Source organism: Paramisgurnus dabryanus, chromosome 8 (assembly GCF_030506205.2).
Source record: "Paramisgurnus dabryanus chromosome 8, PD_genome_1.1, whole genome shotgun sequence".
NCBI lineage: Eukaryota > Metazoa > Chordata > Actinopteri > Cypriniformes > Cobitidae > Paramisgurnus > Paramisgurnus dabryanus.
The window spans coordinates 5,581,110-5,717,624 of record NC_133344.1 but is presented as its reverse complement, the minus strand read 5'-3'; the positions used below and the strand labels follow the sequence as shown (position 1 = coordinate 5,717,624).

The following is a 136,515-nucleotide window of genomic DNA, read 5'->3' as shown; positions in this document are numbered from 1 at the left end:
GCCGAGGAGGTCCCAAAATGCCCCAATGACCAAACAGACAAGACACAGAATAAAATATAACAATCTTTATTAAATATTAAAAAGGGAAAGGGGATTCTTAAAAGGTACGTTCTGGGGGCTTTGGATAGCTCTGAGTCACTTCTGACTTGCACGGGAAACACAGGTAAGTCTTCTTGGCCTGTCCTTGTTTTCTTCGTCCACACGTGAATTGGGTTGAATGTCCTTAACTTCGTCTACCTCTTCGTGGCTCTTCACAGCCTCTCTGTCGGGACTTAGAGGGACAGAACACAGGTAACTGGGTCGGGTAGGTGCCTTAATGTTTCAAGCTGCCGGCGCCCAGATGATCCACAGGCAGGTACACTAGCCTCCTGGCTCGAGGCGTACAGGTGGGTATACAGGTAGGTACACTGGGCTTTGGGCGTACAGGTGAGTATACAGGGAGGTACACTAGTCTCTGGGCTTTGGGCGTACAGGTGAGTATACAGGTAGGTACACTGGGCTCTGGGCTTTGGGCGTGCAGGTGAGTATACAGATCGATACACTGGGCTCTGGGCTTTGGGCGTACAAGTGAGTATACAGGAAGGTACACTGGGCTCTGGGCGTACAGGTGAGTATACAGGTAGGTACACTGGGCTCTGGGATTTGGCCGCACAGTGAGTGTACAGGAAGGTACACTTGGCTCTGGGCTTTGGGCGTACAGGGGAGTATACAGGTAGGTACCCTGGGCTCTGGGCCTTGGGTGTACAGGTGAGTATACAGATAGGTACACTGGGCTCTGGGATTTGGGCGTACAGGCGAGTATACAGATAGATACACTGGGCTCTGAACTTTGGGCATACAAGTGAGTATACAGGTAGGTACACTGGGCTCTGGGCGTACAAGTGAGTATACAGAAAGGTACACTGGGCTTTGGGCGTACAGGAGAGTATACAGGTAGGTACCCTGGGCTCTGGGCTTTGCACGCACAAGTGAGTATACAGGTAGGTACACTGGGCTCTGGGATTTGGGCGTACAGGCGAGTATACAGATAGATACACTGGGCTCTGGACTTTGGGCATACAAGTGAGTATACAGGTAGGTAGACTGGGCTCTGGGCGTACAAGTGAGTATACAGAAAGGTACACTGGGCTCTGGGCATACAGGAGAGTATACAGGTAGGTACCCTGGGCTCTGGGCTTTGCACGCACAAGTGAGTATACAGGTGGGTACACTGGGCTCTGGGATTTGGGCGTACAGGCGAGTATACAGGTAGGTACACTGGGCTCTGGGCGTACAAGTGAGTATACAGGTAGGTACACTGGGCTCTGGGCATACAAGTGAGTATATAGAAAGGTACACTGGGCTCTGGGCGTACAGGCGAGTATACAGATAGATACACTGGGCTCTGGACTTTGGGCGTACAAGTGAGTAAACAGGTAGGTACACTGAGCTCTGGGATTTGGGCGTACAGATGAGTATACAAGGAGGTACACTAGGCTCTGGGCTTTGGGCGTATTCGACTTACAGCAAGTAGACTGGCATGGGTGCAAGGCTTTAGCCCTTCTAGGCACAGATGGTTGGAGACGATGCGTGGAGATACAGCACTTCTAGTCTTCATCACTAGGACAGACGTCTGGTACACACTTGAACCGTTGACTTTCCAGCGGATGAAGGAACAGTCCCACGGCGACACAAAGCCCTTGGCTTGATCTGCTGGCTAACAGCAAAGAACATACAGATTTTCCTTTAACAATGATAGCACTCTTGTGAACATGCAAGGGGGCATACAACACCTCTGTTGCTTCAGCCAAAAGAAGGCGCAGGCCACTACTGCTGCAATACTTGGACTAACACGTCCGCTGTTGGTAACTCACAGGTAGATAGACCGCAGTGCGGAGTCGTGTCATACACCGGGCTGTCGGAATGAAACCGGCTCCTTCCAGCCTCCTTTCCTTCAGATCACAGGGTAGAAGTTCGGACGTGAGCTCACGTCTTCAAACACTAAGAAGTGCAACGTTATACACACAGACAGTAGGTATACTTTTCCCATGCAGCAACCAATCATAGGTCTTCCTCCTTCAATGTTTGCCTCAATGTTTACATCAATTCTTTAATTGTGATGATCGAAGAGCACAACCACCAGGCGAGGAGGGAGGCCGACAGATCTCCGTATAAGTATAACAAGCAGCCGCTTGGCATCCCCACTTCACTCCTCTACTACAGGGCTCCTTCGTCAGCCTAAGAGGCGACCACTGACAACACAGATAACAGCACAGCACTACAACTTGCCCAAGTGTGCACACTTCAGAAGGACTCACGCACAGCACTACACACACTCCAAGTGAAAATGGTCAGCGTCACGACGGTTTGGCCAAACCTGCAGTTCCTGCAATAGACGGGTGACTGGGACAGGGGACAGCTTGAAGGTAATGTTGATGTCATGACCCTTAGCTCCTCCATCCTCTTCCCACTGGATTCCAATGCTTGAAATGGCAGAGATGAACTGAGTGACATTTTTAACACATGAGCAATGTAACAGGGTAACAGCAGAATGAATTCCAAACACAACACACTGTTCCTTTAAACGCTGATTACTTCCCTTGCTCTGGAAGATGTCTCTTGCATTTAAGATCGTGTATACACCAAATGCTTCGGTAGTTGGTTCGCCCCATCACTCCGTTCCCCGTGTTCTTATAACACACAGCTACAATGGTAACATTCACCTCAGAGATACACAAATAATTTCACTTATCTTGGTGGTACTTGTAATCCACTTTTCTCTGTGTTGCTTTACATGCCCAGCCTGCTTATCCACATCAATGCGTCTCTCCGAACAATCCGACTACATCCATCTCGCCCACAATGCTTTCCGGAAATCAACCACTCCCTTCGATCTTCTTGGCGCCCTATTTACTGTATGTGCCCCTGCTCTTCCGCAATGCCCAATCACCGATCGCCATGCTTATTAAGCACACCTGCAGCCAGTATCACTTGATTTTGGTTGCCCGGAGTTACCGGAACTGGCCGGGTGTTGCAGTGAAAATGGTCCGGGCGGAACCATTTCCGCCATTTTGGTTCCATCTGTTTGAAGTCACTCTGTGACAGAAAGATTATACTGGCTTGACATGAACACTATATCACACCTAAAAATGTGTGGAAAACATTAGGCACACCACATTGTTGATATACGGTCGGGCTCACAACCACCTGAGCAGGTGGAGCGGACTGCTGCAGACAGATCTGTGTGATTGCCTCAGTCTGCTTTCTGATGTATCGTGGAACAGGCCGGCCTGGGACACCGGAGCTTCTAGGAGTTGTATCTTGTCCTGTTCCCGCGTGTCAGCCAGGCAAAGCCAGAGATGGTATTCCTGGACCACCAGGGTGGACATCCGTGTCCAACGGCATGTGCAGTGATCTTTGGCCTAGTGAACTTGTAGCAACACCATTGCGTGCACGGCAGAGGCAACCTCCCCACAAGCACGGTAGCTACACTCCGTCAGACTGGAGGAAAACCGACATGCTCATGAGTGAAGGGTCGGCCGGTCCTTCCAGGTGGAAGGCACCATGTGTGTAAACTTTAGAGAGAGTCGTGCTAATGTGTCTCATACTGTAATCCATTAACATACATTTGGCGAATAAAGCAATGAAACACAACGTTACGTTATGTGAAGCTCACGCTATTTAATGTGCAGTTCTGGTTTACGATTCTTCCGAGTTGTCAAAGACGTGACTCGATGCTGCGTGGCGCTGAGTTGCGCGTCCAGTGTGCAACCCCATTAAAACATTGGCCTGGCTATGTGCCCAAGGTTCCCACCACTCCCTTCAAGGGTCAGCTGGTGAACCTGCAAGCTCTGCCCTTGGAGGAACAAGACCCAGCCTTAGCTTTGTTGGGTCTCGTACGTGCTTTGCAACTGTATGTGGACCAAATGCAAAGCTTCAGGACCTCAGACCAACTCTTCATCTGTTATGGAGGACGGCAGAAGGGAAAAGCTGTCCCCAAGCAGAGGATGTCACACTGGATAGTGGACTATTGCTTAGGACAGAAGCAGAGCATGTCGTGTCTACTCAAGCTAAGGGCGCACTCTACTTGCAATATAACATTCTTTTGGGCATTGGCTTGTGGTGCCTCACTGACAGACATTTGTAGAGCTGTATACTGGGAGGCACCTAACACGTTTGCTAGGTTCTATTGTTCCTGTCAAGCCAGTTTCCTCATGTGTTGTTACCTCAAACGGGTACAAGCACTGAGAGCCCCGGCTTTTGTGTAGGCTTGCAGCACCATTATGGCGCTACATTACTGCCTTTAATGTAAGAATTTTGTACTTTCTCTAACTCCTTAGGCAGTCAGACTTGGCGGAGGGTCTGCCGCCAGCCTTTCATCAGCTGAATTTTGTCTGGCATTCACATGAGCGACCCCTTGGGATTCCCATATGTATAATGTCCGTGGAGTAAATATAATGTATAATGCAGCAGAGTTGCCTCAGCAGAGTTGCCTTTGCAGTCTCTGTATCGATGTGGCCACCCCGGAGACCTCAATATATAGTAAAATATGTAGATTACCACCTAAGAAACTTCTAAGGGATGCAGTTTCGTAGCATTCCCAGCTTCAACAGGGATGGGTATGCTTCCCAGTGTCATCTAAGGTTACTCTAGTGCAGGATTCCCCAAATCTTTCCCTGGATGGCTGGAGCACTGCAGAGTTTAGCTCCAACCCTAATCAAACACACCTGAGCAAGCTAATCAAGGTCTTCATGATCACTAGAAAATCACAGGTGGGTAAGTTTGATCAGGGTTGGACCTAAACTCTGTAGTGCTCCGGCCCTCCAGGGTGAGATTTGGGGAACCCTGCTCTACTGGGTTGTAGGAACAAGTAGTGACCAGCCTCAACACCCTGTTCAGCCTACTCTAAAAACAAGTGGCAGAAGGTTTATTCAGGGCACTGGAAGGGACAGCATCCATGGCACTTTGTAAGGATTCCCAATACGTCCGTCATCAACATTATGTCGACGTGACCGATTGAAAGGGAACATCTTGGTACTGTAAGTAACCCGTGTTCCCTGAAAGAAGCAAATGGAGATGTTATGTCCCGTCACCATTATTTGCTGTACCACTGGCAAGTCGGCCAGGCACTATATGCTCAGTTTTCTCAGTGAAAATAGTTGATTATGCAGTGCACCTGCTGCTCATTTTATACTTGCGCGGCGGGGTGAGGCCAGCAGATGCAAATACTGCATGCAAACATTCATTGGCTCTTTGATGTTTTTGAAGCAGATACAGAGTTCCCAATACTTTTTACGTCATCGACGTGGCGTCTCCCTTCCCTTGCTTCAGGGAACGAGGGTTACATACATAACCAAGACGTTCTGCTCCTGCCTCTTAAGAGTGTGACTGGAAGAGTCCTTATGTGTTGGCCAACTGTGCCAGCAGATTGTTCTGGCCCTACTCAGCTTCAATTTTCCTGTGAGTAGCGATATGATGAAAGCTGTCTTGTATCGATCTGTTGGAAAACTAGAATTGACAAGACCGAACAGAGTGTGTGTGCCTTTGAGAGTCTTTTATAGTAAGTGGTGATGTTGTGCGCCAGGTGATGATGATCAGGATGCAGGTGATTGTGAAGGGGTGAAGTGAGTGAGGCTGTGGCTGTAATGTGGCTGTCACTCCAAAACTTTGCTGTGTGAACACAGCCCAAAAGAAGATTATAAGTACATTTTTTTCAGAGCTTTAATTTAGAAACCAAACTGAGAAAGCAAGGGAAGATCACTGAAGGTTAAAGTGTTTGAATTAAACACCTGCAGACTCATATTTTAATAACATTACATCTTTGAATCAATATGATGTGTCATTGTTTCATTGACTGGTAGATTTCTACATATCCAAGGTTAAACATACGCTGTTTTAATTTTTTTGCAAATAGCTACATGTAATTTATGACTACTATCTGTTTCTGTATAACTCAGTGAAAGATCACTGCGTAGCAACGCAAAAGTCATGAGTTCAAATACACAAAAAAATGAGGGAATACACAAAAATGTGTCTACATTGTTATGCGCTGTAAGTCTTTTTGAAAATGGTTCTAAATGGATTTTGTTAATGTAATTATTTTATTAAACATTATAAACTTGCCTTATTCTGTCCTGGGTCGTTTTTTAAGTCTGGTCAGTGTAAAAGAATGGCTAATCTGTAAAATCAAATCCACATACAGTAGAACATTTAACAAAAGCTAAATCTTTTGCAATCATTTTATGGTATTATTAAATTTTTGGTGAACATATATGAAGTATCATCAATAAATGGAAACACCATTATTTAGAAGGACAGGGGTAAGTATACATTTGAAATAGAAAAAATATAGCATATTAAGAGGCAAATTTTAGCTAGTTTGAGATTTGTCAGAAGTGCACTTCGTTTATTATATTGACAACCCCTAAAAGTAGAAATAATTGCCTGTGATGAATACATCTCTACATGTAGATGTGCTGATCAATTTTACCAGAAACGACTGAGCCATATTAAATAAAATACTAAAGTTGTGTTGGTTAGTCTATTATCCGCTTCGTCCCAGATGTTTCACTGGTAGTTGCTTAGAAATAAATATAAAAACAAATGAGACAATTTTTACAATGATTTAAGAGTATGGAGCTGTACAATGAATGTAGATTGTATATGCAATTAAAATGGGTAAATTTGATGAGAAGTTTTTAAGTTCATGTTGAAATAATCAATAATATAGTCTTCTGAATCTCTAAAGTAGACATTGTAAAGATGTATGGGCCTTTATCTTTATCTTATCTTAGATTCAGGTTTATTATTATTTTTTTTTAATATGCCATATAGCATTTTACACTGCAAGACAGTGCTGCCCTGGCTAAAATATCATGTCAATTTCCCATATTCTGAATTATAAATATATATTAATATCTTCTTCAGATTTTTGTCCTCTTTGTGCTACCACGATTGGCCTGTGTGCCATTAAATATAAACTTTTAATCGTTCACTCTTTTTAAATATGCTGAAGTGTGTTTATATATATATATATATATATGTATATTTGTTGGATATTCACACATTTCAGACTTTAGATGAAACCATATGTGTGATTTCATAAACTACAAGCAATTTAATAAAAACACCCGATTTAACAACTGTAATCAATTGCATCATGTGTTTATTCTTTGCTTTTGTTTTTCACCCCTTTACATGTTTATAGCACTAATACCAAATTGTTCAGCTGTGCTAATTAAAAGATGATTTGTGTTGTTCATGTTTGTAGAGACACCTGTGAAATTTGCCTGAGGGCAGATACAAGCCACTAGAGCCTTTGCATCAGCCTGTTTTTCAGATGACAACAATGTTGTTTGTGTTGCTTTGTGTTTTTGCTTTTTCACCTCTGCTCACAAAGCATTCTCAAGAAACAAGAAAAAAGCGGACAAATTTAAACCAGGAAAGTCTGCTCTTTGTTACTGGCCATAAGAAGAGCCACAATGTGATGAAAAAGTGCAACTGCAGTTGAGTATACAATAAAACATATTCCAATGATTTCCTCAAATCTTGCAGTCATACTTTAGTCTTAATTTCATGTAATTGTCTATTTTGCTGAATCAGTTCCTAACCATTCATCATACCTATGTGATTCTAGTGTTTGAACAGTTACCAATTACATAAAATTGTAAACTCAAATGTTCTGCATTATTTCCCTAAATTAAAAGTTCATGATCTTAGTAAAGTTTTTTCAAGATAATTGCATTTAAAAAGATTACAGTGGCTGAAAGAATATTAACTAAAAAGTAAATAGTGCTCCCTGCAAATTATAGTCTTATTGTTGTACAAATCAAGACTAATAACATTAGACTTTTAGAAATACATAAAGAAAATCTTATATTTACATCTCTCCCACAAGTGTGGCATCATGCATCAATACAATTTTGCTTTATTATTTTGTACTGTGACAGAAAATGTAAATGTTTTGAGCAAGCATTATTGCTGCTATACATGTATGACTTAAACTCTTACTAATGATTGAACTTTAAAGGCTATTTGCATGAAAGGGCCTTTGTTTGAAACTACGGGCAGCATTCAACTGGAGCATCTACAAAAGTCTAATAATAATAACATTTTATTTGATAATTTTTCTTTTTGAATTAACAATATAAACAACTACAAAGTAACAAGAGCCATGTCAAATTTATTGTGTTTTCCTCATCATATGTTGTTTTGTATTGTGTTCAGGCTTAAACAGAATGATGTAACATTTAGGTGTAAATATACAAAATGCTAATCCAAAACTTGATGCTAAAATAGCAAATATCTCCACAGTAAATTTCATATTTAACAGTAAATCCCATAAGCTGGGATAAATGTGATCCATACAGCACAGAATATGAGCATTACTGAATGTGATGAATTTAACTTCACTGAAGTTATTAGGCAGCGTCCTAACCAAAAAAGCCAAAATAAAGCACAAGAGAAACAGAAGACAATATATACAGTATATATATATATATATATATATATATATATATATATATATATATATATATATATATATATATATATAGCAGCAACACAATGTTCTGTAAGTTTGTGTGATTACTTTGTTTTATAGACGTCTGTAACAGACCTGAATCATCTCTGCTGCATAGTTGCATTTTTTCTAGTTACCGAATCTGTTATTGTTTTGTAGTGATTACTTTTATTTCTGGTGCTATATTATATAATTATTTCTCTTATAAGATCGGTCACAAACATGATACCTGCACGAACTAATGTGTTGCATGTTAACTTACTGTCATTCATTGTGTGCAACATGTTTTGTCTCCCTTTTCGTGTTTGGTCCACTTTCCCGGTTGCTAAAAAACTCTTAAGCCTCTTAAAAGTCCTTGTCCGTGCTCCTAACAATTTTGACCTTAAGACCTCTTTTAAGGGTTAAGATGCTTTCTGAATTACTTTTTTCTTTACTAGGATTTTATCTTTAATTTTAAGAATAACGCCCACATTTCTAAGAATTTTCTTAGAATTGCGTCACTAGGAGCTACTTTTTGCATCAAGAGTCTAGGGATACGGGCCCTTGGGCCTCATTTATAAAATGCTGCGTAAAAACCATCCTACATTTGATCTTACAATAATTTAACAAAAACGCGTACGTCTGATTCATAAACCGAACGTACGCGCAGACAGTGCTGGGCAGTAGCTTCACTACAAGTAGCGAAGCTAGTAGTTTAACTACATTTATCAGTAGCTTGGCGGTAGCTTAGCTGCTTTCTAAATCAAATAGCTTTTCAGTAGCTAAGCTCTTTTTTGACCAAGTAGTGAGGTAGCTTGCACACAAACTACAATTTTCCAAACTTTTCTGAAGTCCTCCTGAATTTGAGAATAAGCGCGTCATTTGAATCGACACAGGACGTCGTTTGTTCCGTATTTTTGAGTTGAGCAGCCTTCATTCATACAAAACATTACCACTCGCATTCTGTGAAGACTCGTGCTCTACCTCGGACTGGGTTATGTCACCAAGCCAAGCCAATATAAAAACATCTAATAAATATTACAATTAAAACTATTAATAGAATGTGCTTTGGCGGGCACCTCACAGACTCTGTGCAGGCTACCTGCTGCCTGCGGGCCCACGTTGGAGACCCTTGTGTTATGTCAGGGCCAGGTGTTTTTGAATAAAGGCAGCTCAAACATGCATTTTATTCTGGGAGTAGGATAAGTCCAGCAAACAGCCCCAAAATGTGAAGTACCTAGGCCTACATTATGCTTGTATTGCCTATAATTACCAAAATGATAAATTGAAACTGAATAAATAATTACATAATAAAACTGGTTAAAAATAAAAAAAGTAGCTTGGATGTAGCAAGCTACTATTGATGTAGCTTAGCTTGCTACATTTCCCAGGGGGGTAGCTTCAGTGTAGTGAAGCTTCATTTAATGTGAAGTAACTGGTAGCTTAGCTTACTACATTTTCCAAGTAGCTTGCCCAGCACTGCGCGCAGAAAACGCGCGTACCCCTTTCAAATCTATAAATCGCAACTGAACTGGAACTTGTGCACGCAGCCGAGCAGTTTTCAGATCTCTGCTTTTAAACAATGCGTAATTAATCTCAGACATATAAAAGCACGCTTATCAATGTTTAAACCCAATTTCAAACAGCAAGAATGGCTTATATTTCCAAAAACCAGCAATCAGACAAACAAAAGTGCATACGTCTGCTCAGACCCTGACGTGGCCCTAAGCACTTTTCCACGTCAAAGACAGTTTTTATAAATATGGACTTTGCCATGGATTTTTGCCTACGCACACTTTACGATCAAATCTGTGCATACGCATGCTTTATAGATGAGGCCCCTGGTCTCTCAGTCTAGTTCTGTAGACTACATAATCATGGGGAAGACTGCTGACTTGAAAGTTGTCCATTTGCACCTTGCACAAGGAGGGCACACAAAAGATCATTGCAAAAGAGACTGGCTGTTCACAGAGCTCTGTGTCCAAGCACATTATTAGAGAGGCGAAGGGAAGGAAAAGATGTGGTAAAAAAGTGTACAAGCAATAGGGATAATGGCACACTGGAGATGATTGTGAAACAAAACCCATTCAAAAATGTGGGAGAGATTTACAAAGAGTGGACTGCAGCTGGAGTCAATGCTTCAAGAACCACTACGCACAGACATATGCAAGACCTGGGTTTCAGCCGTCGCATTCCTTGTGTCAAGCCACTCTTAAACAACAGACGGCGTCAGAAGCGTCTCGCCTGGGCTAAAGACAAAAAGGACTGGACTGCTGCTGAGTGGTCCAAAGTTATGTTTTCTGACGAAAGTACATTTTGCATTGTCTTAGGAAATCAGTGTCCCAGAGTCTGGAGAAAGAGAGGAGAGGCACACAAACCACCTTGCTTGAGGTCCAGTGTAAAGTTTCCACAGTCAGTGATGGTTTGGGGCCATGTCATCTGCAGATTTAATTTTTCAACAGGACTTGGCACCCGCACATAGTGCCAAAGCTACCAGTACCTGGTTAAGGACCATGGTATCCCTGTTCTTAATTGGCCAGCAAACTCGCCTGACCTTAACCCCATAGAAAATCTATGGGGTATTGTGAAGAGGAAGATGCAATATGCCAGACCCAACAATGCAAAAGAGCTGAAGGTAACTTTCAGAGCAACCTGGGATATCACCTGAGCAGTGCCACAGACTGATCGACTCCATGCCACACCGCATTGCTGCAGTAATTCAGGCAAAAGAAGCCCCAACTTGAGTGATGTACATGCTCATACTTTTCATGTTCATACTTTTAAGTTGGCCAAGATTTCTATAAATCCTTTCTTTGTATTGGTCATAAGTAATATTCTAATTTTCTGAGATACTGAATTTGGTATTTTCCTTAGTTGTCAGTTATAATCATCAAAATGAAAAGAGATAAACATTTGAAATATATCAGTCTGTGTGTAACGAATGAATATAATATACAAATTTCACCTTTTGAATGGAATTGGTGAAATAAACTTTTTATGATATTCTAATTATATGACCAGCACCTCCATGTGTCTGTGCAGTGAGAATATGACACGTTTGTCAAGTATGCATCGTATATCTAATATATAGTGGTGTTCCTCTCAGCAGTCTTTACTCCTCTCTACAAGCTCTTGCAGTTTCATTTTTATGATGCTACCACATCACACTGTGCATCTGGTCAAGATGCTCTCAATATAATAATAGGTCCTTTAGCTTTCCTAGAAAGAATAAAAAGTAGGGGGGTAACGATTCATCGTGCAAATGCGCGTTTTCTCAATGAATGAATTTGAATGAATTACGGTGAAATCTCGGCACACCCGAACGCCAGGGGGCGCTCCCATGCAGAAACTCCCTTTGTGCCACACAAGAAGTAGCATTACAAACGCTATTCCAGGAAATGTCTACACATGAATATTTATACGCTGTTCTTCAAATTGTTTCAGGTATTTTCATGATAATAAATAATATTTTGAATGATTTTGAGTGTTGCTTTTTTAAATGCACGTTATAAACGACTCCGACTCGTGATTTTTGATAAGGACTTCCTACTGACCAAATGCCGTAATACAGGCACAAGCTGTGCATAAAACAAAGAATCGTAGCCTTGCGATTCAGAATCGATTTCAGACAGGCATTTTTAATGAGGACCGCGATTGAATCGTGATTGAATCGTTACATCCCTAATAAAAAGACTGACAAAATACTAAATTATTATGTAAACTTTCCTTTACCAGCCCAGAGAATAGGTCTATAGCAGAAGTCAGGAGACGCAATCATTGTAAAAATGAACAAAGCATTTATTATCTGAACAGTTCCTTTCTCAGTGTGTTCCTATAACAAGCAAAGTTAATGAACAATTCATGACATTGTGGTCCCAAGACATTAAGACTTTAAAACCAATTTGTAACATCACATAGCACACAATATAAAATAAGCAAGTTTGACACATAACAAAATAGTTTATAAAAGTGACTATACAAAAATGATAAATGTGTAAGAACATTATTTCAAATGTGTATTTCACTTATAAAACAACACTTTCATAGTAAGAAAAAATAATACTATGGAAGCGAATGGGGCTCACAAATGTATTGATTTCAAACTTCCCTCAAAATATCTTCCCTCATCAGAACAAAGAAATTTATACAGGTTTGAAACAACATGAAAGTGAGTAAAAAATAAACAGAAATTTAATTTTTGTGTGAACTATCCCTTTAGGACATTATAACCTAAAATCATACTCTAGAAAGCTTTCAAATATGGGACATTTAAGTCATTTTTTGTCCTCCATAATACAGTATTGTTAGATTAATCTAAAAACACAAGCAGCAATTTTATTTCATTTGTATGTTTATTCTGTTCTACTTATCTGCGATATTGCTCATAATTTGACTATTTTACTATTAACTTGTTTTTTAACAATATTTAAAACTTTATACAAGTTTTTGGTGTCATAACCTTATTTAGGTGCACACAGGTGTAGCAGCACAGGCCCTGTTTACACGTACATGGTTATTTTTAAAAACTGAGAGATTTACCTTCGTTTGTGCCCCTCGTTTACACGCAAACGGCGACCTCGCCTCTGAAACCGATTGTTTTTAAAAACTCCGACCAGAGAGGAGATCTTGAAAATCTTCGGTTGCACTGTTGCATGTAAACTGAGACAAACGGATGTTTAAGCAGGCAACGTCACAGAGTATGCACCAGAGCTCGCACCTAGGTCAAAAGTGCGACCTATGTTTACATGTGACTGTTACCCTGAACCCTTCCAAGATCACATTTATGTTTGTGCAAACTCGTTTCGTGTGTTTGTATTTGCAAATACAGCTGCTCCATTATGTCGAGGAGCAGAGACGAGTGCTCGGAGGTCAGCAATTTTACGCGTGTTTGACTTCATGCGGCGCTGCAAGAACCGACAGACAGATGATGTCAAAGTACCGCAACAGCAATTCGAAATTAGACCTCTACGTGTGATTCCTCAACTCGCTCTTGCGGTACTTTGACGTCATCGATCACCTACTGCAACAACTCCTCCCTCCAACATGAAGAACCAGTTCGCGTCACTACCAGCGCTGCCAGTGATTGGCTTACGTGGGCTTGAGCTTCTCTTGACGGCATATATGCACGGGTACGTGTAAATAAACACTTTTCTGAAAACTGACATGTGTGCACGATATTATTTTTGAAACCGGAAAGGTTGAAATGTCTGTTTATGAAAATAGCTGCCCACGTGTAAACATAGCCACAGATAGCCTTCTTCAGGGTATACTGATCAAACAAACAATCTTCACTTAAAAGGTTAGCTAATCACAAACACCTGAATGACATCACAAAGGTAATGAATTCCCATATGTAAACAATACAAGAAAAGACCACTAGATGGCAATTTCAGTAGAGTTAGGACACCAATAAATAGAACTCTATTATTATTAAAAAACAACAAACAACAAAAGAACAATTACAAAAAGGGACTAAAGTCAATTTCATCTTTTAGTCCTCGGTATGTCATAGCCTGCAAATTCTATATATATGAAAATAATATTTTTCTGATTTCATGATTAGTGTTAAAGTTTCTCTCTAGTATGAACTCTCTGATGGGCTTTCAAATGACCTGACTGAGCAAACATCTTGTCACACTGAGAGCATTTGTAAGGTTTTTCACCTGTATGAACTCTATTGTGCTTTAGTAAGGTAGACTTTGCACTAAAACTCTTCCCACAGACACTACAGTGATAAGGTTTTTCTCCAGTATGAACTCTCTGATGAACTCTTAAATAAGAAGAATAAGAGAAGCTTTTTCCACAATGAGAGCAGACGTAAGGTTTCTCTCCAGTATGAACTCTCTGATGGGATTTTAAGGAAGCTGACTGAGCAAAGGTCTTGTCACACTGAGAGCATTTGAAAGGTTTTTCACCTGTATGAAGCCTTGTGTGATTTACTAATGAAGTGTGATGACTAAAACTCTTCCCACATGCACCACAGTGATGAGGTTTCTCTCCAGTATGAACTCTCTTGTGATCAAGAAAGCTATTCCAGTAACTAAAACTCTTCCCACAGACACTACAATGATAAGGTTTCTCTCCAGTGTGAACTCTCTGATGGTCTTTTAAGTTACTTGAACAAGTAAACGTCTTGACACACTGAGAGCATTTGAAAGGTTTTTCACCTGTATGAATTCTGTTGTGAATAAGAAAGTTTGACTGTTGACTAAAACTCTTCCCACAGACACTACAATGATAAGGTTTTTCTCCTGTATGAAGTCTCTGATGAACTTTAAGACTATCTTTGGTTCTGAAGTATTTTCCACATTCAGTGCAGTAGAAAGGCTTTTCATCACTGTGTATCCTCATGTGAACATTTAGATCAGAAGAAGAGACACAAATCGTCCCACACTGCTCACAGTGAAACTGCTTCTTCTTCTTCTTCTTCTTCTTCTTCTTCTCCTCTTTGTGGTCTTCTGAATGAAGTTTCTTCTCTTGTAAGGTAGTAAAGCTGATCTCAGATCTGGTGAAGAGTTTCTGTTCTGTGTGTTTTGTCTCATGTCTCTCTAAAAGTCTCTGTGAGCTGAATGTCTTTCCACAGGTGATGCAGGAAAGAGTTTGTGCTGTCAGTCGCTCTTTTGATGTTGAGGACGTTATTTCTATATCCAAACATGAATCACTCTTCACATCTGAAAGAAACACGAAACAATTAAATTGTCTTTTCACTCTTATTTACACAAAGAAGGATGAAAAAATAAAAGAGTGGTCTGTTACACTGTGCCAAACGTCGCTGGCTTATCATGGGAGCACAACAACAATGCACGAGCATCTGAAATGAAAACACTCGGGAGTTATTGACGATGCACCCATAGAGAAGAATAGAACAACGTAAGTAACTGTTATATGATTATTAATGAAATGGCTAGCTAGTCTGTACTGTTTATTAACTCTTTTGAGAAGTACAATGACTCTGTCTTTGAATTAGGGCCGTGTATCGCCAACAATTTCACGATACGATACGTATCCCGATACAAGGGGCCCGATATGATGTGCATCACGATACAAGACTATTTTGAATTACATTTTTGTTCAGAATTTAGTAACAGTAACATTATTAGTATTATTATTATCTGTTTATTGTACATTGAATAAGCAGTGTTGTAACAGTTGGGGTTTTGCCATTAATTTATTAGCTTTTGGGGTAACTCACTGAAATACTTAAAATCCCAGAGTTAGTACTTAACTTATGTTTTTTAAAAGCAGATGTTCAAAGATAGTGCCTTACTCAACGGATTATATTTGTGTCTCTCATTTAATTATTCTATATCTATTAGGGATGCACCGAATCCAGTATTCGGATTCGGACGAATACTGGGCTTTTTGACGGGGTTCGGGTTCGGCCGAATCCTAGATTTTTTTTTCACCGAACCGAACCCTAGGCTTGCGCTACGCTGGTCGACGTCACGCGGCCGTGTATTACACACATCGGGTGCTGACGTGGAGATGAGCTTTTTCTTTTGGTGAGCCTTAGGGGCTGGACACACCAAAACGTTTAAACACGGCTGAAAACGCCTTGAGGATGCCAACCGTTTTTCAGCCGAGCGCTTGGTAGCTGTGATGCTTCAGCTGTGAGCTGGTTGGTTGCTGTGGTAATGTCCCGCCCCTCCTCAACTGTAATTGGACGGCCGTGTGAAAACTGACATTGACGAGCGGAGCTTCTCACTCAAAGTTACATTTGAGCCGTTTCTCAATATGAGTTCTTGTCTGTACTTGTGTTCTTGTGGACTTGTGAAACGTCATCAGTCGCTGCCCAAGTACTGTTCCAATTCAAAGTTCGCATCAAGCCCAAGTTCACATAAAATCCCCGGATGTGTTCTGGATCCGCCCATTTTATCGAGGATGCATCAGAGGAGACTTGTGTGGACTTATGACAGCGAGGTTTCCCAGAATGCATGTCGCGTCAGGAGTTCGTTCTTCCGAGTCTGAACTTGCAAGTTCGAACTACGAAGGACACAAGTCCGAGTTTGGCGTACTTGGTATTGAGAAACAGCTATAGTTTTCAGCACCGAGCTGCTTGCTTAATGGAAAAATGAGCGTGTCGCTAGGGATGGGCGATATGGCCTAAAAAAATTATCACGGAAATTTCATCTGTTTGTTGCGGTGACGATAAATATGACGATAAATTATTCTCTTCTGTAAAATATCAGATTAGGTTATGTTTAAGTTGTGTTCCACTGTGACTGTGGTGAAAAACATCACACAACAACAATTACACAATAATAATTCAAATCAATTACAAGTTTAAAATGTAAACACAGATTCTGTATTTATTTATACTCTCATGGTGCAAAAATAGTGCAAACAGGAAAAGAAAAAATGTCTTTAGATGTGTTTTTCAACATTACAACAGAGTACAACTGCAAAAAAAACCTGATAAAGTAACAAACATGTTAAAGTAACCTGATAAAGCAAATTAGTTAAGTGTGGAACCGTCAATAGTCCCTACAATCAAGCACACCTGAAGTCAACAGCCACATATCTTCAGCAAAGTGGTTTTAAACAGCTTGCCATATTGCCGACGTCCTTAGCACACCCTCTGTGATTTGCAGACGGCCCCTAAAGCAGCCTAGGCGGATATGCAGCGAATATCAAACCTAAAACCAACTTTATCTCGCTCCTCTGTAATGCTTAATGTGCAAACGCAGGTTCCATTTGACGCCGCCTAACGCAATGTTGTTTGGTCACGAGCAACTTCGCGACCGTCACCGTTTGCCACAGATGTGTAAACAACAAAATACGGACCGTGGATATTAAGTCATAACCCGCCGTTGTTTACAAATATGACACTGAGCTCAACTTCCGCTTTTTCTCCGAGTTTACTGGTATTTTGATATGTGTGAATGATGTCTTACTGGTAAAAAGACGGAACGTCACTGCATGTGTGAACAGCACGTTTTTGTATTAACTGGTAAATGCATTCTGGTAAATTCATGGTAATAACAACAAGCATCTCCTCAGCCTCACGTCTGCCTTCCGCAATGTTTGTTTTCACTCCGCACGTAAACAGTGAATTGGGCGCGCACAAACTACCTCATCAACTAGATTTATCGTTGTTATCGTGAGGCTACAGATTTTCATAGCGAGGAAAAATTTTGACGGTATATCGCAAACGATAAGTTATCGCCCATCCCTACGTGTCGCAACGCATCGCTTTCATTATGCATAGGCTTATGGTAATTGTCAAAATAGTTTTTCCCATCCTGGCATAATGTACATTTAAAATTAAATAAAATTAAAAATACACTGCTGTGGACGTTGTTTGCTTCATTAATGTGTTTTACTGTGTTAATGTAATAAGGATGCGAGTAGGATTCGGTATTCGGTTTCGGCCGAATCTTAAACGGTGGATTCGGCCGAAACCTAAAAAATCTGGATTCGGTGCATCCCTAATATCTATGAATATATCTATAAATGGTAAATGGACTGCATTTATATAGCGCTTTTAACAGACCTATGGCCATCCAAAGCGCTTTACAAGTTTGCCTCACATTCACCCATTCACACACACATTCATTCACCAACGGCAGTGTCAGCCATGCAAGGCGCCATCCAGCTTGTCGGGAGCAGCTGGGGTTAGGTGTCTTGCTCAAGGACACCTCGACACTTGGTCCGGTGGAGCCGGGGATTGAACCACCAACCTTCCGGTTTGTAGACAACCTACATGAACCACTGAGCCACTGCCGCTTTCAAAAGTTCATCCAATTCGATATGGAATGTGCTGTATCGATGCACGCATCGTCAGGCGTCCATGACGATGTATCGTCGTATCGATATTTTGAACACAGCACTACTTTGCATGTCAAAGACCATCAGTGTTTGCTCGTTTGCTATTATTATTTACATTGTTTACATTGTAACACTGGCTGCAACAAATAGATTTTTCATGATTCCCATTTAAATTTTTATTTCACCATTTTAAACGTCTCAATTCATTGTTGCGAGTGCTCAGTGTGTCTATCTCACTCACTCATGTTGCCTTGACAGCGCGCGCCTCTCCCTTATGTGACAGTGAAAAGGTGGCGGTGTTTTTAACGTAAGTTCATCCGTATACTTTCGTTTTTGAGTAAACGTCAACATTCACGGATGTTACCGACAAAGACGACTGATGGAGTTAACATGACTTGATTGAAATGCGATCCAGTGATGTGCAAAGTGCGGAACTTTTCTTTTTTAGAGGCTCACCAATTCAATCTCCCCATGTAGATTTAATAAGCCACTGATTAAATCTACAGCTTTTTAAATTACAACTTTATTTTTTGCGGACAACACTTTTCGGGAATGAACGGAGGGTTTCCAATGTTACTGTTGGTAATACACTAAGACGTTATGGTTTGAAATCATGCATGGCACTAGGGATGGGCACCAAACTCGGTACTTTTATAGGCACCGACCGAATTGCGTCGGTACTACCCAGTATCGATTCACATAAAATTAATCGGTGCTCAATTTCGGTACCTGAGAGAACATGTCAGCGCGCTGCGTGAGTGAGTCTGGTACGTAGCGAAAGCGCGCGTGCGACAGAGAGAGAGAGATTGTGTGGGAACTTGGTGACACCCCTTTGTAACTAACAGAAAGCGATCTAACGTGTGGTTAAATTTTACAAAGGATGATGCAGACAATGCTACCTGCAATATTTGTAACAGTAAGTCTAAGGCAGGCAATGGTACATCCAACCTGAGGAAGCACTTACACAATGTGTATTTAAAAGCACAAGAGGGCTTATTAAGATGCGTTTTCGTCGATCGGATCACAAGTGGACGAGAGAGACAAATTCTGTTTACACCTGGTATTTATCAACACCAGTCCGTCTCTTTTGTCCACTTTCTGCCCTGATTACTTTGAGTGGTGGTCCGTGGAGACTGCGGGGAAGCCCTCTGCTTTCGTTTTAACGCGAGCTGGAGTAATGACTGTTTAAATGGACGCGAACTAATATGGCGCTGCTTGTGTTTTAAGTAAACATGCTGCACAGTGTTTTGTACATTAATATGTTGGAGCTTTCTCAGATTTTTCAGCGCAATTAATGAAATAAGATCGCGCAACTTTCATGCGCTCGCAAAATTAAACTGCGGAGATCAGCCGCTTTTAGTTTTATCAATGAAAGCCTAAAGACTGTGTGTTCACACTAAATGGCAGAAATGACGTAAAACTTTGTGCTCAGTACCTCAGATTAGATAAATGGACGGAGAGAAGGCGGTCCGTGTGGCTGTTCCAACACATTCAACCACTATAGTGGTTTTTGATGGGTATATTACGGATCATATACTATATTAATATTATATTAGGCTTAAGGCCTGTTGTTTCTACACTATGCCATGAGAAAAGGTCAACATAACCAATAAACAAGAGGACGTCATTCTAGATTAGTTAACTTTCGTTTTCTCAGTTTCCTAATTAAAACACTATACCCCGATTGTTCTCGCCACGATTATTATGAGAAAAGGTCAACATAATCGATAAACAAGATGACGTCATTCTAGATTAGTTACTTTCATTTTCTCAGTTTCCTAATTAAAAGAGACCAGGTGCAATCCTGCGACTATACCCCGATTATTCTCGCCACAATTATTTTGAGAAACAAGGTCGAAACAACCGACAAACAGAGTACGTCATTTTAAGATTTGAGAAGTCCAGCTATATAGGCTATGTCATTTTAGATATGAAGAAGGATGCAGCTGCTCATCAAACAAATAAATTAATTATGGCAAGCCAAGACCAATTAGAAGAGTATACGTCATCTCAGATAAGAAGTGTTTGATCTTACTGTATAAAAAATGGAGTCAGATGTTGGGAGGGCAGATGATCTTTGAGCACCTCTTTGAGGGGTATTGATTGTCTCACTTTGTTGGCTCAAGCGAATAAAGTAATTTTTGTTTGGCACCTGGAACCTTTGTCTCCTGAGTATTTTTTCTTATGAAGATTCAAGCTAAGACTTTTTGCCACAACACCACATGCGAACCAAATGCCAATGCTGGCCAGCTTGGCAAAAAAGTATCTGTATCCAGTCCTCTTCTACATCCTCACTGTGTCCCTTGCTGTAGAAAACACTCGCGCTGACATGGCTTTTACCTGAGAAAGTTGACATGCTGATTTTTCTAAAAAACACAACTGCTCGTTTATTTTCTAGATAAAAGTTTAATTATGTTGCTTTAATGACGTTTATGTCCATTGATCATTTGTCATACATATAAATAAATAAATAAAATATATAAGTAAGACATATGCCCTGGATGTTATAGGGATTTTTTTTAGTAAAGATTGTGTGTATTATTAAACATTTTGAAATAAATAACAAAATGTTGAAAATGAGAGGTTTGGGCTTATTATGTCCATCGAAAGTAAACCGATCTCATAAACCGATCTTTCTGTTTACTTTTGTCATCAAAAGGATCCTGAATGCGGCTGCAATTAAAGACATTTTTTACGTAGCGTGAGCATTTTTACAACCCGTTGCTCATGTGCGGCGTGCAGATTTGTATATCTCTCTTTGCCTTTACAGAGATATGCGTATTTTCTATGAGGACGCGCTCCGGTAAACAGCGCGAGGCGTCTTCACATCCCCATCAAACAGCGTATACAACACATATCTATCACGGACAATTGCATCCTCATGCCAAAAGTTTCTTATTTGCATGCGTTTTAAAGTTTTGAGCGTTTAAACTTTTATTTTCCTCACAGCTGCTTGTCTGCGTTCAGCCGCCGCACACACACACACAGCAGCCTGTCATCAGTGCACGTGAACAGAGTGATCTCGCTCTCTCACGTCTTAAAGCTGCAGTAACCTAATTCATCTCTCAATAAAATCACTCTCTGCTCTTGACTAAAGAATTTTTATACTTCATATGAATGCGTGTATATTTAATTAATACAGTAAAGTCTGTGAAGTGTTTTATTTTCAGTACTTTTAGGAGACGTAAGCCTTTTTAAAGCCATATTAAATTTCTCTTTGCAGAATAAATATTCGTTGTGCTTATTTATTTGAGTCTCTATTAAAACAATAATATACCTAATTACTGCAAGTAATATAACAAAGGCAACATCCGTGGTATTATTTTATTTAGAAAGATTGTAACAGTTACAGTCATCAAAGAGCTTGCATATCAGCTTTAAAAAAAAAAAAAAATCGGTATCGGAATCGGTATCGGGCGAACACGAAAATTACAAATCGGTAATCGGTATCGGCTGCAAAAATCCTGATTGGAGCATCCCTAATCGAAAGTCACTTAAGTCAGAGTAAAGTACCGAAAAAGGTACCGCTGGGTACCGGTATCGAATTCCAGGTACCGGTAAAAATGTGAACGGTACACAACCCTACATGGCACGGAAGGTTCCCCTGCTTAAACCAGCACATGTCCAGGCCCATCTTAAGTTTGACCATTTGGATGATCCAGAGGAGTCATGGGAGAAAGTCATGTGGTCAGATGAGAACAAAATATAACTTTTTGGTCATAATTCCACTAAATGTGTTAGAAGAATGATGAGTACCATCCCAAGGAACACCATCCCTATTGTGAAGCATGGGGGTGGTAGCATCATGCTTTGGGGGTGTTTCTCTACACATTTGACAGGACGACTGCACTGTATTAGGGAGAGGATTACCGGGCCCATGTATTGCAAGATTTTGGAGAAAAACCTCCTTCCCTCAGTTAGAGCATTGAAGATGGGTTGAGGCTGGGTCTTCCAACATGACAATGACCTGAAGCACACAGCCAGGATAACCAGGGAGTGGCTCTGTAAGAAGCATATCAAGCATGGCCTAGCCAGTCTCCAGACCTAAACTAGGTTTGTCGCGATAGTCTGTGAAACAGTGATTACCGGTGCTTCAGCCTCTCACCGGTTAGATCCATTCAGGGAACACTGAATGTCAACAATAATTTTAATCAAAAGATCTTTATTTATATATACAACAACTGATGTCCGTCCATTTCTTGTGTTGTTTACTTATTACTTATTTAACATTAATTTATTCAAGAATCACTAAATGAGATTAAAACTCTTTTCATATCACGTTCTGTAAAAACAGCGCTGTTTGTGGTACACAAACGGTTAACAGATCTTGTTCTCTGCAATGAGTCCGGCGTCTGTAACTCACATCGCTAATAGGATTGGCTTTCCTTTTCTGAGTCCCCCCAACCTACGTCGCTTTATGATTGGTTTGTCTTTACTCGCTAAACGTGACGTAAGCTCCATTCGTTTGAAACAAAGCGCCAGTCTGATGCGATGTGAATGATTATGCAGGCAGGCTAAAGGTAAGTGAGTGAGGAAGAAAGCATTCTTATATTAACAGTTTTATGCACAAAATAAGTGACACATAATGATTCAGGGACAGTGTCTTTCATGGCAATCCCATATTAACCTGAGGAGTTGCAAACCAAGTTGTAACACACTATAGTGCACACTGAGCTGTCTGCACGTAGCTTAACTAAAGAAAACACAAACAATAAAAGAAAGCAATAAAAAGAAAGCACCAACAATAAAATAATTGCTAATACAGTAGTTAGTAATTATTGTTTTTGGTTTGTGATTTTTTTTGTGATGGCTGTTGAATAAGTATAATGTGTTATATTTTTTCTGCTGGAGCAGATTGGGAGGAAATCTGATGGTGCAGTATTGTATTTGCACAGTCAGAATCTTCACTGGCATCACAAAAAAGTACAAAATAAAATACAAATAAAATGCCTATTTTATATTTGTTGTTTTTGATGTAACATTAATAAATGAGACACCTAAGATTAAGATAACATTATTTACATCCCCACAAATGTCAAAATAAAAATGTTGCCCTTGTTTTGGCTAAATGACTGTACTCATTAGTGTTCAAAATGTATATTTGCAAAGAAAAGTTAATGGTTTTATTTATTACTGTTCATGTTCATTTCAAGAGGACTTATTCAATTATGTAGCTGACACAGAAAAGGTGTATTTCTCACTGAATATTTTTGTTACCCTTTTTAAAAGTATTTGTTTGTTTGTTACAAATGTTGTTTAATAATTGAATGTTTATTTGAGTATTGTATATGTTTAACAATTGTCAATAGTGACACCTACTGGTGAAAATATGTAGCATCGTATGTAGGTCACGTGTTTTTGATAACCTGCATTGAACATTGGGAAAGCACGAGGTGATTACACGAACGGAGAAGTGTAAGATCGAAAGAAGTGTAAGATTAATAAGATTGTTTGTTAAGAAAATCTCTAATGTCTCCTGAATCCTGATTGGAAAGCACACAGTATGTTTGTTTGTGTTTTGGTTATGTTTGTGTATAATTTAAGGTATTTTGTGCATTTAGTATGTTTAACAAGACATGATTAATCTACAATGTAATGTAAAATGACTTCATCACAAATGTAATTGCAATTTTATTTTATTCTTTAGTTTTTCACGGTGCTCAGATGTTTGTGATGACAAGGGGACAGACATTAAAACTGAAAATCTGAATCTGAAGGCATCAGTTGAAGCGTGCTTATTTTCTAATCACGGAGAAAAACTTCAGGAGCTGTTATAAATTAAGTAAAATCAATTCTTTACTTATGAGCAGTTTGTGGCCTAGTTGCATTTTAGTTTGTATGGGTTATGTCAGCATGATAAAGTTTGGCGCTCATAAGGGGACTTTTTTTTTTATCCGGCCCTGAGCTTAAACGAATATGACACCCCTGCCTTACATAGATTTTCAATGGAGGGTCAGAATGCTCTCAGACTAAAATGCTCTCAGAGCAAGGGAGGTCTTGCGAGTTTGGAACGACATGAGGGTGAGTCATTTATTACATTATTTTCTTACAGGTTTGGAACGACATGAGGGTAAGTCATTAATGACATTATTTTTATTTCTGAGTGAACTATCCCTTTAATAAAGGCCACCCATTAGGCTATAAAAGTTTATTCGTTATAGCTTAAAAAACCTACAGGGTACGTTCTTTCTAGGTTATAAAATATAACTAAAAATAACCTACATGGAACGTTCTGGGAACGTTAAAGTTTTTGTGTCCCGAGAACGTTAGGGGAACGTTCTGTTTTTGCTGGGCTCCCGGTTTTTATATATAAAAAAAATGTTCTTAAGACAATCTGAGCACTTTGGGTTTTAGAACGACACAGAGGTAAGTGATTTTAGGGGGGGGAACTAACCCTTTAAGCCTACGTGCCTGGTAAGTTTAAAAGATATCCTAAACTAAAACGTCCTTACATTTTAGTACTTAAATATTTTGGACTTTTGCTTAGTGAGTTTGTGACAAAACAGGTGCTCACATGACAGTTAAAAATGTTAAAAACACAACAAAAATTAAGGAGACATACCTGATGGAATAAAATCATCATCTTCATCAGTGCGATCTTCCTCTTCTGTGGGTTCAGTTTTGATTTCTGTGGGTTCAGTTTTGAATTCTGTGGGTTCAGTTTTGAATTCTGTGGGTTCAGTTTTGATTACTGTGGGTTCAGTTTTAATCTTCATCATGAGGTTCGTGCAGTCGATGAGTTTAACTGAACACATCTTCAGTTTGGTCTGCAGGATCTGCTGCTGTTCTCCAGCGTTACAGACAGAATCCAGAGACTCTGTGGAGGTTTGATCCTCCTGTAAGCTCTGTTTACTGTCACACACTGTAGTGTCCTGCATCGTCTCAACACTTAAATACACAGAGCGACAAGACTCTGTTTACACTCAATGAAATGTACAAGAGAGAAAAACACTGAGGATACACAAACACATCTCACGCGCGCTCTTTCGTTCTTCCTTTCTTTAGTGAGTTTATCTGCGGATTAAAGAGCTGCAGCGCCTCCTGCTGTACTGGAGAGAAAAGACGCTTCTTTTTCTTCATCTTCGGTAGTTTTAGTGGCAGTTTGCAAACAGTGTGCATTACCGCCATCTTCTGGGCTGAGGTGTGAACTCACCTTTAGCGAAAGCCAGTGGCAAAGCGCTGCAGAATTTGAAAACAGTGTGAAATCAGCGAAAACGCGTCTAAATGGGAAAAAGCTGTTGTGCAATGGACTGTACTAACACATTTAACAAGAATTCTGATCTGTCGTTTTACAGACTGCCAAAAACACCGAAAGGAGAAGTAAATAGATCGTTTATGCCAACGTCCACAGACCACAGGTGGGTTAATAAGTTGCTAGGGTCACTATCAAGCAGAGGTTTTACTTTCTACTTAAAAGTTTTTTTTCAAGTATTTGTATTTTATCCGTGTTTTTCTTTGAAAACAAACATTCCAAAGCATATTATCATATTTTTTATTCTATTACTTTTCATAAATACAAGTTTTTGTTTTACATTTAATTTTAAGTACCTTAACATACTTTTACTTGGGTAAAAGTAGGCTACACAATTTAAATGTAATTAGGTATTAAATAAATTTTAATAAAGAATACATAGATTATATGCTTTAGAACAGTGTTTCTCAAACTTTTTCACCCTAAGGACCACTTTATCTTCCAATTTTTTTTCTGAGGACCACCTAACAGAATCCACTCTTAACACACACCCAACAAACAACAAAACAGGAAGGATAAGCTAAATTTAAGTTTAATATGCAACTGTTTCAAGTCAAAAACTAATTTGTAAAACACAAAGGCAATGCTATGTTCAGAAATTATTATATGAATTTTATTTCATTTGAACAAGTAAATGTGAAATAAGTTAAAGCTTAATATGAACAACAAACTGCACATTTGAAAAAAAAATCTGCAATTAAACATACTATAACAGCCTAGGTCCCACTTAATGTCATTCCAAAGAGCCATTAGTTTAAAACTGAGGTGGTGGATATATGAAGTCTGTTGTAACAATAAAATGCTGAAAAAAAATTCCCCTTAATGTCCAAAATCACTGAAATTACAGGAATTTTACACATGAAACAAAAACTAGTACATTACAAAACTAATAGATATGTGGACTTCAGCTGCTTTCAGTTGACGCTTGATCCTTCTTTTGACTCCTCTTTGGTTTAGCCACCGATCCATTTTTACATTATTAAAACAGAAAGGCAAGAACTGATATCACAGTTTTGCAAGTGCATTAAAAATCTACTTAAATGAGTGACGATTGTATAAACACTTGCCTAGTTTAGGCCATCTTTTGGCAGACCACTAGTGCTTTAGAATGTAGTGAAGTAATGTTTTTCCCAATACAAACATCCTAATAAAGAACAGATGCTTGGAAAATGTAACTAATGTAACTAAGTATGGTTCACCTCTGCTATCAAGTCCAACTAAATTAAATTTAAAGTCGCCATGAAACGGAAGTATCAATTGCCTAATTTTCCCTGTGGTGACGTGTATCCGAGTAAAACCGGCCTCTGAAATGAAATAAGGCAGGGCTGGATTTAAATTTGTCCATCGAGATCTGATTGGATCATTTGAAGTTGGGTCGTGTTGCTAATTGCTGATTGCAGCGATACTCTCCCGGACCCCGCCCACCGGCCATACATTATGACCGGAAGTGAAGAGAGATCGTTTTTAGGAGGGGAGGAGATTTGCATTTTTGATTAAAGATTATGAGGGTACATGAATTTAAAAAAATGAATGAAGCTCACAGATAAATCATTTGTAAAAAAAATACCACAATATTACAAAACAAATTACAGTTTTTTATTTTAATTTTCATTGCGACTTTAAAGCAACACAATGTAGTTTCCATGTAAAAATGACTTACAGCTCCCCCATGTGGTTGAAAAGCGCAACAGTGTCTGGTATCAGACACTCTTCTGCAGGCATAGGGAGGGGAGGGGCGGGGCTGTGTGCTCTACCCTCCACCGCCACTTTCAGAGTGTGCTTGTAGCAGCTAGGAGGCTGCTCAGGTTGCAGCAACAATACAATTTGTCCAGTTAAAAGATGTTCTATCACTGAAATAATTTTAGAGACATTATTTAAAGTAGGGATGTCAATAGATTAAAAAAATTAATCTAGATTAATCGCATGATTTCATGAGTTAACTGCGATTAATCGCAAATTAAACGCACATTTTTATCCATTCTAAATTTACCCTAATTTAACACTTTTCAGGTTTTTAATATTCTAATCATATATACATATATATATATATATATATATATATATATATATATATATATATATATATATATATATATAGATGCTTTATGCAAATGTATGTTAACAATAGCCTGTTTACATTTTTAACAGGATCATCAGCCATTGTTTTGTATACAAATTTTCCTTTAAGAAGATTTTTCTTTCTCCATTTGTGTTTGCTGCTGTATCATTTGTGACCTGTGCTGGCAAGTTGAGTCAGAATTAGCCAATTAAAAAAAATAGTTGTTCATATTTTGACATTCTCTATTAAAACATAGAACAATGCATGATTTGTTGAAATATAACAAAATATGACAGAACTACACGTATTTGAAGATGAAAGAGTCAAATTACCACAAAAATTACCACATCCATACATTATATTACCACATCAATACTTTAAAATCACTGGTAAAACTAATAGATTTAGCACACACAAAGCAAAAACATCATCAATGTATGTTCAACTTTTTTCCTTTTGTTTGATTGACATTGAGACAGACTGCTTAAAATCTAAGTGATCTAATATAATGTTACACATCAGTTATTTTTATCCAACAGTTAACCAAACATTTACTTAAGACATAACAGATTATAGATCCTACCTGCGTGAATTCTTATAAAAACAGATATTTGTAAAACTGTAATTTTGTGTAGATGTCTCCAGGTCGCGTGCACGCGCTTCAGATGTCAGTCAGTCAGCGTGAGGGGATCGCTTTTGAGTCTTGTCGCTCTTAATAACTCTTTAACATTAATCAGGTACCGAACTTTATCTCTCTTAATGACTATTTTAACATCAAGCAAGTCCTGCAGTCTATTTTTTAAGTCATGCATAAAAGCGAAACCAAAATGAATTGAGACGCATTTTTGTATTAGATTAAGCATTAGGAGGACGGTAACGTAACACCTCTCAGACGTATAAATAAAGATAATTTCAGATGTCCAACGAGCATTTAAAGCATTGGATTTGGTAGACGATTTGCTTAATGTTCTTATTTCTATGAAAACCTTTTACTCATTTAGAGAGAGTCACATTTGTCTGCGTCTCTGTTCATTCAACTATGGGCTGGACCAAGGGTCAAACAGAAATTGCGCGTTGCGTTAATCTCCGTTAATAAAATTAGTGGCGTTAAAATGAATTTGCGTTAACGCGTTATTAACGCGTTAATTTTGACAGCCCTAATTTAAAGGTAAAAAATACATAGTGTTGCTTTAAGCTGATAATAGTCAGTGCACGCTTTTGCAATCTGTAGGCTACTCACAGTTTTGCAAACTTGATTTGTAGCCCCTCCCTCATTTTTGAAACCGCTTTGTTGCTTTTATTCATGCTTGCCAAGCTTCCTATTAATGTTGGATATTTTCAGAAATTAATAACGTTTTAACTGTGTTAAGCTTTTTTATATGTTCCTAACTGGAAACGTGCTTTACGTTGTACGTAATATTTACGAAATATTTTAATCGGATGCTACAGTCCTTCCTGCATGGAATTTAAAGTTATGCAATTGTATTTAATTATTTAAATACTTATTTGGTTAATATGTTATTATTATCAAATAACATTGAAAAATTGTAGTTAGCCAAAGACAAAATCAAAGAATCTGTGCATTCTCCTCTTGAAAAGGTGACACAGTAACGTCATTTAACACAGAAGGTTGAGTTCATGGTATGAGCTCACTAGTGTACCGTGATTTCAGGGCAATAATACATATGTATCCTTTACATGTTTCTCATCTTCTATCCAGTTTTCCTGGCATCTGATGTCTAAGACCTTTCTAATCTGTATTTCTGTAATCTGTATTTTTTTACGACTATACACTTTTTATGACCTTTCTAAGGCCATCTTTTTTGGCATTCCTATTCTGATACTCATTTTGATACACAACAAGACATTTTTCTATAGTGAGTTATCTTGCTCGTTTCACTTTAATTCATTTCCACTATTTTTCTGCCACCACACTGTGTGCAGCTTGCAGTGACATAACTGTGAAGTATACTCGGAAAAGGTCTATAAGCCGTCTATTACAGTTCACTTCTATGTGCTACCATATCACACTGCATCTGGTCAAGATGCTCTCAATGCAATAACAGGTCCTTTAGCTTTCCTAGAAAGAATAAAAAGATTGACAAAATACTGAACAATTATGTAAACTTTAATTTACCAGCCCAGAGAATAGGCCCATAGAAGAAGTCAGGGGACGTAATCATTGTAAAAATGAACAAAGCATTTACTGAACAATCTGAACCATAGACTGTAAAAAAAGATGGACGAACGCCCGTTCGCTCTCTTCCACTAGTGAAAGTGAAGCCGCCCACTGAACACTTGAATTTACATCAGCGTGATAAAAACTACAGTAAATGACAGAAACTAGCTTCGGAAAAAAGATAATTGAAGTGTTATTAAATTGTTTAGTTGGTCTCAAGTTCCACTGAATAACATGGGGGAGGCGGGGTTTATGACCTAAACTAAGTTAATTTACAATTAATGACATTGTGGTCCCAAGACATTAAGAGTTTAAAACCAATTTGTAACATCACATAGCACACAATATAAAATAAACAAGTTTAATACATAACCAAAGAGTTTATATAAAATGGTAAATGTGTTATAAAAATGATACATTTGTAAAAAAATATGAAAAATAACACAAATTAATACTATTGTATATAGTTCTGAACAGTTTGTGTGCTCCCGGACACACACTCTTTACCAGCTTGGCACACCAAATAAAAAAAATGGAACTTTTAAGGCATTGACATCATGTCAGGCAGTCACGTGGGTCGCACATGCTGCTAGGCGCTTAAAGTTCAAGACGTTCGATTAGCCGTTCTTCGATCTGACATTTCTTTGCAAATTTTATCCACCATATGGATAACCTGCCATAGATTAATAGTAAAGCGCCATCACCTGCTGCTTTACTGACGAGATGCGCGAAACAATCGCATGCAATTTATCATGCAGCCCTCTTTTTTATGTTACATCATGAAGCCAGAGAAAAACAAAAAGATATATTGTAAATGATTATGTGATAGTAATGTGTTGTTTTGTAATGCTAAAGTCTTTGGTAGCCACAAGCATGGGCGTCGGAACCATTATACGTGGGTGGGACAGGACCCACCCACTTTTTAAGACCAATGATAATGGACCCACCCACTTTTTCTCTAATTTAGCGCATTTGTCTGTTCACTTATCAAAGCGCTGTTAGTCTAAATCCATTCCATTGGAGCAGGGATCCCTAACCTTTGCTTTTTTTACACCGCGGACCCGTTTCAGCTTTTAAACATAATTTGCGGGGGTGAGTGGACGCTGAGTTGCTGTTCGAACATAGTGCTGAAAAACCTCATTTGCCAAATGTAAAATGTTTTAAACAGAAGTAAATGTCAAACAACCATGCATTAGGGAAATTAATAACTGCTTTATTTATAGTATATTTTCTATAGACGTGTAAAACCATATTATAGCGGATTATTTTACTTTCATTGTTTCACGAGTTTGCCTGCATTTAGTCTTAATAATTAACGGTAAACGAACTTAGCTTGGTGTTCTTAAAGGCAGCTCGAACCTTAGGTCGGACTCGAGCCCCAAGTTCAAGACACAGAAGAAAAAAAGAGGAGATGATGAGGAGAGATGCCAGAAGAATTGCGTCTGTCGCGGAGGCACAGAGACTCTCGTTTTGCTTTTAATGATAATTAACACAGCACTAAATGTGGTTCCTTTCAAACGTTAAAGTATAGGCTACTCGTTAAAATATTATTACTGCTGTAAAATAGTTTATTTTGATTATGGCACGATCGCTGGATAATTTTCAAGTTTGTTTTACAGAAGCCAATTACTTTTCTTTGCGATATGAACGTCTTCACGTATTGTTATTATTTGCGAGGTACATTTGCAGATAATTCATACCTCTGTTTAATCGATTGTGTTTTAGAAGTACACATGCTCAAACTCTTATGACAGCATTGTTTCCCGACGGATACCATAAAATAAAGTGATCTCATTTCCAGAATCTCACATTTATATTTCTCTAAGAGAGAGAAAGAGAGATTGGGTATAACAAATAAAAAAGGTATACAAAAGTTGTATCAGTTTGCCTTCATTCGTTTTTCTTACATTTTATTTCCTCAAAATAAAAAATAAACATTGTAGCCTACTGTCAGCAGAGTAGAGAAAAAAATGACACAGAGAAAGATAAATGAAACATGACATCTGTTATTATTTGCAAAATATTTAAAGGGCTGTTACCAGAATTTCGACCGTAATAGGCTACTGACTTTAATTTAATAAATGCAAATGTTCAGGCTAATTAAAAGGAAACATGAAAATGTCATCTATTGCAGTAAATGTATTTTCCGGGGGGGGGGGGGGGGGGGGGTTGGGGTTATATGGGGACCCACCCACTTTTCATTTGCTTCCGACGCCCATGGCCACAAGTTTTGATAAAATATCTGTTGGACATCAAACGTTTTTTTTCTTAAGTTACAGACACCGTCCCATTTAGTGCACAGAAACTAACATTTAGTTTACCTCCATGAGTAACGTTATTTCAAATGTGTATTTCACTCATAAAACAACCGTCAAAGAACAACACTTTCATAGTAAGAAAAAATTATACTACGGAAGTGAATGGGGATCACAAATAGCTTGATTTCAAACTTTCCTCAAAATATCTTCCCTCGTGTTCATCAGAACACAGAAATTTATACAGGTTTGTAACAACATGAAAGTGAGTAAAAAATAACAGAAATTTAATTTTTGTGTGAACTATTCCTTCAGGACATCATAACACCTAAAATAAAACTAGAAAGCTTTCAAATATGGGACCTTTAAGTCATTTTTCGTCCTCCATAATACAGTACTGTTAATCTAAAAACATGAGCAGCACAGTTTTATTTCATTTGTATGTTTGTTCTGTTCTAGTTATCTGCGATATTGCTCATAATTTGATTATATGGGGTCTTTGCCCATTCAGTGCTGTTTTGGGCAGACCTTTTAGCTTTAGTCTGATATACCCTTATGTTGAGTTTGTGTTATGCTGAGACCTTGTTTATAAAGTTGAGAAACACGTGCCTTGCCTTGTTATTTAAATACACCACAAAAAGTATTGGAAATGGGTGTACGTTTGACAAGTAGATACAAGTAAAACCTTAAGCTTACCATGAAATGTGTCGTCAGACTTATAATCATTTTCGTTCCGTCTCGTCATGTTTTCGTCACCTTAAAGCCATTTTTAGCTAGTCATCATCGCGTTATCGTCATAAAAAAGGTGGGTCAATGAAATAATTTTGTTATCGTCATCGTTGACGAAAACAACACTGACCCCTATTGTATCCGTTAGTTTTCTTATTACTCTTCCGATGATTCTTCTTCTTCCGCCATTGCGGTCTATGGCAGCCCATAGCAGGGTACATAGGAAAGTAATAAAATTTGGCACGCTTATAAAGGACTGTCCAAAAAGTCTCCACAGCAAATTTGGAGTCTCTCTCTCTAACCCGCTAGCGCCACCAACAGTTTTGCTTTTAACTTCTGACCTGTAAGTCCTAAACACAAAATTCTTGTCTGATTTTCCTCTGAATCCTTGGCTCAAGACGATTCGATTGGACCCTATGACGTCATTTTCCATTATGAAAATTTTTCCACCATTTTGAATTATTCATAAAAGCTACTTTTGCAAACTTGTCCTAGAGCTTTTGCCCAATTGCAAAGAAAAACGTTATGTAGCATCTACAGGCACTCAAGGCAAAAAGTTATGGAATTCATGTCGATTCGCCAATCCGTTTCCGTAAACCGCGTCAGGATCTGAGAGGGCATGCCCAGTTTCATCGCAGCGCCACCTAGTGGTAAGACAAATGTTTTACATGCCTATAACTTTGGCTGCAATTGACATATTCTCAAGGGACTTCTTTTCCTGGAGTCCTGAATAGTCGCGGAGTCTAACGATACCAAACATGCCAGATTTCGCCTCACGGTTAGCCCTGCGCAGCAAAACAGCACTTAAAAAACATGCACCAATATCCCCGCGAGCGTAATTCCGATCGACTCGAAAACACAAAAGGAAGAACAATGCATTACCTTCTGAACAGAAACCTCTATTGCCGCAACATGTAAATTTTCATCAGAAATGGCAGAAAATTGCGAAATTATCTCCAAATTTTTTATTTTTTACACTTAAATCAGGGATGGGCAACTGGCGGGCCAAGGGCCGCACACGGCCTGGGGTAAATTTTAATATGGCCCGCTGGACCACATTATACTTAATCAAATACTTTTAAAATAGTGATTTTTTTTGTATTAGGATGTAAATACTTCCAACCAGGAGGGGGCACTAGGTCCCACGGATTTATTACCTGAGGTTGCATGCAACTTTTTTTCATTGCTGTTGATGAACTCTTCCCACAAACATTACAGTCTTAAGATTTGTCTCCAGTGTGAACTCTCTGATGGTATTTTAAGGAAGATAAAGCAGTAAACGTCTTGTCACACTGGGAGCATTTGAAAGGTTTTTCACCTGTATGAACTCTCTCGTGATTAAGTAAGGCAGCCTTTGCACTATAACTCTTCCCACAGATACTACAGTGATGAGGTTTCTCTCCAGTATGAACTCTTTGATGAACTCTTAAATAGGATGAATTAGTGAAGCTCTTTCCACAGTGAAAGCAGACGTAAGGTTTCTCTCCAGTATGAACTCTCTGATGAGATTTTAAGGAAGTTGAGTGAGCAAACGTCTTGTCACACTGAGAGCATTTGAAAGGTTTTTCACCTGTATGAATTCTCTTGTGCTTTAGTAATGAAGACCCTTGACTAAAACTCTTCCCACAGAGACTACAGTGATAAGGTTTCTCTCCAGTGTGAACTCTCTGATGGGTTTTTAAGTTACTTGAATAAGTAAACGTCTTGTCACACTGAGAGCATTTGAAAGGTTTTTCACCTGTATGAACTCTTTTGTGATAAAAAAAGTTTCCCTGTTGTCCAAAACTCTTTCCACAGACACTACAGTGATAAGGTTTCTCTCCAGTATGAACTCTCTGATGGTTTTTTAAGTAAGCTGAACAAGTAAACGTCATGTCACACTGAGAGCATTTGAAAGATTTTGTGTGTTTTCTCTCATGTATCTCTAAATGTCTCTGTGAGCTGAATGTCTTTCCACAGGTGATGCAGGAAAGAGTTTGTGCTGTCAGTCGCTCTTTTGATGTTGAGGACGTTATTTCTATATCCAAACATGAATCACTCTTCACATCTGAAAGAAACAAGAAACAATTAAATTGTCTTTTCTCTCTTATTAACACAAAGAAGGATGAAAAATTTAGATTCTGTATAGTGATGGGAAATCTGACTCTTTTTTGCAAATCAGTACTTTCGGTAGAGCACACAGCCCTGCCCCTCCCCTGCCTGCAGAAGAGTGTCTGATACCGGGCACTGTTGCACTTTTCAACCACATGGGGGAGCTATAAGTCATTTTTACATGGAAACTTCATAGTTCTGCTTTAAGAAATTATGTCATTCACATCCAGAATGGTAAAATACATAAAAAAATGTTCAAGTAAAGTTGTGCATGGTTGATTTATTATTATTATTTTGTTGTCCAACTAAAGCACATTCAAAAACATTTAACAGAAATCATGATCAAACTCTTAACAACTTAAAATATAATCTTCACATACACACGCACCTAACAAACACATTTTAGTCAAAACGCTGTTTAATATAATTAGCTGTACCATGCATATTTCCCGTACGTTTTATGGTAATATTAAATAAACTTACTTTATGTCTGTCAATCATCTTATCAGTTTATAGATATAGGCTATATATTAGCACAGCAACCCACTGATGTCCAACATGTGTACTGTTTGGCTCACGCATGTGTACTGTTTGGCTCACGCATGCTCAGTATCCACAGTTCTTTGATTCTTAGTTCTTCGGACGCGTCTGATAGAAACCTCTCTCGAATCAGTGTACTGATGCCTCAATAAATGTAGCAACAAGTTCCTGACTCGAGAATTACTGTATTGTGCTGTTTAGTAAACGCATGCGCAGTATTAACGGCTCATCAAGTCGGACGCGTCCGATAGAAACCATTCTTGATTCGTGTATTCAGTGTATCGGTGACTCTGGAATACCAGTATGTTTGCTGCGCATGCTCAGTATCAGTGACGTGTTTACCCACCACGCAAACCACGCAATTGCTTGGGGCCCCACGGGCTTGGGGGGCCCCCTACTGTCCACAAGCGGTTAACTTATTTAATGATTTTTTATTTAATGATTGCAGAGTTATAAAAAGTCTGCGTGGTAAGCATTCCGCTTTTTTCTTATTTTTTTTTAAGATCACACACTGAAGTTGCAGTACTGTATTAATTACATCATTTTAAATACATCCTATAAGGAATTTGCCAGCAAATGATATATCTGAGATAGGCTTAAAAATATTTTTCTGTACAAAAGGGAGGCCTTTTGGAATAAGTTTGGAAACCACTGCGGTAAAACCAAGACCTTTATGTTTTTGACAGATTCTTTATTCTTTTGAATAAGACAATGGGCACTATTTGTATTTTTAAACCAAGAATTTTTTCTTAAGGTTGGGGCATGGGGGGCCCCAGGTCCTTGGACTTTGCTTAGGGCCCCCAAAATGGTAAACACGCCACTGCTCAGTATCAACAAAGTTCACCAGGTCTCGGTTCAGTCAGTGATGCTGTTGTAGAGAGCTCCTATGAAGAGTTTAGATACAAATTACTTGCTCTTATTTAGAAGCGGAATGACTGTCGAACACATCTGAAAGTGAGTAACTTGCGGATTATTACTGTCTCGAGACACAAACTTTTTAAACGATTCAGTCAGATTAGGTGTACTGATTCAACTCGTTCACTGAAAAGAACCTGTTCAAAAGAATGATTTGTTCACGAACCGGACATCACTAATTCTGTATCTTTTTCCATATTCATAAACAGAGGACAGGTGTTAGTTAGTCCTGTTATTATTAGGGTTGGGTATTGTTAGGAATTTTCTGGTTACGGTTTCATATAATTAAAAAAATGCACAATACGTATTATACACAATTCAATTCAGTTCAATAACTTTCAAAATATTTTAAATGTAAAGTGAATTAATATTTTCAGTCACCATATCATTTATTCCTGATGAAGTAGTCTTCGTAAGATCCTACCTGGTGAAGTGGACATGATAGGAACAGTAGTTCTCAAACATATGATTTGAGATTCATTTATGCTGGAGCAAGTGTTTTGTCATATATCCTGCAAAGGCTGCTGTACAAGTAATAATTTTTGTATGTCCATGTGTGCATTGATGCATATAAGCTTATATATAATGCATACATATATTTTGAAATATAATAATGTAAACGAGGATCAGATATAAGTTTCATAACAAACATGCATGTTCATATGTGCCGATTTCTTTCCGCTGGAGACTGCTTGTCACAACGTCAAGCAATGCTTAGGTTACTTAGCAATGACAGATGCTTTGTAGCTTCCACGCGCTTTATAGAGGAAAGCGGCACAATCACGTTTTCCGCATTGTTTAAATGTGAAGCAATTGAGCATAATGTGCATTTCAGTGGGTGCTCGAGCCCCAGAGCAACCACGGGATCTGCGCTAATATGCGTGTATATGCGAGGTGAAGCAGTTATCAACAGGAGTCCACAGAAACGTGTAAGTGTATTTGATTTTAGACTTCTGAAGTTTTAGAGCAGTGTCGTTGCTAAGAAACGCTCTCTTGTTTACCTTTGTCTCACGTGCTGTAATCCGCGTTTGTTCTCGCGTGTCCTCGCGTGCGTTAGTGTATTACAGTAAATACAGTAGTAGTTTCGGCCATTAACTTGTTGTTGATTGTTTTCGGGCGTGGCCTGCTGAGTTTCAGCCCACATTTGAAGCACTTATAAAAGCAGTCAGTCCACCGCGGCAGCGGTCGCGTGCAGCCCTCGTCGTGTGAAGACCGAAGAGTGTAAAGACCATCGACTCTATCTGCGCGACTCCACCGAGCAGGGACACCGACAGGGCACTTGAGTATTGCACTTTTTGTACTAACTTTTTCTATTTATCTATATAGCACTCTTTTTCCTCTCTTGTACATTTCCTATTCTTATAATTTTACTATGTGCTTTCAAATCTCTACTGTCATTACAACTCGTAAATCTGTTGTATCACGTCGCCGTGGGAGAAATATTAATAACCTCCGCACTCTCCCTCCTTCCACTATTGCCTCACTCTCTCTTCCCATTGGCTTATGGAACTGCCAATCTGCTGTCAACAAAGCAGATTTCATAACTGCCATTGCCTCACATTCTGGCCTTTCTGTTTTAGCACTTACTGAGACATGGATTAAACCAGAGGACACTGCCACTCCGGCTGCCCTCTCCAACAACTACACTTTCTCACACAGTCCTCGCACAAGGGCGGCAGTGGTTGAGTGGTTCATGTAGGTTGTCTACAAATCGGAAGGTTGGTGGTTCAATCCCCGGCTCCACCTGACCAAGTGTCGAGGTGTCCTTGAGCAAGACACCTAACCCCAGATGCTCCCGACGAGCTGGATGGCGCCTTGCATGGCTGACACCGCCGTCGGTGTATGAATGTGTGAGTGAATGGGTAAATGTGAGGCAAAATTGTAAAGCGCTTTGGATGGCAATTGGTCTATGAAAGCGCTATATAAATGCAGTCCATTTACCATTTACAACAGGAAGGGGTGGAGGAACTGGTCTGCTCATCCCAAAGGACTGGAAATTCCAACAGCAAACCCCCTCATGTGACAGCAACTCTTTAGAATCACATATTGTTACTATCATCCACCCTACTAAAATGCATTTTTTAGTTATCTATCGCCCCCCAGGTCAACTTGGACACTTCTTGGAGGAGTTAGACGTACTTCTGTCTTCATTCCCTGAGGATGGAACTCCTTTAGTAGTACTTGGTGACTTCAATATCCACCTGGAGAAACCACAGGCAGCTGACTTCAACACCCTGACTGCGTCGTTTGACCTCAAGCGAGTCCCTACTTTACCAACACACAGGTCTGGTAATCTTTTAGATCTTATCTACACACTCTGTTGTTCCACCTACCACACCCAGGTCACCCCACTTCACACATCTGATCACTTCCTAATTACTCTCGACCTCGACCTGACTCCCCCTGTCGCTACATACAATCCCCCATTGGTCCCGTTCAGGCGCAACCTGCCCACGCTCTCTCCCTCCCGCTTATCCTCTGTGATTGTTTCCACGCTGCCCGCTCCAAGCCAACTCTCTCTGTTAGATACTGACAATGCCACTGACACACTTTGTTCCACTCTTACATCCTGCTTAGACACATTATGCCCTCTGACATCTGAACCGGCCCGGGTCACACCTCCTGCTCCTTGGCTAACTGAGGTTCTCCGTGAGCATCGCTCCACACTCAGGGGGCTGCAGAGAAGAAGTGGCGCAGATCGAATGATCCTTCTGATCTCTGCCTCTATCAGTCTCTTCTTGCCTCCTTCTCCAAGCATGTCTCCTCTGCAAAGACCCTATACTACCATTCAAAAATTAACAACTCGCCTGACTCTCACACTCTCTTCAAGACCTTCTCTACCCTTCTTTGTCCCCCTGCCCCTCCACCTTCATCCGACCTAACGGCTGATGATTTTGCTTCCTTCTTTGTGAAGAAAACGAAAACTATTAGCAGTCAGTTCTCCGAGCCGCCGCTTCTTGCGCATTCTCAAATCCCTGAGACATGCTCCCTTCCCTCCTTCTCTCTCCTATCCGAAGCAGATGTTTCCAAGGTCTTGGCTTCTAATCATCCAACTACCTGCCCGCTAGATCCCATACCCACCCATCTCCTCCAGGCCATCTCTCCGTCTGTTATCCCTGCTCTCACTCACATTATAAATTCATCACTTTCCACTGGCACCTTCCCTGTAGCATTTAAAGAGGCCCGGATAACCCCGTTGCTGAAGAAACCCACTCTCAATCCTGCTATGCTAGAGAACTACAGACCTGTTTCCCTTCTTCCCTTCATTTCCAAGACTCTTGAACGCATTGTGTTCAACCAGCTCTCCACTTTCTTCACACAAAATAACCTCCTGGATAGCAATCAGTCTGGATTCAAAAGTGGTCACTCCACTGAGACTGCGCTGCTCTCAGTCATTGAGGCCCTAAGGCAGGCAAGGGCAGCCTCCAAATCATCTGTGCTGATCTTACTGGATCTATCTGCAGCTTTTGACACGGTCAATCACCGCATCCTCCTGTCGACTCTCATGTCTATGGGTGTCACTGACACAGCGCTTCTATGGTTCAAGTCGTACCTCTCAGATAGGTCATTTCGGGTATCCTGGAGAGGTGACGTCTCCGAACCCCAACGTCTTGATACCGGGGTCCCTCAAGGCTCTGTGCTTGGACCGCTGCTCTTTTCAATATATATGACATCCCTGGGCTCTGTCATTCAGAAACATGGCTTTTCCTACCACTGCTATGCAGACGACACTCAACTCCACTTGTCGTTCCACCCTGATGATCCTACGGTTTCTGCCCGCATCTCGGCATGCCTGAGGGACATCTCACTCTGGATGAAGGATCACCATCTCCAGCTTAACCTTGCGAAGACAGAACTGCTTGTCATATCATCTGAACCAAAGATTCAGCACAACTTTTCCATTCAGCTAGGTTCCTCGACCATCAAGCCTTCCAAGATGGCCAAAAACCTGGGAGTGGTCATTGATGATCGGCTTAGCTTCACGGAGCATGTTGCCAGCACCGCTCGCTCTTGTAGATTCATCCTCTACAATATTAGGAAAATTAGACCTTTCCTAGATGAGCATGCTACGCAGGTCCTGGTCCAAGCTCTTGTCCTGTCCAGGCTGGACTACTGCAATGTGCTACTGGCAGGACTTCCAGCCTGCACGACCAAACCCCTACAGATGATTCAGAACGCAGCGGCAAGAGTGGTCTTCAATGAGCCAAAGAGGGCGCACGTCACTCCTCTCTTTGTCAAGTTACACTGGCTTCCTATAGCAGCCCGCATCAAATTTAAGGCTCTGCTCCCGGCCTTTAAAACCACCACTGGGTCAGCACCCCTTTACCTTCGCTTGCTTATAGAGCCTTATGTACCCTCTCGATCACTGCACTCTGCCACCAAGCGACGGCTTGTGGTACCATCTCAAAAAGGGAAGAAAACACTAACGCGTACCTTCTCAGGAACTGTCCCACAACTGTGGAATGATCTGCCGGTCGTGACACGATCAGCTGACACTGTAGCTATCTTTAAGACTCGGCTAAAAACCCATCTCTTCCACCATCACCTAACTCCCTAATTACAGATTTACTATCTTTCTTTAGTTACCCTTCTATTTATCTCTTTCTCTATTTACCTTCCTCTTTATCTAAAAAAAAAAAATTACTAACATTCCCTTGGCTATGTATATTGTGTTGGACTTGATGAGACTATTTCCAGTGCACTTATGTATTGCTGTTCTTATGTTGCCATAATTGCTTCTATTGTTTACCTCACTTGTAAGTCGCTTTGGACAAAAGCGTCTGCTAAATGACTAAATGTAAATGTTTATTGTAGTGATGCTCCGATCGATCGGCCGCCGATCGTAATCGGCCGATAACGACATTAAATGACGCGATCGGCACTTGCTAAATTTGCCGATCTCATGAGCCAATTTTTCTGTTTACTTTTGTCATCATAGCGTTCCTGATGCGGCTGCAATTAGAGACCATTTTACACAGTGCGAGCATTTTGTAACCTATTGCTCATGTGTGAAGTGCAGATTTGGATTTCCCTCTCTGCCTTTAACAGAGATATGCGTATTTTCTATGATGACGCGCGATGCGTCTTCACATCCCTATCAAACAGCGTATACAACACATATCTATCGCGGACAATTGCATCCTCGTGCCTAAAGTTTATTACTTGCATTCGTTTTAAAGTTTTGAAGGTTTAAACATCCATTTTCCTCACAGCTGCTCTTGTTTGTGGACTATGAGGACGCGCTGTGGTCCTCAGTGCGATGCGTTTTCACATCCCTATCAAACAGCGTATACAACACATATCTATCGCAGACAATTGCATCCTCGTGCCTAAAGTTTATTACTTGCATTCGTTTTAAAGTTTTGAAGGTTTAAACATCCATTTTCCTCACAGCTGCTCTTCGATCAAGAGAACGATCTCTCCCACGTCTTAAAGCTACAGTATCCTAATTCATCTCTCAATAAAATTACTCTCTGCTCATCAGTGAAGAACTGTTGTACTTCATACGAATGTGTGTATATTTAATTCATACAGTAAAGACTGTGAAGTGTTTTATTTGAATTACTTTTAACAGACATAAACCTTTTTAAAGGCATATTACATTTCTCTTTGCAAGAAGAAATATTTGTTGTGCTTATTTATTTGATTATCTATTAAAACAATAATATACCTAATTTATAGTTAATTTCATTTCTACAAATGGTGCAAACTCTGCTAGATTATAGATAAAAGATTCCCATTCCACTGCCAATCTGTGATTGGCACTGATCGGCGATCGGCAGATCATGATCTTGGTGATCGGCCCCAAAAATGCTGATCGGAGCATCTCTAGTTTATTGTATCACTTTCATCCATGAAACAACACACAGTTCAAGTGAGGAACATACATACATATGTATATATATTGTATATATATATATAAAATCTTTAGTCATTGTAATAGCTTGTAAAATTGTAATTAAGTTATTGAAATAGGATCCATGTTCAGACTACTACAGTATGTGGCGCTATTGTATTCTACACTGCCATAAATAATTGCAGTGTTTCCCATATTGATTTATTTGTGGCGCCCGCCCCAATATCAAAACTGACCGCCACAAATAAATTTTGCTAAAGGCTTTGACTTCGTTGAATAAACATCACGTTTCAAAATCTGTCAGCGTTATAGAGCTTCTTTGACTGGTTTGTGTACAGCGTTACCAGGGAAACCTTGATCTCTTAACACCCCAAGAGCGCCTCCCGCTGGGAGAGAATTAATTTGCTAATATATGCCGCAACAAATAGAGTGCAGGTCTGTGGGAAACACTGAATTGTTATCAGTATTGTAATCATTATCAGTAATAAATAGATAAAAAAGTTAGTTTTAACAGCAATTTCAAATATAATCCTTTTTGTGTCCTTTTCCAGCCTTTTTATGCCCCTCTGGGCGAGTTTCGGGACAATTTTAACGTCACAGTTGATAAGGCTTTTTTATGCTTCTTCATCTTTTTATATTTTTTTAATTTAATTAAAAGAAACGTTGAGCGATTGATGATTGTAAAAGAAAAACGTTTAACCTATCGTACGAGTCCGCTACACACACATATACATTCACAATGCACCTGTTGCAAAGGTGTTTAATGTTTCCGACCGCACCACGGGGGGAAACATAAATGGAGGACTGGATTAAAACCTTAAATACTGTGCATAATCTATGCACACAGCATCCAATACATAATCTATAAAAGACTTCTTCATGTAGTCATGTAAGAATGCTGTGTCATTTTTTTCTTGTTTGAGAAAAGACTTTTTTTCTTAGTTTAACTGTTTGATACATGAATAGCCATGTTCTGTGTTAAAGCATTACATTTTAATTGATGCATAGAGAATGTGTAAGGTAAGGCAACCTGCATGTTTTTTTCGTTTCATGTTTATTTCGTTTTGTTTTGATTGTATAGCCCTTTTCGTTATTTTTCTGCACTCTGCTTTTTAAAAATAGTTTTTGTTTATAATAAACATTTAAACAAACATTTTTATATGCTGAAATATATATTTTATATAAATGTTATTTTAGGCAAGTAAAGTCTTAATTTAAGAGGGTCAATTGATCAAACATGTTGTTAACTTGCAGTCGGCTGCTAACCGCTTGGTCATCATCAAAAACCTTAATTGAACAAACACAAAATGCTCTAAAATGTAAGAAATAAAAGATATTTAAAAAAATGTTGACAGTTAAAACAAAACTGAACTGCTTTAATTGCTGTAAGAGTATCAGCTACAATTGAATGTGTAAGGAGTTATTTTTGCTATTTCTGCGGATATCTTTCGCAAAATCTATGCAGAATTTTGCGGAATGATTTTAAATGTGTTAAAAAGAGAATGGGAGCTGTGAATATTACAAAACAATCAAATATTTTATAATATATAAAATATATATAGCCTAAAATTTAGGGGTGTAACGATTCATTCGTTTTCTCGATGCATCGATTACAAATCCTGCCGATGCATATGCATCGATCTTGAAACCTGGATTTTTGAATCGTGAATCGTTTGTTTCGATTTTATATTTAACAATCGAATGAATCGTGATTATATAACGAATATGATGGATAATAAAAAATATATAAATAAATTTTAAATTAGTTACATCTGCGACGTAAAATGAGCAGTGGATTACGTCACTACTCTTCAATTTGCGGCGCGCCTGTTTGCTGTCATTTGAATAAACACAGCAGACAGTGCACAAATGGAGGGACACGAAGGAGAACAACGCACCAGCCAACATGAGATCAAAGGTTTGGGATTACTTCAGTTTTCACGAAGTAAATTGAAAGACTGTCCGAAGTCCGTCGCAGTTTGCAGACATTGTAAATCTGAGTTAAAATACATTGGAAATACAACGAACCTTATTAGCAACCATCTCCGCAGATGCCATGCCATTAAGATAGACATACCTGCACTTAAAGCAGCTAGTATTTTAGGGTCAGACGTGAGAAGTGCTACTCCTTTACACACTTTGCTGTATTTACATACTTTGCTGTATTTCCTAAATGTGCAGGAAATGTATGCAATGTTTACAATAAACGTTTATGGTGCATTGAATATGTAGAAGTAGTATTATTTTTCTTGGTTTACTTGCTTTAATGTATTTTGAGTCCTAAGAAGTTAAGCTATTAAACTAAAGTCCTGAATCTAGTTAATGAAAATCTATTAAATGGTCATGAATTTCCCAAATATTTCTTTTATTTGCTCAGATGCAGATGTATACTAATTTATAGAACAGAATCGTTAATATTCGAATCAAATCAAATTTTATTGCTAATCGAATCGAATTGAATCGTTCTGGTTAGCAAAAATCGTTTTTGAATCGAATCGGAAACCTTTGAATCGTGAATCGAATCGATTCGCAGTCTACCCAAAGATTCACAGCCCTACTAAAATTATATACATGGCTGTAAAGTGTAATAAAATACTGAAGTGAATAGAAGTTCTTCACTCAGAGAATGATCGTGATTTCTAATCGTGATCAAAAGTTTGACCAAAACAATCGTGATCATCATTTTTCCTGGAATCGTGCAGCCCTAGAAGGTGGCCTTAACTGAAGCCCAGGAAGAACTTCAGCTTCCAAAGCGTGCACTCATAACAGAGTGTCCAACAATGTGGGGCTCAAGGCAACGGATGATAGAACGAGTTTTGGATAGGGATGGGTATCGTTAAGGTTTTAACGGTATTACTACTCTTACCGATACTGCTTAACGGTCCGGTACTTTAACGGTATTATTATCGGTACTTTGGCCAATGTTAACATTTGATCATGAACCTATGTTCACATGATTAAGTTAATTATGTGTCTGCATTTCATCATTACAAATTAATTTCTGGATATCATTTCTAAATAATGTACATATATTTGTTAATGCACCAGCGTGAAAGCTGCAGAAAAAATACTCTAAATAAGATATTTATATGTAGGCTATTTTTTAAACTAACTTGAAGTGCTGAGCATTTAGCCAAATAAATGTTTACATACTGATTTTTATTTATTTAGGATTTTAAAACAAGTAGAAAATATGTTGAATGCATAACGTCATTTCTCCCAAAAGAAATCAACAGAATTTTAACGTAAGGTAAGCAAACCAATTAGGGAGATGGTACATTTATATTAAATGAGGTGAACAACGTTGATTCAACATGATTTTAGCATACATGTTTTGGAACAACAGAAGGCTCTGTCTCAGATCCTTTTAGATGATCGCAAAACAAAGCCCTTTTCACACAGAAATTCTGTTAAATACACGTAAAATGCATCCTGGATTTTTCCGGAAAAGTTAGAGCTTTTGTTCGTTCACACTGCCAAGATTACACGGCATCTGATGGTCCCGGAAAGACACGTGACATGTTGAAAGTCCCGCCCTCTCTTCCACGCAGCGTCTGAAGTTTGCATATTATATATTATTTCTCTCTCCAGAAACAACTCTCGTGCATTTTTGTTTATGATAAGACTACAAAGGAGCGCGTGAATGCACAGTTCTATGCTGGTGAATGATCTCAGCTTCAGAGTGGATATTTGACAAGCTCCCTGATTTCTGCTTTGATACAGTTTTCAGACATTTCTCATCGTGATTGTTTATATGCATTTAAAACCCGCATTTTGAGGAGCTGAACAATATATCTCGTTGGGATGACATGCGGGTATTTTCGTTTATTATAGCTCAAATGAGCATGTGACGCGATATTCTTTTATGCTGCTGAATGATCTCCGTTTCAACGCAGTAAGTAACGAGCTAACTTACCTGATATCTGCTTCAGTCTAGTATGCTGACATTTCTCGTAGTGAATGTTGTAAATCCCTCATTTTAAAGAGTTGAACCAACTTCATGTTGCCATGACACGCGCGTCCTCACTATGGCACGTGCGTCATTGTTTATGCGTCTCATATATCATTTTCTGATAACTGCTTCAATCTAGTTTGCAACATTTCTCGTGGTGAATTTTTATATGCATGTTATCTCTCGTTGTAAGGAGCTGAACCATAACTTGTGTTGTGATGATGACGCGCGCGTCCACACTTCGACACGCCCTTTACGGCATTCCTGTTCACACAGAGGGTTACCCGCGTATCTTACTAGGTCCTCTTTCCGGCAACGATCCCAGAAGATTAACGGAACGAGTTTTTGTTCACACAGACGCTTGTCTGGCAATTTTACGGGTATTTTCTGGGACCAGAGGTCTGTGTGAATGGGGTTCAAGACACCTGGTTCCACGACGGCAGGACACAGATGTCCTTGAATCTGTGAACAAGGCACTAAAACCCCTGCAGGAGTTTACAGATGCCCTGTCTGGCGAGCACTTTGTCAGCACGTCATATCTGAAGACAGTTCTTCATCTGTTCAACACGAAGATACTGGCTATGAACGATGAGGATTCTGACCTGACCAACACAATAAAATCCCAAATTCTTGAGTACATAAATCAAAGGTATGATGATGAAGATACCCAAGAACTGCTGGATATGTCGTTATTCCTAGATCCAAATTACATTGCTGTAGAAAAACTTCCAAACATCAAGGCCAGGGTGATGTCTGATATGAAAGAAGTATCACACAAGGTGAGTTGGTGTATGGGTAAATTGTCTGGTAGTGTCACAGGTCAATATGTATAATTATGTTTTAATATTTTTCTGTTGTCTGTTCTCATAGGATGCAGTGAATTCTGAGAGCACCACAGGGAGACAGAATGTAGACACAGATGTACCTTCATCAGCAAAAAGAACAAATAAGTCTCTGGGAAGCTTTTTAAGACTATCTCAGCCATGCCACCATCTCTGCAGCTTGAAGAAGCCATTGCCTCTGAGATGAACAGCTACCTGCTTACTCCCTCTATCGACAGCAAGGAAGATCCTCTTCAATGGTGGAAACTTCATTAAATTAACTTCCCAAGATTGAGCAAGCTTGCTCAAAAATATCTGTACATTCCAGCTACAAGCTCACCCCCTGAGAGGGTGTTTATCACTGGAGGGAATGTGGTTACATGCCAACGTTCCTGCTAGAAACCTGAAATGGTGGACATGCTGGTTTTCTTAGCAGAAAACCTTTAAACATTTAAAGAGCCAGTAAGATGCCAATTTTAAGGGTCCTATCACTGTTTATAAGTCCCGGACAACAAGTTTTAATGCATGCAAGGTCAAAAATCACTGTAATTTTCTCTAAATATAAATTTAAATATATTTAAATTTTAATACTCTGCACAGACCACAGATCAGCGGCACAGACCAACAATAGTGCAACATGTATTGACCTAGTGCTAACATGATTTACTGAGAAGACATTATCGACATCAATACATATCATTAACCCAGGCAATAAAAACGACGCTAGAAACGAACATTTTACACTCGTTTTATGTAAGCAACCGGGTCGTAGCAAAACCGTAAGTATGCATGCGTTAGCCGCTTGCTAACGTGACTCTCTGAAAGTAAATGAAGAGTTTAAACAACGACATCATTCATTTTGTAGAGAAGGTCACTAAGATCAGATCTGAAGTTGGACATTCTATGGTGGATCCTGTGATTTCAATAATGTGCCCTGCTACTCTTTCCCACTTTGAGCCAGTATCCATGGATACTCTGCATAAAATTGTAGGTAGGTTGAAACCTACAAATTACCCTTTGGATAGTATTCCAGCATGGTTATTTAAAAGAGTTTTCGACATCATTGGCCCTAGCACTCTGTCCATTATTAATGGTAGCTTGGTTTCCGGTGTGGTTCCGATGTCATTAAAACATGCTGTAGTGCAACCTCTGGTTAAAGCCGAATTTAGACTCCTCTGTGCTGTCGAATTTTAGACCAATATCAAAACTCCCATTTTTATCCAAGATCCTAGAGAAAATTGTACACAGCCAACTGCAGGAATTTCTGGACCATAATGAGGTGTATGAGAGTTTTCAATCTGGTTTTAAAACACACCACAGAACAGAGTCTGCACTGTTAAGAGTTCATAATGATATTATGTTATTAAGGGATTCTGGTTACTCTGTAGTTCTTCTGCTCTTAGACCTTACGGCAGTTTTCGACACGATTGATCATGAGACTCTGCTTTCTCGCCTTGAGGACGTGGCGGGGATTCAGGGCTCAGCACTTAAATGGTTTCGCTCATTCACATAGAAATTTTTCTGTTAATCTAGGAAAACTGTTTTCATCATCTGCCCCTTTGATATGTGGTGTCCCTCAGGGATCCATTTTAGCCCCCATTTTATTCTCTCTATACTTTTTACCATTAGGATCTATTTTTCGAAAAATTTGGAATTTCATTTCACAACACACAACACACAAATTTATATGCCCTTAACGAGAAGCAATACAAATGCTCTGGACCCACTCATGCATTGTTTAAATGAGGTTAAAGCTTGGATGTCAGCAAACTTTTTAAACTTAAATGAAAGCAAAACTGAGCTTATTTGGTTTGATGGCCCCACTTCTACTGAAAAGTCACTGTTAGGTGAGCTGACCCCGTTTTGCAAACCCGTTGTTAAAAATCTAGGGGTACTATTTGATAACTCCCTTAAATTTGATAAACAGATAAACTTGGTTGTCAAATCAAGTTTCTTTCATTTACGCCTGGTGTCAAAGGTTAAACCTTTTCTATCATTTTCTGATTGTGAAAAGCTGTTACATGCGTTTGTGTTTACGAGACTTGATTATTGTAACTCTTTATATTTGGGTGTCTGTCAAAAGGCATTAAACCGTTTGCAATCAGTCCAGAACGCTGCCGCTAGGCTGCTGACGGGAACTTGCAAACGTGACCATATCTCACCAATTTTGTCGTCTCTGGGCTGGTTGCCTGTCCAGTACGGGATCGACTATAAACTATTGATTTTTGTTTTTAAATCCCTGAATATGTCAGCCCCACCGTATCTGTCAGAGCTTATAGTAAGGCATAGCCCGATCAGAAACCTAAGGTCTTCAGATCAATTACTTTTAGCTGTCCAGAAAACAAGGTACAAATGAAAGGGTGATCGGGCGTTTGCAGTGGCAGCTCCAAAGAGGTGGAACACTTTGCCTTCTCATATTAGAGCATCCCGTACGCTAACAATTTTTAAAAGCCGACTGAGGGCTCATTTTTTTACATCTTGCCTTTCAGCCGGAAGTGTGTTGAGTTGTCTGTTGTATGGTATGGTTATGTGTCTATATGGTGATATCGGTTTTTTAGTTTCTTACTAATTTACTAGCTTTGCTCGTGCTGTTTTTCTTTCTTTTCTCCTTTTTCCTCTGTATATTGTACAGCACTTTGGGCAACACACTCTGTTGTTTTAGTAGTGCTTTATAAATGAATAAAATGAAATCATTAATCTAAGCAAAAAAAACGACGATAGAAACTAACAATTTTACACTAATTTAAGCATTTATGTAAACTAACTGGGTCATAGAAAAACTGTAAGTGAGCATGCGTTAACCGCTTGCTAACGTGACTCTCTGACAACGACATCATTCATCATTAATCCAAGCAGTAAAAATGACAATAGAAACTAAGATTTTACACTAATTTAAGCATTATGTAAACTAACTGGGTCATAGCAAAACCCTAAGTGAGTATGCGTTACGTTAACCGCTTGCTAACGTGACTCTCTGACAGTATATTAAGAGTTTAAACAACGATATCATTCATCAATAATCCAAGCAATAAAAACGACGATAGACATTTTACACTCATAAAAGCAAGTATGTAGCTATAATCATTACAGGTTGTGGTTAGGAGACGCATGTTGTTCCAAATAAGGCGGGTAATGAACCATCTTTCATTGCCAAACGTCTAAATCCCTCCGTTAAAAATGTATTTTAACCACTGATTCTTCACAGCCAGACGCTTTTAGTATATCACTCCTAGGCTTGAAAAAGTCTCCTTTGGTAGTAAAAACAACACAAACTGAAAACACAGCGTGATATGATGTTTACACACACTAACTGACTGTGGGCAAGTCATAGTTTTCATTTCTCCCGCGGGCAAGGCTGTATGCGGAGATTAGTATCTTGTGTGACGTGGAAGCATTTGTGTGACATGGAAAAAGTCCGGCAGGAGATCCAATCCATATAACGATTCGTTTCAGCGATTCAGAGTCGACTCCCAACTTTAGAAGCCAATAACTTTATTAATCGTGCACTTTTTGGTTCAACTACTTTGCACATTGTTTACATTGAAGGACAGCCACATGATGTACTGCAATACAGGATCTGTGTGGCTCTTTAAAGCAGCTAGATTCTGGCACTGTTCTAATTGTAGTTATTTTGGAGACTTTAGTCTGGGTAGTTTTTTGTTGTTGTTTTAATTACCCAAGTTAATATTTTTATTTTGGTCTGTTCTGGAATCTAGAAACGTGTTAACTTTTCTATAAAGCTCTAATTAGTTTCCTTTGGAAAATGTTTAAAATTCACACAGAATGCATTAAAACTGTAAAGCATGTCTGTTTGTGTCAAAACCGAGGGGGGGATCGAGAAATCGTGATAGTTCCACCCCCCATATCACACAGCCCTACCGGGAACCATATGGGAACGTTATGTTTTTGCTGGGCTCCCGGTTTTTATAAAAAATATCTGAGCACTTTTGGGTTAGGAACGACACAGGGGTAAGTGATTTTGGGGTGAACTAACCCTTTAAGCCTACGTGGCTGATAAGTTTTAAAGATATCCTAAACTAAAATGTCCTAAAATTTTAGTACTTAAATTTTTTGGTCTTTTGATTAGTGAGTTTGTGACAAAACAGGTGCTCACATTACAGTTAAAAACACAACAATTAAGGAGACATACCTGATGGAATGAAATCATCATCTTCCTCAGTGCGATCTTCCTCTTCTGTGGGTTCAGTTTTGATTTCTGTGGGTTCAGATTTGATTTCTGTGGGTTCAGATTTGATTTCTGTGGGTTCCGTTTTGATTTCTGTGGGTTCAGATTTGATTTCTGTGGGTTCAGTTTTGATTTCTGTGGGTTCAGTTTTGATTTCTGTGGGTTCAGTTTTGATTTCTGTGGGTTCAGTTTTGATTTCTGTGGGTTCAGTTTTAATCTCCATCATGAGGTTCGTGCAGTCGATGAGTTTAACTGAACACATCTTCAGTTTGGTCTGCAGGATCTGCTGCTGTTCTCCAGCGTTACAGACAGAATCCAGAGACTCTGTGGAGGTTTGATCCTCCTGTAAGCTCTGTTTACTGTCACACACTGTAGTGTCCTGTATCCTCTCAACAATAAAATACACAGAGACAAGACTCCGTTTACACTCAATGAAACACGCAAGAGAGAAAACACGGAGGATAACCAAACACATAACACGCGCGCTCTTTCTTTCTTTCTTTCTTTCTTTCTTTCTTTAGTGAGTTTATCTGCGGATTAAAGAGATGCAGCGCCTCCTGCTGTACTGGGGAGAGAAGACGCTTCTTCTTCTTCGGTAGTTTTACTGGCAGTTTGCAAACAGTGTGCATTGCCGCCATCTTCTGGGCTGAGGTGCGAACTCACCTTTAGCGAAAGCCAGTGGCAAAAGACAGAGCGGCAGAGTTTGAGTACAGTGTGAAATCAGCGAAAACGCGTCTAAATGGGAAAAAGCTGTTGTGCGATAGACTGCACTAACAGATTTAACAAGAATTCGGATCTCGTTTTACAGACTGCCAAAAACACCGAAAGGAGAAGTAAATAGATCGTTCATTCCAACGTCCACTGACCACGGGTTGACAAGTTGCTATGTCACTATCAAGCAGAGGTTACTTTCTACTTAAAAGTATTTATTCAAGTATTTGTATTTTATTCGTGTTTTTCTTTGGTAAAAACGCATTCCAAAGCATGTTATCATAATTTTTTATTCTATTACATTTCATAAATACAAGTTTTTGTCTTCTCGCGGTTCTGAGTAAAATTTGTTGACTTTAGACGCTTCATGCAAATGAGCGGTAAAAACCCGGTCGTGCATTCTGTATTGTTTCACGTGTGCCTTACTCAAACAACAAGATATTTATTTACTGTTGCAAGACGTTCAGTTGCTCTGCTGTGTTAAGAGGTTTGACTGATAGATTTAGCGGATCCAAAAAGATTGAGTTTTTTTAATACCTTTAATTTGATAAAAGACTTAAAGGGTTACCAATATTATTAAAGAAAATTAAATAATAAAACGCCTCCAAAAAGTGCACTTCTGAATGTAAGGACAAAAACAGCATGTGTGCTGCCTGCCATTTATTAAATATTTCATAATTTTCCTGTTTTCTATTATTTCTTATATTTATAGCCCAGGTGTTTGTTCTAAAACTATTATGTTTACATACAAATTAATATGCATAGGCCTGTTTATATATTAATCACTTCACACTTGTGTGTGTGTTATATTTATATATTTTACGTGACCTCCATTGGCTACCAGTGCAATACAGGATTGACTTTAAAATCATTCTGTTTGTGTACAAATGCCTTCACAACCAGGCTCCTCCCTACCTATCGGAATTGCTTAGTCCATATACACCACCCAGAGAACTACGCTCCAGCTCGCAAAGTTTGCTTACTGCTCCTGCCGCCAGACTTAAACGCAGAGGAGAAAGAGCATTTTCAATTATAGGCCCTAGTTTATGGAATAGCCTTCCAAGCCAAATAAGAGTTGCACCTTCCCTGAGCACTTTTAAATCTCTACTGAAAACGTATCTATTTTTCTTGGCCTATGGAATTTAGTTGAACATTTATCATTTTTAAATTCTTTGCACTGAAACAGGTTTTAAAAATTTCGAGCTCGGTCTACTGACATGTGCCATTACATTCTTCATATGTTTGATCGGCACAGTGAGTTACCTATTGATATGAGCTTTAATCTGTCTGTTGTATTAGATCTTATTGATATGAGTTTTAATTGTTTGTTGTGATATGTTTTTGTATTTTTTGTAATTGTTGCACTCAGTCAACTGACTGGTGATGCTCGGAGTTCTGTCAACTGACTGAATTAGGAGGCCTAATACTGATGAGGTGCTTTTATCATATCATGACTTATATTAGCACTGTGTCTATGTTTTTTATTTCCATGTTATTTATAAATGTGGTTTTATTAATGATGTTATGATCTGTTGCCACTATGGAAAGCACTTTGGGCAGTCCTGAACTGTGGAAAAGTGCTATAGAAATAAACGAACTTGAACTTGATTAAGTATGTAAACGTAATAATTTTTGAACAAACAAGAAGAAGAAATAAGCTAAGATATAAGGTAAAAAGAAATAATAGAAAACGGAAAAAATATGAAATATTTAATACATGGTAAAATTGCTTTTTAGTATAACCCATTCAAAATGTAATCTTTCTAAATAAATTATAAATTTAATGTGATGAAAACGCTATAAGAAACACATAGAGGGAACAGACTTCAACAGAACACCGGAGATCTTCTCAAATTATTTTCTATTCTAATGATTAAAATATTTCCAGATGATTTCATCACTCCAGTCTGTCTGTTTAAAGGCTAATTGCAACCATAAACACCTACGTTTATCTTCAAATGATGTCTTTGACGATGGTATTCTATAAAATTGAAGGCCATCTTTTTTGGCATTCCTATTCTGACACCTAACAGCACAAAAAAACATTTTCTATTGAGTTACCTTGCTCGTTTCTCTTGTGCAATTCATTTTGCACTGTTTTTCTGCCACCACATTGTGTGTGCAGCTTGCAGTGACATAACTGTGACGTGTACTTGCCGTCTATTGCAGTTCATGGTGCTACCATATTACAATGTGCATCTGGTCAAGATGCTCTCAATGCAATAGCAGGTTCTTTAGCTTTCCTAGAAAGAATAAAAAGACTGACAAAATACTGAATAATTATGTAAACTTTAATTTACCAGCCCAGAGAATAGGCTTATAGCAGAAGTCATGAGACGTAACCATTGTAAAAATGAACAAAGCATTTACTGAATAATCTGAACCTTTTCTCAGTGTGTTCTTAGCAAAGTTAATAGACAATTAATTAAATGATGGTCCCATGACATTTAGGGCTCTATCATACACCTGGCGCAATGCAGCGTGACGCAAGTGTCTTTTGCTAGTTTCACCCCGGTGCAATTATCATTTACACGTTTAGCACCACATTGTTTAAATGGCAAATGCATTTGCACCCATTTTTGCATCCATGGGCGTTCTGATCTAAAAACAATGTATGGTCAGGCGTTGGTGCGTTGCTATTTTGAGACAACTAAAATAGACTACGCCATTGACCAACTAAAACCTGGTCAAAAGTCTACTGCGCAATAGTGTTTTTGTCATTTAATGAGCGCGTTAGAAATATGCGTAGAAACAACGTGGGTTTGCTTATCACACACATGGATGCACAGCAGCACAAAATCGCTTTTAAATAGGAAAAAGTAAAGCATTCAAATGTAAAAGATTATTATTGAGTCTCTTGGACATAAATGAGGACCAATATGAGACGTTGTTATGAGTTGTAAAGAGCTGCTGCACCTGCAGCCTGGTAAGTAAATAAATGCTTTGCTTTAAACAAATGCATCGGTTTTTAAATGTTTTTTTTTTTAAATGCTACCCCACGGATTTATTGTATATGATGACTCTGTACCTGTGGAAATGCTGAGATGAGAAACATTTTAAGTAATGCTTTAAAAAAAACTCATGGGGCTGTCCAAGTGCTGAAACGGCGCTCCGCAACCTTTTCTTACATATTTGTAAGTTATTTTTTTATGATTTTGAATAGCCACATATTTGCATCAATTAAAAGCCTGCTATTTTTACTTCCATGACTAAAAGCAAACGGGTTTTAAAGGTTTTAATAAAAAAAATTTAATTTCAATACAAGTGAAAAACAACAATTATTTAACATTATTCTTAAACTGTGGGTCTTCTTCGTCCGCTTAGTTTTTCAGACTCCAAATTCCGCTTTCTAAATAGGGATTAGACATAGTGCCAGCACAACTGGATTTTAAAGGGGATGAGAGCTGAGACTCTCATTAGTTTATTGCACGTTACACCCAAAACACTCCCATTACTCATTAAAAGAATAGGAACAACTCCTTTCGACCATGCGCTCGGCGCGCAAACCATTTTTCCCGTTGCTAAATAGATGGGTTGCTCGGCGACGTCATTAATTGTTCAATAAAATAAATGAATTTGACACATAACAAAAGAGTTTATAAAAGAGATAAATGTGGTATAAAAAGATAAATGTGTAAATAAAATATGAAAAACAACACAAATTAACACTATTGTATATAGTTCTGAACAGTTTGTTTGCTCCCGGACACATACACTGTTTGACAGCTTGGCACACAATAAAAAAAAAATGCTACTTTTAAGGCGTTGACATCATGTCAGGTAGTCACGTGGGTCACACATGCTGCTAGGCGTTTAAAGTTCAAGACGTTCGGTCAGACTTTCGATTAGCCGTTCATCGGTCGATCGAACGTTTATTTGCACATTTTATCCCCCATATTGATAAGCAATAGATTAATAGTAAAGCGCCATCACCTGCTTTCTGAACCGGCTGCTGCTTTACTAACGAGATGCGCAAGAGAATCGCATGCAATTTATCATGCAGCCCTCTTTTTAAGTTACATTATGAAGCCAGAGAAAACAAAAATTATATATTGTAAATGGTTATGTGATGCTTTGTAATTCTAAAGTCTTTGGTAGCCACAAGTTTTGATAAAATATCTGTTGGAAATTAAACGTTTTTTTTTTCTTAAGTTACAGACACCGGCCCATTTAGTGTACAGAAACTAACATTTAATTTACCTCCATGGGTGAAGTTATTTCAAAAAGAAAAAAATAATACTATGGAAGCGAATGGGGCTCCCAAATGTCTTTTTTTCAAACTTTCCTCAAAATATTTTCAGATCTCAAAATTAACTTTTTTATTTGGTAGCACTGGTGCTCCCAACTTTAAAGAGTTAGGAGCACCAGCAAAAATTTAGGCACATCCATCCAAAAATGAAAAAGCACCACAACTACAATGTATATGTTAACAGATTTATTTTATTAAAAATAAAACACCACCACCAGGTTTTGCCTCCTATGGCCAGCATTTAAAATTTGGTCTTCTATTTTATTTTTTGCTACATAGATTCCTATATCCTAAATGAATACCCAAATGCTGTTGAAATAGTATAGCAGCAATAATAATTTAACAATTACAGGTAACATGATTAAGATTACAATAGAAAATCTAACAAACACATAAAACACTGATTAATTGTGACATTACAAAAGTGACCTTAATATAGAAGACTAATATATATTGGTATTAATAACGGCATTACCAGGATGCTATTACTACAAAATAGGCAATGTTTTAAAAAATACAACAAAAACATACCATCAGCATTGTCGTGTTCCACATCAACATGGACCACAAGGATGTTTGTCGGATGTCCATTCAACAGCGCATGCGCACATACACTATCAAACACTCTTTAACAGACAGGTCGATGTCTCCATCAATAATGAACACATTTGTCATGACACATATTGTGTTTTTGGCACTTTCGGCATGTTTAAGCAAGGTCTGGCGCTTAAAAGGTTTTGATTCCGCCACCAACACCATTTTACAGGATTTACAGTAAACACGGTAAGTTACATCGAGCCATTTTCATAGCAGAGACCCTTGAAATCTTTAAGCCACTCTCTACGAAAGTGAAATGTTTAACATCAAGTCTTATTTTCCGGTGGCAGAGTCGCTTTTGAATCCGGATCGTCGCCATTAATTACAGTAGTAACATTGGCTGTAATCGGCTCGTTCTCGTCATGCTTGTGGTTCGTCTTTTCACATTTTCGCACTTCACGTAGCAACGTAGCACGGCAACAAGGAATGATTGACGCTCATATTAGCATATCTGCGGTCTTCATTAAACGCAAGAACTTAATGGTGAAATTTGATTATGTAACGTTGAAGAGAACACTGAACCTGGGACAGCAGCACGCAACATCACAATCTTAATCAAGTCGCACCACAACAAAATGGGCAGTCGCACAAATGCTCCCAAATATATTTTAAGGTCGCACAGATTAAATGTTGGTCGCATGCGACCTTAAAACATATTTGGGAGCATTTGTCGCAATTTCGAGCCCTGTATCTTCTCTCGTGTTCATCAGAACAAAGAAATTTATACAGGTTTGTAACAACATGAAAATAAGTAAAAAATTACAGAATTTTAATTTTTGTGTGAACTATTCCTTTAGGACATCATAACCTAAAATAAAACTCTAGAAAGCTTTCAAATATGGGACCTTTAAGTCATTTTTTGTCCTCCATAATACAGTACTGTTAGATCCATCTGAAACAATGAGCAGCAGTTTTATTTCATTTGTATGTCTGTTCTGTTCTACTTACCTGCGATATTGCTCATAATTTGATTATTTGTTTTTAACAATATTTAAAACTTTATACAAGTTTTTGGTGTCATAACATTATCAAGGCCACTGGTGCTTTACAAAGTTTGACTGTTAATGAACTCTTCCCACAAACATAACAGTGTTAAGGTTTCTCTCTAGTATGAACTCTCTGATGGACTTTCAATTGACCTGACTGAACAAAGGTCTTGTCACACTGAGAGCATTTGTAAGGTTTTTCACCTGTATGAATTCTATTGTGCATTAGTAAGGCAGCCTTTGCACTAAAACTCTTCCCACAGACAATACAGTGATAAGGTTTCTCTCCAGTATGACCTCTTTGATGAACTATTGATTGAGATGAATAAGAGAAGCGCTTTCCACAGTGAGAGCAGACATAAGGTTTCTCTCCAGTGTGAACTCTCTGATGGGATTTTAAGGAAGCTGACTGAGCAAAGGTCTTGTCACACTGAGAGCATTTGAAAGGTTTTTCACCTGTATGAAGCCTCGTGTGATTTAGTAATGAAGTGTGATGACTAAAACTCTTCCCACAGAGACTACAGTGATGAGGTTTCTCTCCAGTATGAACTCTCTTGTGATTAAGAAAGCTATTCCAGTACTTAAAACTCTTCCCACAGACACTACAGTGATAAGGTTTCTCTCCAGTGTGAACTCTCTGATGGGCTTGTAAGTTAGTTGAACAAGTGAATGTCTTGTCACACTGAGAGCATTTGAAAGGTTTTTCACCTGTATGAATTCTCTTGTGATTTATTAATGAAGCCAAATTACTAAAACTCTTCTCACAGAAACTACAGTGATAAGGTTTTTCACCTGTATGAAGTCTCTGATGAACTTTAAGACTATCTTTGGTTCTGAAGTATTTTCCACATTCAGTGCAGTTGAAAGGCTTTTCATCACTGTGTGTCCTCATGTGAACATTAAGATCAGAGGAAGAGACAAAAATCCTCCCACACAGCTCACAGTGAAACAGCTTCTTCTCTCTGTGGTCTTCTGAATGAAGTTTCTTCTCACATGAATCACTCTTCACATCTGAAAAAAACACGAAACAACTAAATTGTCTTTTCACTCTTATTTACACAAAGAAGGATGAAAAATTGAGATTCTGTATAGTGATGGAAGGTCCGACTCTTTTTTTGTGAACCAGTTCTTTCAGATAGTTCGTTTTAGTGCTGCCGTGAATAGTCGACGTAGTCGACATAATTGACGATGAAATTTTGTTGACTGCAATTTTTTTAGTTGAGGAGTCGCATATTTATTTTTCTCCCACTGTAATTCTGTCTCTTGTCTCAAATGGCTCAGTGTAGTTCGCCTCCACATCATTCTGTGCGTGCCCTGCTGGTTAATCTGCTACGCTATCATCTTTCTTCGCTCACCCCCTGCCTTCACTGGGTCGCAAAAACGTTCCTGGAAAATGTCTACTGTATGGCTGCGCCATTATATTTTTAATTATGCGTGTTCCCTTTAAGAGCGACCATCAAAAATTACATAGACGGCGCGATTTCAAATAGATCGTTTCCACTTTTCAAGACAGTTCAGAGTAGGAAAACTTAAATATATTTTCTTAAGTTATATTTTTTTCTGCTGGAGCAGATTGGGAGGAAATCTGATGGTGCAGTATTGTATTTAGTCAGAATCTTCACTGGCATCACAAAAAAGTACAAAATAAAATATGCCTATTTTATATTTGTTATTTTTGATGTAACATTCATAATTATGACACCTAAGATTAAGATAACATTATTTACATCTCACAAATGTCAAAATCAAAATTTTGCCCTTGTTTTGGCTAAATGACTGTACTCATTAGTGTTCAAAATGTATATTTGCAAAGAAAAGTTAATGGTTTTATTTATTACTGTTGCTGCCTTCACGTGCTATCGTAATTATGGTAAATACCAAAATCCCACTTGGAAAATGCACATGAACACCCCTCATGTGGTATTTTCCACTGGGCAACTCGTAAAATATTTTGATGCCCGAGTTGCCGAGATGAGATTACCTTTGACCTTTTCAAAATGGCAGCAGCAGCAACGTCGTAAATGGTTGAATGACAACAAAAGCAATGGTAAATACCAGTTCACAAATGGAAAGTTTGTGAACTGGTAGGGAGTTGAAGGGAGGTCTTACGAGTTTGGAACGACATGAGGGTGAGTCATTTATTACATTATTTTCTTACAGGTTTGGAACGACATGAGGGTAAGTCATTAATGACACTATTTTTATTTCTGAGTGAACTATCCCTTTAAAATGGCCATCCATTAGGCTATAAAAGTTTGTTTGTTATACCTTAAAAAAACTACAGGGTACGTTCTTTCTAGGTTATAAAATATAACTAAAAATAACCTAAATGGAACGTTCTGGGAACGTTAACGTTTTTGTGTCCCGGGAACATTCTGTTTTTGCTGGGCTCCCGGTTTTTATAAAAAAAAAAAATTTCTTAAGACAATCTGAGCACTTTGGGTTTTAGAACGACACAGAGGTAAGTGATTTTAGGGGGGAACTAACCCTTTAAACCTAAGTGCCTGTTAAGTTTTAAAGATATCCTAAACTAAAATGTCCTTAAATTTTAGTACTTAAATATTTTGGACTTTTGATTAGTGAGTTTGTGACAAAACAGGTGCTCACATGAATATAAAAATGTTAAAAACACAACAATAATTAAGGAGACATACCTGATTGAATAAAATCATCATCTTCATCGGTGCGATCTTCCTCTTCTATGGGTTCAGATTTTATTTCTGTGAGTTCAGTTTTAATTTCTGTGTGTTCAGTTTTGATTTCTGTCGGTTCAGTTTTGATTTCTGTGGGTTCAGTTTTGATTTCTGTGGGTTCAGTTTTGATTTCTGTGGGTTCAGTTTTAATCTTCATCATGAGGTTCGTGCAGTCGATGAGTTTAGCTGAACACATCTTCAGTTTGGTCTGCAGGATCTGCTGCTGTTCTCCGGCGTTACAGGCAAAATCCAGAGACTCTGTGGAGGTTTGATCTTCCTGTAAGCTCTGTTTACTGTCACACACTGTAGTGTCCTGTATCCTTTCAACAATAAAATACACAGAGACAAGACTCCGTTTAAACTTAATGAAACACGCAACGCAAAAGATAAAACACTGAGGATACACAAACACATAACACGCGCGCTCTTTCTTTCTTTCTTTCTTTCTTTCTTTCTTTCTTTCTTTCTTCTTCTTCTTCTTCTTCTTCTTCTTCTTCTTCTTCTTCTTCTCTTGATTTTATTGGCGGTTGGCAAACAACTTTCGGGTGCATTTACCGCCACCCACTGATCTGGAGTGTGGACTAAAGTTTCTTTCTTTCTTTGGCTGAATCCCAAACCGCCTACTTCCATACTATATAGTACGCAAAGTAACGCTTTTTACATACTATATAGTATGGAAGTAGGCGGTTTGGGATTCAGCCTTTCTTTCTTTCTTTAGTGAGTTTATCTGCGGATTAAAGAGATGCAGCGCCTCCTGCTGTACTGGGGAGAGAAGATGCTTCTTCTTCTTCGGTAGTTTTACTGGCAGTTTGCAAACAGTGTGCATTGCCGCCATCTTCTGGGCTGAGGTGTGAACTTACCTTTGGCGAAAGCCAGTGGCAAAAGACAGAGCGGCAGAAGTTGAGTACAGTGTGAAATCAGCGAAAACGCGTCTAAATGAGAAAAAGCTGTTGTGCGATAGACTGTACTAACAGATTTAACAAGAATTCGGATCTCGTTTTACAGACTGCCAAAAACACCGAAAGGAAAAGTAAATAGATCGTTCATTCCAACGTCCACTGACCACGGGTTGACAAGTTGCTATGGTCACCATCAAGCAGAGGTTACTTTCTACTTAAAAGTATTTATTCAAGTATTTGTATTTTATTCGTGTTTTTCTTTGGTAAAAACGCATTCCAAAGCATATTATCATAATTTTTTATTCTATTACATTTCATAAATACAAGTTTTTGTCTTCTCGCGGTTCTGAGTCAAATTTGTTGACTTTAGACGCTTCATGCAAATGAGCGGTAAAAACCTGGTCGTGCATTCTGTATTGTTTCACGTGTGCCTTACTCAAACAACAAGATATTTGTTTACTGTTGCAAGACGTTCAGCTGCTCTGCTGTGTTAAGAGGTTTGACTGATAGATTTAGCGGATCCAAAAAGATTGAGTTTTTTTAATACCTTTAATTTGATAAAAGACTTAAAGGTTTACCAATATTATTGATTTATTAAAGAAAATTAAATAATAAAACGCCTCCAAAAAGTGCACTTCTGAATGTAAGGACAAAAATGGCATGTGTGCTGCCTGCCATTTATTAAATATTTAATAATTTTCCTGTATTCTATTATTTCTTTCTTATATTTATAGCCCAGGTGTTTGTTCTAAAACTATTATGTTTACATATAAATTAATATGCATAGGCCTGTTTATATAATCACTTCACACTTGTGTGCGTGTTATATATTTATATATTTATTAAGTATGTAAACGTAATAATTTTTGAACAAACAAGAAGAAGAAATAGGCTAAGATATAAGGTAAAAAGAAATGATAGAAAACGGAAAAAATATGAAATATTTAATACATGGTAAAATTGCTTTTTAGTATAACCCATTCAAAATGTAATCTTTCTAAATAAATTATAAATGTAATGTGATGAAAACGCTATAAGAAACACATAGAGGGAACAGACTTCAACAGAACACCGGAGATCTTCTCAAATTATTTTCTATTCTAATGATTAAAATATTTCCAGATGATTTCATCACTCCAGTCTGTCTGTTTAAAGGCTAATTGCAACCATAAACACCTACGTTTATCTTCAAATGATGTCTTTGACGATGGTATTCTATAAAATTGAAGGCCATCTTTTTTGGCATTCCTATTCTGACACTTAACAGCACAAAAAAACATTTTCTATTGAGTTACCTTGCTCGTTTCTCTTGTGCAATTAATTTTGCACTGTTTTTCTGCCACCACATTGTGTGTGCAGCTTGCAGTGACATAACTGTGACGTGTACTTGCCGTCTATTGCAGTTCATGGTGCTACCATATTACACTGTGCATATGGTCAAGATGCTCTCCATGCAATAACAGGTCCTTTAGCTTTCCTAGAAAGAATAAAAAGACTGACAAAATACTGAATAATAATGTAAACTTTAATTTACCAGCCCAGAGAATAGGCCTATAGCAGAAGTCATGAGACATAACCATTGTAAAAATGAACAAAGCATTTACTGAATAATCTGAACCTTTTCTCAGTGTGTTCCTATCCCAGGCAAAGTTAATGGACAATTAATTAAATTATGGTCCCATGACATTTAGGGCTCTATCATACACCTGGCGCAATGCAAAGTATTTTTTTTTTGCAAATGTGTCTTGCTAGTTTCCCCCCGGTGCAATTGTCATTTACACGTTTAGCACCACGTTGTTTAAATGGCAAATGCATTTGCACCCATTTTTTGCATCCATGGGCGTTCTGATCTAAAAACGATGTATGTTCAGGCGCATAGTTGGTGCGTTGCTATTTTGAGACAACTAAAATAGACTACGCCATTGACCAACTAAAACCTGGCCTAAAGTCTACTGCGCAATAGTGTTTTTGTCATTTAATGAGCGCGTTAGAAATATGCGTAGAAACAACGTGGGTTTGCTTATCACACACATGGATGCACAGCAGCACAAAAACGCTTTTAAATATGAAAAAGTAAAGCATTCAAATGTAAAAGATTATTATTGAGTCTCTTGGACATAAATGAGGACCAATATGAGACGTTGTTATCAGTTGTAAAGAGCTGCTGCACCTGCAGCCTGGTAAGTAAATAAATGCTTTGCTCTAAACAAATGCATCTGTTTTTAAATGTTTTTTTTTTAAATGCTACCCCACGGATTTATTGTATATGATGACTCTGTACCTGTGGATATGCTGAGATGAGAAACATTTTAAGTAATGCTTTAAAAAAAACTCAAGGGGCTGTCCAAGTGCTGAAACGGCACTCCGCAACCTTTTCTTACATATTTGTAAATTATTTTTTGATAATATTGAATAGCCACATATTTGCATCAATTAAAAGCCTGCTATTTTTACTTCCATGACTAAAAGCAAACGGGTTTTAAAGGTTTTAATAAAAAAAAATTAATTTCAATACAAGTGAAAAACAACAATTATTTAACATTATTCTTAAACTGTGGGTCTTCGTCCGCGTAGTTTTTCTAGGCAGAAAGAATAGACGTGCCTTGTGTAGGCTAGTAGCGGTGTCTGTAAGTCAAAATGCCAAGGAGTTGTTGCGTGGATAATAGTACCAACAGAGCCAGTACTGGGTGCCTGATGTTAACATACCAGTAGATGCAACTATTAGGTTACTAGCCTAACATTATAAATCATACATGTGTCACAGTAACACTGCAAAAATAAAGACAGAAGATATAAAGAATAAAGAGAGTTTTATTTATATACAAACAATAAAGAACTCTTCAATAATTAGGTTTGTTGCAGTAGTGGACCAGCTCACAAATCGGGCTTTCTGACTCCTGGATGCGCGCGCACCCTGTAATGTTTGTAAACCGGCAACCCGTCTATAAGTAAAAGTGGATTCGGACACGCCCATTTAGACAGTGTGCTGTGTGCTTTAGACCACACGCTTAGATCGTTAAAATAGGGCCCTAAGACTTTAAAACCAATCTGTAACATCAGGGGCCGTATTCACAAAGCATTTTATCTTATCACTAAGAGTACTCCTAAATCGCACTAAAAGATTTTAGCTAGGAGTTTTCTCTTAAAAGTTATTCACAACGCCTTTCAGACCTACTTTTAGTAAGGAAAAATGATAACTCCTAAACTAAGAGTGAGTCTTCGTTGCTACGGATGACGTCAATTCTCATGCACGAGCTGCCTCGCAATGACCACGGTGATTGGTTGTTAGATGACAGGGCTGTCATGCGTAACATAACACAGACGCACCAAATCATGGAATTACAATATCGAAATATGTCTGTGTCCTATACAAAATAATAATAGTAATGCCATCAAAATGCATATATTAAAGAAAAGTTGTGAATTAAATTAAATTAAATCAAGCCTAATACAAATGAAAACCGCCAATTGCCTAATAATAAAACGACTTTGCATTACTTGCTTGATTAATGTACATCCTATTAGCCTAAATAGACTACTTAAAGCAAGGAAATGTTGCCCATATTAAAGAAGCCTGCCTAATGTAATAAATAAATGATGGTGGAACTCGCCAAAAGAAAGCCCAAATGGATGCAGGATCAGTTACTGCTGCTGGCCCAGTTGGTGCTGGAAAAAAGAAACGTAATAAAAGGGAAATTCGGCACTGAGATATCAAGCAAAACTAAGCGTGAGACATGCGAGAAAGTGATGCGCGGGTCAATGTACAAAACAACTGGCACCCGACCAACGTTTTCAACTAACCCGCCCGCAACTCGGACCGCAAAAAATAAAAAATAAATAGTGTACCCGACCCGCTCCCTGGCCAGCATTCTTTTTAAGTAGTAATTGTTTAATAGTTAATTGCCATCTTTATTTCAAACGACCCGACCGAACGCGACCCGAATATCATAAAAAATATTTTTGGATGACTCGTGACCGCGGGTGACCACATGCATCCGCTCATTTCCGATCAACCCGCGCATCACTGGGGAGAGGATTTGTTGCAGATCAATGCAACATTCCCGCTTATGTCGCGGACCCCGGACGAATGCGAGAGGCGGTGGTATATGCATTACAATCGCAGTAGAGGGTTGAGATTGCAGCCTTTAAACAGACTAGCATGGCAACAGGTATCCCTATAATATTAAATATTTAATATCATTATTGTTTCATGTAATTCTAAAAAACTTCCTGCTTGTCATGAATGTAATGAATTATGAAACAAATGTCATAAACAATATGCTTACATTAAAGTGTGCTTTTAAGTATGTGCAATGCTTTTGAGTTGGTGAAACTGTCCATGTTAAGGAGGATCAGCACCTAAGACATTTTAAGATCCTTTGTGAATAGGTCTTAGTGAGTTAGGAGTCCTCTCGACTTCTTTTAAGCTGTCCCAGACTTAGGTGCTACTTTTAGGGCTAAAATGCTTTGTGAATTACTCTTAGTGAAAAAAATTAGGAGTCCTAAATTTAGGAGTGACACGCCTATTATTTTTAGGAGTTGCTTCTAAATTCGCCAGTTAGGAGCTACTTTTAGCCTTAAAATTCTTTGTGAATACGGCCCCAGATATCACAAAATATAAAATAAATGAATTTGACACATAACAAAAGAGTTTATAAAGGGGATAAATGTGGTATAAAAAGATAAATGTGTAAATAAAATATGAAAAACAACTGTATATAGTTCTGAACAGTTTGTTTGCTCCCGGACACATACACTGTTTGACAGCTTGGCACATTACCCAATTTAAAAAAAAAAAATGCTACTTTTAAGGCGTTGACATCATGTCAGGTAGTCACGTGGGTCACACATGCTGCTAGGCGCTTAAAGTTCAAGACGTTTGGTCAGACGTTCGATTAGCCGTTCATCGGTCAATCGGACATTTATTTGCACGTTTTATCCACCATATGGATTACCTGCCATAGATTAATAGTAAAGTAGAGCTGCAACTAACGACTATTTCTTCTGTCGACTAATCTAGCGATTATTTTTCCAATTAGTCGACTACTCTAACGACTATTTTTTATTATTAATACAGTGTTCTTTTAGCTATTTAATCTGTTGGATAATCTGTTTTTCTACTCTGTCTGATCTGACAGTCATTGTTTGTTTTATTGTATTTTAACACAACTGAATGCTATTTTCACATAGTATCTGTTCTGTTGTCAGACATATAGGGGCGGTTTCCCAGACAGGGATTAGACTAGTCCTAGACTAAAATAAATATAAGAGCTGTCCAAACTGAAAACATCTTGCACTGACATATCTTAAAATACATCAGTGCTCTTAGTTTGGCCTCAAAATGCACACAAGTAATGTTTTTAGTAAGGCATGTTTGTTTAAACTAATTATATTTCTTAATTAAACTAAGGTCTAGTCCTGGCATAAGCTAATCTCTGTCCAGGAAACCACCCCAAAGACTATTAAAATAGTGACTAAACATGACCCAATAACCTTGTGTTTAATTCAACCAGTTGTTAATTTAACTGCTAAATTACTAAAATCTTGATTTATAAACGCGACATCGCAGACAATTCGGCGCAAATTAAAAAATTGCCATTACACAGAGTTACTACAGAAGGCATGCGCGGGCATAGGAGAGAGAGAGAGCTCGCGCACAAGCACATAGAGAACCAGTGTATGTGGGAAAACAATGCTAACCTTTCATGATAAACTCGAATCAGTCGTCTTCTCTGCCAGTAACATCTGACGTTTACGTGAAAATGCAAGTACACAGAGGAATCCGCATGGAAAACACAGCCAACTTTTAATTCTTTCACTCAGTGTCATGTATGAGAGGCGCTGTCTAGGGGCTTCACGCAGAGAAAGAGAGAGCGCGCGTGCACAAGAGAGGCACCACCGAGCGCTCACAACAATAAATGAAGCCGTTTGAAATGAAAATAAAAATGTAAATGTTGCGGCCATTGTTGATTTTGTGGAGCACACAAACAAATCAATGTATGGATAACACTGCCAGGAGCAGAAGCCGCCATTAGGCAAAATGAACGTAAACAGCGACGTGTCGACGCATTTTACGCATGTCGACGTATTTTCATAGTCGACGTAATCGATGACGTCGACGCGTCGTTGCAGCACTATAGTAAAGCACCATCACCTGCTTTCTGAACCGGCTGCTGCTTTACTAACGAGATGTGCAAGACAATCGCATGCAATTTATCATGCAGCCCTCTTTTTAAGTTACATTATGAAGCCAGAGAAAACTAAAATTATATATTGTAATTGGTTATGTGATGCTAATGTGTAGTTTTGTAATTCTAACGTCTTTGGTATCCACAAGTTTTGATAAAATATCTGTTGGAAATCAAACGTTTTTTTTTTCTTAAGTTACAGACACCGGCCCATTTAGTTTACCTCCATGGGTAACGTTATTTCAAAAAGAAAAAATAATACTATGGAAGCGAATGGGGCTCACAAATGTCTTTATTTCAAACATCCCTCAAAATATCTTTAGGCACAATCTTAATCAAGTCGCACCACAACAAAATGGGCAGTCGCACAAATGCTCCCAAATATATTTTAAGGTCGCACAGATTAACTTTTGGTCGCATTTAATCTGTGGGTCCTTAAAATATATTTGGGAGTATTTGTCGCAATTTCGAGCCCTGGATCGTCCCTCGTGTTCATCAGAACAAGGAAATTTATACAGGTTTCTAATAGGGCTGGACCAGAAAATTCGAATATTCGTTCGGTGGGTTGACATTCGATTTTCAGTTTTGAGATTCGAATATATATATATATATAAATATTTTTCAGCGTTAATGCAGAGCTTTTGCCAAGCAAGAAGTGCGATTCACACTCCCGCTCTCTAGGTGGCGCAGAGAGACCTACATCCATAGCCAACAGCCATCAAACTCCACCAGTAGAAGAAGAGATCGCCTCGAACGGAAAGTGCGCTTCCTGCTTTGGAATTCACGCTAATAGTGTTGTAAATAACGTTCAGTTTCTTGCAAAAACTGATTGATTTGCTTCACTGTGTCACTGTGTGACACAAGACGTCAATATGTCACACGGAGATATGGGGGATTACTTTTGTATTGGATATATATGCTTTAGCTCTTAAAGTGTGCGGATCGGTTGACTTGCATGACGGAGCACTGGGGTTTCTGCAAAATATCTTGATTATTGTTCTGATGAAAAAAACATATTGGATGGTGTAAGTGTTATAATAAATAAACTTGATTTTGAAAGTATGCTACCGTTTTATTACAGTTTGTTGAACTTCGTTCATTTATTTTCGTTGTTTTATTTAAATAGCCTACCCTTTACGTTGTCAGTAATTACTGTGCTGCTAATTTCTGATACAGGAATGTTTGTTTGTTAGACAAATGTTGTTAGAAAATAGGCTACCTTATTAAAAGTATTGGTCTTGTGTTTTGTTTCACTAATGCTGTTCTCGCATGATGCATGACAGGCACGCCGCTTCCGGCTTGCGCTGTTCTGTAGTATTTTTAAAGTTTATTAATTCTAGAAGTGTCACATGTCCATATTGCACGAAAAAAATGCACTACACTCCCTTGAGTTCGCAGCAACACATCCGCCACATAATAAAACTGTGGATAGACAGACACACACATACACACACACACACACACACACACACAGATTCCTGCCTTTATTAAAGAGAAATAATATGTTCAGCCCCTCCTTCCGAAGCTTCGAATATTCGATTTTATTTCTACTAGAGCTTCGAAGCTCAAAAAATGGTATTCGGAACAGCCCTAGTTTCTAACAACATGAAAATAAAAAATAACAGAAATTTCATTTTTGTGTGAACTATCCCTTTAGGACATCATAACCTAAAATAAAACTCTAAAAAGCATTCCAATATGGGACCTTTAAGTCATTTTTTGTCCTCCATAATACAGTACTGTTAGATCCATCTGAAACCATGAGCAGCACAGTATTATTTCATTTGTATGTTTGTTCTGTTCTATTTATCTGCGATATTGCTCATAATTTGATTATTTGCTCTTATTTTACTATTAACTTGTTTTTTAACAAGACTTGTTTTTATACAAGATTTTGGTGTCATAACCTTATCAAGGTCACTGGTGCTTTACAAAGACTGATTGTTGATTAACTCTTCCCAAAAACATTGCAGTGTTGAGGTTTCTCTCCAGTGTGAACTCTCTGATGGGCTTTTAAGTTACTTGAACAAGAAAACGTCTTGTCACACTGAGAGCATTTGAAAGGTTTTTCACCTGTATGAATTCTCTGATGGGTTTTTAAGTTACTTGAACAAGTAAACGTCTTGTCACACTGAGAGCATTTGTAAGGTTTTTCACCTGTATGAACTCTATTGTGCTTTAGTAAGGTATCACTTACACTAAAACTCTTCCCACAGAGACTACAGTGATAAGGTTTCTCTCCAGTGTGAACTCTCTGATGAACTCTTAAATGATATAAATTAGAGAAACTCTTTCCACAGACACTACAGTGATGAGGTTTATCTCCAGTATGAAGTCTCTGATGGGTTTTTAAGTTACTTGAACAAATAAAAGTCTTGTCACACTGAGAGCATTTGAAGGGTTTTTCACCTGTATGAAGTCTATTGTGCTTAAGTAAGGTATCACTTACACTAAAACTCTTCCCACAGACACTACAGTGATAAGGTTTCTCTCCAGTATGAACTCTTTGATGGGATTTTAAGGAACCTGACTGAGCAAACGTCTTGTCACACTGAGAGCATTGGAAAGGTTTTTCACCTGTATGAAGTCTCGTGTGATTTAGTAATGAAGTCTGTTGACTAAAACTCTTCCCACAGACACTACAGTGATAAGGTTTCTCTCCAGTGTGAACTCTCTGATGGTCTTTTAAGTTACCTGAACAAGTAAACGTCTTGTCACACTGAGAGCATTTGAAAGGTTTTTCTCCTGTATGAATTCTCTTGTGATAAAGTAAGTTTGACTGTTGAACAAAACTCTTCCCACAGACACTACAGTGATAATGTTTCTCTTCAGTGTGAATTTTCTGATGAACATTAAGATACTGTTTGGTTCTGAAGTATTTTCCACATTCAGTGCAGTTGAAAGGCTTTTCACCACTGTGTATCCTCATGTGAACATTTAGATCAGAGGAAGAGACACAAATCCTCCCACACTGCTCACAGTGAAACTGCTTCTTCTTCTTCTTCTTCTTCTTCTTCTTCTTCTTCTCTCTGTGGTCTTCTGAATGAACTTTCTTCTCTTGTAAGGTAGTAAAGCTGATCTCAGATCTGGTGAAGAGTTTCTGTACTGTGTGTTTTCTCTCATGTCTCTCTAAATGTCTCTGTGAGCTGAAGGTCTTTCCACAGGTGATGCAGGAAAGAGTTTGTGCTGTCAGTCGCTTTTTTGATGTCGAGGACGTTATTTCTATATCCAAACATGAATCACTCTTCACATCTGAAAGAAACATGAAACAATTAAATTGTCTTTTCACTCTTATTTACATAAAGAAGGATGAAGAATTGAGATTCTGTATAGTGATGGGAAGTCCAACTCTTTTTTCACCAGATTCACCAGTTCTTTAACGTACTTTACATAATGACGTCATTCACATCTAATTGTATCATCCAGGATGGTAAAATATATATAAAAAAAAAAAAATAAAGTTGTGTATGGTTGATTTATTATTATTATTTAGTTGTTCAATTAAAGCACATCCAAAAACTTTTAAACAGAAATCATGATCAAGCTCATAACAACTTAAAATATAATCTTTACATACACTGTAAAGTCACTAAATGAAATGAGTTTATTTAACTTATTGTTTTTTAAAAAGTTAATTTCACTTAATAAAAACTGTGATATGAACTCAAAAACTGCAAATGATTAACCATAACTTAAAGTACTATATTAAAAATTAACTTAAACTGAATAAGTATTGAATAACTGAATCACACATTCACTGTAAAAAATAAAAAGTTGACTTAACTTTATTTTTCAAGGCAACTTGCTGCACAGCTTTTTCGCGTTTACTCAACTCTTGGATGATGTAGTTTACCTAACTCAATTTACTGAGTAATGTCAACTTACACCAAAAAGTTGAACCAACTTAAACTGATTAGGTAATAAGCAAATTTCTATGTTTTTCAACTAGTGACTTAGTTGGGTAAAGAGTAATTTAGCAAATTTAACTAATCTACATGTTTTGGAGTGTACACAGAAAGGTCTCATAAACAAGGTCTTTGTCTGACTTAAACCAAAGACCTTTTTGCTGTGAGGCAACAATGATGCGCGCTAACTCATTGTGTTGCCCTCTACACTGAACACACACTTCTCAATTATGGTAACAATGAACAAACATAATTCTTTAAAAATTACTCTAAATTAGGGCTGTCACTTTTTATTCGATATTCGAATATGCATTCGAACATGACGGGAAATATCCGTATTCGAACTATAAAAAAACTATCCGTTTTTTTAAATGCCATGTTTAGCGCATAGCCTCGTAATAGGAAGGAGGCTGAGAGTGAGACCGACGACTGCAACGGTGCGCAAGAGAGGGAATCAAATTGGACTAAAATGAACCTCATGTGCATGTCAAGATAGAATTATAGTTTGTATATAAAATGACATATTGTTTATAGTGTTAAATATTATAGCAGAATAAAAAGCTTGTGTTAATACGTTCGCATTATGAAATTAGCATGTATGAAGATAATTTCATCATTTTTACAACGCAATGTAAACTTTATATTAAACAACAACAGCATTTGTCTTGTAAACGGATTTTAAATGATCATGTGCTGACTGTTGCACGTCACATAGACGACAGAGTCAATTGAGATCTGCTTAACTCAGCGGTAAGTTTAATTTCATCTCAAGTATCAAAGGGTTTGTGCTCTATATCATTGAAAATGGGCAAGCAAACAGCACGCGCAGGGTTAATGTACTTGTGAATGACGGCTCACAAACGCGCGTGATAGGCTTTGTATGTGTGCTTGTTGTCAATGACAGTTCTGGTCACAGACACGCTCAAGCGCGAGATATGTGTGCTTGTCAATGATGGGCATTAAATCCGGAGTTTTTGCCGAAATCTGCGGGCGCGAAATCCGTTTGCGTCTGCCTATATACTCCTGCTGCTATTTAAGTTGTCACGTTATTGTTTGTAACTGTTCTGAATCATTTTTATATATATAAGTTTGTTATTCATAAGTTGTTAACCTGCTGTTTCAAACATTAGGTTAAAAAGTAATCCAGACAACCCTGTGTATGACTGTCACTGTTAATAATTTTGTGATTGAATCTCCATTACGGTGGGTTTTTGATGCGCGTGGGGGGGGGCTAGATATTCGAATATATTCGGATACATTGCATGATATTCGAAATCCGTTCGAATTTGATTTTTCTCAAAAGTGACAGCCCTAATGTACATATATGATGTTTAATATAAGCGAGATCGTTTTGTTGTATTTTTTATCAAAAAAATTAATAAATAAACCCATCATTTAAGCAGCGCTTTATGGAGGAGTAGCCGGTTGCACTGCTTGGAACTGGCGAGTTCTGCGAGAATTACCTGCCCACATTCAAGCACTTAATTAAACCAGCTGTTGCACCCACATTCCACGCAAATTCATACGCTATTTAACGCAGCTTACGCAAGCGCTGCATTTAAACAGTTGTGTAATTCAAAAGTGAAAGTAAAATGCGCACGTCTGCATGCATTAACAGGTGGGAAAATTCTGTCACCTGATGCCACTTAACTGAGCAAAATGTTTCACTCGGTTAAACAATTTTTAACGGTTAACCGGTTAATCGGTTAACCATGGACACCCTTACACTCCACCCATAAGTTTTGTGTACCAAATTGTTGTAATATTCTTGAATGTAATGCTCAGTTAACTTAAAGAAACCAGGCAAGATGTCATATGCAGCAGCCTGCATATGCGACCTCCGGGGGCTACTAATTTCAGATTGAGAAACGGTCTGGGCTCTGATTCTACCGCACAAAAACTAAACTAAAAGTGCATCAAAGCCAATGTTTTTACCAATCTTGGCATGCCCAAGACTGTAAGAAAGGTAAAAAAATCCACTCCACAATCACTTTTTATATTGAAAATCAGTCAACTTGTGTGTTTTTCCCGCCAAATCAGTGATACCACTTATGAACTTGGCAATTAAAGAGTTAAAATCATGGAAATTTTTAAGCACTTGGTAGTTTTGATCAGTACTGAGGGTGATTAAAAGATTTATGAAAAAAATTGGAAAAAATATTCATCTGATACATTTTTACAGCCGTTTAATTTAGTGGCTTTTTTTACACTAACAACCCAAAAGGTTAGTAAATTTGCCCAGTTGTGCAAAAAGTGGGTATGCGCTATATGCGGTGCAGCACCATGGGGGCGCCAAAGCGCTGGTATAAAAAGCTTTTTTTGTTTGTATTTTCTACACGTAGCTGCTGTTGTGCATTTCTGAATCATTTCTGTATTTCATCAACATTATATAACATTTTAGATTATAAACAGGCTAGAGTAGGCGCCCTCATAAGATTCCATAATAGAAGTTTGGATAATAATGGAATATCTCCAGCGGGCGCGTCGGCGCCATGAGCGCGCGGAGCAAACAGGTACGTACAGTTGTCACGAAAGATGGATAAAGCAAAAAGCTTTTGGGGGCTAAAAATAAAAAAAGAAAGAGGGAAAATGAGATGGAAGCACGAAGTAAAGCGCTCTTGACACTGGAACCCATCGTAATGTTATGTTTGTGTTTTAATTCAAAGTCGTTTGGTGCGCAATGAGCAAAGCAAAACGGAATCCGTGCCCTCAGAAACTCAGATTTAATTCTGGGAACTATATTCTCAGAAGACGAAGCACTGCTACATGGGCGGAGTGATTTGCACAACTCTGACCGAACTATCTGCTCCACACCAGGGGCTTCTCGGGTGCTGCGAGCAAATCACTCTGCCCAAGTATCAGTGCTGTGCCTTCTGAAAAAATATTTCCCAGTATGTATACTGTTAAAAGATTGCTGTGTCTCATATCACCTTGTTATTTGTACATGATGTGACTATACAAATCACAACACATAAATAGGAAAATGTTTGCGTTATTTTGTCACTTATTGGGAGCAGTTTGCTACCATGTGCTAAGCTAAGCTAGCGGGGGCTGCGTCAGACAGAGTTACGGGACGCACGGAGATGAGAAAGGTATGTATGGACTTATCTAACTCTGGGGGATACGGTGAAAAAGCTAAATTCCCAAAATTTGGGCGTGTTCCTTTAAGTTGCAAGAACGATTTTTTGGGGGGAATTTAAAAGTATTTATTTCTCGTTAAAGTAACAAAATATATGAGATAAAATGCCAAACTTATCAGATATATACAGAAATACGCATTTTTGTCGCTATGTCTCTGTCTCTGTCAGCTAATGTTACTGGGGGGTCAGACAGCCAGCAGTAGCAGATCGATGCGATCTCATCTATTTCAATGAAAACCTGGCGACTTCCGGCAGCACGAGTGAAAGTGACCGTTGGCGGCCATATGGATGTTTCCAGCGACGCGAGAAAGTTAAGAAAAGTTTAACTATCCAAATGTTGAGCGAATTTCGGGAGCGACTACCAATGAGAACGAAGCAGTGGAGTTCACGTCATCCTTCTCTCGTCCGTTAGTGGACAGTACTCATTTGTTTATGACAAGTAGACCTGTTCGAGTGATGACTCACTCGGATCTTTAACCCGGATCTTTAAATTAACTCATGAGTCGCGAGTCTCTAGTGTCATTAACCCGGTTCAGTTGAGTCCTACTACAATTCAATGTAAAACCATTAACAGCGCCACCACACACACAAACCTCTTTCAACATTATTGATGAGACTTCGCTCGCACTACAGATCCACTCGTAACCGGCTAATCTGCGTGAGAACTGACCCGAGATTCTCACTCAGAGCCGGAAACATTGCAAACTCGAGAGACCTGCGGATCCTCGCGAGCCGCGAATTGACCCGAGATTCTCACTCAGAGCCGGAAACAATGCGGACTCGAGAGACATGCGAATCTGCTCTGACTCGAGAGTCTCTCAACTCGTAACCGGCTGATCCGTAACCGACTGATCCGTAACCAGCTGATCCGTAACCGGCTGATCTGCGCGAAGTGTCTCTCCGGCTCTGGGGGCTACATAAGCAGGACAGTTTTTTTTCTATATTTTCTCTATATTATTATGCTATTGTTATTAGGCTTCTTTTTTAAATGGTCGACCATACACACCATACCTAAAACCTATAAGCATGTTATTTCAGAAGTGAAAGGCTTTTGTTATGGATTTGCTTTTGAGGAGACTTCAGTCGCTCTATAGATCCACTAACCGGCTCCGGCTGATCCACGCGAATCAGCCGGTTAGTGGATCTGTAGAGCGAGTCTCATGTCCATGGTCTGCGAGTCTGCAATGTTTCCGGCTCTGAGAATCTCGAGTCGCGTGGATCAGCCGGTTACAAGTGGGTCTGTACTAAGTTTCCTTGGCAATTTAGCAATACTGACTCAAATGACTCAAGTGAATCACACAACCCGGATCACTTTAGTGAGTGACTCACAATAACCCGGATCCTTAAAAGGAATCGAGTTTGCCAAGCCTAATGACAAGCAGATTTAGAAACGCCTCATTGAAAGAGATGGGCGACACAAAGCGATAACGTGTTACCCCTCGTTCAGACAGCCAGCGACGTTATCGCTGTGTGTCGCTTTTCTCTTTCAATGAGGCGTTTCTTTATCTGCTTGTCATAAACAAATGAGTACCATCCACGCCAGTAACTGACGAGAGAAGGGTGACGTGAACTCCACTGCTTTGTTCTCATTGGTAGTCGCTCCCGAAAGTCGCTCGACATTTGCATAAAGTTAAACTTTTCTTAACTTTCTCGCGTTGCTGGACACTAGTGCTGCAACGACGCGTCGACGTCATCGATTACGTCGACTATGAAAATACGTCGACATGCGTAAAATGCGTCGACGCGTCGCTGTTTACATTCATTTCGCGTAATGGCGGCTTCTGCTCCTGGCAGTGTTATCCATACATTGATTTGTTTGTGTGCGCCACAAAATCAACAATGGCCGCAACATTTAACGTTACATTTTTATTTTCATTTAAAACGGCTTCATTTATTGTTGTGCGCGCTCGGTGGTGCCTCTCTTGTGCACGCGCGCTCTCTCTTTCTCTGCGTGAAGCCCCTAGACAGCGCCTCTCATACATGACACTGAAGAGAAAGGAAATTATCTCTGTTACTGGCAGAGAAGACGACAGATTCGAGTTTATCATAAAAGATTAGCAGTGTTTTCCCACACAAACAGGTTATGTGCTTGTGCGCAAGCTCTCTCTCCTATGCCCGTGCATGCCTTCTGTAGTAACGGCAATTGTTTAATTTGCGCCGAATTGTGAGTTGTCATGCCACCGGGTTGAAGGTTGCTGCTGCCAGCACTTATTCAGCCCCACTCGCGTAATTTGCCGGCTTTAAAATTGTTAGCGCAAGACGCACGGGTTGCTTTTCAAAGCGCTCGCCTGTGAACACGAGTTTAGATTTAGATGCGTCTGTATTTGAGGGTGTTTGCCGCGCGTCTAGATGCGCGACCTGATACGAACGGCCACTTAAATGAAAATGAGACAAATAATGAATGATCTATGAATATTATTCATCGTTTTTTGATAACAAAAACTTATTTGATGCAAAACTCATCAGTTTATTTAAAACGTTTCATATGAATATAATGTTTTCTTAAGTTAAACAAGTCCATTCAATATTTGTTCTTTTATGACACAAGGTATTTGGCAATGTACATGATCCAAGTACTAAAAATTAAGATAAGGATTTTTTATTTTTCCTCCTGTTCCTCTGCATACTTGATAAATCTTGCTTGTGTATTGTATATCAGGAGTTTCTAAACTTTTTCAACCCAACAGGTAATCTCAAGACCCACCATTTTTTAAAAATAGAAATATAGGGGAAAACACAAACACATTTGTTCCCTTTTAGTAGCTTTTGAATATGTTTAATTGAATAATATAAAAATACCTTATCTTAGGGCTGCAAGATTAGAGCAAAAATCATAATTGTTTGCTGTATTTGCATTGATTTGGAAATTATCTATTTAAAAAAAATACAATGAATTGCAAGGATGCAGAAAACAGTTCACTATTGCACACTTATGTATAGGCTACTGAGGATTTAACTGTATTATTTTAATATAGTCAGTCATGAACTAAAGTGGGCCGGTCTAAGTCATGAAACTCCAGGGCTGAAAATAAGTCCCACTCCGGCCCTGGGTGGTGTTGGACTTTAAGGCGTCCATAGCATGTTCACAATTAGAGGAAAGACACAAATATCTAAATTGAATATTTATTGATCAGATATGAAAAAGTTACAGCATGCTGGGCAGTCTTGAAGCCTCACAGTAGGCCAACAACAGACTCCCAGCTCCAGGAAATAACATGAGTATTTATATGATATGTGACGTCGAACTCTCTTCAGATTTCACTTTCCCCATTGGCTATCCTCGTTCATCTGACTCCATTACCATATCACTGCTACAGCCTGTGAGGAAATGACACATACACCTATATACATACAGAATGTTCGGTTCTAGAACATTCTGTCCCCTGTAAGTCACATCATCTTGTTGCTAGGCAGACTTCACTGGGGTCAACATAAAACATATTACACTTAAAACGTACTTTCTAAAATCATGTTATTGTATAGGGGTGATTAAAGCCTGTACATGATAAATGCCATTAAAATGGTTAATATAGGCAATGTTATATTTTTAAGCAAGATTCAAACTTCAATTAATAACAGCATGCTTTGTCTGTGTTTTCTCTCTCCCAGAGTCTGTTTTCAATACTGTTTGCACATTCTGTAGATCTCAAAATTCAATAGGAAACCACAAAGCTTGTAGCTTTGCTCTCACAGCCTAGTAACTTCCTCTTTGCTATTTTCCACTTGCACACAGACATTTTCTCATATATTTTATCAGAAAGAACATAACGGCACTCATGAACCATAACATAATATAATGATTAACAAAAGAACATCAAAATCCCACAGTGGTTTCCATTAGCTTAAGCCAGGACTAGACCTTAGTTTAATTAGGAAATATAATTAGTTTAAACAAAAATGCCTTACTAAAAACATTACTTGTGTGCATTTTGAGGCCAAACTAAGGGCACTGATGTATTTTAAGATATGTCAGTGCAAGATGTTTTCAGTTTGGACAGCTCTTATATTTATTTTAGTCTAGGACTAGTCTAATCCCTGTCTGGGAAACTGTCCCCCATATATATCTGACAACAGAACAGATAATATGTGAAAATAGCATTCAGTTGTGTTAACATACAATAAAACAAACAATAACTGTCAGATCAGACAGAGAGTAGAAAACAGATTATCCAACAGATTAAATAGCTAATCCAAAAAAAGGACACTGTATTAATAATAAAAAATAGTCGTTAGACTAGTCGACTAATCGGAAAAATAATCGCTAGATTAGTCGACAGAAGAAATAGTTGTTAGTTGCAGCTCTGGACACGCCCATACGGTCGCCAACGGTCACTGTCGCTCGTGTCGCCGGAAGTCGCCAGGTTTCCATTGAAATGAATAAGATCGCGTCGCTCTGCTACTGCTTGTCGTTGGCTGTCTGAATGGGGCGTCAGGCGGCTGATCTCGAATCGCTCTCGCGGTTCTTTAAAACCATATGACACAGTCACGTGCCTTCAGCGCCAGCTCAAGTCGGACAAAATTATAAAGCCACCAATCGGTCTGTGCAGCGCCGCATGAACTCGAACACCCCTAATCTGAGCACTTTGGGGTTTAGAACGACACAGGGATAGGTGATTTATGTTTAAATTAGCATTTTGGGGTGAACTAACCCTTTAAGCCTAAGTTTTAAAGATGTCCTAAACTAAAATGTCCTACAATTTTAGTACTTACATCATTTGGTCTTTTGATTAGTAAGTTTGTGACTGAAAACGCAAAACAGTTGCTCACATGACAGTTAAAAGTTTTAAAAATACAACAATAATTAAGGAGACATACCTGATGGATTAAAATCATCATCTTCATCAGTGCGATCTTCCTCTTCTGTGGGTTCAGTTTTGATTTCTGTGGGTTCAGTTTTGATTTCTGTGGGTTCAGTTTTTATTTCTGTGGGTTCAGTTTTAATCTTCATCATGAGGTTCCTGCAGTCGATGAGTTTAACTGAACACATCTTCAGTTTGGTCTGCAGGATCTGCTGCTGGTCTCCAGCATTACAGACAGAATCCAGAGACTCTGTGGAGGTTTGATCCTCCTGTAAGCTCTGTTTACTGTCACACACTGTAGTGTCCTGCATCGTCTCAACACTTAAATACACAGAGACAAGACTCTGTTAACATTTAATGAAACAGGCAAGAGAGAAAACACTCAGAATACACAAACACATCACACGCGCGCTCTCTTTCTTTCTTTAGTGAGTTTATCTGCGGACTAAAGAGCTGCAGCGCCTCCTGCTGTACTGGAGAGACAAGACGCTTACTGGCAGTTTGCAAACAGTGTGCATTACCGCCGTCTTCTGGACTGAGGTGTGAACTCCTTGCGATATCAATAGGGGGTATGCACGTCCATAGATATGTATAAAGGCTTATACATATATAAAGGCTTTTATACATATCTATGTGGACGTCACCTTTGGCGAAAATGATTGACTGCGGTTACGCCCACTGAGTGGCAAAAGACAGAGCGGCAGAATTTGAGTGCAATGTGAAATCAGCGAAAACACGGTGAAAACGCGTCTAAAATTGAAATAGCTGTTGTGCGACAGACTGTACTAATAGATTTAACAAGAATTCGGAGCTATCGTTTTACAGACAGGAGAAGTAAATTGATCGTTCATGCCAACGTCCACAGACAACAGGTTCACTATCAAGCAGAGTTTTTACTTTCTATTTAAAGTATTTTTTCAAGTATTTGTATTTTATCCGTGTTTTTCTTTGGAAAACATACATTCCAAAGCTAATTATCATTATTTTTATTCTTTTACATTTCATAACTTCAAGTTTTAGTTTTACATTTAATATTTAAGTCCATTTACATACTTTTACTCAAGTAAAAGTACACAATTTTAATGTATTAAATAAATTTTAATATGCAATAAAAGAATACACAGTATGATTCTATGGTTAGACTGTAGTGAAGTAAAATTTGTCACAATACAAACATCCTAATAAAGCACAGATGCTTGGAAAATGTAACTAATGTAAATATTGTCCACCTCTGCTATCAAGTCCAGCTAAAAGCTGAAAATAGTTAGTTTTACTGGCATTTTCGCAGCAGCTCTTTGTATAAAAGTGACATTCAACCAAAAATAAATTAAGATTTATTTCAAGGATCAAATTATTTTGCCCACAGGTCTTAACCCACAGTGAACGTTCTGGGAAGGTTCCCGTTAGGTAATAAAAATAAAATCTACAGGGAACGTTCTGGGAAGGTTCCCGTTAGGTTACCTAAAAATAACCTGCAGGGAACGTTCTGGGAAAGTTCTCTTAAGGTTATTAAAAAATAACCTAGGAGACAGGTGTTGAAATACTTATTTGCAGCTGTATCATACAAAGAAATAGTTCAACAATCATACATTGTGATTTCTGGATTGTTTTTTTTAGATTATGTCTCTCACAGTGGACATGCACCTACGATGACAATTTCAGACCACTCCATGATTTTAAAGTAGGAGATTTCTTTCCTAACTGTATATGAATCACTTCACACTTGTGTGTGTGTTATACTTATTTATTAAGTATGTAAACATAATAATTTTATGATAATAATTTTTAATTTAAGATAAAAAGAAACAATTGAAAACTGAAAAATTATGAAATATTTAAAAAATGGTGATATTGCCATTTGGTATAACCCATTCAAATAATTAATCTTTCTAAATAAATTATAAACGTAATGTGATGAAAACGCTATAACACACAGAGGGATCAGACTTCGACAGAACACCGGACATCTTCTCTAATTATTAAAAGATTTACAGATGATTTCATCACTCCAGTCTGTCCGTTTAAAGGCTAATTGCAACCATAACACCTACGTTTATCTTCAAATGGTGTCTTTGACGATGGTATTCTATAAAAATGAAGGCCATCTTTTTTGGGACTCCTATTTTGACACTTAACAGCACAACAAGACAGTTTCTAGTGAGTTATCATGCTCGTTTCTCTTGTGTAATTCATTTTGCACTATTTTTCTGCCGCCACATTGCGTGTGCATGACTTAACTGTGACGTGTACTCGCAAAACGTCTATTGCAGTTCATTTCTATGGTGCTACCATATCACACTGTGCATCTGGTTAAGATGCCCTCAATGCAATAACAGGTCCTTTAGCTTTCCTAAAAAGAATAAAAAGAATGACAAAATACTGAAAAATTATGTAAAAACCAGAGAATAGGCCTGTAGCAGAAGACAGGAGACGTAACCATTGTAAAAATGAACAAAGCATTTATTGAATAATCTGAACAGTTCCTTTCTCAGTTTGTTCCTATACCAAGCAAAGTTAATGGACAATTAATGACATTAAGACTTTAAAACCAATTTGTAACATCACAATATAATATAAATAAGTTTGACACATAAAAAAAGAGTTTATTAATTAACACTATTGTATATAGTTCTGAACAGTTTGTTTGCTCCCGGACACATAAACACATACACTGTTTAACAGCTTGGCACATTACCTCTTAAAAAACCCTGCTACTTTTAAGGCGTTGACGTCATGTCAGGTCGTCACGTGGGTTGCACATGCTGCTAGGCACTAAAATTTCAAGACGTTTGGTCAGACGTTCGAGTAGCCAATCGTCGAATGGATGTTTATTTGCACATTTCATCTGCCATATGGATAACCTGCCATAGATTAATAGTAAAGCGCCATCACCTGCTTTCTAAACCGGCTGCCACTTTACTGACGAGATGCAGCCCTCTTTTTAAGTTACATTATTAAGCCAGAGAAAACCAAAATTATATTTTGTAAATGGTTATGTGATGTTAACACGTTGTTTTGAAATTCAAAAGTCTTTGATAGCCACAAGTTTTGATAAAATATCTGTTGGCAATCAAACGTTTTTTTTTCTAAAGTTACAGACACCGGCCCATTTAGTGTACAGAAACTAACATTTAGTTTACTTCCATGGATAACGTTATTTCAAATGTATATTTCACTCATAAAACAACAGTCAAAAAACAACACTTTCATAGTAAGAAAAAATAATACTATGGAAGCGAATGGGGCTCACAAATGTCTTGATTTCAAACTTTCCTCAAAATATCTTCCCTCGTGTTCATCAGAACAAAGAAATTTATACAGGTTTGTAACAACATGAAAGTGAGTAAAAAATAACAGAAATTGAATTTTTGTGTGAACTATCCCTTTAAAGCCGCTCTATGCAATTCGGCGTTTTTGTCAAACAGCGACCCCTAGAGTCGCTGGAGAATACTTGCAACTGTCGTAATTTCCCACTCTAGTACTCCAAAGATAATGACCAGGTAATGTTTCACAATTTCATACAAATATTAGGCTACTGCATAGGGATGGCGAAAACGAAAATTTTTCTTGACCGGCCACCGAGCCTCATTGGCCGGTTGAAACCGGTTAACTGATAGGCCTATTAGTTTAAAATATGCTATGCTATTTAAAATAAACAGCCATTTCGAGCCGCGCCTGCAATTTCGCAACTCGCATCTCGCTGCGCTCTGCCTCCGGCTCACACACACACAGACCTCACAATACTTTTTAAATCCCCTACAGCGCGAAACATGAGTCCCGCAAACGGCGCCGTGCTTAGTTTCGAAATAGTTTAGGTACTAGGTGATCGCGTTGAACTTGAAAATAAAGGCGTTTGTGAAGCTCATTTGAAAATTGCCGCGGCTCATTTAATAAAATGACAGCTCAGAAGAGAGACTGCGCTTTAGTTTGGGGTAGTAATATTAAAGACATAGGATGATCATCATCACCTTTTCTGTTACCACTGAAATATAGATGTAATGTATTTCCAAATCTAAACCCATCTTATGCGGAATGTTGCCTAATAGACTGCAACACGATAAAACCAATGGATTAAACGGGCACCTTCAGAATGTGTAAAAGCACCGGCCAAAGCAGGTCTCGCACTGTTTTTGTTCTAGAACAAATGCAGCAAAGATATTTAATGCTTGTATGAGGCATATAGGCCTACGCTGAGTTTTATTTATTTATGATGAGGTGCGTTCTAATTAACAATGCAATGCAAGTGAACGCGCAGTGCCGGCGCCTTCATGCACGGACCGGTAATTATATACTCTGCTATATTTGCTTTTTATTTAATAAATACATGCATTTGGTTGATTAAACATTTATTAAAATTAAGATACAATTTATACAAAACGAAATTCACTTCAAAGAAATGCTTTCTACAAAGCAAAACTTAATAAAGTGGTAAAAATCATGGCTGAGGATTTACAGAAACAAAACTTACTCTGCACTTTACTGTTAGCCTAAAATACATAAATGTTAATAATTTGGAACACAACCAGGAGAGACTTTAATTTTAATTATTGTATTACTGTATTTTATTTACTATTCGAATAAAGGAATTTATCAAAAAATAGCCTGTAGCATTTACTTTTCGCAAACCTTGTGAACATGCAAACCAAAAGCAGTGACCTCGCGCCAAATGTTTTTTTATTGGTTTATAAAGTACAAACAGACCAGTTATGAAAAACTGAGTGTGAGGGATTTTTTCACTTCACACAAAAAGATCTTGGAAAGAAAGAGATGACTAACTGTAGTAGGGTTTAGTCCACTGTCTATAATAGCCTAATTTACAGATCCCTTTTTTTAACCGACAACCGACAACTTTGACCGGTTAACGTTGATACGGTCAACCATCGGTCAAACGGTCATCGGTTAACATCCCTACTACTGCATAGTCTACTAAACTACAGATGATGGTAATAGGCGGATAATAAGTAGTTTATTCCAAGTGTAGAGTGCATATAATAATAAAATACCGCGTTTGCTAGCTTATAATGTTTTAACATGATTGCAGCTAAATCAAAATTAAACATTACAAAATGCCATGACAAAGTTAATTGTGTACGTTGCATTATCTCATAACATTGTTCGTTATAATGTCACTATACATGATTATTGCTATTTATCATAATAGTTTGCAAATTGTGCATGTTCACACTATTTACAACATCTAGGCTTATTTATGTCCTGATAATTATGTGACAACTGTTGTCATGATAATCGCATGACATACTACAAGCAAGCGCAACAACATACAACATAGACCGCAAACAAGTTTACAAATGAGAGATTTACTTACTAGTCCATCAACAAGATCGCCAGATCAGCATCCCTCCAGTGCTGTCTTTTAGCTCACGCCAACGAGTAAAAACCTGACCGAGTGGGACTCTTGTCCGGTTCCTAACGCGGTCAGATTCTCTTTTCCTACTCGCTTCCGAACGCGCTTTCTTAACTTTTAAATCGTTTAGCCTCACATCTCAAATTCGCGCGTGCAGTTGTTGTTATAGGCTTGATTGACTTCATGCAGCGCTGCAAGAACCGACCGCCGGATGACGTCAAAGTGCCGTCTCGGATCATTCTTGCGGTACTTTGACGTCATCCGGCAGTCGGTTCTTGCAGCGCCACATGAAGTCGAACAAGCCTAACGTGTGTGACGTCGTTGCCGTATAGCAAGTCGTGCTTCTCGCGAGATTTGTCAGGGGCGGTTCTCTCAAGCTTGCATTGCTGGTTTTGGTAGCGGCGTCCTCCCCGAGCTTCAACAGGAGGATGATTCGCCTTACTATGACTTTGTTTACCACCGAAATAACTTTGAAGCTGTTATATTAAGGTAAAATAACTGCATAGTGTGTCTTTAAGGATATCATAACCTAAAATAAATCAAGAAAGCTTTCAAATATGGGACCTTTAAAGGCGGAGTGCACAATGTTTAAAAGCCAATGTTGATATTTGAAATCACCTAAACGAACGCGCCCCTTATCCAAATAGGATCTGGACCTTCTTTTGATAGACCCGCACTACACATACGCAACCCTCACAAGGATGTTGGTAAGTAGACACGCCCCTTGCTGTTGATTGGCTATAAGTGTGTTTTGGTAGTCGGCCCAAATCCCATTTCCAAAGCGTTTTTCAAACATTGTGCACTCCGCCTTTGAGTCATTTTTCATCCTCCATAATACAGTACTGTTAGATCAATCTGAAACCATGAGCAGCACAGTTTTATTTCATTTGTATGTTTGTTCTGTTCTATTTATCTGCGATATTGCTCATAATTTGATAGTAAAATAAGAGCAAATTATTAACTTTTAACAATATTTAAAACTTTATACAAGTTTTTGGTGTCATAACCTTATCAAGGTCACTGGTGCTTTATAAAGTTGAGTAACTCTTCCCAAAAACATTACAGTGTTAAGGTTTCTCTCCAGAGTGAACTCTCTGATGGGCTTTGAGTTGAGCTGGAAAAGTAAATGTCTTGTCACACTGAGGGCATTTGTATGGCTTTTCTCCTGTATGAATTCTCTTGTGATTTAGTAATGAAGTCTGGTGTCTAAAACTCTTCCCACAGATACTACAGTGATAAGGTTTCTCTCTAGTGTGAACGCTCTGATGGACTTTTAAGTTACTTGAATAAGTAAACGTCTTGTCACATTGAGAGCATTTGAAAGGTTTTTCACCTGTATGAATTTTCTTGTGCTTTAGTAATTTATCCTTTAAACTAAAACTCTTCCCACAGATATTACAGTGATGAGGTTTCTCTCCAGTGTGAATTTTCTGATGAACTATTAATTGAGATGATCTAGAGAAGCTCTTTCCACATTGAGCACAGACGTAAGGTTTCTCTCCAGTGTGAACTCTCTCATGGACTTTTAAGTTACTTGAACAAGCAAACGTCTTGTCACATTGAGAGCATTTGAAAGCTTTTTCACCTGTATGAATTCTCATGTGATTACGTAAGTTATTCCATTGACTAAAACTCTTCCCACAGACACTACAGTGATAAGGTTTTTCTCCTGTATGAATTCTCTTGTGATTTAGTAAAGAAGTCTGTTGTCTAAAACTCTTCCCACAGACACTACAGTGATGAGGTTTCTCTCCAGTGTGAACTCTCTGATGAACTATTAATTGAGATGATCTAGAGAAGCTCTTTCCACATTGAGCACAGACGTAAGGTTTCTCTCCAGTGTGAACTCTCTGATGGACTTTCAAGTGACTTGACTGAATAAACGTTTTGTCACACTGAGAGCATTTGAAAGGTTTTTCTCCTGTATGAACTCTTTGATGAAGTTTAAGATTGTGTTTGGTTCTGAAGTATTTTCCACATTCATTGCAGTTGAAAGGCTTTTCACCACTGTGTGTCCTGATGTGAACATTTAGATCAGAAGAAGAGACACAAATCCTCCCACACTGCTCACAGTGAAACTGCTTCTTCTGCTCTCTGTGATCTTCTGAATGAAGTTTCTTCTCTTGTAAGGTAGTAAAGCTGATCTCAGATCTGGTGAAGAGTTTCTGTTTTGTGTGTTTTCTCTCATGTCTCTCTAAAAGTCTCTGTGAGCTGAATGTCTTTCCACAGGTGATGCAGGAAAGAGTTTGTGCTGTCAGTCGGTCTTTTGATGTTGTGGACATTATTTCTATATCCAAACATAAATCACTCTTCACATCTGAAAGAAACATGAAACAAATAAATTGTCTTTTCACTCTTATGTACACAAAGAAGGAGGAAGAAGTGAGATTCTGTATAGTGATGGAAAGTCCTACTCTTTTTTTTTGTGAACCAGTTCTCTCTGACAGTTTGTTTTAAAGAACCGGTTCAAAAAAACCGATTCACCAGTTATTTAACATACTTTACATAATGATGTCATTCACATCTAATTCTATCATCCAGGACGGTAAAAAACATAAAAAAATGTTCAAGTAAAGTTGTGTAGCCTATAGGGCTGGGACGGTTGTAATTACCACCGCACCACCGCGGTGGTGGAGTGCAACCCGCTGTCGGGAAGTGCGCCCTGCGGTGGTGTACAAGTCAAAAATTATGAAAAATCTAAAGTAGGCTACAATCTCGCCCAGTGAGATGTCTTCAGGTTCGTGTTAGTGCAAACAGCCAGCAGACGCGGAGTTAATGAGCTATTTGCAAGGGAAGGCAACTGATATCAGTAATGATCCGCGGAACAATGAGGCAAGATATTGGCCGTTTCTCAATCAGAAGACTGTAGCCTCCAGAGGTCGCATTTGCAAGCTGCATACGTCATCAAGACTGACTTATTTCATAACATTAACAATTATAAAGTTCACTATTATTCTTAGTTAATCATACATTGTTGTAATATGCTTATGACTTGTGTTACCTGGGAATGCATTTACATGTTGGTTGTGTTGGTCTAGTTTTCCTTTCCAGAACGCTCTCGGACTAAATTTAAAACATCTTAAAGTTTCCGAACATGAACGGAGGTCTTACGAGTTTGGAACGACATGAGGGTGAGTCATTTATTACATTATTCTTATTTCTGAGTGAACTGTCCCTTTAATAAAGGCCATCCATTAGGCCATAAAAGTTTATTCGTTATAACTTAAAAAACATACAGGGTACGTTCTTTCTAGGTTATAAAATATAACAAAATAACCTACATGGAACGTTCTAAGAACGTTAACGTTTTTGTGTCCCGGTGTTGTGTGAAATTCTGTCCCATCGGAACAAAAGATTGGATTGCAAGTTCTTATTTGTTTTTTGGGAGACATGGGAACGTTAGGGGAACGTTCTGTTATTGCTTGGCTCCCAGTTTTCATCAAAAGTATCTACAAAATTTGTTCTTAAGACAATCTGAGCACTTTGGGGTTTAGAACGACACAGGAGTAAGTGATTTATAGTAAAATTAGCATTTTGGAGTGTACTAACCCTTTAAGCCTACGTGCCTGATAAGTTGTAAAAATATCCTAAACTAAAATGTCCTAAAATTTTAGTACTTACATTTTTTGGACTTTTGATTAGTGAGTTTGTGACAAAACAGGTCCTCACATGACAGTTAAAAATGTTAAAAACACAACAACAATTAAGGAGACATACCTGATGGAATAAAAACATCATCTTCATCAGTGCGATCTTCCTCTTCTGTGTGTTCAGTTTTGATTTCTGTGTGTTCAGTTTTGATTTCTGTGGGTTCAGTTTTGATTTCTGTGGGTTCAGTTTTGATTTCTGTGGGTTCAGTTTTGATTTCTGTGGGTTCAGTTTTAATCTTCATCATGACGTTCGTGCAGTCGATGAGTTCAACTGAACACATCTTCAGTTTGGTCTGCAGGATCTGCTGCTGTTCTCCAGCGTTACAGACAGAATCCAGAGACTCTGTGGAGGTTTGATCCTCCTGTAAGCTCTGTTTACTGTCACACACTGTAGTGTCCTGCATCGTCTCAACACTAAAATACAGAGAGACAAGACTCCGTTTACACTCAATGAAACAAACACTGAGGATACACAAACACATCACACGCGCGCGCTCTTACTTTCTTTCTGGAGTTTATCTGCAGATTAAAGAGCTGCAGCGCCTCCTGCTGTACTGGATAAGACGCTTCTTCTTCTTCTTCGGTGGTTTTACTGACAGTTTACAAACAGTGTGCATTACCGCCATCTTCTGGACTGAGGCAAAGAGTAGAACAAGAGGGGAACTCTCATTCGTTTTTGGCAATAGTCACTAGGTGGCGTTTAGGTAGCGCGGCCGCCATTTTGGAATGAAAATTCTCACAGCCAATTCATTCTCAGCGAATCTCACAGCCAAATCAGACGCGCAATTCTAAATTTCTTTAATAAAAATTTTGTTCACTTGCTACACCTACAGTAAATACTGTATTGTCTTGTCTGTATGTGTTGTTGTTATCAGTTGTGGAATCCAATCATTTAATAGATTCACATATGAGGTAGTTTTTTTTCTTGCTTTATTACGTAATTCTATTTTATGCTACTTTAAACATTTACTAGTATTATAAGTTACCAACTCCACTAGGTATGAAATATATTTTGTACATATTAATCCCCTGGATCCCGCTACAAACATGAAAATCTTTTAGAACATGATGCAATGCTCTCCCAGCTAACAATTTTTGGTTCCCAAAACATTTTCCTAACGTTAGTTTTTGGTTCTAAAAACGTTCCCCTAACGTTAGTTTTTGGTTCCCATAACGTTATTTTTTTAGGTTTGTTTTTGGTTAGCCAGGAAAGTTTTCTTTACGGAAATAGAACGTTATTTTTAGGTTAGTTTAACGTTATGATAACGTTATAATAACGTTAGGAGAACGTTAGTTTTAGGTTATTATAACGTTAGGGGAACGTTAGAAAAACTTTAAACTAACCTAAAACTAACGTTCTCCTAACGTTATTATAACGTTAGAATAACGTTAGGGGAACGTTAAAATAACCTAAAAATAACGTTCTATTTTCGTAAAGAAAACTTTCCTGGCTAACCAAAAACAAACCTTAAAAAATAACGTTATGGGAACCAAAAACTAACGTTATGGGAACGTTATTCTAACGTTAGGAGAACGTTTTGGGAACCAAACATTTTTGCTGGGAGTATGCACAGTTGACATGGAACAAAAACAGTTTAATGATCTACAGGACAGTGCGCGTTGCCGCGGCTCCGTGCACGCACTGAAAGAGCGCGCAGAGCTCAAGATTCTAGCTGCAGTGAATGGCACGTCTATTCCCAGCTAACAATTTTTGGTTCCCAAAACGTTCCCCTAACGTTAGTTTTTTGTTCTCAAAACGTTCCCCTAACGTTAGTTTTTGGTTCCCATAACGTTATTTTCCAAGGTTTCCAAGGTTCCTAACGTTAGGAAAACGTTAAAATAACCTAAAAATAACGTTCTATTTCTGTAAAGAAAACTTTCCTGGCTAACCAAAAACAAACCTTGGAAAATAACGTTAGAACACCAAAAACTAACGTTAGGGGAACGTTTTGAGAACCAAAAACTAACGTTAGGAGAACGTTCTCCTAACGTTAGGAGACCTAAAAACAACGTTAAAATAACGTTAAAATAACCTAAAAACAACGTTCTATTTCTGTAAAGAAAACTTTCCTGGCTAACCAAAAACAAACCTTGGAAAATGCACAGCTGACATGGAGTGAAAAATGATCTCACCAGGGCGCGAGGGCGCGTTGCCGCGGCTCCGTGCACGCACTGACAGAGCGCGCAAGACTCCAGCCTCAGTGAAGAAGTGAAGGCTTACAAAAGTACGGCACGTCTATTAGTACATCCCATGCTGTGTTTTGGTTGGTTTTTATCTATCATATCTATCTAAACTAAGTAAAACACATTTCCGTATAAGGAGGAATAAAATAATTTATTTAATACAAAATCTATAATAATTAAATTATGCTATTACTGGAAAAAATGTCTATTAAAATATTATACCATTATATAACACAGGTTATTTTATATAAAAATACCTCAACACATCACATATTATGTATTTAGATAACATTATATTTTATCAAATATATAATAGTGACTTCAACACAATAAAGAAGAGTTAAAACAGATATTTATTGAAAATATATAAACATGTAATTCACTTTAGTTTAACAGACCTTACAGCAGCCGCCTCTCCATTATTAAGTAACAACAATCAGCATCTCTCTCTCAGTTTTTACAATAATCAAAAGCTTCTAACTTCATATTCTCTTCATGGAAATAATTAAAATATATTTTCGTTTTCACATATTTAAGCTACTAATGAAGAAACAAAAAAGAAATCGCTAGAATGATATACTCTGAAGTTAAAACGCAATGAGAAATAAATCAGTCACTTTAGGTTAAAAGATCTTACCACAGTTAGTCGGCTATCCGTTTTTACAACAATAAAAAGTTTCTAACATTATATTCTCCTCAAATTCTCCTCAAATCGATTGGAAATCACTCGTATATATATTTCTTCTCACATATTTAAGTTACTAAATCAAGAAAGAGACAAAAGAACCGCTAAAACAATGTTAGTCTCTGAGGTAAAAACGAAAGGACCGTTATTTTTTAAATTAACGACTTTTCCTGATCACAAGATAAAGCGGGTACTCGTGAAGAAGGCGGTAAGCTCGTGCAGACAAGCACGCGCATATTAGACGTGCACACTAAAGGAATAATGGGTTTAATTATGCATTCACTTCATTTCCTAAAAAAAAACACATAACCAAAAAATAACCATTAGTGAACGTTATGTGTAAGTTATTTTTAGGTTATTTTATGGTTCCAGAAAACCAAAAAATAACCACCCTGCAACGTTATGGGAACGTTATTTTATGGTTCCAAAAAAATAACCAAAAAATAACCAAAAAATAACGTTCTGTATAAGTTATTTTTAGGTTATTTTAAAAATAACCACCCTGCAACGTTATGGGAACGTTATTTTATGGTTCCAAAAAAATAACCAAAAAAGAACCAAAAAATAACGTTCTGTATAAGTTATTTTTAGGTTATTTTAAAAATAACCACCCTGCAACGTTATGGGAACGTTATTTTATGGTTCCAAAAAAATAACCAAAAAATAACGTTCTGTATAAGTTATTTTTAGGTTATTTTAAAAATAACCACCCTGCAACGTTATGGGAACGTTATTTTATGGTTCCAAAAAAATAACCAAAAAATAACCAAAAAATAACGTTCTGTATAAGTTATTTTTAGGTTATTTTAAAAATAACCACCCTGCAACGTTATGGGAACGTTATTTTATGGTTCCAAAAAAATAACCAAAAAATAACGTTCTGTATAAGTTCTTTTTAGGTTATTTAAAAAATAACCACCCTGCAACGTTATGGGAACGTTATTTTATGGTTCCAAAAAAATAACCAAAAAATAACCAAAAAATAACGTTCTGTATAAGTTATTTTTAGGTTATTTAAAAATAACCACCCTACAACGTTATGGGAACGTTCTTTTATGGTTGCAAAAAATAAAACCTAAAAATAACGTTCCCAGAACGTTATTTTTTGGTTCCCAAAAAAATAACCAAAATATAACCAAAAACTAACGTTAGGGGAACGTTCTGTGTTTGCTGGGTTGGTACATTCCATGTTGTGTTTTTTTCTATCATATCTATCCAAAATATGTTAAACACATTTCCATATAGAGGGGTTGCAAGTTTACAAACATTGCAGGGTGCGCGCGCAACCAAGGGGCAGAAAGACCGATTGGTGAGCTGATCTGCTACTGCAACAACCTTAATTATTGAAGCGTTCTTTAATGTTTGTACATAAATAAGACTTGATTTTAGTTGTATCTGTTTTTCTGTCTTTATTTTTGCAGTGTTACTGTGATACATGTATGAATTATAATTTTATAATTATAATGCTAGTAACGTAATAGTCGCATCTACTGGTATGTTAACATCAGGCACCCAGCACTGACTCTGTTGGTACTATTTTCCACGCAAAAATTCCTTGGCATTTTGACTTACAGACACCGCTACTAGCATACAACACAATGCACGTCTCTTCTTTCTGCCCCTCGGTTGCGCGCGCAACCAGTTAGTGACGTCGCCGTGCAACCCGTCTATAAAAAGGAATAAACCAATATATTAATAACAACATTTAAACCAATTAAATTATTTTATTACTGAAAAAATGTCTATTGAAACATTAGATGAATAACACAGGTTATTTTAAATTAAAAAAACTCAACCCACCACACATTGAATTTAGATAGCATTGTATTTTATCAAATATATAAATGACTTCAACACAATAAAGAAGACTTATGACAGATATTTATTGAAAATGAATAAACATACTTTGGATCAAAAAATCTTACCACAGCAGTTAGCCGCCTCTCCATTATTACAATAATCAAAAACATCCTCTCTTCATATAGACGGGAATCACTAAAATATATATTATTTCTCACATATAAGTTACTAAATGAAGAAAGAAAATAAACCGCTAGAATAAATGTTAGACTGAGGTAAAACCAACTGACAACAAATAAGCATTTCATTCACTTCAGGTTAACAGATCAGTTTAACGTTAGCCGAATAGCTCTCAGTTTTTACAACAATCAAAAGCTTCTAACATCACATTCTCCTTCATGGAAATCATTAAAATATATTTTCGTTTTCACATATTAAAGTTACTAATGAAGAAAGAAAATAAATCGCTTAAATAATGTTAGACTCTGAAGTAAAAACCAAATGCCAAATAAATAAACATTTCATTCACTTTAGGTAAAAAGATCTTACCACAGTTAGGCGGCTATTCGTTTATTCGACAATAAAAAGTTTCTAACATCATATTCTCCTCATATTCTCCTCAAATCGATCGGAAATCACTCATATATACATTTTTTCTCACATATTTAAGTTACTTAAGAAAGAAAGAAAGAAAGAGAAAAAAGAAACGCTAATATAATGTATGTCTCTGAGGAAAGAAAACCGTTAACGACCGTTATTTTTTAAATTATGCGAATTCGCGTACAAGAGAAAGCGGGTGCTCGTGAAGAGCGTGAGGTAAGCGCGTGCAGAGGAGCACGCGCACAACAGACGTTCTCACTTCAGAAATAATGGGTTTAATTATGCTTTTACTTAATTTCCTAAAAAAAAAAAACATAACCAAAAAATAACCATTAGAGAACGTTAGGTATAAGTTATTTTTAGGTTATTTTAAAAATAACCACCCAGCAACGTTATGGGAACGTTATTTTATGGTTCCCAAAAAATTATTAATTAAATGTACTAATTTTTCAAGGTAAGTGGTTGCAATCAATTTATTTTAGCTACATTTAAATAAAAACATTTCATTGACTAACTTTCATTTATTGTTTGCAATCACTATCCTTAAAAACAATATATAAAAATGACCCTTAAATGGCTTTGCAAATACACCAAGTAGTAAGTTTACTGATATTTTTTAATGTCAGCAAATGTAGTGCATGTTCAATAACAATTTATTTGTGTGAACAAGTGTTTAAAACAAGTGCTCACTGCACATTCACAAAATATAAAATAAAAAAACACAGGTGGAAAGAGGCCACATTGTTTGTGAATCAATAAAACAGCAATGTTAAAACTGCACAAAAGTCAAAAACAGTAGTGCTAACTTCACATTGCACAATAATTAATAAAAAAAGTGTTATATTTTTACAGACAACAGTATATTTGTTTATGAATCATTTAAAGCATTATTGGACTAACATTTCAAGCTGAGCATGCACATACATGTCTGCTGCAAAATTTCAATATTAAAAAGTTTTTCAGTCCTTGAATTTTTGGGTAGAGCTTTAGAATCCATCTACATAATAAAAACAAACAAAAAATTCATTGTAGTATTTTAGTTCTTTGTGGTATGCCAAAGTAAGCACATAAATTGTACTCGGCATCAATGCACAGGCTTGTGCTACAGATTTGAGCTGCTCAAGAATCATTACTCCATCAACGATTCCAATATCGCCATAGTCTTCAAGAACACCTTCTTTCTTTTTGATATGCCCATGGTGATGTTTTCCGGGTCTTTCAATAAGTCATCTTGTTGACTGTCCTTAAATAAAATTAAGCTGTTATTAGAGATTGTTCCGATTCATATCACTTTGAGAAGTCTACAGGCAAGTCTACATACAAAAACTATGACACCCCTGTTCCCCATTTATTATTCAGTGCCCTCCATAAATACTGGGACAGAGTGCACACTCTGAGCTTTTATTTATAGGTTATTCACAAAATTTCCAATTTGTCTTTATGATTAAGGAATTACAGTCGCTTAAATGGGCCAAACATAATGGGACAGTTGACTTAAAAGCTGTTTAATGGACATAAATTGCAATGGGCGTAAAAAAAACCCTTTTTCTATTTAATTTTGGACTGACTTTAAAATAGATATTCCTAAAATAGAAACTCCTAGAATTAGAATTTAGAACCTCACATTTTTCTTTGTTTCCAAAACCCATATTTTCTGAAAAACTAAATTATATAATTAAATTATTTTAAGCATAAGACAAATAAAAGAAACCCTTTTATATATTACCTTTTATAAGACTGATCTCACAGTATACTTTGAAACCCTTTCAAACATGAGATCACAAAACAAAGTTTTTGAAATATCTATAACTACCTTGATTCATAAACTTTTATTTTTGTATTTATTTGTATTGTTCATTTTATACTTGTTATTCTCTGATTTACACATTTTGAGCATTGTATTCATAGTTTTTTATTGCATTACACTTGAAATGTCTGTACTTAAACTTAATAATAAAATAAAAAATAATAAAAAAACAAATTATTATTTTAAAGATAAAAATGTCTCCTGACACTATTAAATTTAAACTAATTTTGTACTTTCATTTAAAGTACATACAAACTAAAAGTAATGTTATTTTTATAATAATGGTACAGCAAATGTTTTTGCTTTATAAAGGCATATATACATGTTTGATCAAACACTGACCATATAATTATAAAATACAGTAAAAACGGTTTAATAAACTTCTTTTAGATGACATTAATACATTAAGCAAAACAAACACCTATTTATCCAAAATAACATTTATTCAGTAGTCATTTTTACAATTATGTTTTTAAACGTCAATTGAATTTGTCATCAAATGCTTGTGTTTTAAGTCAAAACTCATTCCTTCACCGATTCATACTGTAGTAGCAGTCCATAGAACAGAAACCATCAAACTCTCTGAATAGAACGGGCAGTGAAGACCCTTCATAACGAACCGCGCAAAGTCTGTAGCTTTGCAAATGACTGTGTATCTTCTGATATTGACAAAGTATAAAACACTGAGAGCACAGAACGGACATTGATATAAATCTCCGACTCTTGATGTCTTCGATGCAAATGCAGTATGTGTGTGTCAACAACAATTAAATAAATACCAAAGCTGACAGATGTCAAGCAAAGAGACCAACAAATTATATTGCACATGTTTTACTCCGCCACCTTCTTTCCGTCTAAAGGAAATGACGTGTAACTATGGTTATTGCTGATTGGCCAACGCAGTTGCGAGAAGGAAGCTCATTTGACCAATGAGAAACCTCTTACCAATACCAATACTCATACCTCTTGCAACGCCCATTACTCCAAGCTGCAGCTACCCCTGTCTCAATAATAAGCGAGTGCTTGTATCACGTTAAGATTATATAAATATAGTTTTATTAACTTTAACCTCGCGCCAAAACAATAACAACACAAAAGACACTAAATATGAATAAGAAAACAAGTAATAGTTTCATGACAGCAAATACTGCTGATTTTATGTAATTTTTGACCATCAAAAACAGAGAGGGCCAACATCAGAGCCAGGGAATCCCTGACAGAGATGTAGCCCTGATAGGGCAGTGGTCAGCGGGGCGAGTGAACACTGACGTCCGCTGTCTGGTTCTCACATACCGAAGCTCCTAAGCAAACGTTCAAACAGGCGCTATCTTTACTAATCGACTGCATATTTGAATATTATACATATATATTCTCGACTGAACTACACCTTGTGACCAAGAAACGGTAATATTAAAGCAACACTATGTATTTTCCATGTAAGATTGACTTCTGGCTCCCCCATGTGGTTGAAAAGCGCAACAGTGCCTGGTATCAGACACTCTTCTGCAGGCAGGGGGAGGGGCGGGGCTGTGTGCTCTACCCTCCACCGCCACTTTCAGAGTGTGCTTGTAGCAGCTAGGAGGCTGCTCAGGTTGCAGCAGCAGTAGAATTCATCCAGTTAAGAGTTGTTCTATCACTGAAATAATTTTAGAGACATTATTTAAAGGTCGAAAAACTACATAGTGTTGCTTTAAGAAACGGCTATTCCGTCCATTGAGTTATTATGAGATTCAAAACAGGTGAGTGTTACCTGTCATTCTGGCCTTCAAATCCGTGGCAGAAGAACGTAGTTCCCAAACAAAGAGGCTTTTAAAATAACTCCGTTGTTGTTTTCTAGTTTTCGTTTTTTTCAAACGTGTGTCGTCGAACTGTTGTATAAAAGCAATATCGCTCTCAGAGTCGTGTAATATTTGTTTACGTTATATCGTAATTGCTGTGATTGCCTCAGGAACTCAGCCTGGAGGAGCTATCTTATAGATGGCGTATTATTAAAAATATTAAATGTAATAAAAGGTAATGTATTACATGAAATACTTACTGTGCAAATAAACCGACTGAGCAAAACTGAAATATCCCAACTTCAGTGCCCACCGACCGTGAACCTGACTGGAAACTCCTTATGCGCCAGGGGAAATGTGCATTTGTGCGCATGCGCAAAGAACCAAAAAATTTTATAAACTGAATTTAATTAATTGACATGACTTGGATTTAAAACACATGTAATTCGCTTAAAACCTATTAATATATATTAATTAAAATCAAAAACTTAAATTAAATTGTTAAAACTAGCTAAATTGAATTATGCTTCATTTAATTGGGGCCATAATCATTTTTTTCAGTGTGTTGCAATGGAAAGTTCTATTAACTTTCACTTCTTGTCAATATAAGTTCTTTGACTAGGGGGTGCTAGACATGTATTTTTCACGTCTAGCACCCCTAGAGGCCACAAGCGCCGCAGCACTGTTGCAAAGGAAAAGAAGACAACTCTTTAGGTCACAAAGTGTGACTTCCAGCATATCATGTGTCATATAATTTTATGGGTTTTATTTTCATCAAACGTCAAAAAAGTCACGTAGCTCACGTTTACTAGCCAGTTGTAACGGTGGTCGCTTGGTTAAAGTTTATATTTAAAAAAATATTGCCCTAAAGGGGAATCGATCCCAGATTGCCCGTATCGTAGGTCCATGACGCCCCCACGATGCCACAGTGTCACATGATATAAGTCTCTCTCTAAACTCTCCAAGTAGCTTCCAGTAAAATTCACGAAAAAAAAGAGTGTTCGGGCGCCAGACAGGACTTATACATGCAAGCATTATAACATTACCTTACTAGTACAAAAGCATGCATGAGGGCCAAGTCAGCATTGGTAAAAAAAACCCTCCTCCTTCTTAAGTTCTTAAGTATTTTGTAAGTTTTGTCAACATTTCCGTTCACTGGGAGCGCAAAGATACATGCACTCTCTCATCCAGGTCTTTCTCACTGCACCTCTCCCACGTGTACACGCTCTACTATCTGACCGAAGTCCGAACACAAATCCTCATGTATTTGTTCAGTTTTATGCGTTTCCAGCGAGCTGAGGCAAACTAACTATCCCTCGCATTTATTATAGAGCCCTAGGGTGTGTGAGGTACAGAAGTGGGGCAATGCGCATATTATTCACAATTCTTTTTAAGTTGTTTTTGATCAGTATTGCTGTTTACATTTTCCTTGTCTTCTTATAAAAGACATTTGCTCTACAAGAGATTAAGTTAAGTACTTAGACCTAAGCATTAAATAGGTTGTAATATTTGGTTACTTTCATGGATAAAGTAAAGTGTTCCCCTTGTTATGCTGCTTGGTTGCTGCTACTGTGTGCAATGGTGTAATTATTTTATTTGTGTATTTTAAGCAGCACTGAATTTTCTTACTTGTTCTACCCCCCTGTTTTTACTATTTCTTAAATATAGTTCAATAAATGTTCCTTTTTTAAATTAAGAGTTGTAACATTTGGTTTTACCATTTTTATGATAAAAGGCTAAAGAAAAAATCGGCAGCCTGTAACGGTCGCCGGCTAAGGCTGTTGGAAAAAAACGGTATCGGCACAAAAAAATCCATATCGGTCGATCCCTAATACAGACCCGGTCAGGCTATGGTGAACATGTAATTTAACCTATTTTAAGTCGATGTACCATCACAAGGGTCTTGAAAATAGATTATAAAGGTTGAAAAACTACAAAGTGTCACTTTAAGTTACAGACATCGGCCCATTTAGTGTACAGAAACTAACATTTAGTTTACTTCCACGGGAAACGTTATTTCAAATGTGTATTTCACTCATAAAACAACTGTCAAAGAACAACACTGAAAAAAATAATACTATGGAAGCTAATGGGGCTCACAAATGTCTTTATTTCAAACTTTCCTCAAAATATCTTCCCTCATCAGAACAAAGAAATACAGGTTCATAACCTAAAATAAAACTTTCAAATATGGGACCTTTAAGTCATTTTTCATCCTCCATAATACAGTACTGTTAGGTCCATCTGAAACCATGAGCAGCACAGTTTTATTTCATTTGTATGTTTGTTCTGTTCTATTTATCTGTGATATTGCTCATAATTTGATTATTTGCTCTTATTTTACTATTAACTTGTTTTTAACAATATTTAGTTTAACTACATTTTTCAGTAGCTTGGCGGTAGCTTAGCTGCTTTCTAAATCAAATAGCTTTTCAGTAGCTAAGCTCTTTTCTTGACCAAGTAGTGAGGTAGCGTCCACACAAGCTACAATTTTCCAAAAAATTTTGAAGTCGTCCTGAATTTGAGAATAAGCTCGTCATTTTGAATCAACACAGGACGTCGTTTGTCCCGTATTTTCGAGTTGTGCAGCCTTCCTTCATTCATACAAAACATTACCACTCGCATTCTGTGAAGACTCGTGCTTTACCTCTGACTGGGTTATGTCATCAAGCCAAGCTAATATAAAAACATGTAATAAATATTACAATTGAAACTATTAATAGAATGTGCCCGCGGGCACCACGTTTGGAGACCCCTGTGTTAAAATATGTCAGGGCAAGGTGTTTTTAAATTAAGGCAGCTCAAACATGCATTTTATTCTGGGAGTAGGATAAGACCAATTTTTTTTTTTTTTTTTAGTAGGATAAGACCTGTCCAGCAAACCGCCCCATAATGTGAAGTACCTAGGCCTACATTATGCTTGTATTGCCTATAATTACCAAAATGATCAATTGAAACTGAATAAATAGTAACATAATAAAACTGGTTAAAAATAAAAAAGTAGCTTGGATGTAGCAAGCTACTATTGATGTAGCTTAGCTTGCTACATTTCCCAGGGGGGTAGCTTCAGTGTAGTGAAGCTTCATTTAATATGAAGTAACTGGTAGCTTAGCTCACTACATTTTCCAAGTAGCTTGCCCAACACTTGTCACTGGTGCTTTACAAAGTTTGACTGTTGATTAACTCTTCCCAAAAACATGCAGTGTTAAAGTTTCTCTCCAGTATGAACTCTCTGATGGGTTTTTAAGTTACTTGAACAAGTAAACTTCTTGTCACACTGAGAGCATTTGAAAGGTCTTTCACCTGTATGAACTCTCTGATGGGTTTTTAAGTTACTTGAACAATTAAACGTCTTGTCACACTGAGAGCATTTGTAAGGTTTTTCACCTGTATGAATTCTATTGTGCTTTAGTAAGGTATCACGTACACTAAACATCTTCCCACAGAGATTACAGTGATAAGGTTTTTCTCCAGTGTGAACTCTCTGATGAATTCTTAAATGATTTAAATTAGAGAAACTCTTTCCACAGACACTACAGTGATAAGGTTTCTCTCCAGTATGAACTCTCTGATGGTATTTTAAGTTACTTGAACAAGTAAACTTCTTGTCACACTGAGAGCATTTAAAAGGTTTTTCACCTGTATGAATTTTCTTGTGCTTAGATAAGTTTGCTTGTTGAACAAAACTCTTCCCACAGACACTACAGTGATGCGGTTTCTCACCAGTATGAACTCTCTGATGGTATTTTAAGGAAGCTGACTGAGCAAATGTCATGCCACACTGAGAGCATTTGTAAGGTTTTTCACCTGTATGAACTCTCGTGTGATTTAGTAATGAAGCCCGTTGACTAAAACTCTTCCCACAGACACTACAGAGATAAGGTTTCTCTCCAGTATGAACTCTCTGATGGGCTTGTAAGGAACCTAACTGAGCAAACGTCTTGTCACACTGAGAGCATTTGAAAGGTTTTTCTCCTGTATGAATTCTCTTGTGATAAAGTAAGTTTGACTGTTGAACAAAACTCTTCCCACAGACACTACAGTGATGAGGTTTCTCTCCAGTGTGAACTCTCTGATGAATTTTAAGATTTTTTTTTATTCTGAAGTATTTTCCACATTCAGTGCAGTTGAAAGGCTTTTCACCACTGTGTATCCTCATGTGAACATTTAGTTTATAGGAAGAGACACAAATCTTCCCACACTGCTCACAGTGAAACTGCTTCTTCTTCTTCTTCTCTCTGTGGTCTTCTGAATGAAGTTTCTTCTCTTGTAAGGTAGTAAAGCTGATCTCAGATCTGGTGAAGAGTTTCTGTTCTGTGTGTTTTCTCTCATGTCTCTCTAAAAGTCTCTGTGAGCTGAATGTCTTTCCACAGGTGATGCAGGAAAGAGTTTGTGCTGTCAGTCGCTCTTTTGATGTTGAGGACGTTATTTCTATATCCAAACATGAATCACTCTTCACACCTGAAAGAAACATGAAACAATTAAATTGTCTTTTCACTCTTATTTACACAAAGAAGGATGAAAAATTGAGATTCTGTATAGTGATGGGGAGTCGGACTCTTTTTTTTTGTGAACCAGTTCTTTTTGGACAGTTCGTTTCAAAGAACCGGTTCAAAAAAACGATTCACCAGTTCTTTAACATACTTTAAGTAATGACTTCATTCACATCTAATTCTATCATCCAGGATGGTAAAATACTTTAAAAAATGTTCAAGTATTGATTGATTGATTGATTGATTTGACTTTATTGTCTGTTCAGATTCACTGGACAGAAATTCATCTTTGACACTGGCTTCAACAAACATTCCACAACAACATTACACACCACATAATAAAAAACACATTATAAATCACACAATACTTGATACATACATACTAATTAAAAAATACATGATTCAGTTAGATTAATACAACATTCACAATAACGGCCCTAATTAAAAGTTTGGTTTAAAACGGTCACTGCCAATGGAATAAATGATCTTTTAAAAATGTTCTTTTTGGCATATGGTGCGCGTAGCCTACGCCCGGAAGGGAGGACCTCAAAGCAGTAGTGCAGGGGATGAGTCTGGTCTGAGTAAATCACTAACACCCCTTTCTCCAGAAAGTGTGAGAATAATTCCTGCAATGTGCTCTGTTTATGGCCGATAATCTTATTCGCTTCATTAAAGGTGCTCTATGCGAATTGACGCGTTTTAGACCATAAAATTTTTTTTGTTACATACAGCAAACATCTCCTCACTATCTGCTTGCTGCCTGTCCGCTGATCAAACTGTAAAAAAACACGATCTCTGTAGACAGCCCCGGCTTCACAAACGGCAATAACAACATAGTGGCCAAACCTACAAACAGAAACCATAACAAAGTGTTTCAGCCAATAAACGACAAGAAGGATTTGGGGGTAGGGGTTGGGCGCGTTCATGAAAGCACGGAAGGGAGGGGGAGGAGTTAGCTACGCTCCGTCTGTTTGAAAACAATTCAAACGTCAACAAAAACTAACGTCTCGCAGATTCGCTTAGAACGCCTTTAATTACTCGTGTTAATTTATTCTTGTGTTTCATTGTTAAATTTCCATACCATGAGACGATGTTGTAAGTTAAAATGCTTTCAATCATTGATCTATATACAGTAGTTAAAATTTTCCTTTCGATGTCCAAGTTTCGCAACTTTCTAAGTAGACTTAAACGTTGTCTAGTTTTCTTATGTACATACCGGTAGTCCACATTATCCTGGAACGAAAGTTTGTCATCGATGATTGTGCCTAAATATTTAAAATTTTGGACTTGCTCTCTCTTTACACCTTTTATAGTAAATTGTTCATATGGGAGAGCAGTTATTCTGATTCCCACAACATAATTCCTTTGTCTTTCCAATGTTCAACCGTAGATGACTGTTGTCAAACCATTGCACAAGACTTTCAATACACTCAAAATAGGTGGAACAGTTCCGGTCTGTTTGGCAAGAAATTAAAACCAGATCATCTGCATATTTAATCAGAGCAAGATCATCCCTGTTGCACTGGAGCTCATTGGTATAAACAGAGAAGAGCAAAGGGGATAATAGACATCCCTGTGGTAACCCAGAATGTAAGACTATGAAGTCAGATGAGACCCCATTAACACAGACTCTTTGGGGCCTATTGCTTAAAAATTTCTCAATCCATAAAATTAACCAGCTATGTTCACCTAAATCTTGTAATCTTCCTTTTAAAATTTGTGGCTGTACAGTATTAAATGCTGATGTAAAATGCATAAAAAACATTCTGACACAAGCAACAGTTTTATCTAAATGATGCTGAGCTTTATGAAGTAAGGTCAGGGAGCAGGGTCCGAAATTAACTTTTTGGCTCACCTGCCACAGGGTCTGGTAGATGAAAAAATCCACCAGCCAAGCATATTTTTTTACCGGCCAGAATAATAAACAGCCTTTTTGTCACATATGCATTAATTTCAGTACATTTAAAGGACAAGTTCGGTATTTTAGACTTAAAGCCCTGTTTTCAGATTGTTTATGGTCAAATAGAATGGTTTTGACTGAAATTTCGACATTTTCGGCTGCCCTGAGAATTTTCGCTTGTTTGTGTTTCAGCTCAGACCTCTACAATGGCTTTATAGGTGCACTGGAACAATCCTTCCTAAAATGCATTAAACTTTCGTTTACAAAGACGAGAAACTCACCGAGTGGTCAGGGGTGTTCACTGATATGCTCACACAAAAATCGCGTCAAAAGATGCTTTCCAACAGCTGTTTTACCATTCGTTGTTAACTTGTGGACCTATTTCCCCAAACGCCTCACACCCGTACATTCTTCCGCTTAGAGCTTGAATAATAAACACTCCAGCCCAGGAGGTGGCGCTAATCCGCCTTTGCCAATTGCAAGAATAGAAACAAAGTTCCCGGCGCGGAGTAATACCGTACCTCACAGGACGTCTAATACAGTCAATGGAGTTGGTAAAAACTACGATAAAACCTGTTGGAATGCGTCTTTTGGAGCGATTTTTGTGTGAGCATACCAGTGAACACCCCTGACCACTCGGTGAGTTTCACGTCTTTGTAAACGAAAGTTGAATGCATTTTAGGAAGGATTGTTCCAGTGCACCTATAAAGCCATTGTAGAGGTCTGAGCTGGAACACAAACAAGCGAAAATTCTCAGGGCAGCCGAAAATGTCGAAATTTCAGTCAAAACCATTCTATTTGACCATAAACAATCTGAAAACAGGGCTTTAAGTCTAAAATACCGAACTTGTCCTTTAAGATATTATGTTGAATACAAACATATAAAAAATTGTCCAGCAACAGTTTGTATAATAAAAAAATCTATATATTGATCAAAATGTAATCAACTTTATTTGTATAGCACTTATAGAAACTGTAGTTGACCAAAAGTTCTGTACAGAGTGCAAAAATGTTTTAAGATAGCCAGCCTCTTGAAACTCCATTATCACTATACCTCCGTTTCTCACAAAACTTTCTTGTTTTATTTAACTCATCCCATTTTTCGTCTGTGAGTTTTCGTTTCAAAGGTTGGCTCACTCCTGGTCAGTGTTGGGGAAGTTACTTTAAAAAAGTAGTGTTTGCTCGTTACTCGTTACTTTTTAAAAAAGTAATCCATTACTTTACTTAGTCACCGCCTTTGGAAAGTAACTTTTTACATTACTCGTTACTTTTACGTTACTTTTATGTTGCCTGACTTTGGGCAGAACCCAATATCTGTTTCTAAATGTGTAGGCCTAAATAAAGTTATACTATGGAGGACATAACAGGTATTTCTTTTGTGCTCTTTATTATAAAAAAGTATCAATAAGTTCCTTAGGAACAACATGGTAACCTTAAAATGAGGCATATGTCTCAAAATAGATTTATCTTAAAGTCTGTTTCTTCTGGGGTAAGCACAAGACCTACCAGGCTGAACAGCCTTTTCACTGGTGCACTGGATGGTATTTCATGAACACAGCTTTCACTTGGGGGAAACGGTTGAGAACTTCTTACTAAACTCTAAGCCCGATTTCATGTACTCAAGTTAGTACCTCCGAGTCTGCACTAAAGGCCATTGCATCATTCTCCTCCTCATCATCATTCTTTAATTTATTTCTTATTTATTCAAATCAGGCAATTGGTTGATAAAATATTGATTAAAATTAAGATGCCTCCTTAGATGCCAGCTGCTTCTTGCTTGCCATGATTTCTTTGCAGACTGATACGAGCCTCTGTCATGTGTGTGGACCTTGTGACTATTGCGCAAGCACACAGATGGCAGTGTCGCTGTCAAATCTAACCAAAAATAACGTTGCGCTGAATTGGAAAATGAACTACGTTACTAGGGGTGTGCCGGTTTCAGAATTGGTGATGACAATTATGACATGAGTCAAATGTGACGGTTCGTAACATAACCATCTGTGGGGGGCTTTTTGCTCGTTTAAATGCTTGTGGATTGACGCGAAAGTGTCATTTTACCATAAAATCATGAATGTGATGCCAAGTGTGTTTTAAACAGTAATGACTTTAAGCAATTTAACAGAGAGCAATGAAATATTTAAAAAAAAACACACTAAACTGCGCTGTCACTCTCTGCTCAGCATAAATTAATCCTCTCTCATCTGTTTTGATCATCTTCAGAGAAACAGATTTAATTGTGTCTATATCTGTCATGGACCGGAATGTGGATTAAAAAGCGTCTTGAAGAGGTTTTGCTCATAAATGCATGTAAAGTAATATGAACTTGAGATTTTTATACTGTTATTAAACTGCAAAGTATGCGCTGCAAACGCAGCGGACAATGGCCACGCGCGGCAAACGCTCTCCACATACAGTATGCGCTGTTCAGTGCTCACACTTGCGAAGACAACCGGCGTTTGAATAAACAAGACACTGATTAGCTACTTACTCTACATTTATTTAAAATTAACAGCAAGACAAGCAGTGAATGTGCTTTCAGGAGAGTTAGTAGATTAGCACGGGAGGATTTGAACTTGAAAAGCGGAGTGTACTGACGCCTTTCCGCGGTTAAAACAACATCCTTCTTATGGTCATTCATGTTTATTTGATGCTATAAATTAACTAGAAGGAAGAGATGATTTGAAAGGTGAGACTTTGTCTCAAAAGTAACCGAAAAGTAACCTGGTCTGTCCTGTATGTCAGCGCGTTGTCAGTGTCTGCCCCGCTCTGTATTTTCACTGCGTGAGAACATGGTGGGGCGTATAACACAGAACAACTGTTTTTAATTAGTATTTAAACATTCTTTATGATAAAAATGTTTTTTAAATATGTTAATAACACGGTTTTGCCGGTTATAGAGTTCTAATGATGGTGTTCAACTATAACCGTCGGTCTCATGGTTATATAATGACCGTCACAGCCCTATACGTTACGTTACCAAATTTTCAGTAGTAACGCGTTACACTACTTTTTAACCAAAAAAGTAGTTACGTTACTGTAACGCGTTACTTTGTAATGCATTACACACAACACTGCTCCCGGTAAATGTCGCCACATATCAGCTTATATGCAGCAGATAGTTGCAGACCGCAAGTTAGCTGCAGTACTAGCTAGCAACAGATCGTCTCTAGTGCTACAAGTCTTGCGGCACGGTTTACCTTCCGGCCCCCCGAGACAGTGTCGCGAGACTTGGAGCGTAGAGATGTTCTGTGGCAAGCTCTCCTCGTCCCCAGATTAGTTACTGGCAAACACATTATACTTCATTACTATTGTGGTATGAAAACCACCCGCCAGTGTGGCGGATAGCCTTTTGAATTTAGTTGCCGAACAGAAAATCTACCCGCATTTGGCGCTTGGCTGGTGTTAATTTCGGACGCTGTCAGGGAGGCATCAATGGTATTCCGATTAGGCTTGTAAGCAAATTGTAATGGGTCAACAGAACCATTAATTTGTGCTAAAAGTTCCTTGCTCAATATGCGCTCCATGCACTTGCACAGGACTGATGTGAGGGCAATTGGCCAAAGGTCCTTAGGATCTCTTGCATAGGTGGTTTTGGGTACTGGAATAATGGTAGTGTTTTTCCATGCTACCGGCACAAAGCCATCATCTAAAAAGATCTGAAACAGCCTAGTACATACATACCCAAGTTGTACTGCACCTCTTTTAGAACAATACCCCTAATGCCATCTGGACCAGTAGCCTTATTTGGTTGGATTCTACGTAGCACTTTGATAACCTCCCCTACCTCTATTCTAATAGGTCCAGATTCTATCAGAGAAACATTATGCTTAATATCTATATGATTGTCAAATCTTGAATAAAAAACATGTAAAGGGACACAAGGCAGCATTTTTATGTTAATAAATCAACTTCGTAAGCCGGTATATGGTTAAATGACTCATTACCGGACGAATGAAGACTCTCTCGCCCGCCCCTACCGTCTGTAAGAATACCAAACTTGCAAGATCGCTGTATCCGACCCGGTGTCCTTCAGTCTCGCAAAGTCTCAGATATCGCGAGATGGAGGATCACTTTATGGCAAACAACACAGAGGCAGGCGAGCTAAACACGGCTAGCGATTGTTGCAAATGGCAGAGCATGGGAAGAAGCAGCGAAAACCCTTGACGGAAGGGATTGGAAATAACTGATAAACTTGGTTCTGATGGGTGAGGGACAACAGTTTGTTTTTACGACAGTGTGTTTGAAAGCATTTACTTCCAGACAATAGGGGGAGTGCGTAGAGAAATATTACGCAGACTTGCCTGTTTTCCCTTTAAATTGTTGCATAGCTACAGGGATCGTCATCCACAGCCAATTGTGCCCGTTTCTGTTGTTTGCCCATCATTATATTTAGTCCTTTCCATGCATCAACTTTGCCTTTATACTTTATTTGGGCCTCCTTTTTCTTACATTTCATTTCTTTATTTAATTCTTTTACTGTGTCTGTCTCATTCCTTTGAAAGGCCATTCTCTTCTTATTTAAAGTTTGTTTAAGATCTTTATAAATCCAAGGTTTGTTGTTTGTTAGTTTTGGTCTAATGTTTTTTGTTTGGACCACTGCCTCTACACAAAAGTTGATATAACTGGTAATCGTGTCATTCAAGGACTCATGATCAACATTGCCACAGTTAAAATCATTAAAAAACAGATTCCAATCTGTGCTTTCAAAGCAATCTCTGAGATTTTCAATCGACTCTTTAGTCCTTTTTAGTATCTGTCTGTATTTTGGAAGAAGGTCGATAACATTATGGTCTGAGCGTCCTAATGGTGGGTGCAGTCTTGGAACATATGCCCCATCCACATTACCAAAACATTTATCCAAGGTTTTACTTAGTCTCGTCGGAAAAGTTATATACTGTTCCAAATTCGGCAGAAATGCAGATAATTCACAATTGTTAAAATCTCCCAAAAGGAACACCGGATCATCCGATGAGTTACGTAGTGCCATGTTATAACTGTCAGCAATGCCCTCAGGTGCAAGTGCAAAATTTGGCCCAGGTACATAAACTAAAATAACAGTTATTTGTCCGAACTCACGGGGCAGATAGAATGGCCTGAAAGACACCGATAAAAGTTCGTAATGGGTTGAGCAATAAGTTCCACGTACCGTGATGTTTGTTGCCCATACACAATCCTCCTCCGATGGTTTTTGATGATTTCTGGCTATTACGTTCCAGTCGGAATAGAGTATATCCCTCAAGATTTACATCATCACTCTCCTCCGTTAGCCATGTTTCAGTGATGCAAAGCAGATTTATATTTTTATAGTCTCGATTATGTTTAATTAATGCCTCAAGTTCAGACATTTTGTTCTTAAGTGATGGAGCATTAGTTTGAGTTATTGTGGGCAGGGGAAACCGGCTGCCGCGTCGTTTCAATCTATTCCTAATTCCCCCTTTGGTACCTCTCCTTCTCCTTTTCCTTCTCCTGCAGATTGTTTGTGGAGCATATATGATTTCATGGGGAATATTACAAGGAGGTTTCGAAAGGACTCTCGCATTATAGCGAAGACTCAATAAATCCTCCCGGCTGTAGATAATCAACTCGCTGTTTCTCAGACTTCCAACTCTGTGTCGGCTTCGAGTGCGAAAGCACTATCGGCAGCATATTCCAAGCTCCAGATCCAAATCCATATCGATATAAATTTAAAATACCCATCTCCAAAATGTTTAGAGTAAAACAACATCAAAAACAGAATTTAAAACTACAAACATACAGACACAAACACGCCAGCGTCTGGGTCAGCACTTGCGCCCCTTAATAATTTTTATGAAGTTGTGTATGGTTGATTTATTATTATTATTTAGTTGTCCAACTAAATCACATTCAAAAACTTTTAACAGAAATCATGATCAAACTCTTAACAACTTAAAATATAATCTTCACATACAGACGCACCTTACAAACACATTTTAGTCAAAACGCTGTTTAATATAATTAGCTGTACCATACATATTTCCCATACGTTCATGTCTGTCAATCATCTCATCAGTTTATAGATGTAGGTTATATATTAGCACAGCAACCCACTGATGTCCAACATGTGTACTGTTTGGCTCACGCATGTGTACTGTTTGGCTCACGCATGCTCAGTATCCACAGTTCTTCGATTCTTAGTTCTTCGGACGTGTCCGATAGAAACCTCTCTCGAATCAGTGTAGTGCTGCCTCCATAAATGTAGCAACCAGTTCCTGACTCGAGAATCGCTGTATCGCCCTGTTCGGTAAATGCATGCACAGTATTAACAGCTCTACATGTCGGACGGGTCCGATAGAAACCGTTCTTGATTCGTGTATTCAGTGTATCGGTGACTCTGGAATACCAGTATGTTTGCTGCGCATGCTGCTCAGTATCAACAAAGTTCACCAGGTCTCGGTTTAGTCAGTGATGCTGTTGTAGAGAGCTCCTATGAAGAGTTTAGATACAAATTACTCGCTTTTATTTAGAATCGGAATGACTGTCGAACATATCTGAAAGTGAGTAACTTGTGGATCATTGCGGTCTCGAGACACAAACTTTTTAAATGATTCAGTCCGATTAGGTGTACTGATTCAACTCGTTCACTGAAAAGAACCGGTTCAAAAGAATGATTTGTTCACAAACCGGACATCACTAATTCTGTATCTTTTTCCATATTCATAAACAGAGGACAGGTGTTAGTCCTGTTATAATCAGGGTTGGGTATCGTAAGGAATTTTCCGGTTACGATTACGGTTCCATATAATAAAAAATAATGCACAATACTTATTATACACAATTCAATTGTGTTTATTAATCACGTCAAAATATTTTAAATGTAAAGTGAATTAATATTTTCAGTCACCATATCATTTATTCCTGTTGAAGTAGTCTTCCTAAGATCCTACCCGGCGAAGTGGACATGATAGGAGCAGTAGTTCTCAAACTGATTTGATTGATGATTTGAGATTTATATTATGCTGGAGCAAGTGTTTTGTCATATATCCTGCAAAGGCTGCGGTACAAGTAATTATTTTTGTATGTGCATGCGTGCATTGATGCATATAGGCTTATATATAATGCATACATATATTTTGAAATCTAATAATGTATACGAGGGTCAGATATAAGTTTCATAACAAACATGCATGTTCATATGCGCAGATTTCTTTCCGCTGGAGACTGCTCGTCACAACGTCAAGCAATGCTTAGGTTACTTAGCAACGGCAGATGCTTTGGAGCTTCCACGCGCTTTATAGAGGAGGAATTTTACTCATGGTTTAAATGGGAAGCAATTGAGCATAATGCGCATTTCATGTGCATGTTTATTGTATCACTTTCATCCGTGACACAACACACGATTCAAGTGAGGAACCTTTTGGGGTTATAATGTCTGCACAGTGCTGAAAACGCACATTGTTGTACTGGTAGTGCAAATTGATACTTTTTCGCAACCTTGACCAAGAGAGAACAACTTATCACAGAGCCAAAAAAAAAAACTTTCTTTGCTTTTCGTCCGCCAATCGCTGCTGTTTTGTGGAGAGCTGAAGGGGAGCGCATTAGGTTGGAGCAGTGAGGTAAACAAAAGCCTCCTAAGTAAAAAACTGTCTAACACTAAAGTTACTCGCTGTTGAGGCTCATGACTCAACGGCCCGACTGTTTCAGTTGATTTTTAATAAAGCACTGAAGCGGTGTTGATTTTTAAGCTTCTGGGTCCTCCATGTTTCAGAACCCATCAATGCTCAGGTAAGCCACGGGCTAGTTGGTTAAATTAACCCAGAAAAGATTTTTGCTTATACATAACTACATTTAGGCTGCGTCTCAAGGCAGTGACTCGTTGCCTGAAGGCAGCTCAGAGAAAGGCTTTCGGACACACTTCAAAGGCAACGTGTTTGAAATATAAACAGAGAGCGCCTTTGTGAAAACTAATCACATATTTGAAAACTACAATACTAATTTCTCACTAGAAATGCAATTAAAACGTGTAAAAAGTGAAAACCTACCTTCATTTACACTAAATTTGTGCTCCAGTCACTTCATTGGCCGCCATTTTATTTTTCCGAACTCGACCAGGCTCGACCAATAACACATTCTTATTGTACGCCCAAGCATAGGTATCTCAGGAGACAGGAAGTAAACCTAACATTGAATTCGGACATGTCTTGATGCCTTCTTACCTTGGAAAGCTGCCGCAGAAGGCAGCAATTTAGAGTTTTCATACGCAACCTTAAGGGTTGTTCCTCACCAAACCCACAGTATACAGTCAGATCACAACACCTGAGCTTATTGCACGATTTGTGTGGATTATGATAGCCTACATGTGTATCCTCTTTAAAAAATAATGATTAAAAACTGGATTGAAATGCGATTCATTCAACTTTTCTTTTTAGAGGCTCATCAAACACTTTCTGCCTCCGCCACTGATTAAATCTACAGCTTTTTGAATTACTACTTTATTTTTTGCGGACAACGCTTTTTGGGAATGAACGGAGGTAAGAAATGTAAGACTTGGGTAAATTAAATTTAAGACCTAGGATAAAAATCTGGGCGTTTTTAAGGCCTTAAATTTAACTTTCTGAATTCTAGACTTTTTAAAGGTGATCAAGAATGTAAAACTGTATTTACCTCATTATAGCTGAATTATTAGAGCTCTGTACATGGTTATGACACATCATGAGCCTCAAACAGTAATATTCAAAAGAAAAGAAGACTTTTCTGCACTTCTGTGATCCACAATAATCCGGTGCAACCAGGAAAGGACAGAACAACAAAGACAAAAGGAATCGCCGGTGCAGCACAAATGTCTGTTTAAAAATAATTTAATAAAGGTGCACAACAGTGGCTAATGTTTCGATACACCATTACATCTTTATCAGTGTCGTGTCCTCAAACAGTAATGTTTCCTCATTCTTATGTTAATCTTGTGCATCCAAAAGTCAAAAACAGGCCAATCTCAACAAAACACTGACTGTGACATAACAGTCGAGATGTACGCCCCCAACATTTCTAATATTACCTGTCCATGTTCTAGGCCAGCTGGTCTGGACGTACAAAGCATAATCATCAAACGTTTTTCAGGTATTGAGAAGAAACAAGCAAGGACGAAAATGTCAGAACATGGATATAAATGTTATGTTCCAGGCACAACCAGATACAGGGGCAATTCAATTTAAAATTGTTAGTTTGCTTTGGCCTCATTACAACCCATACCACAAACCACAAGTGGTGATTTTATTACTGTTGATTTTGGTTTAAATTTAAAGTTGCTTAGTGAGCAAACAACATTAACAATAATTTACAGTGTTGTCGAGATCGAACGCAAGATGTGTCTGTAGTAAAGTTAACCTTAGCTATTGTTAACTACCAAACTAAACGGCATAGACATAGATTGTATGACAACCTATTTACATGGATGTTTATATTCATTCCTGCCTGTGTTGTCATTAGGGATGTGCATTTATGTCATTTTTTCATTTCGATTAATCCATAGGTCTGAAGAACGAGTACTCGATTAACTGGGGGCGGGGCAATCAAAGGGCGTCATGTTGAAAATGAAAATATTTTTATTAAAAAAACTTAATTTTGAAGAAACTATGAAAGAACAATGAACACATACTAGACTATTAATGAATTAAATGTTTTTAAAAGAAACCCCTTACAGGAATAGCTGCGTGATGAAGTGAAACTAAAGGGTTAATAAACACAAACCGAAGCGCTTTCTATATGACGCACTCTTCATAATATTAAGCCTTTATACAACATAAATGTACAACGTGCATCTATCTGCATAAAATGCAAGACTTCAACTAAGTTTTCAACTAAGTTATGTACAGAAAGTTTAACTCCCTTTGTGAATGTGCATCATAAACAGTGCGCTTTTTAACACGTCCAGTCAAAGCACAAGCTTCATAACATTAACCAGCTTTAAGTCTTTTGCTATCATTTTAGCATTTAGCTGTGTCGTGTCGTCCTCTTACCTCAGTCGAGATGTAAAGTCTATCTTTTGACATTTGATGTTTAAATATGAGATGATAACTCATTGAACTTTTGACGGCGCTATACATTTTGCACCTGACTGACTGTATTTCCGAAAATCACGGCATCCTTTTAAACCATAGTGCCTCTCAGTGATGTGAGGTGTGGCCAGCTTCACGGGATCGGCAGGCTGCTGTGCATTGCACGGATCGGCAGGTTGCTGCCGCGCCATTTGTTTTTGAATCACGCATGGTAACGTAACTGATGTCATACGCCGGTCTGCTTAGCTCGACACGACGTCAAATATGCATCTCCAGACCCAGTCTTTACTATCAGATGCGCTTGTAATGCTAACCAGCCATCCAAATGCCGCCATATCCATAATAAATAAATAAACCCACATGATCATTGTTTTCATGATCGATCATCGATGCTACGTTCGCGTACTCGAGCAATCGAGTACTCGTGACCAACCCTAGTTGTCATATAATTAGCCTTTCACCGAGCCCCGCCCCTATTAGTTACTGTTGCTACTTCCGACAAACAAATGACCAGCGTGACAGATTACCATGATGGAAAGCGGTATACCCGTGCGTGTCAGTGACCTTTTTTGGAGCAATACCTCCGCGATATCCTCCAGATTGAGGCAAAAGGGGTTACAGTGTGCAATGTAGGGATATATTCAAAATATAAAAATACGCAATGAAGGAGACATGACTAATATCGAGGCTAATGCTTACCAGTCTCAAGCAAAAAATTAGAAACCACGTGACCTGTAACTCAAATGCAACCAGCACAGCCTTGTGGACCAGACATGCTCTTGCACTGCCGGGTAAGTTCATATGGTATGGTCTATTAATGTTTATTGCGAGTAGGGGTGGGCGATATGACCAAAATCTTCTATCGCGATAGGATTCATTTTATATCATGATAACGATATGCATCACGGTGGGGTTTTTAATGTTTTAATAAGGTTTTTCTGTTATTAAAATCTTTAATACCATAGAAATGTTCATAATTCTCACAAAAACCTTATACAAGCATAAAAAGAAGATAAAAACAAACAAAACTAAATAAGTGATTTAGTCAAGAGCAGTGAAAGATTTTCTCTTAATGCTGTTTGATAAACATGAGTGACAGACAGGTGCAAAATTAGGTTACTTCCCCTTTAAGACCAAATTCTGGACCCTATGGTACACATGCGTTTTCTCTTTTAGCTTTTCACTTTCTCTTAAGCCCTAAATGGTCGTGTTTATAAGGATACTTGCAAAGTACGGACTTTTGACATATGATATGTATTTAAGGACAATAAAGCGCGAAAAATGCTCACGAGCTTAAAGAGCAGCGTTTGCGCGACTTGCGCGCTCCTCACAGACAGAAAGAGCGCACGCATATAGATCTGTTGTTTGTGTTTAAATGACTTAAAATAACTTGTTTTAAAACTATGGTGCTTAAATACGTGTAAAAACATTACGTTTCCGTGACAATGCGCACAGGAGCGTGAAGTGGGCGCGTAACCTTGATAGAGACGATAGTCCAAAATCTCTACCGGTTGACAAATTTCTACCGGTTAATCACGTCTACCGGTTTATCGCCCACCCCTAATTGCGAGTAACTATTTTGTTAAAATACATGGGTATATAGCTAGCTAAACCTACATGTGTTTCAAAGCCATTCAAGCTAACTAACATTTCTCTGTTGTGTTAGAGTTTTGTTAGAGTAATGTTTTATTTTCTTTGGTGATAACCAGAATTCACAAATAGGAAATTGCTGTGGCTTAAAAGTTGCAGAACAGATAATTTAATTAATAAAATTTATAATGTAATAAAATTGCACAGCATTTACGGGATTGGGAAACTCAGGGGTAGGTTTTCCGTTCATAAAATGCTGCATGAAAGATAAAAACAAAATTATTTAAAGTTGATTGATAGGGCGCTATGTTGGACTTTGTCGTAAACTGACAAAAAATAAAGTTGGGGAACTGAAAGTCCCAACACAACAGCAGCTAATGTAGCTAGCGTTAGCTAACATGTTAACTAATGTTGGCTAAATAAGTCATTAAACTTAGCTTAGAGAGTAGGTTAACATTCTGGCACTTATATTCATGGTAATCATAACTTTGGTCCAATTTGTGTTCTTGCCTCTAGTTAGTAGATCTAGACAACACTGTAACTATAGTTAGCTGTAAGCTTTACCTTTGTGCAGACGTATTTATGCTTCATAAATGTTTGACACATTTAACTGGGAGTGGGGCCGTCCACATTGTTTTTTCCATTGTATGCACAGCTCGCATTGTGTTTTCGGCTTTGGTAATGAAAAGAACACAACTCCTCCATACAATCTCTCGGGGTAACTTATCTAGTGTCCGATTTACAAACCCCGCGGCATTAAAGTTTGTCGGAGGTGCTCAAATAGTAACGGTTGCTGTGATGTGTGATTGGACAATGGCCGTTTTGGGGGAGGGGCCGGCGAGAGGTCAATTCTACTAAATACTAACTGAAGTGCGTGTGCGTGTCATCGCCACAATTAAGTTATGGTTCAGCTCTTCAAAACGAGGGATTTACATGCAGATCAGCATTCACGAGGAGAAATTACATCAAACTGGACTAAAGCAGATATCAGGTAGCTCGTCGCTATCCACAATGAAGCGCAGATCATTCAGCAGCATAAAGAATAGCACATTACGTGCTCATATTTAACAAAAATGCCCGTGCGTCATTGCAAAAAGATATATCATTCAGCTCTCCAAAACGGTGGTTTTAAATGCACATTAACCATCACAATGAGAAATGTCTGCAAACAAATCATTGGCAGTGTGATGGACAGTATACCTTACATAGATTTTCAATGGAGGGTCAGAAAGCTTAAACTGTGTTTCCGAAGATGAACGGAGGTCTTACAAGTTTGGAACGACATGAGGGCAAGACATTAATGAAATTATTTTTATTTCTGAGTGAACTACCTTTAATAAAGGCCATCCATTAGGCCATAAAAGTTTATTCGTTATAGCTTAAAAAACATAAAGGGTACGTTCTTTCTAGGTTATAAAATATAACAAAAAAATATCCTACATGGAAAGTTCTGGGGACGTTAACGTTTTTGTGTCCCGGTGCTGTGTGAAATTCTGTTCCAATGGAACAAGCGATTGGATTGCAAGTTCTTGTTTGTTTTTTGGGAGACATATGGGAACGTTCTGTTATTGCTTGGCTCCCAGTTTTCATCAAAAGTATCTACAAAATTTGTTCTTAAGAGAATCTGAGCACTTTGGGGTTTAGAACGACACACATGAGTAAGTGATTTATGATCAAATTAGCATTTTGGGGTGAACTAACCTTTTAAGCCTACGTGCCTGATAAGTTTTAAAAATATCCTAAACTTAAATGTCCTAAAATTTTAGTACTTACATTTTTTGGACTTTTGATTAGGGAGTTTGTGACAAAACAGGTACTCACATGACAGTTAAAAACACAACAATAAGGAGTCATACCTGATGGAATAAAATCATCATCTTCCTCAGTGCGATCTTCCTCTTCTGTGGGTTTAGTTTTGATTTCTGTGGGTTCGGTTTTGATTTCTGTGGGTTCAGTTTTTATTTCTGGGGGTTCCGTTTTGATTTCTGGGGGTTCCGTTTTAATCTTCATCATGAGGTTCGTGCAGTCGATGAGTTTGACTGAACACATCTTCAGTTTGGTCTGCAGGATCTGCTGCTGTTCTCCAGCGTTACAGACAGAATCCAGAGACTCTGTGGAGGTTTGATCCTCCTGTAAGCTCTGTTTACTGTCACACACTGTAGTATCCTGCATCGTCTCAACACTAAAATACACAGAGACAAGACTCTGTTTACACTCAATGAAACACGCAAGAGAGAAAAACACTGAGGATAAACACATGCCCTGTCCCAAATGGCACACTCCGGACTTGTGGTCCTCCTCAGAGTCCACACTTTGATGACATCACGTAGTCCAGACTTTAGGGACCCTTGATGCGAGTCCACGTGGGTGCACCGGAGTCGTATTTTGGGACAGACTCGAGCATCACACGGGAAACAGGTAGAGAAGTTGCCCGTCAGTGTGAACTCCTCCCTTCCGTCGTCTGATTGGTCTGATTGCCCTTTCGCAAGGACTTCTGGGTTGGCAAAGTGCGCGAAGCCTGCTGCAGTGCGGGCTTCGCTGAAGACCGCATCAAGGGGGCAAAGGAGGCGCTGACGAGCACACTTCAAAGCGTAAAAATGACAGATGGGACACCCTACGGACTCGTAGACTAAGCGAGAACGCGCAATTTAAGGCCACAAGACCGAAAGTCCACATGAAGTGCGCCATTTGGGACAGGGCCAAACACATCACACACGCGCGCTTACTTTCTTTCTGGAGTTTATCTGCGAACTAAAGAGCTGCAGCGCCTCCTGCTGTACTGGATAAGACGCTTCTTCTTCTTCTTCTTCGGTGGTTTTACTGACAGTTTACAAACAGTGTACATCATAGATATGTATATAAAGGCTAGATGGCTCAAGGCGGAGTCCCTAACGGCATCACCTGGCGGCCATCTTACGACAGGGCGCTCGCTCACTCGTAGCATTGAGTTTAATGGTGCAGGTACTTTTAAATGACCATAACTTGCTCAATTTTCTACCGATTTTCAAACGGTTTGGGTTTTTACAAACGTTATTAACGTGGCTATAATTCTGGATGCTTTAACATGTTTCATGAATTTATTTTTTATTTTTAGTATAGGGATTGTGGAGTTGACGTCACGCCGTGTGACATTATGAGTAATCCGCCATATTTGCAGGATCGCCTCCTATCCCGCTGTATTAGAGTTAGTGTGTTGGAGGTTGTTTTTGTATTTTCTGTCGAGATTTTAATAAACTTCGATATGTTTGGTCAGTACTGCTCGATCAAGAACTGCCACAGCCCCTCACACGATCGTTCAGGGAGGAAACTGAACAACGGAATACGTTTTTTCAGCTTTTATTTGGGGGAAGCCGGTGGAGGAGCTGACGAAAAGACGCCGGATCGCGTGGTTTGCCTGCCGCAATCAGGAGAAAAACTTTTTACTTTTCAAAAAAAATCCCTGCATCAGCGAGTATGTTTGCTGCATTTTCAGTCATTCAGTAATTTGTGATTAATAAAAGCAGAACCACTTAAATTGTCTTGTTTTTATGCTAACACTGTCAAACTAACTTGTAAATGTAAATTATGTAACGTTATTTATTCATTTCTGATCAACCTCACCACATGAGTTATAAAAATAAATCTTTAGACAATTTTTACGATTATAACAAATATTTTTTATTAAATGCAACTGCTCAAACCCACTGCTTGTGACTCTTTAAAATGACATAAAGTTTGCTAAATATTTAGCATTTTGTTTGTTTTAATAACTTGGCCAAGAACAGAAGTGCCATCTTATGAACATGTGTTGATTCATTGCACAGAATACAACGGATATATTTTTTAATAGAATCATTAAGATACGTAGGTATTAATACATTGTAAGTAAATGGCATATTTCTTTTAGCTGGTTTGTCAACCGTCATAAGACTCCGAAAGAAGAATGTCATCTTACTATGAGCTTGTAGGGATTTATAGCTCTTAAACTCCTGCAAAGTGCATGCACTCAATCCAAAAACAAGGTAATAATAACAGATATATGAGCAGAGGTAGTGCGTCTGGATCCGTAATCCAGTCATGGGCTGCTAAATCATATGGATCTGTTGTTTATTTGTCCAAATGAAGTTTTTTGGCAGTAGCACTTAGTTTCTCCCGATAGGGTCCCTTCTCTTTTTCTTTCAAACTCCTCAATTTCGTCGGTTCTTCTTCAAGTTTACCTAGTTCTAGCTTAACACACCCACAGTTAAATGGCATAGCGGTCGGCGGTGCCTCTAAACATGGCGCCCACGTCCCATAATGCAACACTGCGGTGACGTACATTAACATTCCCTATAGGTATGCAGTGTCATAGGTACATCTTTGACGTTTATAACAAACCAAACCGTTTGAAAATCGGTAAAAAATTAAGCAAGTTATGGTCATTTAAAAGTACCTTCATCATAAAAACTCAATGCTACGAGTGAGCGAGCGCCCTGTCGTAAGATGGCCGCCAAAATGCGGACGTTGCACTCAATTGGCCAGCAGCGCGGACGAGCCATCTAGCCTTTATATACATATCTATGGTGTACATTACCGCCATCTTCTGGACTGAGGCAAAGAGTATAGAAGAACAACTTTCTGGACAGTGGCTGTTTTTTTTTTTAGTTAATACATTTCGAGCAATTCGGATGTATGTGTATGTATATGGAGCCTATAAGGCTGATTCTCTGAATTGGGTGCCCTGGCTTCAAGTCCCCCAAACTTACTTCAAAGTTTGTCAATTAATAGAACCAGGTGCCTTTGCATTATAATGCAACAAAAAATGCTTTTATTTTATTTTAATTTATAGATAATGGGTTGCCTAAGTAGTAGACAACAAGCATGCTTGCATGTCCTCACTAACCATCATTACATTTTCATTGAATATCAAACAAATAAAAACTGCAATTAATGCAAAATAGTTGCTGCTAATATAATCATACGTGGGTTTACTTTACATATGTATATAAAAATGCATTAATTATATATGAAATTGCAATATTTATACATGTCCTCCAGTTTGTTTTCAACCCCGTCATGCCATACTATTTACCCCCCAATAAAAATAACGGATGAATCCCTGTGGCATCACATCCAGAAAGTGATATCACACAAGTCTCTTGAAGAACATGCTGCAAAGAAAGGCAAGTGTCAGAATCTTTTCTTACATTTATTTCATGTTTTTCACTGTCAGATTAAGATTGTCAGGCTCAACATTTCAACTCTGTTGTATGACTAAATGATAGTAAACAACGGTTTAAGAAGAATTAAATAATAGTTTTCCAAAACATTAAACTTGTATGATTTCCTTAATGCCATGTGATGCTACTGTCTTAGTTAAGTACGGAGTTACAGCTACTGTTAGCCAAAAACTTCAACCCCGTCACATTTTTTATATTATAACAGGGTTGAATCATTGTGACAGTTTGAATGTTTGACACTTTTTAGTAGAGTACTCAATGGTAGACTTGTTATTTTGTGATGTGAACTGTTAGAAATAATCGATTACGGTATTTTATGTTCAATAAAAGCAAATGGAAAGATCGATTGATGTTTGTGATCAATAAATCCTTAACGCTTTTGATTTAATGTTAAATACTTACTAAAATGTTTATTTGTTTTTGCCAACTTTAATAAAATACAATTTTATTGAATGTGATATCATTAATTTTACAGGTAAGAAATCCATGCTATATTAAATAATGATCATCACTTCAACCCTATTATCATTATCATTTTCAACCCCGTTATGCTGAGTTCAACCCTGTTATTTGATAGTTTTTATTAATATTTTGGTGATAAGACGACAAATTAGGTCAATGTTTGTTTTGCTGTGTGCAGAATTTACAGGACAGTCTGAAAAAATATGAAAGCCTGATTAAATTCTAATGTTAATGCATATTTTGTAATAAGATAAGAAGACCAATGTTAGATACAGTTTTCATGACCTGATTTGGTATTTAAATGGTGAGTATTTAAAAATAAAATTCTACATGCAATAAATGATATCAAACAAGGGACATCTCATTGAAAAGCTTCTACAAGAATTTACTTGAAAATCTTTTTAAATCATATTTAAATATGGTCCAAGTGGTCTGTGACGGGGTTGAACTCCAAAACAACTTTCAGTAAGAAAAAACACTCAATATTGATTAGAATTTCATGCCTGAGGTGGGAAAATTTATTTTCTTAAAGGTTTGACTAATCCACTATCACATGAAATGATCAGAAATATAACTATTTAAGGTACATATTTAAAAAAAGTATGACCCAAAAGGCATCTCAGAGAATGACTCATATATTATGTGTGGATAAGTTTATGTCGTATATATATATATATATATATGTTTTGTTGGGGGAAAAGTGGAAGACTTGTCTAAATATCTAAAAATAAGCCGTAAAAAGGGATTAATGATCACTAGTCTGATCGTTTGTTATTCTGTGTTATCATTATCAGTTTGGATTTGATCTTTAATGTACTTTTTTAAGTAGCCGATATTGCCATAGTGACAACAAAAAGCTAGTGGATAGTGTTGGGAAGTCGCTTGTTCGCACACGACACATCACTTCTAGTTGACTCCGGAGTCGCTCTCATTCCAAAATGGCGGATTCGTATGGCTGCTGCTGGGCGCTGGTGTTGCAATGGAACGTTCTATTGACTATCACTTCTTGTAAATATCAATTCTTTGACTAGGGGGTGCTAGACATGTATTTTTCAAGTCTAGCGACCCTATAGGCCACAAGCGCCACAGCACTGTCGCAAAGGAAAAGACGACAACTCTTTAGGTCACAAAGTGTGCCTTCCAGCATGTCATGTGTCATATATTTGTATATGGGTTTTATTTTCATCAAACGCCAAAAAAGTCGCGTAGCTCACGTTTACTAGCCAGTTGTAACGGTGGTCGCTTGGTTAAAGTTTATATTTTAAAAAATATTGCCCTTAAGGGGAGTCGAACCCGGATCGCCCGTGTCGTAGGTCCATGACGCCCCCATGATGCCACAATGTTACATGATAAGTCTCTCTCTAAACTCTCCAAGTAGCTTCCAGTAAAATTCACGTAAAATAGAGTGTTCGGGTGCCAGACAGGACTTATATATGCAAGCATTATAACATTACTTACTAGTACAAAAGCATGAGGGCCAAGTCAGCATCGGTAAGAAACCCCTCCTCCTTCTTAAGTTCACGCCAGCGAGCGAACGCTGGCCCAATATAATTGATCCTCGTCCTTCTTTTTGTTCGGTCACTCTCCCCTTTTCTCTTTCTGGTCTCCTCCGACAAAACCTTGGGTTTCTTTTTCTTAATACAGACCCCGTCAGGCTATGGTAGACATGTCATTTAACCAATTTTAAGTCGATATACCATCACAAGGGTCTTGAAAATATATTATGAAGGTTGAAAAACTACAAAGTGTCACTTTAAGTTACAGACACCGGCCCATTTAGGGTACAGAAATTAACATTTAGTTTACTTCCATGGGTAACGTAATTTCAAATGTATATTTCACTCATAGAACAACCGTCAAAGAACAACACTTTCATAGTAAGAAAAAATAATACTATGGAAGCGAATGGGGCTCACAAATGTCTTTATTTCAAACTTTCCTCAAAATATCTTCCCTCTTCAGAACTACTCTTCTATCCCTTATAAAACTTTCAAATATGGGACCTTTCATAGTACTGTTAGATCAATCTGAAACCATGAGCACCCCAGTTTTATTTCATTTGTATGTTTGTTATGTTCTATTTATCTGCGATATTGCTCATAATTTGATTATTTGCTCTTATTTTACTATTAACTTGTTTTTAACAATATTTAAAACTTTAAACAAGATTTTGGTGTCATAACCTTATCAAGGTTACTGTTGCTTTACAAAGACTGACTGTCTATTAACTCTTCCCACAAACATTAGTGTTAAGGTTTTTCTCCGGTATGAACTCTCTGATGGACTTTTAAATGACCTGACTGAGCAAAGGTCTTGTCACACTGAGAGCATTTGAAAGGTTTTTTACCTGTATGAATTCTCTGGTGGGCTTTTAAGTTACTTGAACAAGTAAAATTCTTGTCACACTGAGAGCATTTGTATGGTTTTTCACCTGTATGAATTCTATTGTGCTTTAGTAAGGTATCACTTACACTAAAACTCTTCCCACAGAGACTACAGTGATAAGGTTTCTCTCCAGTGTGAACTCTCTGATGAACTCTTAAATGATATAAATTAGAGAAACTCTTTCCACAGACACTACAGTAATGAGGTTTCTCTCCAGTATGAACTCTCTGATGGTTTTTTAAGTTACTCGAACAAGTAAACGTCTTGTCACACTGAGAGCATTTGAAAGGTTTTTCACCTGTATGACCTCTCTTGTGCTTAGATAAGTTTGTCTGTTGAACAAAACTCTTCCCACAGACACTACAGTGATAAGGTTTTTCTCCAGTATGAACTCTCTGATGGGTTTTTAAGGAACCTAACTGAGCAAACGTCTTGTCACACTGAGAGCATTTGAAAGGTTTTTCACCTGTATGAAGTCTCGTGTGATTTAGTAATGAAGCCCGTTGACTAAAACTCTTCCCACAGACACTACAGTGATAAGGTTTTTCTCCAGTATGAACTCTCTGATGGGTTTTTAAGTTACTTGAACAAGCAAATGTTTTGTCACACTGAGAGCATTTGAAAGGTTTTTCTCCTGCATGAATTCTCTTGTGATGAAGTAAGTTTGACTGTCGAACAAAATTCTTCCCACAGACACTACAGTGATGAGGTTTTTCACCTGTGTGAACTCTCTGATGAATATCAAGATTTTGTTTGGTTCTGAAGTATTTTCCACATTCAGTGCAGTAGAAAGACTTTTCACCACTGTGTGTCCTCATGTGAACATTTAGATTAAAGGAAGAGACACAAATCCTCCCACACTGCTCACAGTGAAACTGCTTCTTCTTCTTCTCTCTGTGGTCTTCTGAATGAAGTTTCTTCTCTTGTAAGGTAGTAAAGCTGATCTCAGATCTGGTGAAGAGTTTCTGTTCTGTGTGTTTTCTCTCATGTCTCTCTAAATGTCTCTGTGAGCTGAATGTCTTTCCACAGGTGATGCAGGAAACAGTTTGTGCTGTCAGTCGCTCTTTTGATGTTGAGGATGTTATTTCTATATCCAAAAATGAATCACTCTTCACATCTGAAAGAAATATGAAACAATTAAATCGTCTTTTCAATCTTATTTACACAAAGAAGGATGAAGAATTGAGATTCTGTATAGTGATGGGAAGTGCAACCGGTCCAAAAAACTGATTCACCAGTTCTTTAACATACTTTAAGTAATGACTTCATTCACATCTAATTCTATCATCCAGGATGGTAAAAAACATTTATAAAATGTTCAACTAAAGTTGTGTATGGTTGATTTATTATTTTTTAGTTGTCCAACTAAAGCACATTCAAAAACTTTAGCAGAAATCATGATCAAACTCTTAACAACTTAAAATTGAATCTTCACATACACATGCACCTAACAAACACATTTTAGTCAAAACGCTGTTTAATATAATTAGCTGTACCATGCATATTTCCCGTACGTTTTATGGTAATATTAAATAAACTTACTTCATGTCTGTCAATCATCTTATCAGTTTATAGATATAGGCTATATATTAGCACAGCAACCCACTGAGGTCCAACATGTGTACTGTTTGGCTTACGCATGCTCAGTATCCACAGTTTTTTGATTCTTAGTTTTTCAGGTTTCTATCGGACACATCTTTCTCGAATCAGTGTACTGATGCCTCAATAAATGTAGCAACAAGTTCCTGACTCGAGAATCGCTGTATTGTGCTGTTTAGTAAACACATGCGCAGTATTAACGACTCATCAAGTCGGACGCGTCCAATAGAAACCATTCTTGATTCGTGTATTCAGTGTATCGGTGACTCTGGAATACCAGTATGTTTGCTGCGCATGCTCAGTATCAACATAGTTCACCAGGTCTCGGTTAAGTCAGTGATACTGTTGGGGAGAGCTCCTATGAAGAGTTTAGATACAGATTACTCGCTCTTATTTAGAATCGGAATGAGTGTCGAACACATCTGAAAGTGAGTAACTTGTGGATCATTGCTGTCTCGAGACACAAACTTTTCAAACGATTCAGTTCGATTAGGTGTACTGATTCAACTCGTTCACTGAAAAGAACCGGTTCAAAAGAATAATTCGTTCACGAACCGGACATCACTAATTCTGTATCTTTTTCGCAACCTTGACCAAGAGAGAACATCTTATCACAGAGCCAAAAACACTCCACCCATACGTTGTTGTAATATGCTTATAAATTTTGAGCGTAATGCCCAGTTAACTTAAACCAGGCTTGATGTCATATGCAGCAGCCTGTATGTGTGAACTCTAGAGGCTACAGCCTTCAGATTGAGAAACAGTCTGGGCTCTGATTCTACCGCTATTCATTTAACCGTAACTCCTCAACCATTTGCGCTATCAAAAAAGTTTGAATTGTTCCTAAAAGAAGACAATTGCGACTTTTGGCAATATATGGTTCATTACGGTACTTTCTTTGCTTTTCGTCTGCCAATCGCTGCTGTTTTGTGGAGAGGTGAAGGGGGAGCGCGTTATGCGGCTTTCACATACGATGCGGTGTGCGCTGCGCTCGCCACTGGGTTCAGCGCAGCCAAGCGATTTGTGCTCTGCTGGCAAGACCAAAGTAGGCGGGGACTTCAAAAAAAAGTACTACAGTGTTTATATTTGGGTTAAATAGAGGATGAGGAATACAGAGACTGATGTTGCCTGTCTCCATTTCACTTAACTTTAAGCTGCCTACCTACAAGGAGCTACTTGACTTAAAACACACATGACATGCCAACTTAAATTGCTACGTGTTTCCATGACAAGGCTATCCTGTCAATGTCTCTGTGAGAGCTCCGGGAATTCCGAATATAAGCTTTTCTTCCATTCTGTTTGGATGCCCCATTTCTATTTGCCCCACACGGGCAATCGTCACAGAGCACAGCGCAAAAGTGAAACTATTTTAAACTTTGACGCGGCGCAAGACATTGAAATGAATGGGTTTCATAGCACAGCGCACACCACGTCCTATGTGAAAGCCGCATTAGGTTCGCAGATTAAACTCAAGGGAGTAAATGCGCAAGGAGCAGTTGGGTAAACAAAAGCCTCCTAAGTGTAAACTGTCTAACACTAAAGTTACTCGCTGTTTGTGGCTAATGACTCGACGGCCCAACTGTTTAAGTTCATTTTTAATAAAGCAGTATTGATTTTTTTGGTTCTGGGTCCTCTATGTTTCAGAACCTGTCAATGCTCAGGTAAGCCTTTGGAGGGAGCTCAAAATCTGTGTTTCTAAGCGACAGGCCAGAAACTTGACTGATCTGAAGAAGATCTGTGTGGAGTGGTGCCAAAATCCCTGAAATTCATACTGGTTAAGAACAACAAAAGGATGAGAAAATAACGACAATTTACATTTTTGGGTGAACTATCCCTTTAAAGCAACACTATGTATTTTCCATGTAAGATTGACTTCTGGCTCCCCCATGTGGTTGGAAAGCGCAACAGTGCCTGGTATCAGACACTCTTCTGCAGGCAGGGGGAGGGGAGGGGCTGTGTGCTCTACCCTCCACCGCCACTTTCAGAGTGTGCTTGTAGCAGCTAGGAGGATGCTCAGGTTGCAGCAACAGTACAATTTGTCCAGTTAAGAGTTGTTCTATCACTGAAATAATTTTAGAGACATTATTTAAAGGTCGAAAAACTACATAGTGTTGCTTTAAACACTTATACAATAAATACAATGCAAGCCTACAGCAGGGGTAGGGAACGTTGGTCCTGGAGTGCCAATATCTCAAACTCTGATAAAACCTTGCCTACCTGTAGTTTTCAAGTGACACTTTAGACCTTGATTAGTTGTTCAGGAGTGCATGATTAGAGCTGGACCTAAACTCTGCAGTTGCAATTGGCAGACAAGCTTCTGTGTGAACGAAAACACGTCCCATAAATGTTCTGGGATTGCTCCCGAAAAGAGGACCTAGTAACATTCCTGTAAAATACCTGGAAAGCCCTTAGTGTGAACAAGATGCAGAAACAATGCCGTAATGGGCGTGTCCAGTGGCGGAACTAGAATTTTTTTAATGGGGTGGCCAGGGGGTGGCCAAAGCTACTTTAGGGGGTCCATAAAAGAAAATGACGTGTAACCATGTATCAAGAAAGCATAAATGAATCTTTTGATAGCATTAGATGTAAACATAATAAAGGTGAATTTTAAATCTTTCTACTGTATTTCTTACATCTGATTTACTGTCTGTTAAAGGGATTCACCCAAAAATGAAAATTCTGTCATCATTTACTCACCCTTATGTTGTTCTAAACGTGTATTTTATTTTAATAAACACAAAAGAAGATATTTTGATAAATGATGGTAAGCACACAATTAATGGTATATCCATTGAATTCCATCATGTTGTTTTTATTCCTACTATGGAAGTCAATGGTTACAGCTGTTTGCATATCATCATTTATCAAAATATCTTCTTTTGTGTTCATCAGAAAAAAGAAATTCGTACAGGTTTACTTTCGTACAGTTGCGATCATGAAGGCGTTTAAGCTCTTGCTGTGCACGCGCACTATTGGATATGCGCAACGCGCTTTCAAGTTCAATGTGGCAATCCAGTCGAATTAATCATATACAGTAAAGATCACGTCAAGAATGAAAACATGGTGCTGGGTTTTGTTGTAAAAAGAATTGGCAATCTTACTGTGCATTCACACCACCCGCGGAAGAGGCGGCAAGCGCGGATGATTTACATGTTAAGTCAATGCAAACACGCGATTAGGCATCCTGCGGGGCGTTCCGCACGAATTGAGCGTTGCCGCGGGAAACGCGCGAGTTCAAAAATCTGAACTTTGGCGAAATTCCGCGCCGCGTTAACCAATCAGGAGCTTGCTGTAGTAGTGACGTGATTACAGGAAGCGAGCGGAGTGGTGTAGTCTCCGCGGAGTCGCAGAAGCCCCTCCCATGACGCGGCTTTCCGCGTGAATTTCTCGAATGACTAGAATTTCACGCGCAGATTAAGCGAGTAAACTCAAAATGTTCAAGCGGCAAACTGGACGCGGTTCACGCGTTTTTGCCGCCTCTTCCGCGGCTGGTGTGAACCCACAGTTAGACTTTATTCAGTCCACAAGAAAATTACCACACATCCAGCATATACGCTGAAATCCTGTAGTATTAGCAATGAACGACTTCACTAACATCATTTTAAGAGATTCCAAGCATTATGTAGACATGACATTTATCTTCTGATGTTATGAAAAGTATTTGTTAAGTTACAGTATTTTTTTCTGATGCGTTTTTGAAAAGACATCACTGATGGAGAGATAAGAACGCGCAGTATGTATATTTTCTTAATTATGTGAAAAGCACAACATTCAGTTTTTATAGACATACAAAAAATGACACTTTAACGTTTTAAATGATGTATAAATAATATCTGTATGTCCAAAATTAGCAGAGTAATCCAAGTCTCTTTGCACAGTGATTGAAAAATAAAGAGTTTGCGCAGGGAGGGTTAATATTCATGTTTGTTTTTAACAATGTGCTGTGCTGCCGCACGTCGAAAATAAACATAGCAATTAAGTGAAAGTAGCGCATTAAATTTGGGGTGGCACACGGGGTGGCCAGTGACATGTCAAGGGTGTCCAGTGCAAGTAGAGGTAGCTGCAGGCTGGAGCAATGGGCGTGGCAAGAGGTCGGAAAGAAATGGGGCGTGCCACGAGGAATGGGGCGTGCCGTAAGGTCTTTTCAATTGGACGCGAAAAGCTTCCTGATCCGCATAAAAGCGAGCCATAAACTTAATCACTATATATTATGTTGCTTGTTGATGTATTAATATAAACAATTTTATCGTAACACATAGAGCAACACTCACACGCTGTTTGCTGATTCACTCACTTCTTTTACTGCTTTATTCAGTACAGAACTCACTCTAATATAGAACACTGTTGCCCCCTAATGGCAACTCTTCATATAGCACAACATTTAGCTGCATATATAACACTATACAAAATACATTTCTTTCACTGTTAAAATAACAATAATGATATTGAGAATTCATTCAAAAGTACGTTACCTTCGACACCTTCTGTATGGCGCGGGTTACATGACGTCATCACCACCGCAACATTTTCAGGATCAATCATTAAAAACATTCGCAATGTTTGTGAAAAATGCACTTTTTGTAAAACATCACTTAAAGATATTAAACATTTATTTTTGTATTGCCATTTTTCTATTTCATTTTGGACTGACTTAAAAAAAGATATTCCCTTAAATAGAAATTCCCAGTATTAGAATTTAGAACCTCATGACATTTTACTTTGTTTCCAAAACCCATATTTTTCTGGAAAAAAATTATATAATTAAATTATTTTGTCGACTTTTTATATGCATAATACACAAATAAAAGAAACCCTCCTATATTACCTTTTATAAGACCTAGCAGTATACTTTGAAACCCGTTCAACCATGAGATCACAAAACAAAAAGTTTTTGAAAATATCTATAACTACTTTGATGCATAAACTTTTATTTTTGTATTCATTTGTATTTTTCATTTTATACTTGTTATTCTCCGATTTGCACATTTAGAGCTGTATTTACAATGCTTTGTATTCATCGTTTTTATTGCACTATACTTGAAATGTCTGTATTTGAACTAAATAATAAAATAAAAAAATCATTAAAAAACAAATTATTATTTTAAAGATAAAAATGTCTCTAAAAGTAATGTTATTTTTATAAAAATGGTACAGCAAATGTTTTGGCTGTATAAAGGCATATAATATATATATATATATATATATATATATATATATATATATATATATATATATATATATATATATATATATATATATATATATATATATATATATATATATATATATATATCACCATATAATTATTAAATAAAGTAAAAGTAAAAACGGTTTAATAAACTTCTTTTTAGTGACATTAATCAATTAAGCAAAACAAACACCATTTTATCCAAAAAACATTTATTCAGTCATTTTTACAATAATTTTTTTGAAACGTCAATTGAAGCTGTCATTAAAGCAGGGGCGTCGCTAGACCCCTTTAACTGGGGCACGTGCCCCAGTGTAAATCTTTTGTGCCCCGGTGTAAATCTCAAGTTTAAATTTTAGCAGTTAACTAGTGCAATCCTTTACAAAGACAATCGCGGCAAAAACGGATCTTTATGCAAAGTAGTTACCCAATTTAGGCTTGTAAAAGCGACGAAGCATTCGCATTGACGCGTGCACGCACGTATCCATGGCCGCGCGCGTTTGCGTTCACCGCGCACAACCGCATTCAAAAGGTGACGCCACGCGAGTGCTTATGAAAGCATAACGAAACTAAAGTAAGTTTCTAAATAATAATGCTAATATTATTTTGACTCGATCATTATTGGCTTCTGTAGATGTACATCAGAAATGTTTTGTGCAAAGCAGGGAAAGAGAAGCAGAAAGGAGAGATGATGAGATTAAGGGAGGTTAGACAAACTACATCCTGACCCTGTCAGGTCTCAAACATTAGAGGAATAATCTCAGGAAAACCTCTTGTCAAGTCTAAAGAATTGCATTGTTGCTGAGAAAATCAACAGATGTATGTGTTATACTGTTCTGTATTTTCAGATATGAAATTAATATTTAGTTTACTAATATTTAACTCTAGAACATAACACAAACAGTTAGCAGTAACTGTGACTGAGATTACTATAGCAGTCATAAAATAACTGGTTTCTTAAATTATTCTTGTAAAAAGAAGTTATTAATCATTGCTATCATTGTATAATGTAGAAAATATTTCTCTGCTGTCATTATTTCCAAACATGTTATGCCATTTATACATCTAAACATGTTAATAATGTTAGGTATGATGAAGAATACACTTGTATATATCTTTCGCAGTAACTGTTGCTCTGTAGAATAGTGGGTTAAGCAAAGGACATTGTATAGAAGTGTTGCACACCTCTTGCACACAGCAGGCTTTCAATAAAAAGTCAGCAAAAAATGGGGGGCCTGTGCCCCAGTAAACCTTTATGTCTAGCAACGCCCCTGCATCAAAGGCTTGTGTTCTTGTGTTCAAAACTCATTCCTTCGAACAGAAGCCATCAAACTCTCTATCTAAATAGAACGCACAGTGACCCCCCTTCATGGCGAACCGCGCGAAGTCTGTGGCTTTGCAAATGGCTTTGTATCTTGCGATATTCACGATAGGTCTAACAACATTGAGAGCACAGAACGGACATCGACATAAATCGCCGACTCGGATGTCTTCGATGCAAATGCTGTCATAAATTTTTCTCACTGTAACATGTATCTGTCAACAACAATTAAATAATCCCCGAAGCTGAAAAGACGTCAAGCAAAGAGACCATCAAATTATATCGCAGATGTATTATATCCATCTTCTTCTTTCCATCAAAAGAAAATTACGATTTCTTTTTAGCTAAAGGAAAGGACGTATAACTATGGTTACGGCTGATTGGCCAACGCAGTTGCCAGGAGGAAGCTCCTTTGACCAATGAGAAACCTCTTACCACGCCCCATACCTCCTGCCACGCCCCTACCTCTTGCCACGCCCATTGCTCCAGGCTGCAGCTACCCCTGTCTCGTCCAGTGCCACCCTGGACACCCCTCTGGCTCCGCCACTGGGCGTGTCGTAGTGACGCACGTGTCATTGCAACAATGAAGTTATGGTTCAGCTCTTTAAAATGAGGGATTTACATGCAGATCAACATTCACGAGGAGAAATGACATCAAACTAGACTAAAGCAGATATCAGGTAGCTTGTCACTTTCCACAATGAAGCGCAGATCATTCAGCAGCATCAAAGAATAGCACATTACGTGCTCATATATAAACAAAAATGCCCGTGCGTCATCCCAACAATATCGTTCAGCTCTCCAAAACAGGGGTTTTAAATGCACATTAACCGACACAATGTGAAATGTCTGCAAACAAATAAATGGCAGTGTGATGGACAGTATAGATGGATTTCAGTCACGTGACCTTTTACATCATGCCGCCATCTTTAGGACCTACAGATTACCAGTAGGCTATTGACAAGCATTGGCTACCTTGCTACGATTTACGGATTTCTTATCTTTTACTGTCTATGATTCTTACGGATACAGTAAAGGGCTACGAAAGACAACATGTCGCATCTCGACTGTCATGAAAATAAACGCTACTTTAAAAAAAATATATCTTGGTTAGGGTGTGATGCCTTCTCGATCCCTGATGCGTTCTTCCAGCCGCTGTCCGCTGCTACCGAACTACCACTATTTTACAACATAAGAAGGCGCGACACAACATGAAACTTTGCTCGAAGTATCACCCGGATCTCTACACATGAACGCGAGCATTGAGAACATTGTTTGTGTACACAGAGTTTACTAAAAATAAAGGTTTTGTACAACTGACTTTGGCTGTTATGGTGTCCACTTGTCATCTCTGCCAGACGTAAATAATCTATTTCCGAATGTGAATGAATGAATCTCATATGAGGCTCCTTTTTCAACCTGAAGGTCAATATTGTTTTTCACTTGCGACAAAACAACGACTTATCCGTGCATTTTTATGGAACTATGCTTTAGAAGATATCAATCTTTACAATCCTCCCTCGTTACGTCGCAATTGGAGATCGATACATCTTGACTGGGAAGAAGGCGGCGAGCGGACGCCAAATCATCCAAAGTCAGTTGTTCAAAACCTTCTTTTTAGTTAACTCTCTGTTCACAAACAATGTTCTCAATGCTCGAGTTCACGTGTAGAGACATAGGCGATACTTCGAGCAAAATATCATGTTGTGTTGAGCCTTCTTAGTGTTGTTAAAATAGCGATTTTGATGCTCACAGCATATTGAAGTCATAGCTTCTAGTTCTTTTGCGACCACTTCAAGTCCTTAAAATGGCGGAAGACAAGTGAGTGACGTCAGCTGATATCCATGTATACCTTACATAGATTTCAATAGAGGGTCAAAAAGCTCTCGGACTATTAAAACATCTTAAACCGTGTTTCCGAAGATGAACGGAGGTCTTACGAGTTTGGAACGACATGAGGGTGAGTCATTTATTACATTATTTGTATTTCTGAGTGAACTATCCCTTTAATAAAGGCCATCCATTAGGCTATAAAAGTTTATTTGTTATAGCTTAAAAAAACTACAGGGTACGTTCTTCCTAGGTTTTTAAATATAACAAAAAATAACCTACATGTAACTGGGAACGTTAACGTTTTTGTGTCCCGGGAACCATATGGGAACGTTAGGGGAACGTTCGGTTTTTGCTGGGCTCCCGGGTTTTATAAAATATATATAAAAAATGTGTTCTTAACACAATCTGATCCTTAAATGTTAGTACTTACATTTTTTGGTCTTTTGATTAGTGAGTTTGTGACAAAACAGGTGCTCAAATGACAGTTAAACATTTTAAAAAACACAACAATAATTAATGAGACATACCTGATGGAATAAAATCACCATCTTCTTCATCAGTGCGATCTTCCTCTTCTGTGGGTTCAGATTTTATTTCTAAGGGTTCAGTTTTGATTTCTGTGGGTTCAGTTTTAATCTTCATCATGAGGTTCGTGCAGTCGATGAGTTTAACTGAACACATCTTCAGTTTGGTCTGCAGGAGCTGCTGCTGTTCTCCAGCGTTACAGACAGAATCCAGAGACTCTGTTGAGGTTTGATCCTCCTGTAAGCTCTGTTTACTGTCACACACTGTAGTGTCCTGCATCCTCTCAACAATAAAATACACAGAGAAGACTCCGTTTACACTCAATGAAACACGCAAGAGAGAAAAACACTGAGGATAAACAAACACATCACACGCGCGCTCTTTCTTTCTTTCTTTAGTGAGTTTATCTGCGGATTAAAGAGCTGCAGCGCCTCTTGCTGTACTGGAGAGAGAATACGCTTGTTCTTCTTCGGTAGTTTTACTGGCAGTTTGCAAACAGTGCGCATTACCGCCATCTTCTGGACTGACGTTTTTTTTTTTTTTGTGCTTTATTTTGTATCAAAATAATTGTACAATCAAAGCATCATGTAGCACCATTGCAAGCATAAAGAATTACAAATAACATTTAAAGTAAAAGAAATACACTTTAAAGAAAAAAAGAGAAAAGAAAATAAATAAAAATAAAATAAAATAAAGAGGGTATACAATACAATACTTTCAAAATGAGGAATTTAACGCATTGTAATATATCATAGTATTGGTAGCTTTAGGGTTTGAAAGTCCTTTCAATGTTTCAAAATAACTCTTCATCTGAACCTTAAATTGGGTAATATTGGGCTTAGTCCGAGTCCATTTGCATTTATGAATGTAAAACTTACCATATAAGATAATAAGATTTAAAAAAAAGATATGACCTTTAAGGAAATCATTTTCTTCATGAAAGAAAAAAACATCTTTTTTCTGTATTTTGATTTTTTCTCCACAGAATAATTCAAACAAATTTTCAATGTCGATCCAAATAAATCTTGTATATATGCAATCAAAGAAAAGATGTACAATAGTTTCAGTGTTAATATTACAAAATACACAAGAGTCTGAAAGATCCTTTTTGAATTTTTGCAGGAATTGGTTTGTCGGGTAAATTAAATGTATAATTTTAAAATAAACCTCAGTAACTTTGTTAGTAATACAGAACTTATTATTGTTCCAAATAAAAGTCCAAACTAAAGGCCAATTCAAATTCCCAAAAATATTTCTCCAATCTTGTTTGCTTCTACATGTTACAGGATGATGAATCAAGCTTCTAAAAAACCTATTATTACATTTGAAATCTTTAATATTAATCCCATCTAAAAAAAATTCTTTTTGAAAGGTCAATTGCTTATCAGAATCTGTATTACCCTGTAATAGTCTTAAAAAACCAGCTGGAATAGCATCAAATACAACACTATATTCTTTTGGCAATATTGGGATATTAAATTTCTTTAAAAATTCAGAATATGAAAGCAAATAACCTTTGTCATTAATCAATTGCGAAAGCAATAAAATATCATTTTGAACCCAATTGTCGTAAAAGATTGATTTATTCTTATATTTAATATATTTATTATTCCAAATGATATGTCTGTGGGGAGAAAAATTGTGTTTATAAATAAGGAGCCAACATAAAAGAGCCTGTCTGTGAAAATTGGATAATTGAAGAGGAAGTTTGTTAATATCATAATCACACCTTAGGAGAAACTCTATACCACCAACCTTTTTGAAAATAAAGTTTGGGATTATATACCATATTTTATCTTTATGTTTAATAAAATGTTTAATCCAATTTAATTTAAAGGTAATGTTAGAAGAATGTATATCGATCACATTCAAGCCCCCCTGATTGTATGGATTACATAAAATATTTTTATTTAGGTAGTGAGGCTTATTTTTCCATAAGAAATTAAACAGAATAGAATCAATTTTTTTTTTGTAACTACTTTAGGAACATCCAATACTTTTGCAAGATAAACTACACGAGATAGTCCTTCAGTCTTCGACAATATGACTCTACCTTTGAGCGATAAATCCCTCATTAGCCACATATCAAATTTGTTCTTAATTTTTGAAATGACTGGTTGAAAGTTTGATTGTACTCTATCAGTCTGATTTTTGCATATTTTTATTCCCAAAATAGTTTACTTCATTCTTTATTGGAATTCCTTCATATTCAGTCAAATGGATAGGCCTACCATCATCTTTAAGTGGAAAAAGGGTACATTTTTTAAGGTTAAGGGATAAACCTGAAACCTCAGAGAACACATTAAGACAATTTATAACTTTTTTAACCTGCATTTCATTCTTCAAAAATATTGCTGTATCATCAGCTAGCTGACAACACTTAATTTCTCTATCTAAAATTTGAATACCTTGAAAGGAATCATTATTTATGTGTAATGCCATTGCTTGCATGACTAACAGAAATAAAAATGGAGCAGCAGGATCTCCTTGCTTTATGCCTCTGGAAATTCCAAATCTATGAGTAGTACCCCAAGGAAGTTTTACTGAACTGTTGCAATCACTATATAAAGTTTGTATTGCTCTTTTAAAGTTTTTTCCAAAGCCAAAAAAATCTAGTAAGTCAAATAAAAAATTATGTTTTACAGTATCAAAGGCTTTATATATATCTATAAACAAAATGTAACTGTTGTCGGTCAGGCCTATATAAGGCTCATAATCAATCAAATCTAGAATTAATCTAATATTATTGCTGATATGTCTCCCTTGCATAAAACCAGACTGAATGTCATCTATAATTGTATCCAAACATATTTTTATTCTCTGAGCAAAAATGGGAGCTAACACTTTAGCGTCATTGTTGATTAAAGTTATGGGCCTCCAATTGTCTAG

General features: G+C 37.9%; 3 protein-coding genes and 1 pseudogene across 3 annotated transcripts; all 4 read right to left on the bottom strand.

Moving 5' to 3' along the window:
• Positions 1 to 12,253: 12,253 nt before the first annotated feature.
• Positions 12,254 to 25,327, bottom strand: LOC135771712 (uncharacterized). Its single transcript, XM_073815484.1, has 2 exons — positions 25,224 to 25,327; positions 12,254 to 15,188 (listed from the first exon to the last, which is right to left on the bottom strand). The coding sequence occupies exons 1-2, from the start codon at positions 25,325 to 25,327 to the stop codon at positions 14,045 to 14,047; spliced, it is 1,248 nt and encodes a 415-aa protein (XP_073671585.1). The 3' UTR covers positions 12,254 to 14,044.
• A 6,590-nt stretch (positions 25,328 to 31,917) lies between these two features.
• On the bottom strand, positions 31,918 to 34,765 carry LOC135771729 (uncharacterized). The gene has a single exon (XM_065282114.2). It carries the CDS (start codon positions 34,593 to 34,595, stop codon positions 33,942 to 33,944), a length of 654 nt encoding a protein of 217 aa, XP_065138186.2. The 5' UTR covers positions 34,596 to 34,765; the 3' UTR covers positions 31,918 to 33,941.
• A 21,457-nt stretch (positions 34,766 to 56,222) lies between these two features.
• Positions 56,223 to 88,766, bottom strand: LOC135771655 (uncharacterized; annotated as a pseudogene).
• LOC135771705 (uncharacterized) lies at positions 68,327 to 134,006 on the bottom strand. The gene is made up of 3 exons (XM_073815415.1): positions 133,629 to 134,006; positions 99,290 to 101,580; positions 68,327 to 69,074 (listed from the first exon to the last, which is right to left on the bottom strand). Exons 1-2 carry the CDS (start codon positions 133,903 to 133,905, stop codon positions 100,325 to 100,327), a joined length of 1,533 nt encoding a protein of 510 aa, XP_073671516.1. The 5' UTR covers positions 133,906 to 134,006; the 3' UTR covers positions 68,327 to 69,074; positions 99,290 to 100,324.
• Between the last annotated feature and the right edge of the window lie 2,509 nt (positions 134,007 to 136,515).

Excerpts from the sequence above, each read along its gene's own strand:
- LOC135771712 (XM_073815484.1), bottom strand. The coding sequence starts at position 25,327 with ATGAAGAAAAAGAAGCGTCTTTTCTCTCCAGTACAGCAGGAGGCGCTG. Across the intron at positions 15,189-25,223 it reads GGAAGAACGAAAGAGCGCGC|AGTGAAAAGACAATTTAATT; the intron begins GTGAGATGTGTT and ends TGTGTAAATAAG.
- LOC135771729 (XM_065282114.2), bottom strand. The coding sequence starts at position 34,595 with ATGACGTTTACTTGTTCAGCTTACTTAAAAAACCATCAGAGAGTTCAT.
- LOC135771705 (XM_073815415.1), bottom strand. The coding sequence starts at position 133,905 with ATGCAGGACACTACAGTGTGTGACAGTAAACAGAGCTTACAGGAGGAT. Across the intron at positions 101,581-133,628 it reads TGGTGATTTTATTCCATCAG|GTGTGAAGAGTGATTCATGT; the intron begins GTATGTCTCATT and ends TGTTTCTTTCAG.